The following is a 144179-nucleotide window of genomic DNA, read 5'->3' as shown; positions in this document are numbered from 1 at the left end:
TTGTCAGCAAAATTCTAAAAAAATGAAACTCTCAATGAATTTTTAGAACTTAATAAAATGGTTTTAAAGTTCATTTCAAGAATAAATAAGTAAAAACAGGTAAGAAACTTTTGGAAAGAAATAGTTATATGGAAGTTGCCCTGCCAGTTATGATGAAATATTACATAGCCAAAATAACTAAAATAATTGTGTACCAATGCAAATGTGAAAAATGTTAATATTAATTCTGGGTAGTTGGAATATGAATGATTATTGTATCATTCTTTGGCTTTTTTATATTAATTTTTTTTGAAATATAATATAGAAGAGCCAATAAAAATACAGTTGCTATTTGGAGTAAATGGAAGAACCAATAGAGACAGCCATATAAACCCTAGTATATGTAAAATAAAATTGTTTCCAGTTTTATTGAGAAGTAATTAACACACATGACTGTGTAGGTTCAAGGTGTCCAGCACGACGGTTTGATTTACTTCTATTGTGAAATAGATTACCTCAGTAGGTATAATTATCATCAATCGTTTCATCTAGATACAATCAAAAGAAAACATTTCTCCTTGTGATGAGAACCCTTATGATCATCTCTCTTTACAACTTTCTACATATCAAACAGCAGTGTTAACTACAGTCATCATGCTGTAAAAATGCAATATGTGATCATGCAAGAATCATAAACAACGGGAAAGAAATGAAATAATCAAATTATGTCACTGAGAAAACTATGTATGATAAAATAATTATTTAGATTCCTCATACCATACACTAAAATACATTTTAAGTTACTTTCAGAAATCCATGTAAAAATAAAAATATTTTAAAATATAAGAAAATTTAGGGGAGCCTCGTGGCTCAGTTGGTTATGCAACCAACTCTTGATCTCAGCTCAGGTCTTGATCTCAGCATTGTGAGTATAAGCCCCATGTTGGCTTGGCACTTGGATGTGAGGCCTACTTAAAAAAAAAAAAAAAAACAACAAAACTCCAAGATAATAGAAAATTTGAAAATATATCTTATTTCTGAAGAAAGAAATGCTTTCTGATCATAAAACTAATGGAAGAATGAAAGGAAATGCCAATATATCCTAAATCATTTTACATTCAGAACTTTAGCTGATCAAAAATATCATAAAGTTAAAAGACATAGAACAAATTAGGAAAACATATGCTACATTATAAAGAATGAATATTCTCAATACAAAAGGAATTCACGTAGAGTAGACAATGAAATCATTATCTAAGGATCAACAGTAATATAAGAAATGAATTCGGGGTGCCTGGGTGGCTCGGTTGGTTAAGTGTCAGACTTTGGCTCAGGTTATGATCTCACGCTCATAGGTTCGAGCCCACAGCAGGCTCTGTGCTGACAGCTCAGAGCCTGAAGCCTGCTTCAGATTCTGTATCTCCCTCTCTCTCTCTGGCCCTCCCTTGCTTGCCCTCTGTCTCATTCTCTCTCTGAGATTAAAAAAAAAAAAAAAAAAAAAAAAAAAAAAAAAAAAAAAAAATTAAAAAAATTAAAAAAAAAAAAGAATTTTGTAAAAGTAATTACACAAGAAGGCCCTTAGACTAAGGTGGCTCTATTACGTTGGCAGCCTATGAAAGCCAAAAAAAAAAAACAAAGCCAGAGTGGATTCCTATAAATGCCTCAAGATTAAGAAATCAAACTTAAGAAAAACCAATCACAAACAGCCAACTAGATTTTCCCAAATAAGGTAAACCCCTGAAGATACAGCATATTAAATAATTCCCTTGGTTGCTTCTGTATCTGCTCTATAAAGGCCTTTTCCTTAGCTCCTGCTGATGGAGCTCTGCTAACCACTTTCAGTTTGGCATCTCCTGATTTTGAACTGTCAAAAATTTAATGTGCCCCAAAACCAGACACTTAAATCAATGGAACAGAATATACAACCCAGAAATGGACCCACAAATGTATGGCAACTAATCTTTGACAAAGCAGGAAAGAATATCCAATTCAAAAAAGACAATCTCTTCAGCAAATGGTGTTGGGAAAACTGGACAGCGAACCTGGACCACTTTCTTACACCATACACAAAAATAAACTCAAAATGGATGAAAGGCCTAAATGTAAGACAGGAAGCCATCAAAATCCTCGAGGAGAAAGCAGGCAAAAACCTCTTTGACTTCTGCTGCAGCAACTTCTTACTCAGCATGTCTCCAGTGGCAAGGGAAATAAAAAACAAAAGTGAACTATTGGGACTTCATCAAGATAAAAAGTTTCTGCACGGCAAATGAAACAATCAGCAAAACTAAAAGGCAACCAACGGAATGGGAAAAGATATTTGCAAATGACATATCAGATAAAGGGTTAATACCCAAAATCTATAAAGAACTTATCAAAGTCAACACCCAAAAAACAAATAATGCAGTGAAGAAATGGGCAGAAGACATGAATAGACATTTCTCCAAAGAAGACATCCAGATGGCTAACAGACACTTGAAAAGATAGTCAACATCACTCATCATCAGGAAAATACAAATCAAAACCACAATGAGATACCACCTCACACCTGTCACAGTGGCTGACATTAACAACTCAGGCAACAACAGATGTTGGCAAGGATGCAGAGAAAGAGGATCTCTTTTGCGTTGTTTGTGGGAATGCAAACTGGTGCAGCCACTCTGGAAAACAGAATGGAGGTTCCTCAAAAAATTAAAAATAGAACTACCCTACAACCCAGAAATTGCACTACTAGGTATTTATCCAAGGGATATAGGTGTGCTGTTTTGAAGGGGCACATGCACCCCAATGTTTATAGTAGCACTATCTACAATAGCCAAAGTATGGAAAGAGCCCAAATGTCCATCAACAGATGAATGGATAAAGAAGATATGGAATATATATACAATGGAGTATTACTCGGCAATCAAAAAGAATGAAATCTTGCCATTTGCAACAACACGGATGGAACTAGAGGATATTATTCTAAGCGATATGGACAAAACATAAGAGACTCTTAAATACAGAGAACAAATTGAGGGTTGCTGGAGGGATTGTGGGTTGGGGGATGGGCTAAATGGCTAAGGGGCATTAAGGAAGACACTTGTTGGGATGAGCACTGGGTGTTATACATAGGGGAGACTCACTGTGATCTACTCCTGAAATCATTGTTGTACTATATGCTAACTAACTTGGATGTAAATTTAAAAATAAAAATTAATTAATTAAAAAAATTAATGTGCCTCAGTTTATCTTTTAATAATATGAATGGCTATTATATGGAAGAAGAATTTCATGGCTCTGATATAAATGAGAAAAACAATTCAACCTTATTGGTCATTTTTATTTTATTTTTTATTTTTATTTTTTTAATGCTTATTTATTTTTGAGAGAGAGAAAGACAGAATGTGAGCGGGGGAGGGACAGAGAGAGCAGGAGACACAGAATCCAAAGCAGGCTCCGGCTCTGAGCTGTCAGCACAGAACCCGATGTGAGGCTCAAACTCATGAACTATGAGATCACGACCTGAACTAAAGTTGGATGCCTAACCAACTGAGCAACCCAGGCGCCCTTTATTGGTCATTTTTAAATTTTTTTTTTAACGTTTATTTATTTTTGAGACAGAGAGAGACAGAGCATGAATGGGGGAGGGTCAGAGAGAGAGGGAGACACAGAATCCGAAACAGGCTCCAGGCTCTGAATGGTCAGCACAGAGCCCGCCGCGGGGCTTGAACTCACGGACCGCGAGATCATGACCTGAGCTGAAGTCGGACGTTTAACCGACTGAGCCACCCAGGCGCCCCTATTGGTCATTTTTAAAATGCAAATTCAAAAAAAAATAAAAATAAAAAAAAAAAAAAATGCAAATTCAAATAACAAGAAGATACTGTTTTCAAATATCTAAATAGCAAAAGCATTTTTTAAATGTTAATTATCTTGGTAAGGGGACAAGAAAACATACATTTACTAGTGGAGTTTTCTGGAATTAATTTGTCAGGTTTACAGAGCCTTATTCTCTTGCTCAGGTAACAAGTAATTCTGATAATCCATCCAAAAGAAATGGTCAAAAATGTGGTCAAGGATTTATACAAAAATGCGCTCATTATAATACTATCTATCATAGCAAAAACTGGCTAAGAATGAGAAAATGGCTAATTAAATTATGGTAGATGCATATTGGAATGCTTATCATTATTTAAAAGTATAATCATAGTTGTACATCTTTTGACAAAGAAGGCAGTCATATATATTGTTTAATAAAAGTAAATATAGAGAAATGAAAATAAAATATAATTTTAACCATATATTCAGTTAGAAAAATGATTGCTAAGTGTTACCCCCAAATATTAATAGTTCTTATCTCTTGCTCAGTAAATTATACTTTAGGATGTGGGTTCAACTCCTGTAAAAGGGCCCCAAACTGAGCATAAGCAGTTTTTTGCTGATATTATGGCTTCACACTTCAGGGACCCTGACTCTTTCCATCTTGTTTGTCTAATATCCCTACTACTGTTCACATCTCCTTGATGTGAATGGAGAGTGTTGCCTTCATTCATATCCAGAAGAGCCCAGCCCTGCATTCACACTCCAGGTAGCTAGAAGGATGGAAGAGGAACCACAATGGCTACATTCTTCCTCTTTAAAGATTGAACTCCAAAACTTGGTATATCATATCCACTTATATCCAATAGGCCAGAGCTTAATCACATGGCTACATTTAAGTGTAAATGAGGCTGAAAAATGAAGCCAAAAATTGGGTGATTTTCTGAAAAATTCTGAAAATTCTATTACCGTGTAGAAAGGAATAACAGAATATAAAGAGACAATTTCTGCCCCAATCCACCCCTTTGGCCATGCAAAGACCCATGTGCTCTTTTCTTCACATACATAGAACACATTCACCCACTTCTCAAAAAAGACAATCCGAATATTTCATCTAGTTATTAAATGAATTTAAAGTTGAGGAATTCTGGGAGATGTGCAGTCCTCTCCTTCAGATCAAGATGTGGTTCCTCTTGGTCTGACAGCCTACAAAATAAAAGACAAGCCATTTGCCCCCTCCACCAACACACATAATATATAATGACTGGATACAATCAGGGCAATTGCATTAAAAATTTTCACTCAGGGACGCCTAGTTGGCTCAGTCAGTTAAGCATCCAACTCTTGATTTCAGTTCAGATCGTGATCTCATGGTTGTGAGATTGTGCCACATGACTGGCTCTGTGCTAATAGAGTCACTTGCACATGTGTGCACTCTCTCTCTCTCTCTCTCTCTCTCAAATTAAGTAAATAAACACTTAAAAATCCCATTGATACAATTGCTCCAAGAAAATGAAAGCCTTACATATAAACTTAATAAAATATGTACACAATCCATGTGCTGAAAATTAAAAAGCTCATGACAGAAATCAAAGTAGACTGAAATAGAGAGACAGACCATGTTCATGGATTGAAAGACTCTATATAATAAATACGTCAGTTCTCCCCCAAATTGACCTGTAAGTTTAGCATTCTTATCAAAATCCCAGCAAGAAGTTTTTGTCTATGTTGTGGGCATAGACAAACTTATTCTAAAATTTACAAATTTAATTTACATGGAAAAGCATAAGTGTTCAAATAGCTCATACGTTCTTGAAAAATAATAAGAAAATGGGAGGAATCACTCTACCCAATATTCTGGCTAAGATATAGCCATATAATTGAGAGTATACGGTATTGGCAGAATAGACATAGAGATCAAAGAACAGAATAAGTAATTTAGAAATAAATCCACACAAATATCCACAACTGATTTTTGACAAAAACACAAAAGCAATTCAATGGAAGAACAATAGTCTTTTAACAAATGGTGCTAGAGCAGTTGGACATCCATAGACACAATAAAAAAAAAAAAAAAAAAGAAAAGAAAAGAAAAAAAAAGAAAAGAAAAGAAAAGAAAAGAAAAGAAAAGAAAGAAAGGGAGAAAGAGAGGAAAGGAGTAGGGAGAAAGGGAGGGAGGGAGGAAGGGAAGAAGAAAGAAAAGAACCTCAACCTAAATCTAATACCTTATGCAAAAATTAACTCAAAATGAATCACCAATTTAAATGTATAATATAAAACTATAAAACCTTAAAAAAAAAACAATGATAAGGTCTTCAGGATCTAGGGCCAGGCAAATTTTTAAATTTACCACCAAGCCACGATCCCTACAAGGAAAAGTTGAGGCTACATCTCTTCAAAATTAAACTTTGCTCTGTGAAAAGCCCTGTTAAGAGGCTGAAAAGACAAGCTACAAATTGAGATAAAATATCTGCAAAACATAAATCCAAAAAGAATCCATATCTAGAATATATAAGGAACTCTCAAAACTCAACAGTAAAAAAACCAAACAATCCAATGAAAAAATGGGCAAAAAACATGAACAAACATTTCACTGAAGAGAATATATATGGGAAATAAATACATGAAAAGAAGTTCAACATCATTAGCCACTAAAGAAGGGCAAATTAAAACAACAACAAGGTATCACCGCACACCTATCAGAATGTCTGAAATAAAAAATAATGACAACATCAAATGCTTAAGGCGATGTGAAGAAACTAGATAATTCACACATTGTTAGTGGGAATATGATATGACCACTTTGAAAAATGTTTTGGCAGTTTTTTATAAAACTAAACTTGCGGGATACCTGAGTGGCTCAGTTGGTTAAGCATCTGACTTTGGCTCAGGTCATGATCCCACGGTTTGTGAGTTTGAGCCCCACATCGGGCTTTGCGCTGACAGCTCGGAGCCTGGAGGCTGCTTCAGGTTCTGTGTCTCCCTCTCTCTCTGTTCTTCCTCCGCTCGCACTCTGTCTCTCTCTCAAAAATAATAAATAAACATTTAAAAACTAAACTAAACTAAACTTGCAATACAACTACCCATACAACCTGGCAATTACACTCTTGGGCATTTATCCCAGAGAAATGAAAACTTATGCTTCACACAAAACCTATGCACAAATATTTATAGCAGATTTATTTATAATAGCTGAAAACTGGAATCAGCTCAGATGTCTAACAAACGGTGAATGATTAAATCAATTGTGGTGCATCCACACCATGGAATACTACTCAGCAACAAAAAGCAACAGATCACTTACTCATTACTTGCAACAACTTGACTGAATCTCCAGAGCACTATGAGGAGTGAATGAAGACAAACCCAAGAAGTTACATACTGTATGATTTCACCTATATAACATCCTTAAAATGACAACAGAAATGAAGAGCAGATTAGAAATTTGCCAAAGGTTAGGGATGTTATTTTTAATATTTATGGCAACTTTGTAATAGTCAAAACTTGAAAACAACTCAAATGTCTATCAACAGGAGAAAAGATAAACAAATTGAGATGTGTCCGTATGAACAGAATATCACTCCACAATTTAAAAAAAATTACTTGATACAACATAGATGGACCTCAAAAACATTTAGTGAAAAAAGTTAGAAATGTTTTCATATGAAATGAAAACCAGATTCCATTTACAGGAAATCCAAATAAAGATGCAAATAATCTATAGAAGACCTCAGAGTGAGCATGGGGTCGAGGGAGAGGAAATAGAAAGGGGCATGTGGGAACTTTCCAGAATGATTGGAATTGCCTGTATCTTTTTGAGGCAGTGATTATATAGGTCTATATATTATTGTCACAACTCATTGAACTGTACACAGAATTTGTGCTTGCTTTATCATGTCAATTATAAACCCATTTTTTAAAATGTAGGCAATGATGGGGTTTGATTGAGAGTGATCTCTATATGACTTCCCCCGATATTTCCATGGTCTATCTAGGGTTGCTGCCTCCCCAGGCCTCCAACTGCATTTCAGACAAGTCCAGATTTGTCTCACAGCCCTTGGCTTATTTATTTACTCACTAAATGTTTCTTGAATCCCTACTATGTGCCTGGCACTATTGTAGGGATGCTCTTCCCTCCCCTAGCACTTCAAGATTGGTGGAATTTGGAGACAGAACCAGCTCAGGAACACTGTCCTGGCTGTCCTGACCCACACCATCCTCCCAGGCCCAGAAGGAAAGACAGCAGACATCAAAAGAGCAGAAACGGGGGCAGACGAGGGACAAGTTGCCACATTTCCTTTTTGTTGAGACTAGTGATGAATGAGACACATGCCATTAAATGTACTACTACCATAGCAGAGGCAATGGCTGACACACCCACTAACCCTGTGGATGCTTAAAAACATAATAGAGATTTTGCACAGGACTCCCGGGGTTGAAGAAGCTCAAAGATGCCAGCTGCTGAGACAGACAGGAGGAAGTTTTCAAAAGCTTCTTTGCCTCTTCTGCTCTCTTCCTTTTGTTTCCCTTTCATCGTTCTCTTTTGATTTTTCTTCCTTTCCAAAACAAGTTTGCTCCAGCCTCTCATTTCCCGACTTGCATTTAAAATATTTTAAATATAACTAAATAACATCATATTTAAAGTTGTAAATGTCCTTTCCTCTAAAAGGAAGCACTGATATATGAACACATCTTCCTAATAGGTAAAACCATATGGGTAGGGTCCTAACGTGAAAAGACAGCATAAAATACAAATTAAAAAAAAAAAATAAGAAAGACAAATCAAGGAAAGCATAGATGAGAACTGGGGACCTTCTGTCAAAGTTTAACATGAGAACCTAAAAAGCGTAAAATTATTAATATCATTGCAAATAGTAAGTCATGGACTAGAGCTGTAGCAAGAATGATATATTCTCACAGCATAGAATAATTCTAAATTTTAAAAACAAAGGTAATATTTAACAATAAAAGAGGTGCCAACGAAAAATATGTGCCTAATATTATCAGTGATTTCAAAAGGTAGATGTGAAATCAGATATAATTAAAGTTTCTGGGAATGTAACATGCCATGACGTTATTATAAGCAGTAGTTTCTTAATACTTGGCTTATTCACAAATTTGGGAGGTAAGCATTCCCACAGATTGTGGCACAGGGTTGTAATGAGTTGCTTTGATGTTTACACAGCAACTGAATTGTGAATAGGACCTAGGCTTTTCAACTCTTGGTGTAGTGGCCTGGCTCCAGACCAAAGAAACATACCTATAAGAGATACCTCTACATTTAAGAGTTCTCTAAACGATCTCATGAATCACCTCTAGCTAACAGCAGCTTAAATATCACTTCCCATTGTATCAAACTAGCAGCTCTTCTAAGCAATATATGCTTAGTCTTGTTGCTTACTTCTCATTTGACTCCAAGGAGATCATTTAATATTGAATTTTTAAAATAATTTTGTGTTGTTAGGATCCGTGCCATGAATTCAAAAAGGATAAATCAGCATATTATTTTTTAAAGAAAAGATCAGAAGCTTATGTTTTAATATGTAAAATACAATAAAGCCATTCTCAGATCATAATATCAGTATTGATTTATGGATTAGTTGTTGTAGATAATCATCCAAAGAGCTCAGAGACCCCCAAATCATTCTGTAGAAGGCAAACTGTCGGTTTCTTTAGAATCCACTCGTTCGTGCCCAGCAGGAGACCATGCCCTAAATAGGGACAGAAAGCTTGCCTTAATAAACTCAATATTTCATAGAAGCCAAAGATGAGATTATTTCATTTAGCAGGAAACCAGCGTTACAAGAATATAGAAAAGTAAAGTAGCACAGCCTGCAATGTTGAGGGTGGCACCACTCATCTTACTGAACAGAATTCTGGACCATGTGACACAGGTCAGCCTGAAACAACAGTGGCATAATTTTGAAACTGATACACCACAGAAGATGCTACTGCATGGGGAGTCTTACCCAGGTTAATTTCATCTGTCCCTATGGGTTCTTATCTTTCTCTCTTATCTGCAAATGCAATAAGGATTGACAGAAGTTGATTTACTAGCATTTGTGAGTAATCTGTATAATACCAATCAAGTAAATAAATCCACCAAAGTTGCTGATTTGGGTAATTTGGGAAGAGAGATAGGAGCTGTAATATCAGGGTATCACGAGTATAGATGTGAATTCAATGCTACTCCATTTTGCCTGAAGAGTGAATAATCTATTTCTTATGATTATTAAGAAATAACCTATTTTTAAGTGACATTCTGCTTTAAAAGCCCACGTTTTGTAAAGTTGCAATATGAATTTAAAAATACGGACACATAGGAATAGCCAGAAACATAAAGTGTTTTTTCACATCTATAATTTCAGGAAAATGGACATACTTCAGTCTTTGTTAGTAAATTAGCATCAAGATTCTGCAAGGCAGAAGATAGTAGTAGAAAAACAATACTGCCAGGCAGAGGAGGGCAATGGTAACACATACAAGACGCTTTATAAAAACTCTCTCTAGGGGCGCCTGGGTGGCTCAGTCAGTTAGGCAACGGATGACCTATTCTTGATTTCGACTCAGGTCATGATCCCAGGGTCATGGGATCAAGCCCTACGTTAAAAAACAAAACAAAACAAAACACACACAAAAAAAACAAAAACCGTCTCCCAGAAGTCTTCCTGGATCAACTCTAACTTATGTTAATTTTTCTAGCATTCTCTCAACATTGATATATTTGTCTATAAAAGCTGTGATTATAGCAAAATGTTTAAATCTATGCTTTATTTCTTTCTGATGGAAAAGGCAAGATTTTGACATAAGAGACATCAGAGCTTGAACCCTGGTTTCCCTATCATAATCTGTGTGATACTGAATGACTGACTTCTCTGAGGTTCAGTTTTCCCATCTGTAAACAAGGATAATAATGCCTGTCTCAAGGCTCGTTATATGGCTTATTTGTGATAACATGAAAATACTCTAGAGGTTGGTAGAAAATGAATACTCCATAAATGATAGTTCCCTCCTGTTTCCCCTCAGGGTAGGGATCAAGGTTTCTGTAACTTCTCTGATTCCTCTGCAATGTAAAGAATTCTAGATATAATGGACACTCAGTAATTGCCCAATGATGACATCAAAATATAGCAGCAACACTGTGAATATGCAGGTTCTAATCAGCACTATCTCCATGTAAACTGGATTTCTACAACATGAGTATAACTGTAGATCTACAAAAAGAATTAATGATCAAATTAAAGATCAATAGATATTTACGTTAAAGTAAATCTTAATGGTTCTAGAGAAAAATCTTTGAACTGGTTATATAAGATCAAGAGCTTCTCCTCCTCTTTTATCTAAGTTAAATAATGCCCAAATATACAAGCACACAAGTAGACTAACAATAGAATTCAATATTGATTTGTGTGTTCAGAACATACAAAAAAACAAATCTTATGGAGAGCTTTATGATATTAATAGTTTGCCTAATCACATCATTTGGAATACAACACTTTCTCTATTTTAAAATGAGTATAAAAAAATCAATATACTCTCCCTGCACTATCTGCATGCTGCCACCACTTGACACACTCATAATTTTCTAAGAGTAATTTCAAATCAAAATTGCATCAAAGCGCCACCTACATTGGCTTCATTCGGACCTGCCGTGAGATTGTTGTTCCAGTATGGACTACATTTGCATACATTAAAATACAGCAGAAAAAGTAGCCACTGTGCATGCTAAATAGTTGTTTTTCCAAAACTTAAACATCTCAGGTGGCTCTCTTGTATTCCCCAAGCCCCTAAGGGCATTTTTCTACATTAAAAATTGCCTACATCCAGGAAATTATTTGCAAGAACTCGAATCAACAATACTTTTGCTTATTTGTCATATCGTCTCTATTTTTCTATGTCTATTTTCAAGCTGCAGGCCCGCCATGAAAGCTGAATCTTTAGGAGTTCGTATTCTCCTGCTGTTTCCCTCTCACCTCAAGTCAGCCTCCCCTGTTGCAAGGGGCATGTGCTAATGATCCAAGTCACAAGTGAGTATATGAAAGAAAAAATGAAAAGGCTGTAATCACTTGAATGAAATGAACAAGGGAGGTTTTCGGTCGACAGTTTATAAGGCTTTGAGTAGTAGTAGCCCATTGCCATTTGCACCACCTTTTCTGCTGCTTACCTATGCCAGCCTCCTACCTGCAGCCTGCTTGATCCAGGACCCTAAGCTTACAGATGCTGCTAGCATGAGATGTCACCAAAACCCACGTGTGGCAATTGTTATTCATTAAATACACAGTTCTATTTTAAACCACCCTTCTGACCTTCTGACTGCAGGCCGGTGTTTGCCCGAAGGAAGATAGGTCATTGAGAGTCAATGCAAATGAAGGCAGTTCCCTGGCAGGGGAAAAAATTAACTTAGGCAACTTTGTGGGCATAGGTCTTTCTCAAAGCAACACCAATGGTGCTGTTTATGATGTAGCCCCATCACCCGGGTGCTGAGCCAAGGCCTCCAGACTGATTACTGAAGAGTGAAGATTCTCCCAGTAGACTGCTCACATGGTGCCTTTCACTGACTCTGGGCTGCCATCATTGTAAATGAAAGTAACGAGGGTTGCAGTGAGAGACACAGGCTGTACTGAACAATATGGAATTTCATCACTAGTCCCTCACCCATCTGGAGTAACATTCACTAGAAACTGTCAAAAACAAATCACTACCCCTAACTACCCTACCTTATGAGCACTTGAAAGTCACGGAAAATACAGAGTTGAACGCTTGCGTCTCTGGGAAACCTGGGTCTTAAGTTCCATAAAGAATATAACCTCCTTTTTCTAGTCTCTGTGGCTTCCACCTAAATAGACTGCTCTTGCTCCCAAACTCCAACTTGAAATCGGAGATTGAAAAAAAGGAGGGTCCTTCTGGAGGAAGGCAGACCACTGCCTGGATGTTGACCACTGGTTCTCAAAGTTGACTGCACACTTGGAATCACGTGGAGCGTTTTCAAAAATGCTGAGGCCTTGGGTTCCACCTTTAGATATCTGATTTATTTGGTATGAGCTGTTAGGACAAAGTCTTACTAGATGATTTCGGTGTACAGAAACGTTCAAGCACCACTGCCCTAGACCCGTGGTTCTCAAAATGTAAGGTGCGTGTGAATCACCTGCCTGGGATTCTCTCTCTCCTTCTCTCTCTCTGCCCCTCCCCTCCACTTGCTTTCATTCTCTCTCTCAAAATAAATAAATAAACATTAAAAAAAATAAAAGTAATTTAGGGGTGCTTGGGTGGCTCAGTCAGTTGAGCGACCGACTCTTGATTTCAGCTCAGGTCATGATCTTGCTGTTTGTGGGATTGAGCCCACATCTGGCTCTGTGTTGACAGCTTGGAGCCTGCTTGGGATTCTGTCTCTCCCCGTCTCTCTCCCCCACCCCTACTCTCTCTGTTTCTCAAAATAAATAAATAAACATTTAAAAAAATTATTTTAAAAAATTTGGCATTAAGAATGTTAAAGATACTGGGGCACCTGGGTGGCTCAGTCGGCTGAGCGTCCGACTTCAGCTCAGGCCACGATCTCGCGGTCCGCGAGTTCGAGCCCCGCGTCGGGCTCTGGGCTGATGGCTCAGAGCCTGGAGCCTGCTTCCAATTCTGTGTCTCCCTCTTTCTCTGCCCCTCCCCCGTTCATGCTCTGTCTCTCTCTGTCTCAAAAATAAATAAACGTTAAAAAAATTAAAAAAAAAAAAAAAGAATGTTAAAGATACTGACACACAAAGAGTCTATAATTTTGCTTCTAGAAATGAATTTAATTTGTTGAGAATTAGCAAAGTTTATATATGCAGACGTTTGGTCCTACTTCATAAGGATAACAACAAACAGCAAACAAGCAGAACAGAACCTAAGTGTCAATAAGGATTCCAGATTAAAGGAAGCACACAGTCGCTGAGGCAAAGGAGGCCTGGAGCATTTAACAATTTTAAATGCTAAAGATAAAATGTCACATAAACAAAGGAAGATGTACATAGTATACTTACACGGTTTACTGTTAACTCTGTAAAAATACAAATACATAAATGCTTCTTCAAAGCTATATGGAAGCTTGATAATACATTAGCAATATTATCTGTGGGTGGTGAAATTTTGGGTAATTTTTATTTACCTTTTTCTTTTTCTACTTGCTGGATGTTCTTCAACAAGCATATCTTATATATAGAATTTAAATAAAATAAATATTATTTAAGAAAATAATTACTCAAGGCTAGCTCAATACTCAAAAACCAATCAATATAATTACAGTCTTTTAAAAAAGCACCTATGGGGGTGCCTGCATGGCTCAATCAAACATCCAACTCTTGATTTTGGCTCAGGTCAAGATCTCACAGTTCGTGAGTTCAAGCCCCACATCGGGCTCTGCGTTGACAGCATGGAGCCTGCTTGGGATTCTCTCTCACCCTCTCTGTCTGCCCCTCCCCTGTTTGTGCTCTCTCTCTCTCTCTCTCTCTCTCTCTCTCCCTCAATAACTAAACATTAAAAAATAACTATGTGCTAGTATCAATTCATGCAGAAAATGTATCTGCAGAAATTCAGGATCTCTTCACGATAAAAACTCTCAGCAAACTATGTATAAAAGGGAACTTCCTCATCTTGATAGGAGACATTTACAAAAAAACAAAAAAGCAAAACAAACAAACAAACAAACAAAAACTGCAACAAACATCACATTCAGGGTGAAAGACTGAATACTTTCCCCTCAATTCAGGAGGAAGGCAACTTAAGATTTCTACCGTATTTGTTAACAAGATGTAGTCTCATACCTCGCTCCTCCACCTGTGGTCCAGGGACCACTAGCATGGGCAGCAGCCGGGAGCATGGTAGGAGTGCAGAGTTTCAGGCCATGTCTGAGACTTCTGTGCCCAAGCCTGCCGTTTCACAAGGTCTCGGTGCCTATGCACACCACAGGTGGAGAGCCCTTGCTTTGGAACTAGACAGCCTTGAGTTTCAGTCTCATCTCCCCTACTATGTGGCTGTGGGCAAGTCAGTAGCCTTTCAAGGGTCTCTGATTCCTCATCTACAAAATATAAAAAATGATGCCTCCTTTGCCAAGTGCTCATAAACATAAAGACAAGGGACTTGGTAAAGCCATGCTCCAAAATGTGCTAATGCTAAGAACTATTCTTCAAAGAAGCCTGAGACATATCTGCCCTTTTCTTTATAATAATCATAGCTTGCTAGTGAGTAACAAAGTAAGTGCAAAGGCGTAAAGGTACAGAGAGAAAGCGAACATTCCCAAAAATTATAGAGGAAAAGCGAAAGCAAGACCTCAGGTCTCCTGCGTGCCAGACAATCACATACCGCGTTTCACTCTGCTGGGCCCATATCACAAAGCTCGTATTCCTTCCCACCCTGAAACCGTTTCCTGAATTGCTGAGTTCTACATTCCTGGACACACTATCACAGCCATAGGTCACATTAGTCTATGCGTATGTAGACACAGTATTGCTGTCATTCCTAAAGGCCAAAGTGAGACCTAGGTAGGACATCTCCCTCCTCGATCTACTTTATTTGTCTTTACAAACTTTAAAAAGGAGATTCTTTATTTCAGTCTCATAGATAGCTATTGGTTTGCAAATTGCTCCCCCTCTGGGCCCCCCTACACAGAGGGCAAGGAGAGACTGAAAAATGAGGCAGACCATTCTAGACTGGTAGGTGGTCGTTAACATGAGCAAGCGAACTTACCTTTGGGGCTTGTCTTGGGCGGCTGCAAGATGAGTAGATCTCCACACCCTCCTGCCAGAATCTTAAAAGTTTACATAGAGGCCTGAATGGGTCAGTCCCATTCAGAATGGGGTCATGTCACGTAAACAGTTCAGAAAGTCTCAACAACACCTTACTCTCTCGAGGCTGTCCTCAAAACAGCTCCTGGTGTGGAAACAGTGGGCGGGACATATATTCTAAGGATGGGGAGGAGGTGAGGAGCCTCCAATTGCCCCCTGTCCACCTCCAGGTCAACCTGTGGTCATGTCCTCTCGGTGACCTCCTCCAACAATAGCTCTGAAAAGAAACGTACAAATATTTCATCACAATGAAAAAGGCAAAGTGGCAAATGGGAAAGACCTGTCCTAGAACTCATTTCAGCTGTAAATAGAAATGAGAGGATCAAAAAAAAAATGAATTCCATCGTTCATATTGATCAACAGCTAAGAATTAATGAGGCTAAGGAGTTGGAACAGGACTTCTTACTCTTAATTCCAGTATTTCAGGAACCTTGCAGTCGTCATGTGCTCTGTATATCTGATTTATGACCTTCCTGCTGCTATTTTAGCCAATGTCCCTTTCTTGTCCTTAATGAGGACATAGGATATTTGGTCACCAGTCATCTCTGCACAAAGTTCTCACGTCCTTATTCAATAATACCTCACCTTTTTCCTCCACAGCTTTGCTAAATTTTTATCTCATGAATAAGCCATTTATCCTGTTGCCTTTCACTCAAATAAGACACTAAATGCATCCCTTTCTCTTTGTATTTGCCTTAAATCCCTTTCATCCTTTGTCGAGACTTTGCTCTGGGGTTTCTGAAAATGGTGTTTCTAGAAAGAGCCATATAGCTCTCAGCTGCCACTCTGATCTCTTGTCGCTCTTCACAACATTGGGGGATGGCCTCCTGTAGGGCCTCCTACCAGATGCTGAGCACTGCCAACAGGTGCCAGGACCCTCGCCACCGCTCAGTGCTGCCCCACCCCTATCCCCGACCCATGCCCTTCAGACACCATCTATAGTGACAGGGCACCACAGTGAGTTTTTATAGAACTGCATTTATTTCCATGGAAACAGTTGTTCTGTGTACTGAGATTACGTCTTTCTTACTTCCATTTTTTCAAATATTTTGTCTTTTTGTTGGAATAGTGTAATAACTTCTCCCCCACCTCCCTGCCACTAAACAGTCTTTGCAAAACTAAAATGCTGACAATTCTCAGTTTCTTTATCTTTGTTACTGTTTCCTTTTCACCGCTCTGTGAAATCTCAGCATCTAAGTGTAGCAGTTAAGAGCACACACCTTGACCTCGGTGGCCAGAGGTGGACAGGGTAAGATTCCCTACTCTGCTGTCAACTGAGGAAGTAACAAGAGACAGGTTGTCAAACCTCTCTAAGCTTTTGGTATATTCATATCACAGTGGAGATGACAGAACCTACTTTGTCAAAAAAGAAATAAATAAGATAATATATGCCAAGTGCATCACATAGTACTTGGCACAGAGTAATGAATCAATAAATAGTAATTCTGATTATTATTATACTTCCTTGAGAGTTATTTGGCCAAACATTTAAGACAAGTTGCCATCTGTTGTCAAGGTCCCACTTTGTTTTCAGGAGAGGAAGGCCAGCATCCAGTCAATTTCAAGATTTCATCTTTAGTTGCAGGTCAGTCCTACAAGACAGGCTTTTCAGATTGAAGGAGGGCCAGTGCATTCATCATGTTTTTAATTTTCTATATTTTCTGATTCTTCAGCATTCTGGGGGCCCTGTGGACCAGGGGAGGGACTGCTCCTTCAGGGGTGGCTAATTCCTAGAGATAGCAAAACAATTTGCCTGGGAGTTTGCTTTCGATACGCAAAACAAAACCCATTACCCCAATCGCCTCCTTAAACAAACTCTCAAACCCCACGCCAGTATTTCCCCTATCCTGTATCACCTCAGGGCCAGGTATCAGGCAATTAGAAACCACCCATTTAATCCAGAGCTCACTGAAATTATTCAAACTATTCAGTCCTAAACTGTTTACCCTGCCCTGCCTCACCTTTCTTGCAGAAACTCAGTAAAGGCTGGTGGCCATGTTTCCCCATTGTCCCTTGTGCCTCCTGACCTACCGGGTATGGATTACTTCCCATAGGGCCTTCCCATATGGCCCTATGGGCCATGCCTATTTCTAGGGACCTATGAGTTAGTTCCTTGATGGCGGTTGCCTCCTGATCTGTTGGCATGACCATCACCTGATTAAAACGAACCTAGGGTACATTTTAATGCAGCCAGCAAATCAAATCTGTCCCAGATGGGTTTTTGGGTTTTTTTTGGCTGAATACCCCCTTAAGTTTCCATAAACCAAATGTCATCATCAGAGAACAAATGTATTCCTTAACGATAAACCACTCCCCACTTCCACTCCAAATCTACTTGGTACGAGACACGAATGTCCAGAATTACTAGAGAATTGATTGGGCTTCCCAAAGATAACTTCCAGGATTGAATATCATCTACCTGGAGAGTTGGGCGAAGTTTACACCCACTTTTGAACTGCTGTGAGAGGGTACCCACTTCAGAGAATTTTTGAAACCCTGGCCTCAATTATCTTACAATTATCCCTTTATTTTCCTGCAGTTAGTCAATAACAATGCAGAACAAACAGCATACAAAGAGTTAAGAGGAAGCCTGGCCAGTGCTTTAAATATAGGCCACAATGGAGCAAAAAAATCATGTTTTGTTTTGTTTTTTTTTCTGGGGGGAATCTCTTTTCTTATTAATTTATTTTGTGTGTTTTGGTGATGTTCAAGGTTCCTTTCAGTTTTTAAGTTATATGATTTGATGTCTATTACCATCACGTTATTTTCTCACTACTTATCGTAGTTTGGTGAGTTACCATTAGGAGGTATGAACTTACAGATGACACTCAGCAAAATATGTGTATTTGTTATGGACAAGAAATAACTTTGTGAAGTGCAAAAACTTAGGGCTTCATTTCTTCCTATATCACTGGCTCCCCTAGTAGAGGTCTTCCTGACCAAAATAAAATTTCGTTGCAACCACCTAAGAAATTGCTTACCCTCCAGAGTCTCCCCAATGTCCCACAGCCATCGAGGATGGTAAAATGGAGAACAGAACTCTAGTCACTCTGAATTCTTCTCTTTCTTGATTCATTTTGGACATTGACCAGAATAACCTGCTAGGAGACCCCAATAAAAAGACTGCCTTTACAAACACCTTGCCTTTCCCTTCATTTATAATTGAGGTTGCACTTGTCAATAAAGCTTTCCAAAGGCCATTCACCACAATACTCTCAGACAAGTATTTACATTCTTTCCTCCTCCCCTAGCAAAAGCAAGACGACTTTTGTTACCTTAAAAAATGAATAGGAGTGGAAGCAGACCTTAGCTTTTCGATCCTGCTATGGTTTTAAAAGATACCTGCTCTAACAGAAATACATCGTGGACAATGAGAACTTGTCCCATTTTTTTCCTCCTACTGTAGCTCTTGTGATGTGGTCTAAAAGAATTTCTAAATTGGGGTTCTGAAGTCCTTTTGCTCCTGGCTTCCCCTGCTGTGGCTATTCTGTTGAGCGTTTCATGTTTTTGTTTGTTTGTTTGTTTGTTTGTTTGTTTGTTTGTAACAAAATGAGAAATTCCTGGACTTGGGCTCCGTCCCGTCTCCCCCACCCCCCTCCCGCTCCCCCCCTCCTCCCCCCCCCCCCCCCGCACATCCATTGTTCTTCTTGGATTCCTGAGCTGATGTTGGCATTTTATGAAAATGATCCTTTGTGGACTTCTGTTTTAGAAGGTAGTGTGAGGCAACTACACTAGCCAACGCGTTCCTGGTCCTCATCTTGGTGGTCACCATCACTATTTCCCACCGCGTGCACAATCGCCAAATACCGAAAGTAGCTCTTTTCCATACTTGCAATATTTACTTTATTTTTCCTCAGAACTTATGCAAATAAAGATTAATTGCACCCAGACTACGTAGATCATTTTTTAATTAGCAGAGTTCACTGTGCTTAGAGAATATGATGATTAAAGAGGACAGCAAAATGGCCAATCCGTCATAAAATTTATAAGTTCCTCACCCCCAAAATTTCAACTTCAGATGCCTTTATTCATTGGAACAATTCAGTCTTGCAGTAAAAGACAAGAAGGCAACTAATGTGAGCTAAAGCCCCCATATTTGCATTAGCATCAGTCAATGGAAGAAAACAACATAACCTATTTTTAATTACATTCAAGGTGTTCATCCTATTAATCTGAAAATTAAACATGCGAAAATGAATTCCACGGATGAAATATTACTTTCTAGCGTATTAGAAAAGGAAATAAAATCACTCTGGATATAAAGCAACGTGCGATGGGTGAACCTTCTTACAAACTTGCATGGTGGTTTCCCGGGAAACCAAAACTCTGCAGATGTACAAACTAAAATGCAGATGTGTGCATTTGAAAGAACTATATCCAGCTTTCATTCCTAATGAAGCCAATTCATTTTCAGAGTTATACATAGAATACCATGTCCCTCTTAATTGGAATGAAAATCTGATCTCCTAACCGTGAAGGTTGATGTTATTCGGAAATTAACATTTATTCAATCAAATTTGATTTTAAACCCAAATAATATATGATCTTCATAGACTGGCAACTAGTGAACCACTAGGTAACCTTGTTCTCTGGTATCTCACCAGGGGCCCTGCTGAATCATCGCCTTACAGGTTGTGCGCCAACTCTGGAACAGACACAAATGTATATTTCCTTTCCAAATGCCCCACTTCTGCCAGGAAACTAACAGATGCACCAACAAATGTTGCAAGTCTGCCTATTAAACATGAAGCTCATTGAATTTCTATTGCATTTCTCCAGCACAAGTGCATTTGGAGCAAAGAAAGAAATTAAAATGAAGTCAGGTGTCATTCAAGAAAATTACAGTCCCACGGAGGATAGTTTTGAGTTGCAGCTTTGAGTTGCCATGCTGTGCCTTTCACAGCTGCCTACAGTTCTTGTCATTAATAATCAGTAAATAAGATCTGCAGGTGGGCCTGGAAGGCACCCCGAGCCAAGAAGATGGCAGTTAGGGCTTCTGTCTCTAAGATGGGTGGCCAGGCTCATTTGCACAACCCAGCTTATGTTTCCACACAAAAGTGCAACCCTACTTAGCATAGCTTCAGGGAAGCTGCCACAATATAGGGAATGCTAATTACTGTAACCAACTGGCAACGATGCATCCAAAATTAAATGGCCTGTGACTGAGCAGATGAACAATTTTTATGGCCCAAAGATCAGGGAACAGGGATAGTTTGTTAAATTAACTGACAGCCTCTTTGGTCTAAGTAGGTGAGTTGAAGTCATTTGAAAGCCATGTTTGCGTGCAGTTACATACCAGAGTCTCTCCTGCGTAAGTACAGTTCCCCCTGCAGTTTTATGTGGGAGTATGGCTACATTTAGTACATAAAATTCAAAAAGTTCCCCAGTTCAGTTCATAAATGACCAGGAGAAGCTATTCTGAATCCCTGTGGGATTGATTTTTCACACACAAAGATTCGATCTTTTAATATTCACCTGAAACTAATTCAAATAGTTGCGTAGAGAGTTTTTTAGTAAACCTACAGAACCCTGCATGAACAAAAGCTTTTAACTTCTAATTTCCAACATTGATCACACTTAGAAACCAAGCCATTTCACTAGCATATCACAAGTTGCTACTATTGTAAGTTCATTCCCATCTGTGAATGCAAATCTAAAAGTCTTCCTGAAAGACAAATAATATAGAGTTGAGAGCATAGCGTCTAAAATTTCCAAAGCATTGCTTTTAGCAAACATTTTTCATATCACAATATGAAAGCCAGAATTTCTCAGCTTCTGCACTATATTGACATTCTGAACTGGATAATTCCTGGGGTTGGGGAAGGGGGTGGGGTGGGGTGGGGGGGCAAGAGACTGTACTGTGCATTGTAAGATGTTTATCAGCATCCCCAGCCTCTACCTACTAGATGCCAGTAGCAACACTAACCACCCCCACATTGTGACAATCAAAAATATCTTCAGATGCTGCCAAATAAACTCTGGAGAATAAAATCACCCTCCCCCCAGTGGAGAATTACGGGCCAACAGTTCAACAAACATTTATGGCATGTCTATGATATTATACCAGACTGTGTGTGAGGGGTGGGAGATGGGTAACAGGTTGAGAAATAACCTGTGTCAAAACATGACACAGTTATGACCTGGAGGGGTGGAGTTTAACCAGGGAGACCGCCACATGAACAGAATATTTCCACAGTATATGATAGGGTGAAAATAGAGGTGTGGACAGGTTGCTCTGGAAATATAGCAGAAAAGCAGCGTAACTCTTAAGGGTTAAGATCAGATTTCCTAGAGGAGACTCTGAGCTGAGGCCTGAAGAACATTATAAAGTTGGCCAAATAAAGATAAAGCATTCCAGAGGGCACTCACTTTCTGAACAAAGACACAGAGATGTGAAACAGTAGGATATATGCAAGGTACTATATCCAATTCTAAGCAGTTCTATTCATTGATATTACAGTTTTAAAAGCACATAGGAAGGAAGGAAGGAAGGAAGGAAGGAAGGAAGGAAGGAAGGAAGGAAAGAAAACAGAAAGAAAGAAAAAGAATGCTGAGAGGTAAGGGTAGGGTATATCATGTTTTTTGGTGTCATAAAAAGGTCCATTCTAATCATCAATTCAACAAATATGAATTCACTGTCAACTATGAATTTAAAGATATACACAAGATTCCTTGCCACCTAGATGCTCACCATCTGGTGAGATAGGAGAAGTACAGGTATGATTCAGATATGTTCTAAATGGCAGATTAGAACATAGCTCTGTGTGTGTGTGTGTGTGTGTGTGTGTGTGTGTGTGTGTGTGACTCTAGCCTCTAGAATCTTCTCTTTGTATTGAATTTCACCAGGAAACATTAGAATTGCTAGATTTCTATGACAGCCTTACAGAGAAACATGAAGAAGCTGAAGACATATAGCCTACAAGAAACTTAAATTTGGTTGGAAAGATAAAACTCATGAAAAGATAATAAATCATACAAATCATGAAAAATGATACAGATACAGATCTGTACAGAGATAGAGATTCTTATAATAGCAGAGGAGGCAGAAATAATGATCGACTTCCATGGTCAAGCAAAAACTTGAGAAAGGTGTGGGATTTATTCTGATCTTAAAATGAGTTGTATTAAAAGAGCAGAGAGGGGAAAAACATTTCAGACGTTGGGGAAAATACGGCAAGTGCACTGAAACAGATCCTGTGCCTGGCACTATAAGAATAGTGAGAAGACTTAATCTGGGCAAGGCAATGACCTCCTGTCAGAAGGAAGAGTTGAAAGTATATAGCAGCAAGATGTGGAGGATGGGGGGGGTGGGGGGGTGAGGGCGTGGGTAGGGCGGGACTATATCAGGTGGTACTTGGCATTTAAGTCTATCCTTGGAAAATGGATAGAATGTTGATAAGCGTTAAGAGAAAATACATACACAGTCATGGCTTTGGATGGTCTCACATCGTGGATAAATGGGATGTCATACTTGTCTGAAGCTTTTTGTATTTCATGATAAACACCATTTCTTTTTTAGCATTACAAGAAGGTTTGTATTTTGTTAGGAAAGAAAATAAAAAGCCATTCTTTGACATGTATTATACCTCTGCAACCAAATGCCAAACCTCTAGGAAATGACTTCTGCCATTCTCCACTCCTTCTGACTTCAATAAAATGACATCCACTTTTCTCAGCCCCACAGAATAGGCAGTAAATAATGCCTCCCAACCACAGATGCCTCTGCCCCACGCCCCTTAGGGACTCTGTTGCCTGCAGCCAATAGACTTAGGTGCATTCCTGCCTAGAGCAGGTAATAATCCAGTCCTGCTAGTTAGCATCCTGCAACTTAACCCCTTCTGCTCCAGGGGTCGGTGTGGGATTCTCATCCTGCTTTCCTACACCGTCTCTAGAAGTACACAATTTTGATTATAAAAAGCATGAAATTGGTTATAAAGTCTGCCTTCCTGTGATCCTTTTGCCCCAGCACAAAGGCCAGCATTCACATTGTATAACTGATCAAACACACAAGAAAAGCCATTTCTCCCTAATTTCTAAAGTGTGGATGTACAGAAGAATCACAGGGAGACCCACAGACTAGATGTTCTGATTCAGTAAGTACGGGGTTGGAAACAATTATCCGTTCTGGTATAGGAACACATTTTTAGAAACAGTTTTTAGAGGATCATGAAATACAGTTTTTAAAGAATATTCCAGATATTTTTCTGGAAATTAAGACTAGCTGTTCTTAGCCTTGACTTTCTATCCCTCTAAATAAATAAATAAATTTATTAACAAGAAGCAACTTTGCCTCTGAAGGGTTTGGACAATGACTCAAATATCAGGAGTAGTCAATACTTTGAAGTCACTTGAAGTGGCCTTCAAAGAAATCTACCACACTAAGTCACAAGGCTCAGACTCAAATCTTCCCTTCCTACATAAGTCACATTTTGCACCAGATCCAAATGTCCAAAAAGACAATTGTCAAGGAATCTGCTTTTAATGAATATAAGAGAAACTCCCTCAAAATCCTTTGGAATGGGTTGAGTGCCAATCTTGGGCAAACTGAAGATCTGATGAGAGTTCCCACAAAACCTTCACCTTCCATGGTCCTCTTTCACTCAATTCCTGTACTCTTTGCCACAAAAACTATGGAATCACAAACATATAAGGGGGAATGCCTGAACTAAACTCAGGTGCAATTTGACCCAGCATGGCCCTGTTCAAACATCAGCGACGGTGAGCCAACAGAATCTGCCTTGTTTTTGGATCGGAAAGAATCAGAGAGATGGGGGAAGGAGAAAGCAAAAACTTCATCAAAATTAAAAAGCTTCTGCTCTTAAAAGATACTGTTAAGAAAATAAAAAGAGAAGCCAAAAACTTGGAAAAAATATTTACAAAGTATAGGTCTGATCACAGACTTGTATCTAAAATATACGAGGAATCTTTAGAACTACAAAGAAGGCAAGCATCCAATTTTTAAAGCAGGCAAAAGATTTGAGCAGACACCTCATCGAAGAAGGTATATGATGGCAAGTAAGCACATGAGAAGATCCTTTAGGGAAATGTGAATTAACACAATGATAGCCTATACGCCTATTAGAATGACTAACCCTTTAAAGCCTAACCAACCATACCAACCGTTGGAAAGGACCAACTGGAATTTCCATACACTGCTGGTAGGAATGTAGAATGATGAATCAGCCCGACAACATCCTGGCAATTTCGTAAACACAAACACACTAACACATTAAAGTCTGTCAGTTGCAGGAGGCTTGCTGTGTAGACAACAATGACATATAAGACCTAATAAACTCAAAATGGAGGCTCCTGGTCTCCTTTTGAAGCAAGAAAGATAATCTGCTGGCATTTTTCCTCCCTGGGCAAGTGAAATACAGTAAGTCAACCAGCAGAAAGAGGCCTCCTAATGTGTGTCTCAGGTTTGGCCTGGAAGGTCTGATGCCCAGTGCTTCGCGTTGCAGGTTTCGTGTCACTTCTCCGGGTGCTGAGCACGCCTGTCGCTGGCAGTAGCTTGCCAGCAGGGGCTGTTGGCTGCAGCTGTTTCCCAGCTGTTCCTAGCAGAGCTACATTGCTTCAGGCTGAGCTTCTGAGTCTTGTCCAGCCACCTGGTCTAATCTTGTCCATCTATCCTCTATAAATCTAGTGATGACTGTTTAAGTTTTGATCCGATTGGGAATACCATAAAGCCTCACATTCTCAAGAGTCAAATTCCTGTCTCGGGGCCTCAACTTGCCCTAAGATTAGGTCATGCAGCCCCAGAGGCATCTCTGGCCCCTGACTCTACTTCCTTGGTTGATTTCAGAGCTTTCTGAACCCTCGGATTCACTCTGGGGGGCCCTTCTGTTTATTCATTTTGCTCTTCAAAGGGCGTATGTCTTTTTATTCCTAAAACGACCACAGTCCTGATGAGAATGAATGCTAGAAGGATGAATGCTCATCCTCATCCACCAAGACCTCTCCCTAGCAGATCTAGCCATTCTTCGAAGTCCAGACCAAGTTATCCCTGCTCTAGCAAAATCCTTCAGTATTCCAGTCTATATAGATCCACCTCTCTTATTCCTGGCACCATGGAGCATGCATAACACTCTGCCTTTTTATTCCATAATCCAATCCATTTTATACACTGTTGATGGTTTGGATCTCCTGAAGCACAACTCTGATCATACACTCCCTTGCTCAAAATGTCCTTTGGCTCCTAAGAGCTTACAAAGCAAAGTCCAATTCCTGGGGACCTTCACCAGTGGCCTCAAGCCGTCTCACCGGCCTTTCTACTGCTACCCTTACACAGCTTATGCTCCGGCTAAACTGAATTCTGAGTTGTTTCTTAATCCTTTCCTATTTCCATAACTTACCTTAGGCTATCACTTAGAATACCCCCCCCCACACACACACTCCATATGTTCATATATGACAAGCTTAAATGGTGTTTTTCTATGTAATCTTTTTTTATGCCCACTTAAAATAATTTATCCTACCAAACAATTCGCATTGCCACATATTTTAATCTTCCTTAAGACTCTTACCATTTTATTCCTTTTTAGAAGTTTTTATGTATAAGTGTTTCCCCTACTGCTGAACTACAAGTGCTACAAAGTAGAGTCCGTATGCCATTTATCTTTGTTCACAGTATCTTGAATATACTAAAAGATTAATAATTCTTTCCAAGACAAGCTCAGTTTTACCTTCCAAATAGAGACAGAGCTGGGCCAGAATTTGTGAGAAGACAGGATTTTTTTAAAGCTTATTCATTTATTTTGAGAGAGACAGAGAGAGAGAGAGAGAGAGAGAGAGCGAGCAGGGGAGGGGCAGACAGAGGAAGAGAGAATCCCAAGCAGGCTCTGCACTGAGAGCATGGAGCCTCATGTGGGGCTTGAACTCACAAACCATGAGATCATGACCTGAGCTGAAATCAAGAGTTGGACGCTTAACTGACTGAGCCACCCAGGCACCCCCAAGAAGAGAGGAATTTGAGTCTTTGTCCCAATGTTTGTCCCTTCTCTGTCCTAGGGCAAGCCACTTCACCTCAGTTTTCACAAATGTAAAACTGAAATAATAGCATCTTTCCAATCTTTCTAATTATTAATCCGAAGCTTAATAATAAACTTTCAAACTACATAATCCTACAGAAGGTTTACATTCCTCAAAGTCAGCATCTGACTTTCTGACACATCTGACACATCTGACTTCAAAGACACATCGTGAGGATGTCTGACTCTCAGCCTTAGGCTGTTCCCATTTAGCATGCACAGTAGACACTCAGAAACCCTTGCTGACCAAATAGATTCTGTGACATTTTGGCTTAGAGTTCAAAAGGCACTCTAGCTTGAGGTTCCCAAGTTCTCAAAACCTTTTTGGAGGCTACAGCAAATGTAGACTCTAAGAAGGCGGGAACTCTGTGTCTATTTTACTCTTTGCTAGGTCCAAACCTAGACTGGTGCCTGGCAGATAGTATGTGTTACATATGCACTTGCTAAATGAACGAATGAACCACAGTTTTCTCAAAAGTAAAACAGTAACAATCTCACAGGGTTGTACTGTGAATTAAATGAGCAGAAGCACTTAAAGCTCTTAAGACTGACCGAAATCCAGTAAGTGGAATCCAGTAAGCAGCTGGCCATTATTACTATCCTGAAAACAAACCTCTTATCATTCCTTCAAATTGGAGCTAGTTTAGAGGAGAGGGCTCCAAAAGGATGGGTTCCCTGACTTGAACACCCTACCTTGGTTATTATGGTCTGCAAACTTAGAATTAGAAAGCACATTCTGCCAAATGTTGATTGTTCTGAGACGTGTCTTTGGTATTATCACCAAAGATCAAACTTGGAACTAAAGAGATAAACAGAGCTACAGAGCATAAGCTAGAGAACAGAATAGTAAACCAGAGAGTGACCAGGGCTCACTGATGCCATATACTAACATTATATCTTGATTTTTTTTGTAAACCAAAAAAAAAAAAAAACACCTTTTTCCTGCCAAATGCCTCAAAAAGGTAATGTAGAAGAAAACATATATATAAGACAGTAATAGTGCATCTAGGTTATATTCTTTTCATATTAGTGGGATGTTTTATCAAATGCCACATTTACACTCACAGCTAAAGATCAGTTATGAAATCAAATGTGCATGTTAATGTACTTTTTTCGCAAAATTTACACACAGCAAATTAAAACATAGTTAATTAGCTATCAGGTCAAAGGAGGGTAACAATGTATAGCACAGAAGGATAACCAATATTCAAATAATATAATAAAACATAATTAACACTAATATGGACCTTGACATAATTTAACAATACAGCCTTGAGGATCCCAGAGGCATGGCAAGATCCTTCAGAGTCACAGAATCATCATTAAGAATTCCAATTATAGGGGCGCCTGGGTGGCGCAGTCGGTTAAGCGTCCGACTTCAGCCAGGTCACGATCTCGCGGTCCGTGAGTTCGAGCCCCGCGTCGGGCTCTGGGCTGATGGCTCAGAGCCTGGAGCTTGTTTCCGGTTCTGTGTCTCCCTCTCTCTCTGCCCCTCCCCCATTCATGCTCTGTCTCTCTCTGTCCCAAAAATAAATAAACATTGAAAAAAAAAATTAAAAAAAAAAAAAAAAAGAATTCCAATTATATTTATGTAGTATTGATACTGGTTATCTGAGATCTCTGGTCATTTGAATTCTGCATAACAGATATCTGCTTTATACTTGCATATGAAGGCAGTATGTGGAGAGGAAGTATGTCGATACACATACAGCAGGAACACAGTGTGTATACATTTCCTTCCTGCCTTGCTTTCCTTTTCTAAAATATGACCTCCATTTGTTCTCTAAAAAGCACAGCATACTCTATTTTCACCAGTTTACAAAAGGCCTTGGGGCACCTGGGTGGCTCAGTTGGTTAAATGCCCAACTCCTGATTTCAGCTCAGGTCATGATCTCACAGTCATGAGATTGAGCCGCATGTTGTGCTCTGCGCTGAGCGTGAAGCCTGCTTGGGATTCTCTCTCTCCCCCTCTCTCTCTGCCCAGTATGCTCTCTCTCTCTCTCAAAATAAATAAACACTAAAAAGATAATAAAAAAATAATGAAAAGGGCTTTAGTCAGTAATTGAATTTTTTTTCCCATTTAGCACATGTTTTACTCCTACAGACTTATACTTTTATTTAACGTTTATTTGTTTTTGAGAGAGAGAGAGAGAGAAAGAGAGCATGCGGGGGAGGGGCAGAGACAGCGGGAATGAAGGATCCCAAGCGGGCCCTGCACTGACAGCAGAGAGCCCAATGCAGAGCTTGAACTCAGGAACCATGAGATCATGACCTGAGCTGGTCGGACACCTACCCGACTGAGCCACCCAGGCGTCCTCCAGATTTATACTTTCATACTCATAAAAACTTATTTTTAGGTGAGCTTGGCTAGCTCAGTCGGTGGAGCATGTGAGTCTTAATCTCAGGGTTGTGAGTTCGAGCCCCACTTTGGATGTAGAGATTGCTTAAAAAGGAAATCTTTGAAGTAAATAAAAATTTATTTTTACATAATGGTGTTATATCCCTTGTAGATCCACCCAAATAATGACTAACATAACAAAGTAATGACAGAGCTATTCAAGCATCATTGAATACAAATTTTATTTTCAACTGTATCCTGTTTTCATTCAACAAGACTGCATCTTCTGGTAATTACCTGTCCATTGTCCACCTATTGCATTGGTTTCTTATATTTATATAAACATTTTAAAACTGAGTTCTCTTATTTCCTCAATCTTTTAGCGATAGAATTTAAATCAAGAGACAAGAGCCCTCCATGGAAAAGTTTGCATATTGAAGTATCCCAAGATGTATTCTTCTTTTCCAAATAAATTCTGCAAAGCCAGTCACAACAAAAAAACCTGACTTTAACCAGCTTTTCCTACAACCTAGTCATTTATGACAAATACAAACCTAACAGTTTAGAACGTGCTAATTCTTCTGGACAGTGAATATCCATTTTAAGATCCCAACACTGAATCTTAAACAAATTTTTCAAGTTCAGTAATTGCCTCCATCCCACCTCCCACCTTGCTGTCCAAGTAGAAATTCCGGAATATTCCTGATTTCCTTCCCCTACTGCATAGCCAAAGTCGTGCATGCATCCTGGTAACAGAAGGCTCTCTGTCACCCAGCCATTTCCTCTGTACACACAGTTCCCACTGTTCTGAGGGCCCGTGCTGTCTCCTCTGGCTACTGGACATTCCAACTATCCTTTCCCAGGAATGCAAAAGCTTACCTGATCCCTGCCCTGAAAGAGACTTTCTTCTCACGGTCTCCACAGCACTGTGTAGACGCCACACCTGCCCCCAGAATAAGTGCTCTATAAGTGGTAGCTGTTATGGCTATATTATCTTACTATATTTTGATTGAGTTTTAAAGGTACTTTTAGTACCAGAGTGATTAAGCTCCTTGAAGGCAGACACCATGTCTCTCTCAGTTCAATATCCTTCAGGCCTAACACATATTTTCCAGAACATAGCGCATCCTTGACAAATTATTGTTGAATAAACAGCCATTGGAATACAAGTCAGAAAATCTATTTATGGCATTTAATACCTATGTGGTTTTGTTACCTCTCTGAACCTCAATTTTCTAACTATACAACAGGAAGAATGGCAAGCTATTTACCAGTACGTCCACCAGAAAGATCTGCGGGACTGAACCACCATTCTCACTGAGTTACCTTTAGCCGCTCTGCTAGGGTTATGTGTCTGAGAAAGAAATTGCAATAAAAGACCCTTTCCTTTTGCTTCTCCGCAGTTTTTGTAAAGTCACAGCAACGAGGTTTAGACTATTCCTTGAAACCATATAACGTGTAACTTTATGCTTCGGTGAAGGAGTAAGAAGAACGGGCAATGGGGGCAAAGAAGCCTCTTTTGGAAGAGGACTAGAAGATTCTTTTGCCCCAAGTCTTACCTTTATCAGCTGACTCAAAATTTGACTTTTAACATCATCTCAAAAAGAATATAGGGGCGCCTGGGTGGCTTAGTCGGTTAAACATTGACTTCGGCTCAGGTCATGATCTCACAGTTTGTGACTTTGAGCCCCATGTCGGGCTATTTCTGTCAGCTCAGAGCCTGGAGCCTGCTTCAGATTCTGTGTCTCCTCCTCTCTGTGCCCTTCCCCCACTCGCATTCTCTCTCTGTCTCTCTCTCAAAAATAAATAAAACATTTTAAAAAATTAAAAAAAAATATAAATACTCCATCATAGAGGCACACTGATGATATTAAAAGGAGACATCCAACACTCAGCCCAAATATATACATTAAGATACTAGTTCTCAAACATTTTAATACATGCCTTGGTAAGAAATCTACTTTACATCACCACCCAGAACAAATAATACTTTTACCATTACCACATGCAATGTAGCGTGTATTTATGTTCCATTGCATGCAACTGGAAGGTTCTTAAAGTGTTGGTTGCAATCAGGACAGATGGAGGTGAAGGAGAAGGCCTGGGAAGAGTGGAGAAAGTCGGGATAAATGAGAAGACTGCATCAGCTAGAAGGGGACAGTCACAAATCCCACATAAAAATTTTCAGTTACTTCACCTTGGCTGGAGGGACAGGGGGTGAAGGAGTTTTGTCCACTTTGGTTGCCCTGTTCTTCACCCACTAATTGATTTCATGGCCCGCTGATGGGGATGTGACCCATGGATTGAAAACAAACGAAAACAAACCCAAACTTGTACAAGACAGTACTACCTGTAGTGCCAGGAGTTCATAGTCTATGATAAATCCTATAATTATTTTGGTCAATGTGAAAGTAATTACACTGCCTTGTATTTTGGGCTAAAGGAATGAATCTGTTAAATGTAAATATTCAGCATACACCACACAATTTGTGACACTCGGCATTTTTTCAGTTTTTAATATACCGAAGAATCTAAAAATAAATAAAACACAAAAATTAAAGTGGCCCAGCCTCTTGACCTCTGAATGGTCCTTCTTATTCCCAACGACTTTAAACAAAGAAACGAGGTCACACTCTGCCAGTTATACTCGCACATTTGTCATACCTGCTAGAGGAAGGTAGACAGTCTCCAAGGCCCGCAGGAGCAGAGGTTGGCTGCAGCTAATTAGTAATAATGGCATATTTATGAACAAATGGGTCACCAAAGGAGGAAAGTGGGGGAGACAACGAGGCACAGAGACCCACTGGCAGCATATGTGTGTATACACACACACACACACACACGCGTGCGCACACACACACACACACTCACTTCTCTCATTTTCTTTAAAGGTAGGCATGTTGGGGGCAGACTGGGTTCTCTGGGAAGAAGACTCTGAAACAGCTGAATGTGCAAAAGGTTTGTTAGGAAGTGCCCTTGCGGTCGACACCTGTGGACGAGAAGCGAAGGAAGTAGGATTGGGCAAAGGAAGGATCCAGGCTGGGGTGCGGGCCCACCCACACCTGACAGATTTCACAGGGGGCTCTAGAGCTGAATGACCCAACAGAGCTGTCCTTCATTGGCCGGACCTTTACATCCCTACCTCCCTCGGCTGCCAGATGTGGGCCAGCCTAGGAAGGATATGACGTTGGTAGAGATGGTTCTCTGCAGCTGAGGCAGACCCTGAAGGACTGAGAACTGAAGGACGTTTGCTGACAATACCCTCAACTGCTGCAGCACCAAGATTCCCCTAAAGGGAGAACAGAGTGCTTTATGTCTGTGTCTGTCACACATGTTGTCCCAAGGAAAAGCTAGCCTGTGCCATGTGTACAGACACAGACGCCACACACCGAGTCTCACACAGCGTGCCCAACGTTGTATAGGTGAGGATGGGCTAGGATGTGTAGCTGTTAAAAAAGAAATGCTCCAAAATCGCGGTGGCTTATAACAACAGACTTTCCAGCTCATGTTCCAAGTCTACTGGACTTGGCCCGAGGCTCTGCCCTCTGTTGTCTTCCCTGTGACCCAGGCATAGGGAGCGATTGCCAGTACCCAGAGGGAGGGGGAGAGGAGTGAGGAAGAAAGCGAGGGCTCTTAGAGCTTCCAGTTGAAAGAGATCTATGTCGCTTCTGCTCACATTTCATTGGCCCCACTCTGGTGGAACTCTACAATCTAATCCTCGTCCAGGAAGTGGAGCGGAAGCCGATTTTGGTGAACAGTCATACGATTTATCACAGTTACCTCCATCTCAGGGAACACTCGAGGAAGACTGAGAACGATGCCACACCACAAATCGCCGTTTCAGTTCGTGAAGTACAGAAATGGTTTGTGTTATCATTAAAAGTCTGTATCTGCAGAAAGAGAGGTAGGAGATTGGTGTGAGGCTCTTCAGGAGAGCGGCCACGAGAGCTGTGGCTTTCAACACATTTCTATGAAATTGAATTGAATTTTGGTTTTCCTTTGAATTTAGTTCATTGTAAAGATAACCTGGGTGGCACATCTACTAAAATACGTGGCATAATGATGCATGCTTTGAAGGAATTTTCTTCAAGTGTTAAATCTTTTATAATTATAAAACTAATATTTTTCATAGATTAGAAAAAGCACAAGAAAAAATTATGAGAGTCTAAATAAGTAGGAAAACATATAAATCAATATAAGTAAGGGAAAAAAAGTGACTTCGTCAGCTCAGGTTGCCCTAACAAAATACCACAGATGGGGTGGCTTAAGTGGCAGACATTTATTTTCTCACAGTTCAGAGACTGAACGTCCCAGATCAGAATGCCACAGGTGGTCGGGTTCTGAGGAGAGTTCTCCTCCTGGCTTGCAGACGGCCTTGGTCTTCATGTGTCCCTAAGTGGGGGAGGGGAGTGGAGAGAAAGAGAGAAATGAAAATTCAGAAAGAAATAAAAATAGGGAGATGGGAAAGAGAGAGAGAGAGAGAAAAAGAAGGAGAGATCTTTCTCTTCTTACAAGGCCACAGTCCAATGGGATTATGGTCCCACCTTCATGATCTCTGTTAGCCTTAATTACCTACTGAAGACCCTATTTCCAGATACAGTCACATTGAGAGTGTAGGCTTCATCATATAAATTCTGGGGAGACACAATTCAGCCCTTAGCAAAATACAAATAAATCATATTCCTCAAAGTTATTGTAACAGGAAAGACTAGGTTATGATATAGTAACACAACTTAGTCACTTATAATAATAAAGGTTCAGTTTTCTTTCAGGCTATTTGCCGATCAAGAGTCAAAGCTCGTTCCATGTTGCTTTCTGTATATGTTCCATCTTACATGCTATTGGTCACCACGGCAGAGGGAAAGAGAGCTCTCAGCAACCTCAAACAGACAACAAAATGCTCCAGCCAAGAAGTAACCACATTACCTCTACTTGTATCTTATTTGCTAAACTAGACCCAGGCTCCCACCACAGACAGGAGGGCAAGGCCTAGCAGACCAACCATGAGCCCTGAAGGTAGGGAGTTGGACATCATTTTAAATAGTGTTCACAGATACTGTTACAAGTTGAGTTGTGCATCCCCCCATTCATATTTTGAAGTCTTAGACCCATTATGTCAGAATGTGACCCTCTTTGGAAAGAAGGTCATCACAGGTATAACTAATTAAGCAAGATGAGGTGGTAATGAAGTAGGGCGGGCCCTTAATCCATGCTGCCAACCTTATAAAAAGGGGAAATTAGAACACAGACCTGCACACAGGGAGAAAGCCACATAAAGATGAAGGTAGGCATCTTAGTGATGCTTCTACAAGCAAGGAACACCAAAGAATGCCAGAAAACCGCCAGAAGCTGGGAGCCAGGCATGGAACAGATTCGTCTTCATCGCCCTCAGAAGGCAGCAAGCCTGTGACACCTTGATCTCAGACTTCCAGCCAGTCTTTCAGCTTTTTAGCTTTAGCATTTGCCATTGTGCTTGAGCCATAGTAGGTGTTCAATAGGGGCTTGGAGAATACATTCATGAGGTACAAAATTGGTTGATATAGATTAGAAGTGATACAGAATTTGAAAGGCAAGAGGGTTATGAGGAGGCTCGGGCATGCAAGAAAAGCCTCATGAAAGAGACAAAAGTTGAGACTTGTCGTAGTGAGTGGTGTGGGGAGAAAAAGAAGTAAAAATCACAGATCAGAGAGGTGAAGATGGTGATATGGAGAGCGTAATAAATGACTCAGCTGCTAAAGCAATGACGGGGAGTGTTGAGTGTGTAAAGGAGGTGTTGATGCTTTACCTAAAGCAACTTGGCAAGGCTGCAGCCAGCCGCTGATGACTCCATGGCCAAGTGCAGGATGCCTTTGTAAGAGAGGTGTCCTCAGATGGAGTGCCATTATTTATAGGGCTTAAGTAAATAACTTGAAAACAAGGGCCTGGCTTTAAGTTCTTATGGGAGGATCTTACCTTGGAAGTTCTGCTAACCCCTAAACAAAGGGAAAAAAGAAAAAGAAGTGCTCTGCGGGCAATTTAAAGACAAAAGCAGTCAGGATCTCAGAACTGGGTTCCCGATTCTGCTACTGTGGCAAAACCCACTGCTTTTCTGTCTCCTGGTTCCTGTTAAAATCTGATACAATATTCCCAGAGATAACATTTCCTTTATTTATTCTCTAGCATTCAACAAACATTTGTGAAGTACCACTTAGCCTTAGGTGGAACTAAAATATTCTTTTAAAAATTACCTAATTTAAAACAATCACCCAATTTGCAACATTTTAAAATATTTAAAACGATAACTTGCTGTGTCACAATGCCAGAGGCTAACTGACAATAAGCACATCCGGAAGAGAAATTACTGTAGAAATAGGCATTTTTATGGTAGAATAGAAGAGCTGGGCTCAGTGGTTCCATTTATAAAGTGGCTCATTAATAGCACAGTGGCTGGCATGTCAATGGTAGTCAGTGAAGTGGTTGTTGAATGAATAAAAGTAGGCAGGCATTCACAGCTGTACACCCAGCTTTTAGACCAGTGCCTGGCATATAAAAAAAAAATTAGGGGTGCCTGGGTGGCTCAGTCGGTTAAGTGTCTGACTTCGGCTCAGGTCATGATCTCACAGCTTGTGGATTTGGGCCCCACATCGGGGTCTGTGCTGACGGCTTGGAGCCTGGAGCCTGCTTCTGATTCTGTGTCTCCCTCTCTCTCTGACCCTCCCCCGCTCACACACACACACACACACACACACACACACTCTCTCTCTCTCTCTCTCTCTCTCTCTCTCAAAATTAAACATTTTTAAAAAGCCATTTAAATTTTTTAAATATTGATGGAACAACAGATAACTAATTTTATTTATTTATTTATTCATTCATTCATTCATTCATTCATTTATTCATTTCGCAATCACTTATATTGTGATTTACATACAAACTTGATATGCAAATTCAGCATTAAAACCTCAACTGCTACTCAAGAGGCAAAGATTTGGCTCCAAGCCAATGCAGTAGAACCTTCCCCACTAGAATGAAAGCTCCATGAGGCAGAACATTGTCTGAATTAGTTGTTCCTTAATGTTTTTAATAGAAGTACATTAAATGAATGCAGGCTAACTTTTAGTAGTCTTTTCTTTAAAAAAACAAAAACAAAAACAAAAACCTTGCAAGAAAAACCCAAGTTCTTTTGCTATAGTAGTAACAAGCATCTTTCATGCCACTATCTTAAGACATTTTAGTTCAGAATCTGCAGCCTGTGAGAAGGCAGTACCATTCTTGACGTCCATGTGGCTGGGCCAGCACCTATGCTTAAATTAATCCAACTTTTATGAGTTTCCTCAGTGTTAACCACAATCCAAGTGGGGGAGTATAAATTTAAAACAAACAACAACAAAAAAGATTGTCTTTCAGGAATGAAAAATAAATATAATCTGAAATCAATATTTATGAAGTTGTGATTAATTGACTGATGACCAAATGATTACAAAATGTCTGTCTGAAACATCTACTCAAATTTATTAGCTTTGACCAAAAAAAATTAAAAAACAATCTGAACTGGGTCAATGAAAGAATAATGCATGCCTAATCAATTTTTAATAGCACTTAAGATTTTATATTTTTTTAAACTTGCTTTTAAATAATTTATCATAAAAATGAATCTGATTTAAACAAGGGGTAAAAGGTGTTCCATAGCTATTTGATGGTTTTCTTAGCAAAGAAATTCAATTATAACTGACTTTTTATTACTGAACTACTTTATTAATAATAATACATCTTGCACTTACACTAAGGCATGGGGCCAACAATCTCAGAGAATCCAAGTGAGATCTAGGATTTAGTTCCAAATCTACCATTTCCTGGTGGTTTATCTCTCTAGGTCTCAATATCTTCATCTCTGAAAGGAGAAACCTGCTAAAAAAAAAAAAAAACACCCTAGATTCTTTCTAGTTGTAAAAGTTTATAATTCTAAGAATTTAGGGGGCTTTAGCCCATCTCAGATGTTATATCTGACAGAATTCCTTGGGTCACAGGACTCTCCATAAGAACTACTAGGAAGTCCAGAAAGAGATTAAGCAAGAAGTCAATGAGCCAAGTAATCTTTGTTTTTCTATTAGAGTAATAGCGTTAATTTAACAAAATTAGCCAAATAACATCTATTTAGAACATGATTTGTCAACAAAAGGAAATGCTGTTCATAGAGCAGAAGGAAAGCATAGTTCCTAGCCTTAAACCATTTGCATTATCAAAAGCAAAGCCTGGGAATTGGCATGCAATCAGTTTGGGCCTAGAGGGAGTCGTAATCAACCTGTATTGCTAACAGTATTACTTAAGATATGTACGTGTGTGTACCTATCCACCAAACATTAGTTAAAAAAAAAAAAAAGCAGGTACGTTATGGTATGATCCTATTTGTGGTTATACACATATACATGACTTAAAATGTTTGGATATATTCTAGAATTTAACAGTGATTACCACACAGGATAGAAAAGTGAGGCGTTAGTACCAAAGAAATTTGGCTTATTATTTTATTTTATTATTATTTCAATGTTTATTTATTTTTGAGAGAGAGAGAGTGAGCAGGGGAGGGGCAGAGAGAGAGAAAGAGAGAGAGAGACAGAGACAGAGGATCTGAAGCGGGCTCTGCGCTGTCAGTACAGATCCCAGTGTGGGGCTTGCACTCAGAAACCATGAAATCATGACCTGAGCTGAAGTCAGATGCTTAACTGACTGAGCCACCCAGGGCACCCCTGCTTATTATTTTATATATTTAAAAATGGCTTACTTTTCTTAAGATGAGCCTTATTATTTTTATAATTAGCAAAAAGCTAATTTTTTTTTTTAATTTTTTTTTTTCAACGTTTATTTATTTTTGGGACAGAGGGAGACACAGCATGAACGGGGGAGGGGCAGAGAGAGAGGGAGACACAGAATCGGAAACAGGCTCCAGGCTCTGAGCCATCAGCCCAGAGCCTGACGCGGGGCTCGAACTCACGGACCGCGAGATCGTGACCTGGCTGAAGTCGGACGCTTAACCGACTGCGCCACCCAGGCGCCCCCCCAAAAAAAGCTAATTTTTTAAATTATAATTTAATTTTTAATTTTAAATTAAGTTTATAATTAGCAAAAATCAAATTTTTAAAAAGTCTTCCATTTTGAAGTGAAAAACAAGTAAAGGCAATTTTTACAGCAGCCTGTGTCTGTAGCTAAAGAAAATATTACCTTTTGTGGAACAGTCACCGAGTACCAGATACTAGATATCATACACAATCTCTGACCTCAAGAAACTGTCTATTGTGGGGGCAAACACATAACCAAATATAATACAACGTGATCAACACAGAAATAACTATGTGGACAAAGCACTAAGCACCAAGAAGCCGTGACAATGACAGTGAATGTGGAAAGAGATGTTGGGAAGAGTCTAGGTTTTGACATTTTACCTAAAAGGTAGGGTATGATTTTTTAAACTCAGCTTTGTGACTGAGTATTAACACCAATCATTGAGGTGATTAACAAGAAATGAATTTGCCCCAATAACTAAAAAAACAACCACAAAAAAATGTCTTCAACATGTCTCCCTGCTGCAGTTTCTAGGGATGGATGTGAAAGGCAAAACATTCTCAGTCCTACATCCCACTCAAAGGGTGGGAATGACAGGTCCTAACATACCATCTTAGCTATCAGTGAGGTGAGAATAGGAAGAACACAGCAGGCTGGGGACAAGGTGAAACTTGAATGACAGTGGGTATCGACCTGGAGCTGTCTCATTCTGAAGCCTAACATCTACACTCTTGGCCAGGAATGATGCATTAGGAAAACATGTGAATTCCAGACTCCATAAAAACATGACTTCAAAAAGCCAAAAAATAGACAAACCAAGTGACTTTATGCCAGGCATTTTGAAAAAGTGGCCAATAACCAGGCAGTTTTCCCTAGTTCTCCAATTCCAAACGCATGATGGCCTCCAATTCCCAGGAAATGAAGTTATTGAGATGTTTCAAAGAATTTTCACTGTCACCTGTGAGCAGATTTTGAACTGGGCTTAGGCTTCTTCAGGCTGGTCCAGTCTCATTATTGTCTGTTTCTTTGAGACATGATAGTAAACATACATTGACCTCTTTTAATGCGCGCGCGCACACACACACACACACACACACACACACACACACTTTACCAAGAAGGAAGCTAAGAAGCAGAAAGGTCAAATAAATTATCTGAAGCCAGTAGAGCCAGAAAGTTGTTGGGACAGTGATTTCTACCCTCCCGTACAGATCCAGAAACCCTTTCCTTTGACCACATGCTGCTTCTAATTATACTGTCTCTGTGTCGTTTTCCCAAAGATCAGTAGAAGTAGTTCCATTGGTATTGTTTTTAATCTCTCTACTCACAAACTGTATTTGTTTGCATAAATTAATCACATTGGCCCTCACTTAAAGTAAGTTGCAATTAAATTCCAAATCTGTTACATTCAAGATTCATGAAGGAACTTTTAGAGTTTTTCTTTTTCACTAGTAGGAAATGCTAACTTAGAACCTCACACATTCTCCTTCCGAGTTCTACAGCCCAATGTTACCTAGCTTATCCAAACCACGCACCTGAAATGAAGGCTTCACAGGCTTGTTCAAGTGCTTTCCAGAGGATGGACGGCTGGCACTGTTTGCAGCTTTCTCACTTGGACGTGTAAATCAGAGTTCGTGGCTCTGACCCTTTAGTCTCCGTTAGAAACCACAGAAGGGCCAACGAAAAGCAAGCCTTCAGGGAAACCTGCGATTAAATGTATCCAGAAAGAGATCAAGAGACAATCACTGTTTGTTGTTTTTAAGGAACATCGCATCATTTCAGAATGGAAAAAGATCTGAGAGCGGCAGAAAGGTTTTTTTGTTTTTTGGTTTTTTTTGAAAATTAAAATGTATACATAACATTTTATCTCTTCCTGTTTTGACTGCGCCGTGCGTTTGCAGACTGTGTGGGGTTTAATTTTTAGGCAGAAAACTTCCACCCACCCTCCGGGAAAGAGTAAGGCATTTAAAATCGCTTTCCCCATCTTCCTCTCTGCTCTGCACTGTTACTCTTTCATTTAAACTTTCAAGATCCTCCATCGATGCCCATAGTAAACCGCCTTCCTCCTCATTCTCAAGAATCTTGCAGCTTCCGAACCCGGGGCCTTTTTTTTGTTTGTTTTTTTTTGTTGTTGTTGTTGAATGAAAGTAAGAAAGGGAGGAAAGGAAGGAAGCTCCGGAGGGAGGGAGGGAGGAAGGAAGGAAAGGAAAAGCCGTGGCGGCCGCACGTTTCAAAAGCGCGTTTTCGTTTCCTCTCCCGGCGGGCTGTGGCCCTGCCAGGCTGCCGTAGCCGGCCTCGCGCGGCCCCAGTCGCGGCTAGGAGCCGCCGTCGGCGGGACTTCCGTGTTGGCGGGATTCTGAACGCTGCCATGGCTCAGACCGTGCAGAACGTTACATTGTCGCTCACTCTGCCCATCACGTGCCACATTTGCTTGGGGAAGGTAATGGGTGATTCTGGGCACTTCTCGAAACAGGGTCGGGTATGAAGTCGCCCGCCGGAGCCGAGGGCGGTCTCCGTATGTGGCGGGGACGGGGAGATGGGTGCAGACGCTTACCCGCGTTCTCCTTAGGCGCTGGGAGGCCGCGTCCTGGGGGACGAAGGGAACGCGTCGTGGTTGCTGGGTTCATCCTCTGCGCCTTTTGGAGGGGGATGACAGCGGCCTGGGGTCTGAAGGAAGGGCGGCCAGGCGGCTCTGTTAGCTCCGCCGGCCTCACCCGGCCGGCCGACTCCGACGTCGAAGGAGGCCTCGTCAGTAAGGAATCGCAACAGTATTTTACGCCCCTTTGCCACCTGTGTGGCGTGTATGAAGCCCGTTAAAGCACGTTTCCTGGGAGTCTTGCCCAAGATTCCTTCGTCCCCTGCACAAGTGGAATGTTCTTGTCCTTGGGCCTGCCCGCTGTGCTAATTGGAGAGTCTTTTCCATTTCCAACATCCTTTCCTTTGCTTAACCCTGCCTTTAGAATGTCCTTTGCTCTGGGTTCAAAATTTGAAAGGTAAATGGTACCCATCCCTGAGTGGTATTTAGAATTAGAGGCATGGTCTTTTGGAACCATTCAGCGATGAGATGGAATCCCCGCTCTTTGTGTTGCAAGAGGTGTCTAACGTGTTTGTGAAGCTAGATAAGGTAGTTCTGAATTCGAAACGGAATTTTGAAGAGTCTGATGCATTCGTCTCTTCTTTCATTTCCGTTTGTGCCTCCCATCTGGTTTTTAAAAGAGCGTTTCTTTAACGCATAGATCAAGAAAGAAGATCCTATGGATGAGCAGTCAGACTTTTTTCCCACCCCGAATTGTTTTTACATTTGTGATGTGTCTGTTTACCCTCGAGTGCAGACTGAAACTACAGCCTCCTGCATGGAATTGAGACCTAGAAACTTCATAGAGCAAACATTGGAGTGCCAGCCAGTATGATCATCTGCCTTAGGTGTTTGGGGTTCTGTGTGAATTTACTGAGTTCAAGCAGTAGTAGGAAGTCAGGCTTGGAAGCAACTGATAACTCTTGGTATCAGTCAGAATGAAATGCCAAGGAAATAGCAAATGTGCTGTGAGAGCATACAGGGGATGGCTTGATCAATTCTGACTGGAGAGATCAAGGATGGTGGCGTAGAGGGTGGTATTTGAGCTGGTATTTGCTGCCACTGCCTACATACAGAGCTGGGAGGAGGGGGAGATGATGTTTATATTTGCTAGTCTACATTTGGTTCTGACATGAAGTTGCCACAAGTACGGGTTAAGTTCTGAGTGCATTTACTCTCAACAGTAGCATTAAAAGCTGATAAAAATACCTTGGGAAATAATTTTCCTTTGGTCTTAGTTGTACACATTATGTCTAGTTTCCATTAGTTAATAGGCTCTTTTGCAGTTGTGTTGACAGTGTGTTCTGCCTGGTTAATTTTCCATACCTGTGCTTTTTGTGTTTAACAAAAAAGGATACCTAGTAGAATACAGTGATTTGCAGTTTACAGAATGCTCTTGTATGCATTTAATTACTTCATTTACTCATTTCACCAGTGCTGTGAAATAGATAGGGCTGGTTGCCCCATTTTTTTGACATAAGAAAGCTAAGGCTTAGAGTCTCTGGCTTGAACCTCTGTTATCATTTGTGTCTTCAGTAAATTACTTCCTAAAAACTCACGTGAGCTCATCTGTGATAGCAGACATTCTTGTAGTGTGCCTCCTCCCCTCCATCCCTTTCTCTCTTTTTTTCCTGTATTGCTTAGCTGTGTTCTAAAATGAAATCTAATAAAAGATTAATGGTTTGTAAACAGGCATCTTCTTCTGTCTACTGTGGAAGCATAAATGTATTGAAGGCCTGAGTTCTGTGTTCAGACTATGAGTTTTAGCTTCTTCCATTTACTAGTTCTGTGACCTTACACAAGTTACTTAACCTGTCTCAGAACAGTTTCCTTATCTGTGAGATGGGAATGGTAATAGAAGCAACACTCTTTCTTGCATTCTGGGCACAATTAAATGAAGTAATTCAATTGTAGTGTTTAGCATAAGGTCTGGGGCATAATAATATTCAATAAATATTAAACTTTAGTGTGGGCACTGAGACAGGCCCTCAAATGAGGAAACCAGCCTTTCTAGTAACTGTTCTTCCCAGTTGCTTCCTGAGGAAGTGCACTCATTCTATAAAGATTTGCTTTCCCAATGGAGTGGGACCTGTTTGTTCTAGAAATTGCCACAGTACATCCAGGTTTTAACTGGTTCCATATAACTGCTGCCTTTTGTACAGTTAAAGGAAATCTGATCTGTTTGGGCCACTTAACCCTCACCACATAACGGTAATTGTGGAGTACTGGAGATAGCATGACCTGGGGTAGTACCATGTTTCCAATGCTGCGTCCACCTCCCTGACACACACCTCTGGCCACCTCTGACATCTGTCTTAAGGTCCTTTTTGACTAGCCCTCTCTCAGATAACCATTCTTTTGCTGCCCTCATTATTTGTCTAAAAATCTCACCATTAGCAAGATTCTTTTCTTTTGATTGTTCAACAGAATTAGGAGCCATTATCCCTGAGAGGTCACTGTTAAAAAAAAAAAAAAGAAAAGGAAAGAAAAAAAGTGCATATTACCTTAAAGGAAGAGTTGGGGGTGGGAGAGACCTTAAATCTGAATAGATAATATAGATGCTGACAGGGATGGGGAAGAATAGAGACGGAAGAGTAGTGGAGATAGCCTAAGTATGCACACTGTCAATACTTTGTCTTTTGGATACAAATGTACTTAAAATTGGACAGTTTAGACATTTTGCATTTTCTGCCTTTCTCTGCCTTAGCCTTAAAGGTGGATTCTTTCTGCTTAATAATGTTTAGCAACCTTGCCAATATCTCAAGAGCTCTATGTGTTTGAAGAAGTTAGATACACATCCTGTGGGATGAGTTATGTGTAATATATTTTCTTGCCTATTCCTCCTTAATTTTTTCCTTTTGCCTAGAACTAGTGGGCCAGCAAGCAGAAATACAGGTTCAGGATATCAGTTAAGTGACATTTAGGTCCTGGTACCAGATTGCTACAGACCAGTTTATCTCTAGATAATTCCAGTCATTTTTCTCGTCAATTAGGATTCCAACTGCAAAATCAAATTATTGTTGCATGTTTTTGACTACGTCTGCATTTTTCCGTGAGTAACATGTCTCCCAATGTAGACTATAGTTAGTTTAATGAAAGGTGAAGGAGGTTCTGAAGTGAAGTGACAAGCAACTAGACTTCTGGTGCTCTTCAACGTTAGTATATCATATTCAGTTATTCGTCACTTGAGTATAAGTCCAGTTTGAGACTTCAATATAAAAAAACGAGTATTTTGAAATTTAGAAAGGAGTTGAAATTGAGGTTCGAATATGTGGAATGGAATTGTGTTGGAATGAATGGACATAATAGCAAATCTTTAAATACAGGCTTTTTCATTTGGAAGGGAATCAAGCTTTGTGTAGCTCTACAGTATTAAGATTTGTACTTATGTAAGGACAAGCCCTGTGGCTGAAATAATCCAAAATGAAATCACCTTCCTTAGGATGTGGGGTATCTGTCTCTTGCAGTGTCCAAAGTAGGGTGGACTGTTTCAAGCTAGGAATACTACAGGAAGAATCCCTTCTTTGAGGGAGGCCTTGCTTTCCACCCATATTGTTGATTAAAAATGTTGACAAGGTAAGGCTAGGTAAGAAGCCTTATGCAACTAAATTAATTAATCAGTGTTCATCAGGGGCTGTTGATTGGCCAGCATGTTATCGACCTCAGTACATTGAGCCCACGTTTGATTCCTGATTGACTCTTCAGTTCCCAAGAGTGGATTGTACGTAATTGTCACAAGTAATTTACTTTGACAAAAGCCATATGGACTACATTTTTTTCCTTTCCAAATTAAGTTTGAAGAATGCAGACACTTTCAAAAAATACAGTGTTATGTTTTTATGTACTTAGGGCATAATTTAAAAATTACTAAAAAAAAAAGTATTGATGTATCCTAATAATTTTAAGATCAGTATGTAAGAGCTGACATATTTACTAAAGAAATATGATTCTTGAAAGCATTCTAGGTAGTGATGAAGGTGGGGGAGGCAAGATATATTATTTTTTCTTTTACCTAGAAAGAAATGGAGACCTAAACCAATAGGTATTAAGCAACTTAGTTCTCAGGATCACATAGTTTTAAAGTTCTAGGACCTAAGTTTTGGCCCAGAGCCAAAGATTTCTTGAAACATAGCAAGAACAATCCAGAAATTTCATTTTGAAAAGTTTCCAAAATCCCCAAATTGAGGCAGAGGAGTTATTATTACCCATCATTTTTATACCTCAGCCTTCTTTTTCAGTCTTTCTAGGTCTTCCCTAGTGAAACCCGTAAAATTTTGACATAGGTGCAAGAAAGAATATTATTTGAAGAAAAATGAACTCGAGTCTCTAGCAAAGATGATAAAAGGCACAGGAACTGACTTTAAGTGTAATTGCCAGGCCAGTTAAGTTGCTTTTCCTTCCCATCACTTCTCTCAGTGGCCTTTTTCTACAGCCCCTATTGACCCCAAAGTCTTGTTCCAAATTTCTTGCTTCTTTCAGGCATGTGCTCTCTATTTCTTATTCCCAGATTATTGTTCACTAACTCTGTACTAAGAAAGAAAAAACTATTTCTTAGTTGAAAGAGCACTCACTTTGCAGTTGGATCACATTGAATGATGGTTAAATACTGTTTCTGCCACTTATAACCTGTGTTATTTTTTCCTTGAGTCTCAGTTTCCACAGCTGATAATGAATTTGATACTACCAACCCCATTAGGTTGTTAGGGAAATGTGTGAATAGTTTACACCAGTGGTTCTGAAAGGGTTGGGAGTGGATTTCATCCTGCAGGGACATTTGGCAGTGCCTAGAAACGCCTCTGATTGTCTCCAGGGGTGTGCTACTTTCGTCTACTGGGTAGAGCCCAGGGATGTTGCTCGCTAAACATCCTTCAATATACAGGACAGATCCCTATATCAAAAAGTTCTTCAGTCCAGGGGCCCCTGGGTAGCTCAGTTGGTTGAGCGTCAGACTCTTGGTTTTGGCTTGGGTCATGATCTCATGGTTTGGTTTGTGGGTTTGAGCCCCTGGTCCGGCTGACAGTGTGGTGCCTGCTTGACCCTCTCTCCCTCTCTCTCTGCCCCTCCCTCACTTGCATGCACACTCTCAAAATAAATAAACTTAAAAAAAAAAAAAAGTTCTTCAGTCCAGAATGTCAGTAGTGCTGAATTTGGGAAACCTTGTCCTAAACCAGTGTATAATAACTCCTAGTAAGTGAGTCCAGGATGATATGGATATTAATGAATAACCCATTTTGACATGACTTCTCTCAGGTACATCTATTTTTTAAGAAAGGAGCTTTGGTGGTAGAGTGGTCTCTCAAAATTGAAACATCTTCAAATAAAAGAAATGAAAACTGTGTAGTAGAATTACAGATTTAGGGTTAATCTTTTCTGCATCTAGGATTGCCCTCTCAGGCCCATTTCCGTGATAAGAGCCCACTTTTCTTTTTTTTTTTTTTAATTTTTTTAATGTTTATTTATTTTAGAGAGACAGACAGAGTGCAAGTAGGGGAGAAGCAGAGAGACGGAGACACAAAATCTGAAGCAGGCTCCATGCTCTGAACTGTCGGCACAGAGCCCGACGTGGGGCTCGAACTCACAAGCAGTGAGATCATGACCTGAGCTGAAGTCAGATGCTCAACCGACTGAGCCACCCAGGTGCCCCGAAGAGCCCACTTTTCATACCTTGCTTTCTCTTCCATTCCTCCTCCTCCTCACCACCCTCAGGGTGCATTATCCTAGACTATCATTTCAACATCCTTACTCTAGATGAGTTTGGAATTGTACATGTCACTTGCCATTGTTGTCTTGCATTTTTATTTCATAAGAATACTGTTTTACTGCCACAGATCTTATTTGAGAGTAAACTGAATGGAAAGTTTAATAATATAGGCAAATTATGACTATTTCTTTATCTCAGAAAGATTTTATTGAAGAAAATTGTATGCATATTTTGATACTGTATATACCAGGATCTTGGTAGAGGAAGATGGGTGGACAGGAATTGTGGGAGAGCTAGATGCTTTGTATTTTGCTCTTATAGGTTACAGTCAAATAAATAACAAGTAATTTGTTTTAGTAGTTCTTTCTTATTTATAGGTTTCTATTCTCCTAAGGTAAATTTAAACCATTGTTTAGAAATAATCATCTGATAAGTACTTGGTCCAAAGAAGTGAATTAGTCAACGTTTCAAAACTCCAACCCAATGAGAGTGACAATACCAGGTATCAAACAGTGAAAATAATTCTCCTGTGGGTGGCATTGCCAGTGGCTCTTAGCAGACAGAGTCAAGTCGTCTGCCTGTGGTTGTTCTTCTATATAATTTGGTGTATTAAATGGAAAGGTTAAACTTCTGCTGTTTCACAGTTTGGCAGTGGTCATTGACCTTTTGCTTCTTGAGACACTTAAAGGAACGTTATCTCAGCCTTTCATCTTAATACATCAAAATTCACTTGTATTAATCTTAGAGTGTGCCAGGCATTATAGCAAGTGCTATAGGTGGATACAAAGATGAGCATGCCCCTCTCCTGCCCCCAAGGAGCCTGAAATCTAACAGGGAGAACAGAATGTAAACAATTTTCTAAGTAAAGCACAATGCAGATAGAAGTGAACATTAAATCAATGCATAAGGAGTACCCTTAGGAAAATCAGACAAAGACCCGGTTAATTCTAAAAAGGATTAATGAAGGCCTTGCAGAAGAGGTAGCAGTTGATCTTTATCTTAAAAGCTGGAAGGGAGTCTATTTTCATTGGGGAAGCTGGAGGCCAGCAGGATATATCAAGCTAAGAAATGAGAACACAATAAACAGGGAGCCTCCAATGTGCCTATTAATTTGGTGAACATCAAGTAGATCTGTGTGCTTGAAGTGCAGATTATATCAAGTATTGAAATAGAAGATCAGTATCGAAATAGCAGACGAAATGGCTACTTAAGAACCAGATTATGTTGTTCTTTGAATGCTATACTTAAAACTGTGAACAGGGAAAAATCATTTCTGTTTTGCAGGAGAGCAGTGAAAGCTACTGATCCTTGTTTTAGAAAGGTAGCTCTGGCATCAGTATGAAAGGTGGACAGAACTGAATATTTGGAAGCCAGGAAGCTTGTGAGGAGGTAGGTCATTGCAGTAGATCCAAGGGTAAAGGAATGAGAACTGAACTCATTGAGGTGAAGATGGAAAAGAAGGGATACATGATAGGTAAAAATAAAACAAAAAACATTTGGAGGTAGATTTGCCATATTTTGACATTCTGGGATGGACTTTTTTCACATTATAACTGAAAAAAAATTTTTTTAATGTTTATTTTGAGGGAGAGAGAGACAGAGTGCGAGTGGGGAGGGCAGTGAGAGAGGGAGACACAGAATCCGAAGCAGGCTCCAGGCTCTGAGCTGTCAGCACACAACTTGACGCGGGGTTCGAACCCACAAACCATGAGATTGTGACCTGAGCCGAAGTCGGACACTTAACCGACTGAGCCACCCAGGCGCCCCTTCACATCATAACTTTTTGAAACCTGGCTGTATCTTACAAGTGATGGCATATTACAGTTGTATTTGGCAGCATTTTCCATTCTGTTTTCTTAGTGGCACATAAAATATTGGTGCATCTTAAAGTCTCTGGCTTCTTAGACTTGATACATGATACCAGAATTTGGTGAAAGATTGGATGGTGAGGATGAGTGAGTCAGAGATAGCTCTGAGTGCTTTAGCCCAAGTAATGAGGCAGTACTGCCATGAACTTAGATGAGGAATGCAGCAGGAGGAGCAAATGTGTGGAGGAGGCCAAGTTCGGTTTTGAACATGCTGTGGTTGAGGCAGCTACAAGATCCTTCCATGGTGTTAGCTCCTAAGCATACGGAGATAGTAATGTTATTACCTTTTCTTTTCTTTTCTTTTCTTTTCTTTTCTTTTCTTTTCTTTTCTTTTTTCTTTCTTTCTCTCTTTTTTTTAGGATTGTTTTGTGGTATTCTCTGTATTTACATCTTTACATTTCTAAATCTTAATGCCTGAATGAAAAGTATACTGAGTTAAACCACTGTTTTCAGAGGCAAAAGCTCAGTGTCACTAAAGGGCTTGCCCAAGATCAAACAGCTCAAATGGCAGAGCTGGAGTTGGCCCCAGGTTTATCTCTCAAAGCCTAAGCTCTGCCACTTACTGAGGTCCAGTTACAGAGGGTTCTCAGGAGTTGTCATAGGAAAGATGTTAACATCATGTGATACATGAGATTAAGAGAGGAAGTAGAACTATGCCAGATAAGATGGCCCAGGAAAAAACATTAGAGAAAGCAGCTCTACCACCTCCGGTATTTTGATTAGAAGCAACTTACCCTCTGATCCTCTTTTCATTGTGACTCCTCTCCAGCATTACTTCAGCCTTATCAAGACCAGTTCATTGGCTCTATGAACATCGCTTTTTCACCGTCATCATTACCATTCATACATTCATGTCCCTTGTTAGCCGTGGACATTTATGGTCATCATTCCCTTGTCTCTCTCTTTCTCCTTGGCAAAAATCCAACTCTGAGTAAACTGTACTACTCATTTGCTTCCTGCCTGAAACTGAACAGGTAAAAATTGGTAAGAAAAATACACATTTATGTTCAATTGGTCTTAGTTTATAGTCAAAACCACAGATCTCAAATAGGAACTCAACAATGTTTGGCAATCCTGCCAAAATTACTAGTAAGTTTACTTTTTCACTTTTCAAAATAACTGCTTTTATCCTATTTTCTCAAGTTGATATCCCTACCCAACTTCTCACTCTCAATTGGTAACCTCACCTCGTATTTAATGATGAAATATAGGCATTTGGAACAGTTAGATATGAGTTCTCTCATTTCCATCAGCAGATCTTCCAACCTTTGCATTTGTTCTCACACCCTCAATCTTCCCTTTTGTTACAATGAAAGACAGATCCTCAATCCCATAAAAGCCAAACCTCTGCTTTGTGCTTTGGATTTCATTACCTCTTGACTTCTTAGGGACTTTGCTGCCTATGGCTCTGATCCCTGCTTTTCTTTCTTCATCATTAATATTCCCTCCTTACCACAACATTCCCATTGGCATTTCTTATCATGGTCTTATTTTTATGCTCACTCCTTTACAGCAAAACATGAAAGAATTGTCTATATTCTGTCATCACTTCACCTTCTCTGTCTCTCAGACTTCAATCAAGTTTCCACCCCTATCATTCACTGAAACAGTGCTTGTCAGTAACACATCACAATGACTTCCATGTAATTAAATCCCATAGTCATTTCTCTGTCCATATCAAGCTCATTTTCTTCTTATTTGACATGCTTGGCTACTGTCTTCCTCTTGAAAAACTTTTCTTGGCTTCTGTAAGACTAGTTCCCTTTGCTGTTGCTCCTTTTTTTCCTTCCTCTGCTTCCTGGAATGCCTTGTCTCCAGCTACTCTGCCCATGGAAGGGATCTCCTCCAGTCCTGTAGCTTTAATTTTTTATGCCAGTGATTCTCAGACTCTGCCTTGTCCATTTAAAAGTCACCCTGGCATCACAGATTTAATATAGCCAAAACAGAGTTGTTGATTTCCACCACCTATAAGACTCCTCTTCCTCCACTTTTCTCACCTTAGTTAATGATAGCACCAACCATTGTGATGTCCAAAACCTTTTTTTAGATTGGAGAGGTATTTAACTTTAGTTGTGGGAGCAGTTACAGAGAAAATACTGATTGCTTTTATGGGGTGCCTGGGTGGTGCAGTCGGTTGAGCATTTGACTCTTGATTTGGGCTTAGGTTATGATCCCAGGATTGTGGGATGGAGCCCCGCATCAGGCTGCGCACTGACTGTGGCGTCTGCTTAAAATTCTCTTTCCCTCTCTCCCCACCCCCCCTCTTTCTCTCTCTGTCTCTCTGTCCCCCTCCCTCCCTGTCCCCCTCTCCCTTGCTCATGTTCTATCTCTACAATAAAAAAAAAAAAAAATACTGATGGCCTTTAAATGAGCTTCTAATGAGGGAAGCCTGTAGTGAGTAGGAGACCATCTTGAATCTCCTTAAATGTGCACAGTTTTATGTTTTGACCATTGGCTTTCATCCATTTTAGATGAGTTCATGACTTAAAAAAAAAAAAAAGACATTAAATCGCTGCTTTAAAAGCCCAAGAAGATAAGTTTTCTTTCATTATTTGAGTTTCTTAATTTAGGGGTATATGTACTTCTAGGAGTATTGCAGGAATGTGGTGTGTGTGTATGTGTGTGTGTGTTGCAGGAAGCTACAGGCTAGATAAGGCAATATCTTTTTGGTATGTAGTTTGAGAAATTTTTTCTTCTTAAAACATTTCATGACTTAAAGATGAAGTTAAAACACCCAAAAATATATAATGGTCTGGACTCGGACGCATCACTTGACTTTTTAGGAAAAAACAGAACCCGCAAAGGAAGTTCCAACTTGTCTGCCTCTTGAGATTCTGAACAAGAATACGTCCTAGATAAACATTCACTCCTTGCTCTGTAGGTAGGCTCACTTTAGAAGAAGAGTTTGAGAAGCTGTCCTTCATGGTCTCATTCATTCATTCAGATCAGTCCTGTCCAATCATTTGAACTGAATGAATTAGAATTGGTTTCTCTAAAAGGAAGTCTAAATGCATGCTGAATTATCTTCTCTTATTTAGTTTTCGTATGTTAGTGTTCATAATCCAGGGAGCATCTAAACGTTTGGAAAGCCAGACAAAGACCAGAGAGTAAGTGAGTGAGTCCTTCCTTCCGTCCTTCCTTCCTTCCTTCCTTCCTTTTTTTAGGTTTATTTTTTTATTTTGAGAGAGAGAGTGTGTGTGAGCTGGGGAGGGGCAGAGAGGAAAGGAAAGAGAGAATCCCAAGTAGGCTTCATGCTGTCAGCGCAAAGCCCGATGTGGGGCTTGAACTCAAGAATCGTGAGATCGTGGCCTGAGCCGAAACCAAGAGTCTGACACTTAACCAGCTGAGCCACCCAGGCACCCCAACCAGAAAGTTCTTCACAGTGAGACTGAAAATGATTGGCTGCCTATCTTGAACTGCCGTACAGCTGTGATTTCTTTGAGGGCGGAGACCCCTTTCAAATGAACGAATACTCATAGTGTCTTTCTGAGGCAGATATAGGACAGCACAAGCGTTTCCTCTGCAGAAAGTGTTTTGTGGTGGTTCTGTCTCTTCCTTATCTCTCTACTTCCTCTGCTTTCTCTTGATCTTCTGGTCTCTAGTGCAGGACTCTCAGATGGTATTTTTATGATTAGAACAGGAAAATATTGAAAATGCTGTAAAGTGTTTTGAGTCCCACAGTAACGTTTCTTGGTAAATCAAGTGAAAGCCTAAGCATTTCAGTGTTATTTTGGTTTCTATTTTAAAATTTTTGCTGGTTGAAGAATATTAAGTCATTATTCCCTCTGGCAAGTTCCCTACCTAATTAATGTTAAATACTGTCTTAATAGCAGTTACTTAATCTAACACATTTTTTTGAGTACCTACTGTGTATTAGGCTGCCTTTTAGGCATCAGGGATTTAGGCATGAATGAGACGAAGGAAGTTCTTGCTCTCATGCAGCTTCCTTTCTAATGGAAGAGATAGACAATAAATACGTAAACAAACTAGTATCAGGTAGAAAACTGAAGTAATTTCTCTCTTCTATTTTCTGTCTTATAAAACAACTACACACAGTCAAAACACATAGTTAATCCTGACTGAGCCACCTAATTGCTTCACACTTTGGTTACCTCATTTGTGATGTATGTTTCCTGTGTTTACTTCACAGGATTATTTAAAACAAAACAAAAACAGAGAAAGTGCATGTAAAAGCCCTTTGTAAAATATAAGATGACATAAATGTAAAGTATTAGTATTTGTGCTTGTTTAAATGGAGTCAGAGATTTGTGTTTAGTGTATGTCCGTATTTCCATCAGCACTGTTTGCTGTTTAAATTATAAACCAATGTTTTTTATAAATCCTAGATAATTTCCTTTTAAAACACCTACTCTGCTGTATTCTAGAGAAGCAATTTTTTTGCTCTAAACTAAACCTATTGGGATTCTAGTTATGACTGTTGCCCTGTACTAAAAGTAATGTTTCTGTTTTCAAAGGTACGCCAGCCTGTCATATGCATCAACAACCATGTATTTTGTTCAATTTGTATCGATTTGTGGTTGAAGAATAATAGCCAGTGTCCAGCTTGCAGAGTCCCCATCACTCCTGAAAATCCTTGCAAAGAGATTATCGGTAAGGGCCTATTTTATAAACATATAGAAACAGATTTGAAACAATCTCTAAATAGTGTATATTTGGAGGAAGACGAAAATAGACAGTTTTCACTGATGTCATTTTGCCATTATCGAAGTACTAGTAGGACTTGGAACTGAGAAATCTGAAGAAGAATCAGAGATTGTTCCAAGGTTACTTTCTTGGGTACCTGGGTAAAATCTGGTAGAGGAGTATTTTTCTGCTGTGAACTTTGTTGATGAAAATAATTTGAATGTATTTCCCCAGCTTCTCTTCACGTCCCTCTCCTGCCTTTATTCATTCTTATATAAGTGATACTTCATAAATTCTCTCAAGTAAAATAGTTCAGGCATCCTTGTATTTGGATAGAATGTCCTGAAAAACAACATCTGTAAAATGCCTTTGCTATCATGATACTAAGAAGTACAAAGAAAATAACCATAGCATAAGTAAAGAGCTCTCAGGAAGAATTCATTTTGAGTGTACTTGTATTGAGTTATGCACATACAGTTAATGCTGTTATTCATAATCCATTGTAACTGGGTTATTAGATTCAGTAAAAAGACACATTAATCTTTTTATTTGTGTTACCAGTAACTAGGTATGTTTGAATACATTGGTTATAATAATATTTATATCCTATATGATTATATATGATGTATAGGTAAACATTTGATAATTGTATGAAATTTAAATTGGTAATATGGATAATATATTACATAATTATTGGTTAAATATAAATATAACCATTGGCTTTATATTATTTAACATTTGTCTTGTATTCAAATTTTGCAGTAGTACAAATGTGACAACAAAATATAGCCTTTGCTTTCATTGAATTTAATAAGATACACAGGTAAGTAAACACACATGATATTTTATTGAAGGTATTTCTTGTGGCATTATTTGATATTTATCTTTTCTCAAGATCAAGATAGAGAAAAGGCCTAAGTGGCAGCCCCAAGTATGAAGAAATTAAGCTGGAGAACCATATAAAACAATAAGAAAAAAGTTTATCTTTGTTTTCATACTGTTTAAATCACAAAGAAAGTTACTTTTTTTTTTTTTTTTTTTGTCCTGTAGGAGGGACAAGTGAAAGTGAACCTATGCTAAGCCATACAGTCAGGAAGCACCTTCGGAAAACTAGACTTGAGTTACTCCACAAAGAATATGAGGTAAATAATACTTACAATTTAAAATGAGGACAGCATTGAATTCAAGGTAAAACTGAGCTATCTCAGTCTCTGGACTTCTTAGAGTAAATATCCAATGAAATCTTATTTTATCTTATTATTTTTTAATGTTTATTTCTGAGAGAGAGAGAGAGAGAGAGAGAGAGACAGAGCACGAGCAGGGGAGGGGCAGAGAGAGAGGAAGACACAGAATCTGAAGCAGGCTCTAGGCTCCGAGCTGTCAGCACAGAGCCCAACGTGGAGCTAGAACCCACAAACTGTGAGATTATGACCTGAGCTGAAGTCAGACACTTAACTAACTGAGCCACCCAGGTGCCCGAAATCTTATTTTAGATGCCAATTTAAATATATCTTATTTGAGGGGCGCCTGACTGCCTCAGTCAGTAAGGCATGCGACTCTTGATCTCAGGGTTGTAAGTTCAAGCCCCATGTTGGGTAGGGAGCCTACCAAAAAAAAAATACCTTATTTGATGAACTTTTTTTCTTTTTTCCTTTTCTATTTCAAATAGAAGACAGCAACAAATACAAGCATTTCTTTTTTCCTTTCTTTAATTGCAAATTTGTCAACAGACATCATTTTATAAGTATTTGCTCCCTCAAGAAGTTGGGAAACAAAGGAAACTCACTTGTTAAAGTCAGTCTTCCAGCCCCCACAAGGCATTATGAATGTTCTGGTAAACAGTGACTATAACCTTCATTCCATTTGGTTTGTCTATTAACTCACTGATAATTTATGCTCATTAGTTTTGGTAAAGTAAATATACTTATGTCAGCTACCAGCAAAGAGATTTTGGTGTGAAATATGCTATTTTCTATTTTTTTTTTTTTTGCATGTTAACCGTGATTTTTTTTAAATAAAAATTGCATGTATTTAAGGGGCACAACATGATGTTTTGATATACATATCCATTGTGAATGATTGCATTAGTCAAGTTAATAAACATAGCCATCTCATCATATGCTTTTTTATTTTTGTGCTGTGAACATCTGAAATATGCCCTGCTAGCAAATTTCTAGTATTCAGTACTACAATATTCTGATATTCAGCCTACAGTATTAACTGTAGTTCTCATGCTGTACATTAGATCTCTAGACTTACTCATCCTACAACTTTGTATATATTGACCCATCTTGTTTCTTCCACCTCCCCATCTGCCCTACCTCCCTACCCTAGATAACCACTGTTTAACTGTATGCTTGTATGTATTCAGCATTTTTAGATACCACATATAAGTAGGATCATGAGGTAGTTTTCTTTCTTGTGAAGGTGATTTGACATGGGAATGGAAATTTTCCAAATTAGTTTCATGCTTATGGCATATGTATGTTTTTGAATAGTAACCATTAAGCCCAGTTGTTATTTTATGTTGACTAAGGAGGGGATATTATTAATCTCTTATTTTGACACAGAATATTTTTTTAAATTATTGTTATTTTTTTTAATGTTTATTTAAAAAAAATTTTTTTTAACATTTATTTATTTTTGAGAGACAGAGCACGAGCAGGAGAGGGGCAGAGAGAGAGAGGGAGACACAGAATCCAAAGCAGGCTCTAGGCTCTGCGCTGTCAGCACAGAGCCCGATGTAGGGCTCAAACCCGTGAACCATGAGATCATGACCTGAGCCGAAGTCGGATGCTTAACCTACTGAGCCACCCAGGCGCCCCTTGACACAAAATATTTTGAAGTATATGCATGGAAACTGCTTCAGTTGCCTCAAAAACTTTTGAAATAAAGTGGGGCATAAATAAATGACTGTATAAATGTTGATTCATATATGTTTTCCTATTCTTATTTGTTTATTCATTAATATATTAATTCCAACAAATAAAGTGATTTTCTTATAATGCAATAGTACTATCTATATTAATTCTAAAATGTATTCTTAAATACTTAATATTTAGCATACTTAGGTCCTAATCAGATTAATCCTTTAAGAGTTCTGGCTTATTGAGCTACTTGCCAGTTTATTTTCTAACAACAGAATTTCTAACAGTCTTAGTTTAAGATGAAATATCTATTATAGATTAATAAATGGTATCACAAAAAAGAGTTCTAGATCAAATGTTTAGTAACTGGGTTTAAGATAATAAGCAGTTCCAGATGGGGAAAACTAATACTTGAAATAGTCATAGTGGTAATGGAAGAACCAGAATGTAGAAAAGTTAAAAGTAAAACTAAAAATGACACAAATTATTCTGAAATGGAAAGTGGAAGGAAATGGGTTCCTTGTTGAATTCATGTGACTTGTCTTGTTTTCTGGATATCTTCAATAAAATCAAAGATTTGACATTTTTATTTTTTAACCACAAACTATCACTGAATTAAAATGAAAGCAGTGGAAATGCCAGTTTTATTTTGAGAATTTCAACTGTACGTGACTTTCTGCCTACAGAACTCTTCTGATGCGTAACTAATCTGTGTATCTACAGAATTTTGAGTATAAAATTTAAAAACACATTGATCTCCGTTTAGCATACATATGTGTTCAGTATCTGTGTTTATCTAATGGATGTGCACTTCTTTATCAGGATGAAATAGATTGTCTGCAGAAAGAGGTAGAAGACCTTAAGAGTAAAAATCTCAGCTTGGAGTCACAAATCAAGACTATTCTGGATCCTTTAACCTTGATGCAAAGCAGCCAAACTGAAGACAAACATCCAATTGCAGACAATCCAAGTAAAATTGACCCAGAAACTGTAGCAGAGTGGAAGAAAAAACTTAGAACAGCGAATGAAATCTATGAAAAAGTGAAAGATGACGTGGATAAGTTAAAGGAAGTAAGTTGTGGTTTTTAAAAATTCTATTACAGTTGTTTTTAAAATTCTGTATTATAAGTACCTTCAAAAGTATAAATAGCCATATTATCTTGACTCATTAGAAGATTGTGGGAGAAGGACAAAAATCTCTGGATGAGCATTTATAAGCAATAGGAAAACTCTTTCCTCCTTAAATGTCATTAGCTGCCAAGAAATATCAGGCGGTTCCATTTGTGACTATAATTGGAGACTCTGTAGTGCTTCTATATGAGTTTGCATCTTCTTGTAGACAAGTGACATCAGTTTAAAGGATGTGTTTCTATTTCCCCTCTTCGTGGTTTGGCTTAATTTTTCTTAAGCTTATGTCAGTGACTGGCCTGTATGCATAAAAACAAACATGTATCCATTTCCCTACCTATAAAAAGAAAAGTTTGGACTATATATTTTCTAGTACTACCATCCTCTGATTTTCAAGATTGTTAGTAGTTAGGCTTAATGACTAATTCCAAGGAAGCTGTGAGTAGCTGCTTTAGAATACTCCATGCAGAGGAGTATTAAAGCTTATGATGTGGGTTCATTTTTCTTCAATTATTCTTCTGTTCATCCAACGAGATAAAGCACAGGTGAAAAAGGCAAACCTCTAGGAAAGGAGATGAGATCCATGCCATTAGAACAAGAGGTTATAATTGAGTGCTGTAGAGTTTTGTTGGCCAAAGGGACCAGCCTTTGACTTTGATTTCAAGTATATCCACTGTGGAGTTTTGTTGGGCTGAATGGAGATGGTTTTGTGGTATCCATGTCTACAACCACCCATTTAACCTATCTGCATTCCCTTAAAATATTGTTACTATGCCGAATTACTGAATCCTGCCTCCTTGAAATCATTAATGAGCTCCATATGATATTTTTAAAAAGTTCCATCACCTACTACCCTCAGATCCTCAGCGAAGTTAAGTAGCATTGAAGTCTGCAACTTAGTGTAAACACTAAACCATGTTCACATACCCACGTATAAAATAAATGTTGTTTGGGCTCAACAAAGGCCAAAATGAGAGAAAGAAGGAAACTTAGTGCTTTTAGAGAAAAAATAAACTACAGATACAATGGTACTGAGTTTGTTACAAATTTAGGGAAAGTGTGTAGTTTCTTTAGATATTGAAGGGCAACGTTAGCCTGTTGGTTTGTGTAAGAAGAGAATATGAAAAGGAAAGACAGCTGGAAACTTATAGTATTTATCAATCTACCATGTCCCTTTTAACTTCCCTTTATCTTCTTGAGCCATAATTAGGTTCTACATGGTCTCCTTTATAGTTATTAAGTTTCATTTAAATTTTCATTTCAATAAATGCTTCTTTGAAGATGAAGATCTATATGAAAACATTACTCATAAGAGTGGTGTAGGGAGTCTATATGAAAAAAAGAGTTCCATAAAACACAGTTTTTCTTTGTTCTTTTAAAGGTCACATGTTAAATTCAATACCCAAAGCTACATTGAAACCTCAGAATTATTTGGGATATTTAATAAGCTAATTTTGGATGCCTAGTGGTGGTATTAGAGAGTATGAGGCAATAAACTGGGACACAAATGAATTAAAACACATGGAAGCAAAATTTGGATGTGAAGTACAAAATAAAAACATACTATAAATCAAATATAGGAGTAAATTTTGGATGTGAAACACAAAATAATAACATACTATAAATCAAATATAGGAGTACAGAAGATTCAGTCTACTTAGAATGAGTGGCATGGACTTGTTTTCTGATGTTTCCAGGACTAAGTGAGTTTTGAAACCATTATGAGGCCAGTATCATTACCCAGTCAGTGTTGCAGATGTAAAATAGTTAGCCAAAGTTCTCATTACTCTTCTGGTGCAACAAATAGGCAGAACTTTGCCCTTTGTAATCTTCACTCACCTGAACCTCCTGAACTTGAAAATACCTCTGATAGTTGAAGAACCAGCCAGCCCATAATGAGAATATTAGCCACAAGACTGGGGAAAGACCTTGAAATGTAGCGATACAGATGAAGGAATGGGGGAAAGAAATCAAATGAGCTTCAGTTTTAAGCTTGTCATCATCATCAAAAAGCATTCGCTAGGTGCCTCCTCTTATGGTGCTATCCTTGAGAGCTTCATTCTCTGTGTTTGAGAAAGTAAATGACTTTCCTTATATCTTCAGAGGGGGCAGTGGTGTTTGTCAGTCACTTAAAGAATTAACCCTCCAAGGTTCTGGTTGGTTTGTGACAGTGAAGGGAAGGAGCTGCTCAGAGTCCAGAGAGAACCTCAGTGAACCTAAGTCAAAGAGCTAGGCTTTGTACCTAGAAGAATGTTTTTTGCCCTTCTTACCTCGTCATCCTCTTGGGGCATTTGTGTGTGGATGGACAAGTAAATATAGCCAGAAGTTCTAGAAATTATCCAAAAGCATGGGTCAAATTTTTGAAATCTGGTTTAAACCTTTTTGTTGACAGTAGTTTTTATGATCCATTTACCTTAAAATGTTTTAAATGTTAATGTTCTGGTCAAAGATTTTTCTCTTGCCGAGTTAGTGAGATTAGTTTCTAGGCTAGGGAGTGTTATTCTTCTTTGGAATTAAAAACATGCTATAACTGAGGAATTTAAATAGCTTTGAAAAAGACTCTAAAATTGAGGCACACTAGTTTTTCGCCTGTCCAAAATCAATATTCAACTTCTAAATTTTCTAGCAATTGATGTTTTGTCAGACAATTTTTAGGTAGTAGACAATTCAAAAAAAGAAAATAATAGTGGGATTTTTTTAATCAAGAGAAGCCATAGAATTTATTAGAAAATATTGACCCAATTTTGAGAGTCCCAGAAGTTGTGAGTCAGGGCATTCGGGAAAGCCTTTAGAAGAAAGAAAGCAAGTGGTTTAATTATATTAGATTTGTTATCACTAAAAAGCTATTTTTAAAGAGCAACCAAAAATCAATCTCATAGCTCATAATTCATGAGAATTAACTCTTAGCATTAGTTTTGCAAATAATTGCATGTGGTATAGTGTTACCATGCTTAGAGTATTCAGTTATGTGAAAAAGGGAAAAAAAAACACCCCATATTTGCCATTAGTATAGTCCCTTAATGACTCTAAGCTAACTAACATAGCTCTGTTTATTTCCCTGGATAGGAGAATTGGAGAGTGCTTGGGGAATATGGATTAAAAATGCTTGGTTGTGTTCACAGATTCACAAGTCATTCCCAGTGGTGATTTTAAGTTTCTGAAGGCCATGTTCTAGTATTCAGTTTTCTGATATCACTCTAAAAAATACAGATGGCTCATGACATAATTTTTACAAAGCAGTTGTCTTAGCTCATGCTTAATTATTTTCAACTCTTTTTTTAAAGGCAAATAAAAAATTGAAATTGGAAAATGGTGGCCTGGTGAGGGAGAATTTACGACTGAAGGCTGAAGTTGATAACAGATCACCCCAGAAGTAAGTATTTTGCTTATAGAGCAGTGTTTCAGATTGTGTCAGTATTTTAGGTGCTATGATTGTATGTGCTTTTCATTTGACTCTTTTCAATGAAACCTGTAGGTTTGAATAGAATGTCTTGCCTCTAAAAGTCAAGTGTATGCTTATGTTATTGGTGAAATCTTTGTATCAGTTAGGGCGAATTTTGGAGAAGGGATTTCATTCTTACCTGATCAGCAAGAAGATTGTTTTATGTGACCTAAGACTGGAGAACTTTCACTTGGTTTTACATATAACTTTAATAGTACTAACAGAGAATAGGGGGATTAACATAATGCCCTTTAGATGTTCTCTAAAGCAATCTTAATAGTAGTTAACATGTGTATAATGCTTTCGGTTTGCCAGGTACAACAACCTGCGATATCCTATTAGTGTTCTCCATTTACAGATGAGGAAACAGAGGCTTAGAGAGATGAAATTAATTTATCTAAATCTGCACAGCTATAGCTAGTAAGTGGTGGAAATAGGATTTGAACCCAGGTAGTCCAACCCTGGAGTACATCCTCTATTACATTACACTGAGAACCATTACACTATTACATTAACCATTATAGTGAAAAGCCTACCTGAAATAGAATTTAAGGCATCATTTGTTGAATTTTAGACTAATTTTTTTTTTAATTTTTTTTTTCAACGTTTATTTATTTATTTTTTTGGGACAGAGAGAGACAGAGCATGAACGGGGGAGGGGCAGAGAGAGAGGGAGACACAGAATCGGAAACAGGCTCCAGGCTCTGAGCCATCAGCCCAGAGCCTGATGCGGGGCTCGAACTCACGGACCGCGAGATCGTGACCTGGCTGAAGTCGGAAGCTTAACCGACTGTGCCACTCAGGCGCCCCTAGACTAATTTTAATTGTAAAGTTAAGTAAATTTATTCTTTCTTTATGATGGGATAGTATTCATTCTATTCCGAGTAAGAGAGTACAAATAGTGACCTGCTTAACAGTTTGTTTAAAATTATAAGATACAATTGAGAGTTGAGAATTAAAGATGGAGAAAGGATGGAAGGTAGTACTTGAAGTTTTTCTTCTTCAGGGGAAAAAAAAAACACAGTAAGCAGGGAATATGGCCCTCCATCCCTCCCTGAGGAGTGGCATATCAGAACTCCACACTTTTCTGTTTTAACCACTAGACTTCATTTCTTCCCAGTGGAAAAAGCAAGGAAGACATAAGCCGGCAGTGGAAATTTATCCTACTAGAAGTTGCTGTCTGCTTATCATATGAAAAGGAGAAAACATTGCCTTTAGTCAAACCAAGTGTGGTATCAGAAAATGGTAGAAGTAAACGATGATTACTCAAAGCAGAGATAACTAACTGATAGAGAAAGAAGCATAGCTTTTACTTTTAAATAGTTCCTTCCCCTGTGCATTCCAACCTCATTTTTCTTTCACTTCAGATAATGTTCTGCTTTGACAAATTAGTGAAATAAGCTTAGGAAATGTTGCTGTTATGTGGTGGTTTGAAACTCTGCTCCTCTCATTTGTTGGCACCTCGCCTTGCCAGCCATAGTAATGCTTGTCCATTAGCTGTATTTCCCACAGCATGCTGAATGGAACTAAAGCTGTTTTGTTTGTAGCTTTTATTTCTTGAAAAGTTGCCCACCAGATTTCAGATTTAATGCCAGCCACCAGGATGTGTTTTTAAATATCCATGGCTCCAGCCTGATAAACCACGGAAGAATCTCGCCTGACGAAACCTGGCCTCTGTCTGTGCTAACAAGCAACCACACTTCTAAATCCCATATAACTTCAGGATTTGCTCTAACTTCCACTCTTTCCCTTCAGGGGAAGGGAACAGTTTCACTTAAAAAACAATTTGAACTGACCCCTATTCTAGATCAATTTGCAATGCATTGAGGTATTAAATGCATTGCACTTGATTTATAGCCTTGTTTACTCTGCATCACCAAACCCTAGTGGGATTCAGAGAGAAGCTGACCACAGCTGAAAATACCCAGATCTGGTTCACCTGAGGAGAGCTCCTATTTGTATTGAAAAAATATGAAATTTCAAGAGTTTAAAAGTAAGTGCAAACAAATAAAACCATCTGTTCCATTTTGTTCCCTTGACTAGAAGTGCTTTGACCAATTATTTTTCTTTGGTCTACTTGGTTAGGTGTCAAGGTATGCTTTTTAAACACATAGCTTTAGTTTCTGGTGTATCCTTCAAGTTGCACAGACATATTCTACAAATCATGCAGAAGAGAGAGCTTTAAAATTTAGACCCTAGAGAGGAAAGAATTTAGGAAAGTGAATTTGTCAGCTTGGGTGGTCATATCAAAATACTATAGATGGGGTGGCTTAAACATTGAATATTTTCTCACAGTTTTGGAGGCCAGAAACCCCAGATCAAGGGGTTTTAATCAACCCCAGTTTTAATTTCTGGCAAGAGCTCTCTTCTTAACTTGCAGACAACCACTTTCTATGTCTTCACATATCTGAAAGAAAGAGAGTTTTGGTCTCTCTTCCTCTTCTTGTAAGGACACCAAGTCTAATAAGGTATCCTTAGTCTGATACCTTGTCAGACTAAGGCCTCATCCTTATGATCTCATTTAACCTTAATTTCCTCCTAAAGACTCTATCCCTATATATCACCACATTGAGGGTTAGGGCTTCAGTATATGAATTTATTTGACTGTGGGTAGAGAATACAGTTCAATCCATGGCAGAAAGTATTTCTTTTTAAGACACTCAAATCATGTTATTGCCCCCAAATTAGACTGACATCTGGTGTGAACAAGGGGGACTTAAACATTTACATTGGTCTCAAGTAGATAGTGCCATATAAAAGTGATGCATTTTATAATACTTTAAAGTGCTATATAGCCTTCTAAAATGAAAATCTGGATTATCGTTTATCTCCTGTGTTACTGTTTTTCTGTTCTGTCTGTTACCATCCAGTGTATCCACTCTTAAAGTGTACCTGGATATTTTTCTTTTCTCTTCTTTAACCTCCAAGCCTTTTTGAGCAGTATGGTAGATATTCTACTAAGCGTGATCTTCCAGGTTTCAATAATACCCATGCTGTTACTTGTCAAAAATTCATTGCCCTAATATCTAAACTGATGGTCCAGAAAAATGTGATCTTTTTCTTTGACTTCATATGGCCACTTCCTAAATTTTTCTTATCTTCTGAAATAGTTTGGAGAATTCACCTGGGGAAAACCTTTTATTTTCCCTTTCAGCTTTCTTTAACATGGACTTCTAAGAGAATCAGATTTGATGTTCAGAACTCCAGAGGTGGTGATGTGTCCCTTTAGTTTACAAGGCTGATAATCTGAAGAAAACTTGCTCTCCCAGCCAACCCACAAGTACTGAGTGTTTATGTACTTAACACTGTACAGGGTGCTTTAACTACACAAAATAAATACTTTTCCTGACCCCTAAATTAGGTTAGGCTCCCTTGTCGTAATTTCTCTTAAGACTTCGTACTTTCCCTTTGTAGCACATATCATAATTGCTAATAATTAATATTTTGTATAACTATTTGTTTCATGGCTTTCTTTTGTTTGAGGCAGGACTGTAGATGTGTTCGTTATTGTAGCCACTACATTTTATAGAGTTCTTACTCATATTCTGCTCCTAATACATATTTGTTGAGTCAGTAGATGAAAAACATAACTCTTAAGACTATGAGGAAACGATGAATCCAGAATGTGGTACATTCAGGAGGAAAAACGGTTAGGTTTCTTCATTAAATCATTGGCAATATGGGGGTGGTGCTTGGGGGACTCAGTTGGTTAAGCGTCCTACTTCAGCTTAGGTCATGGTGTCATAGTTTATGAGTTCTAGCCCTGTGTCGGTCTCTCTGCTCTCAGCATGGAGTCTGCTTCAGATCTTCTGTCCCCCTGTCTCAGTGCCCCTCCCCCACTCACACGTTCTCTCTTTCTCTCTCAAAAACAAATAAACTTAAAAAAAAATCATTGGCAAAATAAGAAGGGGAGGTCTGCCTCACATAACAATTAGATGCGGTATATGGATCTTGTTTGGATATTGATTAATAACAAGACATTTTTGAGGCAGTTGGGTAAATTTGAGTATGAACTAGATATTCAGTAATACCAAGGGGTTGCTGTTAATTTTGTTTAGGTATTGTGGTTACTTAAGAAAATGTCCGTATTTTCTTTTAGAAAAGCATACTAGGAGTGCCTTGGTGGCTCAGTAGGTTAAGCAGCCTACACTTGATCTCAGCTCAGGTCTTGAACTTAGGGGTCGTGTCTTCAAGCCCCGTGTTGGGCTCCATGCTGGGCATGGAGCTTTCTTAAATTAAAAAAAAAAAAGGAAGAAAAGCACACTAAAATACGGACTATAGAATATTTTAATAGCAGAAAAAAGGGACGTACAAATAAGGGGAGTGAGGCAAAATCTTGATAACTGTTGAATGTAAGTGATGAGTATGTGGGGATTGGTTATATTATTCTGTCTACTTCTGTGAATGCCTGAACATTGTTACAATAAAAAAAATAAGTAAATAAAACCAATGAAACCTGGTCCCTGCCTCTAGGAAGCTCATAATCTAGTAAAGGCAAGAAACAAAAATACGTGAAATGAATAAAGACTGAACATACTAAACCAAATAGCAAAGACAGCAATATGAGTTCAAAAAATATGAGACAGCAGTGGGTGAGTCTTTATCATAGAGACAGGACTTGAGCCTAGCTTTGAAGGATGGAGAGTTCTGTGAGGAGGAAGGCATTCTGAGCTAGAGGAAACAGCTTGAGCTGTTAGGAATATTAAGTAGTCCCTTTAGCTCCAGTCCCTTGTCTCCAGTAGTGGCAGCAATTACGCTCAAGAAGCATGGTGGCTTCGTTCTCAAACTTACCAGAGCAGAAGGTGTAGAGGTATGTAATTTGCACATCTTGTCATTGCGACTGTCATCACCCTCACTTAAATAGCTGGTTAGCATGACTCCACTATATCCATCACTCTCTGCTTTAAACAGAAAGGCCTGTTCTTAGTCTCCTAATTAGTGGGGAACACCAAGAATGTCACACCTCTACGTGGTAAGAAATAACAGGAATGAGAAGAAGCTGAAGGGAAAACCTTAGTGTTACATTTCTCATGTTCCTAAATTCCTTGGCTTCAGTTACTGTCCCTAAACCGTGCCCAGAAATGGAGAGTTGTCCTTGATAGAGTTAGGAGTTCCTTAGTGTTTTTTGGTTTTTTTTTTCTTAGCTTGAAGAGATATGAAAAATTGACTTGTAAAGCATTTGAAAGTTTCATGCCCTCTCTCTGAGATCTCTCTGTTCAGTTGTGCCTTTTTTCCCCCCTCTAGGCACACTAGGCAGAGGTTGTGCCCACTAGTATGAGGCTTTAGTGGAGCACCAGTTCTTGCCCTCAGCTCCTAACTTACTTTAAAACTCCATAGGTCATTAATATAAAACTTGGTTATAATTGGATTAATGGCTTTCCTTTCTATAAATATGTATTCAGGAATGTTATGTGTTCTTGTCATTGTGTCTTTAGTGAGATCTATGGATTTGATAAAGTTTCCCTGCATGCAGCTCTTTTACTGCATAGCAACCCCAAGGCTTGTCATTATGGACCAATCTTCCCCCATGCCCCTGCTTCTCCTGAGGGAAGATAAAGGCTCCAGACACTCTCTGGATAGTGAGCAGTATTTCCTGTTATTAGTATAAGAAAAAAAAAATGCTCTGAAGAGTAAAGAATAGATTTCACAGATGATGACCTGGGCTTTCTTCCCATTTTGCTGTATTTGTGCTCCTTGAGTCATCTCATTTACACCCATGGCTTTAATAATCATCTACCTGTATGTCAGAGATTATAAAATAAAATCTAATCTTTGTTTGGCCTCAACTTTTTTCCTTAGCTGTACATTCGTATTCCCATCTGTCTATTTTGTACCTTCACCCAAGATCCTATACCTTAAATTCACCAGAAAGCATAGTGTTTTAATAAAGGCTTAGTTCTGGAGACAGATTACGTGACTTCAGATTTCCCTGTTTCCACTCTGCCCCTCCTTTCCCTACCCAATTCATTTTCACCATACTTGAAATTGTCTTTTTATAAAATATAAATCAAATTATATAAGTCTCCTACCTGAAACTGTCCAGTTTTTTCCTGAAATACAATCCGTTTCTTCACAAACTAGTCAATGTTTGCCTGTTCCGCTTTTCATTCTCATTCCCATTCCCCCAGCTCATCCTGCTCCAGCCATTTTGGCCTTTTTGTGTTTCTGAAACATGCTGGACTTTTTCTCTCTGCTTAGAATGTTCTGTTTTCAGATCTTTATATGGCTGACTCATTCTGTCATCAGATTCAGAGAGGCCCTTCCTGATCATTCATTCTAAAGAAGCATTCTGCTTTCATACCTCCTACTTCCTTACCCTGTCTTATTGGGATACCATAGTAATACAGTCATGGCATGGTGAAGCAGGATAGCATGTGATTATGAGCACAGGCTCCAGAACCAGACTCCCTAGGATTGAACTCTGGTTTTGTCTACTTACTAGCTTTGTGATTTGGGGGAAGATAGTTAACCTTTTTGTAGTTCCGTTTTTTGTCTTCTGTGAAATGAGGCCAATAGTAGTACTGATCTTATAGGTTGTAGTAAGGGTTAAATGAATTAAAACTTGAAATGCCCTTGTAACAGAGCCCACAGCTAATGCTGAACCAAGGTTATAGAATTTTTGTCTTCCTAGCCCTTATCAGTCTGAATTTATCTTGTTTGTTTACTTGCTTGGTCTGTTTGTTGTCTGTCTCCTCCATTCTAAACTCTAAGCTCTGCTGCCTATGTCCTTCACTTGCAAACGCCAGCACCTAAAAGGTGCCTGATGAATATTTGTTGAATAATTAAATGAATAGATAAATAACGTTCAATAAATTAATCCCTTGGAGCCATCATTTTCTTTATGTAAAATGTGGGTGATGTGTTCTTGGGAGGATTAACAGAAATAATTTTATGGCCTTGAAACATTATGTAGCACCAAGAACTAATAGAGGTATGTGTCTAGATAATTGTATCCATTATCCATTCACTCAAAAGATTGTTTATCCTCTTACTTTCTTCCTATCCTCCTTAACGGCTTTACTACTTATCTGGTAGCCTAAGATAAAAACTTCAGCCCTCTATGTTTCTCTACCCTGTCTCCTCATCCTACGCCTAATTGTTCAGTATATTCTTTCTAGCCTACCTCTTAAATGTCTATGTAATCCATCTCCTCATCCTGCTAGTTTAGATCCACCTGATTTCTTGCTTAGCCTATTTTAAACAACATTCCAACTGATTGCTCTTCTTTCCACTCTCAACTCTCAATCATCTGCCTTTTTGTTGCCAGAATTCGAGAATATAAATTTGATCACCTCACTCCCTTGCGTAATAACCTTTGATGATTCCCCATTGTCCTCAAATTTCTTAGTAAGTATGTGAGGCTCTTTACAATATGACTTGAGCTTTGGCCTTTTTCTGTCCTCTCCAGCCTTTGTCCATGCTGAATTACTCACGGGGCCCAGATTCACCATGGTGTGACATAGCCTTGCAGCTTTGCTCATGCCTTTTCCTTTACCTTCACTGGTCCTCCCCTTTAGTCTCTCCTTTTTCATTCTGCCTGGTTAATTCCTCCCCAGTTGTCACTCTGTTTCTGAAGCCCTCCATGATTTCCTAACATAGGGGAAATACTTTCCTCTTATTTCCATTCTTCTTATATTATTAGGGATCACATGGTATACTGAGCAGTTCCATGACTGGCATGCTGTTAATCTACCACCTAGCTTCTTTTTTTTTTTTTTTTTAATGTTTATTTATTTTGGGGAGACAGATAGATAGAGTGGGAGAGGGACAGAGAAAGAGGGAGACACAGAATCTGAAGCAGACTCCAGGCTCTGAGCTGTAGGCACAGAGCCCGACGTAGGGGTAGAGCCCACGAAGTGCGGGATCGTGACCTGGGCCAAAGTCGGACACTCAACCGACTGAGTCACCCAGGCGCCCCTCTACCGCCTAGCTTCTTAAAGCTAAAACATATTTTTAAAAATGCACGCATATATGTATCTGTGTAAAATACATGTATGTGAAGATGTGTCTGTGTGTGTGTGTATATGTGTGTGTGTATGTCCTTCTGTGGAGCCTGGCAGATGGAAGGAGTCCTTATACTATAATATTCCATCTGCATCTTGGAGGGAACTAACCAGGGAATTAAGATTTTGAGCTTTCTTGAAGCTTAAAGTACAAAGAGTTTATAAGGATAGGAAATCCAAGATTCTTGGCATTTTCTCCAAATGAGGAGAGTAGAAGGATTTCCTGAAGTTCTCCAAAGTTGTACTAGAGATTGGGAGTAAGAAAGGGGAAAGGAGGAGGCCATGTTGCTGGGCTCTTGGACAAGATTTGTTTGAGTCTCTGTACTTGAACTGAGCATATCCAACCTGTCTCCATGCTGACTCTGAGCTGAGGCTCCTTTTTGGTTCACAGTTCTGCTCTTCCTAAATTGTCTCCATACATGCCAGTACCACTCAGATTTCTCCTGCCTTTCGGCTTCCTCAGCAACACCTCTGGTCTTACTGGCCTTGGCTATTGTCCCTTCTTGACCTATTCTGGCCTTTTTTGCTTCTCATGATTCTGCTCTGACAAACACCATGATTCCTGGTATTTGACCCTAGCCTGATCTGATGACTGATTCTGCTATGCCCTTTGGTTTTCCCGGAAGGGGAGCTTGTAGACTGTCATGGGAGCCTGATGATACCCTGGGGCCAGACTGTGACAGCCAGGTGTGCTCAGGCCCCTCAGCCGCCTGAGGGGCCCTTCTCTGGGTACTCAGCTAATTGGGGATGGACAGTTACTGCAGTTTTCTGTCAACTTGTCTTTATTGTATTGATAAGATATTTTAGGAGCCTGCAATGCATGCTAATGACTAAGCAGTACGGTTGTCAGGAAGATTGTGAAATGCTTGAGAACAAGGAGAACGTCTTCTGCTCCTTTTGTTTTCCTTTCTCATGGCCCTTCAGCATACTTTAGTCCTCAGTAACTGTTGTCAGAATGAATAATAATTACAAGGCGGCTGGATCACAGTTTTTTGTATTGTTTTTTTTTTTTGTTTTAGATTGTTCCTCCTGGTGAGAGAATGATTTAACTATTTAACTGTAGTGAAAAATGTATAGGTAGTTACTAGTCCAGAGATTTTTAATTATGCTTTTTTCATGTAACAATAGTTGTTCTCTTACACTATTGAAATTTTGCTGTTGTTTAGGTTATTATATTTTAAGAAAAGATACAAGTCCTTTATTCCTTTTAGAACTGTTAACAAGCTAGGAAATAGCATGTCATAGGTTGTTTCCTTCCACAAAAGATTGGGATCCCCATTGATGTCCCGTAAACTTCAAGGCTGATCTTTTCCTTTGGGGCAGAAAATTGGGGCATTTCTGTGTGGAATTGAAATTAAATATATTTGCTAAATAAAATGGAATTTACTCCACAGTAAAAACAGTAGTTTTATCCAACACAGGCAGTTAAATATATATGGGTCAGCCCTTTCTAAAGAATACAAAAGGAACTCTCTTCCTCTTCAATTTACGTATGCAGCCCAACACTAGGATTGTTTATGTTAAGAATTTCTAGGTATCTCAGCAAGAATTTTCAGCATCACGATTTTTAACTACAAATGCGTGGTTAGTTTAATAAACATGCACACACGAAACTTCCTTTAAAATTGTGTTAATAATATGAGCTGTTATTTCAAAACTCTGCTCTTTGTTTGAAAGCTTACAAAGCAGACTGTGCCTTAATCTTTAAACAGTACTTTTGGGAGGTAAAGGGAAGAAAGATGGCTGCACAGGCCTTATTTCTTTATCTGGTTCCACTTTCCATGTCACCTCTTTAAGGGGGAAATTGTGACTTCTTTATTCTTGCAAATGTTGAAGCACTTTCTATTCTGTGCTAAAACTAAGATGCAGCATAATATAGTTTGTACTTTTTTTTTTTTTTTAATGCCTCGATATTAGACCCTGAGACCAGTACCTATGTGATGTTTGGGCCCTAAAATTTTGCATTTAAAATTTTGCTCATTTCACATAAGTAGCATTGTTTCCTTACAGTTGAAGATGCCTGCTGATTATGCATGAGGTAGAAAGATGATCATGTATACTTTCTGTAGTTAGCACACTTAAAGATGGAGCTTTCAAATTTGTGGTTCTGGTTCAGACTTAGTCTTCATATCTCAGGTTAAAATAGCCACCCTCTTTTGGGAACCTGAGTAGCTCAGTCGGTTAAGTGTCCGACTCTTGGTTTTGCCTCAGATCATGATCTCAAGGTTCGTGAAATTGAGCCCTGCATTGGGCTCTGCGCTGTCAGCGCAGTTTGGGGTTCCTTGTCTCTGTCTCTCTTTTTGTCTCTCAAAATAAATAAATAAACTTAAAAAAAAAATAGCCACTGTCTTTGGGTTGGCATTTGCCAGGGTGATGTCTGTGCTATAGTTTCCTGAAAGGCCACTTTAACGAATGATCTTTGGAAGTTACAAAATATTCTTGAGCTTGTATCTAGAACATAGTCGGTGTTTGGTAAATATTTATAAATTTTGTGCATACATATCTGCATGACTTCCTGTATCTTTCTGTATTTCCTCACCATGTTTTATTAGAAAATGCATGTATTAATAAATATTACAGCAATGTTCTTAACTGTACGTACAAACTGTGTGCTCAGCAAACCTAGCTTGTGTTTTACATTACTTTATAACATAAACAGGTGCTTATATTACTTAAGAAGGAATCTCATGTTCAAGCACTTCATGTGATTTCAGACATGGTATTTGGACTCAGACTTGAATTCAAATCCTATCCTTGAACAAGAGACAGTCTTTTTAAGCTTCTCATTTCTTATCTTTAAAATCAAAATAACATCATTTTTCACAAGGTTGACATAACAATTCAATTAAAAAGATAGGGGCTTCTGGGTGGCTCAGTTGGTTAAGTGCCAGACTCTTGATTTTGACTCAGGTCATGATCTCACAGTTCATGAGATCGAGCCCCACATCAGGCTCTGCACCAAGAGCAGAGAACCTGCTTGGGATTCTCTCTCTCTCTCTCTCTCTCTTTTTCTCTTTCTCTTTCTCTTTCTCTTTCTCTCTTTCTCTCTCTCTTTCTCTTTCTCTCTGCCCCTCTACTTCATGTTCTCTCTACCTCTCTTTTTTTCTCAAAATAAATAAATAAACATTAAAAAAAAAGATCTTCTATAACAAGCATATAGCAATGTGCTTGATCCAAGTAAACATTTAATAAATAGTGGCTGCTGCTGTTATTTTTGTCACCATCATTGTCAGTAGTCATCAGGCTACTGTTAAAGAATTACTATAATTACATTTACTCTTGGTAAATTCCATCATAAAAGTTCACTTCATTTATTTATTTATTTGATGATGGGCTGTTTCTTTCTTTCTTTATTTGATGATGGTCCAGAAAACAGAAATGTTGTCTTGAGTCTTCTGGAGGGAAGAATGCTTCCTGTTCTCTCAGTCTGCCTCATATTTTTAATGTATTTTTGTGGGACCAACTTGTGTGTCTAGGATTGGCCATAGACCATACTTTTATGATGAATAAATTCTCTAAGAATATAGCATTTTCATAACGGAGTATTTAACTTTAAAAAGAAAACTCTTGAAGAAATACTGGCAAGTCACACAGCTCAGCAGCAGATAAAAATGCATAGGCCACTTCCCAGAGCTTCCCTAGTAGTTTATTGTATTTAAAAAAAATTTTTTTAATGTTTATTTATTTTTGAGAGACAGAGACAGAGTACGAGTGGGGGAGGGACAGAGAGAGAGGGAGACACAGAATCCAAAGCAGGCTCCAGGCTCTGAGCTGTTAGCACAGAGCCCGGCACAGGGCTCAAACCACAAACCATGAAATCATGATCTGAGCTGAAGTCAGACATTTAACCGACTGAGCCACCCAGGCGCCCCTTCCCTAGTAGTTTAAATTTTTTTTTTTTTTAATGTTTATTTATTATTGAGAGAGACAGAGACAGAGTGTGAGCATGGGAGGGGCAGAGAGAAAGGGAGACAGAATCCAGAGCAGCCTCCAGGCTCTGAGCTTGCTGTCAGTACAGAGCCTGACACGGGGCTTGAACTCACAAACTGCGAGATCATGACCTGAGCTGAAGTCGGACATTTAACCAACTGAGCCACCCAGGCGCCCCCCACCATCCCTAGTAGTTTAAAGACAGAATGCTCCCCACCGTCCTCCTGACACATACACAAGAGTTAGATAGATATGGGTGAACACAGAGATGACCCTTTGGAAGCAGGTGAGAGAAAGCCCCTACCACCATATACAGTTTTGAGCTTCTTACAGTCCTGGTCCTCTCTGCCCTCTTTCCTTGAAATATGCCCCTTTACCCACCCTGCACACATAAGCACAAGGCAGAACACAGTACTTGGGCCTCTCCCTGTTCTTCCCACTCCTGTCAAAACTCATGTTCCTGAAGAGCTCATGTTACAAGCTACTCACTTAAATTATGTGTAATCAAAGACAGGAGTTTGCAAATTTAAGGAATCTCTCACTGGTGAATTTTGCTTTAGAAGAAAATACTTAGGAATGGGAAAGAAATAATGGGATGTTCTTCCCTTCCAAACCCTACCTCTCCTCTGTTTAAAATAAGATATTTTTCTAATATCTAAAACTCAGAATGAGAAGATATGCAATTGGCAGTTATATAGACAGGCAACTCTACAATAAAATTCCCCCTGTGAATGGGTTATTCTTTTTTAGGGTAAGTAAGTGGTAGTTATTTTAAAAAAATTTCGAGACTGGGGTGCCTGGGTGGCTCAGTCGGTTGAATGTTCGACTTCAGCTCAGGTCATGATCTCACAGTTTGTGAGTTCGAGCCCCACATCGGGCTCTGTGCTGACAGCTCGGAGCCTGGAGCCTGCTTCAGATTCTGTGTCTCCTTCTGCCTCTGCCCCTCCCTCACTTGTGCTCTGTCTCTCTCTATCAAAAATAAATAAATCAAAAAAAAAATTTCAAGACTCATAAGTTTACTTGGTTTTCTTACATATCAACTGTTCCTTTAGTATAGGTGATCCTCACTTTGCACAGTTGTGTATGACCACAAAAAGGCTATTCAGGTTAAAACCATGAAAAGCAATCTTAATCATCAATGAGTAAACCAAGTTGCTTTATAAACTGATAATTTTTGTCAAAACATTAAATCTCTTGTTATCAGTTATAAATGTATATGGAAATAAATAGTAAAACTAATTAGTGTGTTAATATTTACACAGTACAATTTAAAACATTAGAAACATTGCAAATTAAGGTATTTCTTTGTTAAAAAAAACCTGTGGAGAATAATCTGAATAGTGCTTGTCTTTGTATCATAACTTACGATATGAAGCCAGTATCTTTTCTGATGCCTTGATGAATTGCCATACTCCTAAGTTTGCATCAGCTCCCAACATTTTATCCTTAATGCTTTCAATGTCATGCAATATCTCCATATTGCCTTAATGTGAAGTTTTTTACCAGCCTGTCACTTCTCTAGACATCTTTATTCTTTTCATCACAACTACTTTTCTTATTTATGTCAATAAGTTTGCCGCTCCCAGGTTCCTCTGGCATTGCTAGGGTCTCTCAAATAGTGACAGTTTCAACATTTCTGTGGTCAGATCTTCAGTAACTACATTTACAAATGGATCCAGTTTTACTTCTAGCATTGATCACTTTACATTTCTTTGGTCCACCGTTTTTGTTGGCCAGTTCTGTCTTTTGATTATTCATCCTTGTAAAATGTATGTGGCAGCACTACATGTTTTACTGTCTGTCTGTGAACTGAATAACAGATGCAGACTGACCAATCACTTTCAGACTTTGAAAGAAGTGACCTGATTGGTCACTGATGCACATCTGTTATTTATGTAGTGTTTTGTGAACCGAAAAGCGAGTAGTGAGATTTTTATTTTATGCAGTTTCATGCAGTTAGTCACAGCTAATATAATGTGGTAAGTGTGAACCACATTGTTAAGTGACTGGGGTTACTTAACTGAACTGTGGCAACTGAAATTTACGCATATAAGAACCATGTACAGCAAGGATATCTATGCTGGAAAACTGTCACGTAGGCCAGATTATAAAAGCTGATCCAGATCCAAAGATTGCTTTCACTTTCTTTTACAGTTACTACCTCAGCGAGCAACTAAGGGAAAGATGTGAAATCAAAGATACATGGGAGGCAGGTAGATTCACCTCCCTGGTGTCGCCCGGTGTCCTGAAGATGTTTCTGAAGTTTAGTGGTCTCAGCAACCCACTGGGCTTGATGTATTTATCCCTTTTGTGGGGATGCCATTGAGAGCTAGAGACGCAAAGTTAATTACTCAAGTTTTCACAAATAGTTAATGGCAGCATAGCACTAGAGGTTAGGTCTTTTGGTACTTTGAGCACATCTTACTACTCCTGTGTGATGGGCTGTGAGAAAATGCGGACTGAGGAACTTTTCATTGTTAAAGACACTCTACTCTATAATACCTCAGAGGTCAAACCAATAGGACTTTCATCTCTCTTACTGCTAATAGGGACAGGAACAATCTTGCACCTCTGTAGCTTTTTGGACAAGGAGCCCTAATCCAGAATGTATATATCAGTTAGCATTGCAAGCTGAAAAATCCTTTAAGCTTCTCCTAGATTCTAGCAGAACATACTTCTGGTATATCAGTTGCAGCTCCCACACTGCTTTACGAGGTTTTCTCTGACATAATGAAGCCTTTGGCCATCACTGCTACTTTGAAAATCAAAGCCTTTTGGTCTCTAATGGAATGTTTATAAAAATACTCCATTTTGAAATTTGCTCAGGAAAAGGAAGTATGGTAAATGATGTTAGAATTCCCTCCGGCTTGCCTTGGCATTGATTCATTTAATGTTATGTACTCTGGAAATATCTGGAATTAGTGTGAATCAGAGTATTAAAACCCAAAGTTAAATAAGCCGTTATCTTCATTGTCTTCTTTTATGGAAGTATCGCATCAGATATGCAGTCCTAATTGTTATTTCTATATGACTTGATTAATTTCTCTTTGCCAAATTTAATATAGATACCTTTGTAAGCTAAAAATTCCTAATAACTATGTCAAAGTCTTATATGTTTCCATTCTTTTGCTAAGGATGAAGTGAAAGTTTTTTTTTGTTTTTTTTTTTTGTTTGTTTTTTTTTGGAAGCAGTATAAGATGGCAAACCTGTAGTAAAAAACAAAACAAAAAACCCACAAAACTGTACTGCGTATATGTTGTCCTCTGTTGCTTTCTTTGGTGTCAGTGAAAAAAAAAGAAAGAAAGAAAAACAGTCCAAAGTATGAAACATTCAATTTAGTAATATAACAACTCATAATACTTACATGTAATAGAGGCCCATGGACCTTTGGCCCATCCTGTCCTGCGGTGTTGGCTCTGTCTTGCTGTGTCAGGCATTGATGCATCTTAAAGTAAGAAAATAACATTTATTCAAGAAGTATTTAATGAGGACTACCGTATACCAGGAGTTGTTCTAGGGGGCTAGCAGTAAACATAAGATGGCCAAACTCCCTGCTTTCCTGGAGCTTATACTTTAATTGGAGAGAGAGAGAGACAAAAACAGATTACATTGATTGATTAATTAATTGATCAGTTCCATGGCTTTCACTGTACATTTCTGTTAGTTTGCCCACCAGTACAAGCCTCTTATTAGCATGGTAAAAAGGTCTGATCACTCAGAGTATTATAGACTTGTAAAGTATTGAAATGGAACTTTGGGGAATTGAGGGCAGTGACCTTTTAGAAAACCGCCAGCTCCATCAGTGACTTCTGCTTGCTTGTCCCTGTCATATGTGCTCCATTGCTGGCCTTTGTTGTTAGTTCTCATGGCACTTCAGCTTTCTCTCTGAAGTAACACAATTCATGGTTAGGGCTGTCCTTTTGACTTCAACTCAGAACCATTTATTAACTTGCTTCTTTTCAAAACATAATTTAAAAATAAACATAGGGGCAAATGTAGCATCTTAAAGTGACATTATATTTGAAATTCCAGGCTGAAACCTAGAATAAGAAACTATAAATATTTTGGGAAACATTTCTTATTTGTCACTTGTCTTTCCTTATGTAAGCCTCTGAGTTCCCAAGGACATCCTTTGGTAATAGCTGACTTACTATCTAGTAACATTATTCGATTTTAAATCGTTTGATTTTTTTCATTTGAGTTTACCTTTATTGTAAAAATTGCACTTAAGAAAAAAACTTTTGATAAGCTAATTTTAAGGCTGTCACTTTTGCCGTTCGCATTAAAAAAACATGATACACAGTTTTTCCATTTAAAAATATGTGGGTTATTTGATTATGCCACAGTGGTTACAGTCAAGAACTCACTAACATTTTTGCTGATGTCCTTAAGATCTTTGTTCACTCTTTAAAATTCTCTCACAGAAACTATAGCTCTTTCAACTATAGCATTTACAAACCAAACATTTGTCTCTAACAAAGAAAGAAAAACTACTAGCATTCATTTAACCAGATATTCATAGTAGTAAACTTTGTCTTTAAAATAGGGAGGCTTATTATTGTATTTGGTTTTGTTTTTGTTATACCTGTGGTTTTTGCTTTGTTTTTTAGAAGGGAGTGTGCTCTTTCCGGGAGTTCAGTTAGTTGCAATGAGTAGATCAATATTCAGTACCGTGTCTTTTAAGGCCCTTTCTAACTCTGAGATTTTATGAATCTATATTTACCTTTGCCCCACTTTTTACTCTTAGTGACCAGCCAGAGCAGGGATTGTGTCAGAGTGAACTACAGCATGAATTGGGCTGTATGTAGGAGAAGGTGTTGGGCATTGAGTGAGAGGCATACAACATGTAGTGGTTGACTCTAAAAGGTAGTTGCTGTGGATTTCCTCTCCTTTATGTTTTTTTTTTTTTAATACCTAGTACATTTTCTTACTTGTAATACTTTTATAATTAGGGGGAAAAGGAAGAAAAAGATAAACCCATAGGTAGAAACAATTTTTAGAAGTTACCTTGTTGGGGCACCTGGGTGGCTCAGTTGGTTAAGTGTCTGACTCGATTTTGGCTCAGGTTATGATCTCACAGTTTGTGGATTCAAGCCCCCACATAGGGCTCTGTGCTAACAGCCTGGAGCCTGCTTGGGATTCTCTCTCCCTCTCTCTCTGGCCTTCCCTAACTTGCTCGCATGCAGATGCACTCTCTGTCGCTCACTCAAAATAAGTAAGTAAACTGAAAAGAAGAAGAGGAAGAAGAAGAAGAAGAAGAAGAAGAAGAAGAAGAAGAAGAAGAAGAAGAAGTAGTAGTAGTTGTTACCTTCTCAAATACTTCCCTCCAGACAATCCGTGAATTCTTCAAGATGGATCAATATTTAAGTCATCAAAAAGATGATTAAAAGGAGGCTTTTTAAAAGAACTTCTGTGGCAAGAAATATTTTTCACGGGGTTAGAATAGAATGTAAGGCTTACGTTTATTGGCTTGTAAGAAGCAGTTTTCTTGAAAGATGGAATTTTCTTTGGTGTTCAGATGGAATTTAAGGTAGGCATTTTATATCCATTGGAGCTGGGACAGTCTTATTGATGTTTGCATCCCCCACTCTGGATAATACCATGAGCCTGTACTAGGTGCTCAGAAGCATTTTCTGAGCTGAACCCAGTACCCATTCTTAAGGGAATAATGAAAACAAGATAATGCTGAGTAAAAGAAGTGAATTTTTGATGTGTTCTTTTTCATTTACTCTCCAAAATGTTCCTTTCCAGGAAATGTAAAAATGTTTTTATGCGTAATATATTGGAACCACAGGTACTGACTTTGTATTTCAAAGTTGGAAGAAATGAGATTGATGTCCCACACAGTTGTAAAATGCCAAAATAAGTAGAAATGAAATGAATTAAAGCCCAGTGTTCAGAAGGCCAAGTAAAAGCTTCAGATCAAGGGTGGCTATAATTGAAAGGGTCCAAATAAGTATTTAAAACCACCCCTGCTGGGACTGCTAAGATTTCTGAATTTCAAATTGGCATTTTATGTTTGACAAGGTGACATTGTACAAGAAATGTATTGTAAAACACTGCTGTACGATAGGAAAATGATTGAATGTAAATATTTCAAGATGTGGACCACTGTTCAAATGTTATCATAAATCTTTGCCATTGTTTTAGGGGATAACCCTGCATGCATATATGAGCTGAATTGATAGAGCTAGCTCTTGGAAGGGAAGTCAGCAGTGAGTTTCTGCCTCTCTGCCATTACTAGTCTTATTTGACCACAAAAGTATCCTACGAGATCTTTGCCAGTATTATCATATGCATATTATTACATACAGTGCAGAAACTCTTTTGTGAAGATACTACATCTGTCTGGTATTGCTTTTGAACTGTTCCATCGACTGGTCTGAAAGGTCACTGGTATGTGAGATTAGAATGGGCTGACATAGTTTGCACCCTTAACTTTGAAAAAGAAAGAAAAAAGCTTGAACTGTAAAGTTAACTGTCCTTCCATTCCTTGCAGGTTTGGAAGGTTTACAGTAGCTGCTCTTCAGTCCAAAGTAGAACAGCATGAACGTGAAACCAATCGCCTCAAGAAAGCCCTGGAACGAAGTGATAAATATATAGAGGAACTAGAATCTCAGATTGCACAGCTAAAAAATTCAAGCGAAGAGAAGGAAGCTATAAATTCCATTTGCCAGAGAGCACTTTCTACAGATGGCAAGGGGAGCCTAGGCGGTGAGGAGGATATGGCATCAAAGAATCAAGGTGATGGTGCCAGAAAGCAGCTTGGCTCATCCACCTCAAGTTCTCACCTGCCAAAGCCTTCCAGCAGTTCTGCCAGGCAGGAAAGCACCAGCAAAACAGAACCAAATTGTTCTAAGAACAAAGACCTGTATCAGAAACGGGTGGAAATAATGTTAGATGTGACAGATACAAGTATGGATACTTACTTGGAAAGAGAATGGGGTAATAAGCCAAGTGATTGTATACCCTACAAAGATGAAGAACTTTATGATCTTCCAGCTCCTTGTACTCCTTTGTCCCTTAGTTGCCTTCAGCTCAGTACTCCAGAAAATAGAGAGAGCTCTGTGGTCAAAGCAGTGGGTTCCAAAAAGCACTCAAACCATCTCAGAAAATTGGTGTTTGATGATTTTTGTGATTCTTCGAATGTTTGTACTAAAGATTCATCAGAAGATGATAGAAGTGAAAATGAAAAGAAATCAGAATGTTTTACTTCCTCAAAGACAGGGTTTTGGGATTGTTGTTCCACGAGCTATGCCCAGAGCTTGGATTTTGAAAGCTCAGAGGGAAACACAATAGCAAATTCTGTTGGAGAAATTTCTTTAAAATTAAGTGAGAAATCAGGCTCATGCATATCCAAGAGGTTGAATTCTATTCGCTGTTTTGAAATGAATCGGACAAGAACATCCAGTGAAGCATCAATGGACGCAGCTTACCTTGACAAAATATCTGAGTTGGATTCAATGATGTCGGAGTCAGACAACAGCAAGAGCCCTTGTAATAACGGTTTTAAGTCAGTAGATTTGGATGGGTTATCAAAGTCCTCTCAAGGCAGTGAATTTCTTGAGGAACCAGATAAGTTGGATGAAAGAACTAAGCCAAACCTTTCCAAAGGTTCTCTAACTACTGATCAGTTAGAAAATGGAAATGAATGGAAACCCACTTCTTTTTTTCTCCTCTCTCCATCTGACCAAGAAATGAATGAAGATTTTTCACTCCATACCAGTTCTAACCCAGGAACTAATGAAATCAAACCACCGAGCTGTTTGTTTCAGACTGAGTTTTCCCAGGGTGTTTTGTTAAGCAGTTCACACCGGCTATTTGAAGATCAGAGGTTTGGATCATCTTTGTTTAAGATGACCTCAGAGATGCATGGTCTTCATAACCACCTTCAGTCTCCTTGGTCTACTTCTTTTGTGCCTGAAAAGAGGAATAAAAATATCAATCAGTCAACGAAAAGAAAAATCCAGAGCAGTCTTTCCAATGCCAGCCCATCAAAAGCAACGAAAAGTTGACTCATTAGAAAGGTGTCGTTTGTGTTTTCGTCCTGAGAGGAATATAAGTTTTTAAAGTTACTTTTTCCCTCATAAAAGTTCTGTACAATTTTGAATCGATAATCTGTAGTCAAGTGTCAAGTCAGAATGGTGAATTAGCCTGTACCCAGAATACTTTTAAAGAATTTGTCCTTTTTCATTTTCATTTGGGGATCTTTTTAATCAGAAAAGGTAGGGAGAGGGTTTCTTTTAATGAATATTGTATGTATCTGGTTTGGGTGTATTTTGTTTTCTTGAGTCTTGATTTAGCTGTTAGATACAGTGGCCTGTAAATGAGCCTCAGTTGTCTTCAGAACGTGGATTTCTTCAATAAAACTTTTCATATTGTCTACACACTGCTTATAAGACACTTGAGTTTCTTTAAAGCTTTCCTTGGGTGGAAGTTATTTTGCCTGCCCCTTTTTATTTATGTTTAGTGATGGCCCAACTTTTAGGCAAGGCCATGGTGGAAAAATAGCACTCTAAGCTTAGTCCAGTATTCATTTGCTTTTTTTTTTTTTTTTAGGTTTTATGTATGTTTGCGTTTTTAACATTGTGTTTTGTCCGGTTTTTGTGAAAACATTTTGCTAGTATGAAAGAATACGTTTTGTATATGAAAATATTTGTTTTATATCAGGTAGCTTTCATTTGCTCATCTTTTTGTGTGCGTCGAAAATCAGAAATTGAGCCTACTTTGGAAAGAAGGCACAGAACGGTTGGGTTTGGAGGATCCTAAACATGGTAGCTTTATTGTTCCAGATACACAGGTGCAGAACTGCCCTTTGCCAAGTTCTTGATCCACTTTTATCCTGGTGGGGCTTTTTTTGGAGTGATCAAGTTCATGTTTGCATGTTACTATTCTTTGTGGAAACTGTATGCATGGTAGCGTTCTTGCTTGCACTGTTTTCCTTACTTAAGAAAAAAAAGTTTTAGTTGGCTAATAGAATATCTTTTATGTAGGATAAAAATTTTTTCATGAAGAATGTTAAGGAGATGAGAATAGGTGAGCTAAGCACAATTTTTAATTTGGGCTCCGAAAAAGTATATTCTAAACATGTTTGGTATGCCTATATAGGCCTTTCAAAATGGTTTGTATGCTAATGACTTGTTTATCTAATGTGCACTGAACATTTTACATTAATACTGTACTGTTTTACATTAATACTGCATGCTTTTCTATGTGAATTGAATAAAGGATGTCATAAGCACTGTAATCCTTGATGGTGTCTCAGATATTGAATTAGCCTATAAAGACCAGTAAAACTTGTAATTTTTAATTGGTCATGATAATATAGGGGTTGACAAACTATGGAGCATGGACCAAATCTGGCCTATACCTGTTTTTTGTGGAAGGAAGTTCTGTGAACTATAAAAATGGTTTTTGCGCTTTTTGATGGTCTTTGAAAATCCAAAATACTTCCTAATACAGAAAAGTGATATAAAATTCAAATTTCAGTGTTTCTAAATAAAGTCTTTATTAGAACATAGCTACACTCATTTGTTTACGTAATATCTGTAACTGCTTTTGCGTTACAGTGGCAGAGTTGAATAGTTGCCACTGAGACCGTATGGCCCACAAAGCCTAAAATATTTACTGTTTGGCCTTTTACAGAAAAATTTGCTGACCCCTGTTATAATAGATTCTAAGGATTTAATAAAACCATAAAAGTATAACAAATCAGTTTTATGATTTGAAGAATCATGCCCTCCAGTTTTGGAAATAATAAGGGCCCAAAAGAAAAGCTAATGTAAAGCATCATTTTTATTTTATCATGTATGTTTTCCAATAAGTATTTGTGTGGTATTTTTTCTTTTGATATGTTAATGGATACTCTTAGAGATATTAATAGTTTAGGTGTCTTTGACAATGTGGTAAATATATTTGAAATTTCACTAAATATAAAAACCTACAATTTTTCTCAGTAATCACAGAGTAAAGCCTCACTCTAATTCTGTCTGTAACTCTTCTTTACTATGAATGTGTCAGTTTTAAATTCATTAATCCAGTATAAACTGACAGTGTGCCATGGCAATCCAGAATGTGTAACCTGATTTACTAATGCCTAATCAGGGTTAGTGTCTATATTGGACCAGAGCATTTCCCAGCTGCTTCAGAAACCTTGCTCCATCCTTCCTAAAACAATATTTCATGTATTAAATTAAACCTGTGACTTTTTCAGTTGAAGGTAATAACCTCCAGGATTTTATTTGTTTAACGTTTATTTTTGAGAGAGAGAGGGAGAGAGAATGAGGGGAGGGGGGAGGGTGGAGAGAGAGGGAGACAGAGGATCTGAAGCAGGCTTTGAGCTCTGTCAGCACAGAGCCCAATGTGGGGCTCAGACTCACAAACCACAAGATCATGACCTGAGCTGAAGTCAGAAACTTAACCAACTGGGCCACTCAGCCACCCCTGCAGGATTTTATTTTAATCACGTATTCTCATTTGTACTCTTTTACCATAATCTGATATATCATAATAAGTACAGTGGTTTCGTATTTTCAAGTACATCTATTATATGCACACTGTAGACACAAAAACTTCTATTGAAACCAAGTACTTTGCTAAATTTTATTTCCTAATAATCCTCTTTTCAAACTCTGTGAGTCAAGAACTCTTATCCCCACCTTACAAATAAGTGAATTGAAGATTAGTGATTACATGGCTGGAATGGGACAGAACCATGTCTTAGAGCTGGGCCTCTGACTCCAGACCTTGTACTCTTCCTCCCCCATGCATGAGAGTTCGCATTTGTAGGCCAAAGGATGAATGGAATTGAAATTTCCAAGGATTCTTTTTAAAGTACTACTTTAGAAGTATTAGCATGTTTCTTTTCAAGTAGCATTTAATTCCTGCCAGTGTTCCAGGGTCTAACTCCACCACTAAGGTAGAAGCTCAAGGATGGGAGTTGTGTGCCACTTTTAACTGTAGAAAGATTCACATTAACTCTGACATGTAGCCTCTCCCTACTGAGAGGCTATGTTAGAAAAAGATGCACTCTTGATAAGAGAAGCAGACACTAACAGTTCATGTCTATAAAAACAGCATCTTTTGATTGCTCATCTAAAATGTAATGGCTAAGGAAATGTGACGTGATCTAGATTTTGTTCTGACATGACCTTTAGTGTTCATCTTTTAATTTTCAAAATCTTAATTCTATCCATAATGACATGTCTTTTTCCTGTTTTAATGGATCAGTTGAGACTAAAACTGAAAATGGGAGACTTTAAGATTTATAGTCCCTTAAATTCAAATATACTTTGTATTTCTATAATCTCTTTTGTATCTACATTTGGTTCAAAACTAAAGGTACCACTGAACAAGGGAAGAACTTTGGTCTTACACCCTAAGCTGTTTCAGAAACTTGTTTCTAATACTTGAATGGTTTTCAGTTATTCAAAGTGTAATACATACACTAGATTTTGTACCTGTGAATGACACTTGTAGAACATCAAACTGAGATAACAGTTTAACTTTTATGGAATGTGGCTTATTAGATTAAAAGTATTTCCCAAAGCCTCATAAGGTATTTCATTCCTATTTGTGCGAGTCCTACAACACTGTCTTTGCCTGTGATGATGTAACCCTCCCTACCCTTTTAATAATACTTGGCAGAGAGAAAACCTTTTAAGCAATGATCTCAGAGTGCATAGTGAACATTTATTGCCTAATTCTCGGAACCCCACTCTGAGCGAGGAAACATCTATTAAGATGCAGATTTCTTTTAAGAAGAACCCTTCTGGAGCTCAAGCTAGGGTGATCTTCAGTTTTATGTGACAGATGCAGCCTAGAAATACCTTGAAGTTCCACTTCATGAAACGGTAGATTTTTAGGCTTGCTGTGTCTTATCAGGGAGCAGACCCCCCCCCCCCCTAAGAAATGGTCCTTGGATCAACCAACTGTGGAGAAAGAAGTGTGTGCCTTGTGTGACACTTGTAATTTGGGGGTGTAAAGATCCAGTTCCCAAGGACAATGATTTAGGCATGTAAATGAGACTTTCTATGAGGACAGGAGCTAGTTGTGGCCCTTTTTGATTCTAATAACGTGGTGAGTAGAAAAAGTCGGTGTTGGGGGTAGGTTGGAGCAGAGAGGAAATCAGGCATCTTACCGGAAGTGCTGTTAGCTTTGGGTCTTTAAGGATGAATAAGAGCTCGGTGCGGAAAAGAACGTCCCTTGCTCGTCCGCTATCCTTGAAGGAGCATCTGTTTAGCAGACGTCTCAGAAGAGATGCTGAAGGACCCATTCTCTGATGTCAAGGCTCCTGATTGAGAAAGGTTTCTAGATTGCTCCGGCCTGAGCTTGCAAGTTTGGCTTTGCTCCGCCTCCTCTTTCCAAGCGTCTCCTGAGGCTCTAAGCTCGCCCTCGCCGCCAGGGCCGGCGGCCTGATGGCGAGACAGTGACTCCCTGGGCGCTGGAAGGCTCAGGAGGTGGCAGGGCTGGCCCATCATCTGTCCATTAAGCCGAGGCTTTGCGCTTCGAGGGCCGGAAGGCGCGACCTCGCTTCACTCACAGGGTCATCTTTGTGCTGAAGGTGGGGAGGTGAGGTCTAGCCCGCTAGCCTGGGCTCTGGGCCCCCTTTCCTCCCTCTGATTCCAAGGAACCCAGCCTTCCGGGATTTCCGCAGCCAGTGCTTTCCTTCCCCCAACCCCCGCCCCCCCCAGTGCCCCAGGGGGGACCCACCCGCCCAGGCCCCTCGGGCCGGAATATCCCGCGCTCTCGAGGGCGCTGTCAGCTGGTCCCGCCCAGACCCCACCCGAAGAAACGATTTGCTTTGAGGTTTCCTTTCATTTTATTACCACTCCCGAAACCTGGCGATTAAGACGCGAAACCAACAAAGAGTTTTCTTTCCACCTTAACCTTGCACACAATCCTTTAACAAATTAATTAATCCTAATGAATTAACACTTCATTTATTTAAACGCGCTACAGTCCATGAATTAAATTTTCATGCAGTGATTAAAGGCTGTTAAAATATGCATGATTTCGTTAAAATTTTATAATAAATCAGGGCAATGTGTTACATGACAAGGCAACTATTTCCCAGTCCCTCGCAAGGGGCTTTGATTTGTGCGGGCGGCGAGGAGGAGGGGCGGCTGGCGGCGGCGCCGGCGAGCGCTGGAGCCCGGCGACAGGACCCAACTCCGCACTTCTGGCGCTTGGACTCGCGGCTTCGCGCTTTCCTCGGCGGCTCCCGGCTCTCCTAGGGATCCTGCTCCAGCAGGCAGAGCTGAGCCTGCGGAGGGCGATGGGCGCCAGCCTCCGGGTCCCCGGAACCGCACTCGTGGAGGGCCGGGGGTCCTCTGCTGTCCACTTGCGCCAGCGGAGCTCCCTCCACCTGGGGCCTGCGTGCGTCCGAGTCGCAGCGGTGGGCAGGCGGCTGAGCCGAGGGAAGGCGACAGAATTTCCATCTCGTCGCATAGGGTCACTGGCGGGAGTGCCTGCTGTAGAGTTGGTTCGTTCGTTGTTGTTTTTAACCCGGGGACCTCGAACCCCTTCTCTGACCAGCGCGCTCTTCCAGTTTTGAAAGATCCTGGGTGGGGCGGGGGCGACTTGCCTCCTCTTGGGATCTAGACCACACGGGCGCGTGGCCCCGTTTAGTGATACAACATTGTTCACACGGACAGCGTAACTGGTTCTGGCAGCTAGCGGGCGGGGGAGGCCATGCCCCTGTTAGGATGGAGATGTAGTTGTCCGGCCTCACCCGCAGATCTTTCACAAGGTAGGTTGGTTTTAAGTCCACAGAGAGATTAAGATTAAGGTGGAGCTGATGGATGGATAGATAGATGCAGGAAACACAGATAATCTCCACGTGTAACGCCAAGAGTGATAGTGACCGGCAGTGAACTTTACTGGGGGCGCATCATCTCGGGGTGGGCTGGTCGACATCCAGGAAAATGTTTCCAACGGAAGTTGCACTTGAATTAAACGGCCAGAAGAAAGAAAACAGTAGGTTTTCGACCGGCTCCCTCAAGAACCTTCTCCTCAGGTCCCATCTGGAATCCGGTCTGAACGCGGGGCGGGATCCTTACGGGAGATCACCGTGGGCCTCAATAACTCACCCACTTCAGCTTTGGGGGCAAGACAAGCAGCCCAGGGTGCGGGCCGGGCGCGGGCCGGGCGCAAAAGGGAGGACAGGGCCTTCAGGAAATCTCCGAGCTCCCGCCAGCAAGGACGTGACTCTGAACTCGCTGCTGGGGCAGAGCTGGGCCCTGGAGCTGGCTAGAGGGTAGGGCCACCGCCAAGCGCCGGCCCCGGTGGGTGCTGCGGCCTTGCGGCCTGCGTGGAGGAGGTCTGAGGACCCCGGCAGGACCCGCGAGGATCCCGGGCCCCTGCCAGCAGGAGAGACGCGACCGGCGTGCGCGAGGGAAGCGCTGAGAGGCAGCCCAGGCTTGGCCCGGGAAGGCGGCCGGGAGAGGAAGCGAAAGTACAGTCACCAGCAGCTCCTCCATTCCACCCTTCAGACAGAAAGTGTCGGAGCAAGAGGGTGCAGGGCCCACCCAAGTGCTGCTCCTCTTCGGAGAACCGACCCCCGCCCCTACTCTGAGCCTGCTCCTCCCCTGCCTGCCCCTTCACACTGCTTAAAAACAACCCAAGCGGCCTCTGCAACCGGCCAGCTTTGGGCTCTGGGGGCTTTCTCTGCGCGCAGAGTGCTGACTGCGCTGTGCAATGTGCCTAGTTTCAAAACTGGGCAAGTGCCCGCGGGAAACGTGGCTCCCCGAATTTGGCAGGTGCAGAGCTCCTGCTCCAGGCGCCAGAACCCGAGGTGGCCGGCCTGCAGGTAGCGCCAGATCTCTGGGTTCACGCTAGAACCCGGGGCCCGATCCTCTCCTCCCTATACACACACCACCTCCACGCACTTAAGTAGACATTCTTCAGGGCCAAAACCCTGTCCCTGAATCCGAACAAATAACTCGGGTCCAATCCCAAAGGTGTGTGTATGCGTGCAGGTAGTGGCTGCGGAGTCCAGTGCTAATTTTCCCCGTACCCCTTTGGAAGGAGAAAGGTAGCCCCAGCGGGCAGCAGCTGTCAGGCATTCTCTCCAGAGCTGGAGAGGTGGGTGGGTGGGTGCGTGGGTGTCCAAGGCTAGGAGAGTTCACTCCCAGCAGTGCTGGCCCTCACTCCAACCAAGGAATCTCTGCTCTCTGAGCTGGGGGGGGGGGGGGGGGGGAGGGGCTGGGGGGAAGGAGCTGCCAAAGGAGATGTGAAGTGGGGCCTGCCAAAGGAGGAGGAGAAAATTAATTAATGAGGGAAAGAAATGTGTCTCTGATCCAGATGATAGACTCCCTATCCCTGGGGGCGGAAATTCCTTGGAAATCAATAGCTGTGCATTCATTATCCCCCTCTTGATAAAATGCAAAGCTATGAGCTAGGGGGAGGGGAGAATCTGTGGTGGTCATTAAACAAGGAGAAGGAAGGTGGGGAGAATCTTTCCAGGAATCTATGCCAAGGCTCAGACCCCATGTGGGCATCATTAGCACAGGCAGGGGCCAGCTAGTTACTGAGCTTGCCAATCCAGGAAAACAAAGCAGTAACATATTGGTGAGCCCCAGTCCACCACCCTTTTCTTTCAGCCTTGGGGTAAGTAGAGAAGGACCAAGGAACTGCCTGCAGACCTGCCACTATGCCCCATTCTCTAGCCTGGAGCTGAGGCCTGGCAGGGATGTGGCAAGATAAGTATCCCAGCATCATCTCCCAACCTGTCCCATATTTCTGTACAACGCCCTCTCGTTGTACCTGTCACACCTATACCACAAACACCTCTTTACCTAGGGCTGCCCCACTCTCCTAGACTGCCACCTCCTGGAGGGCAGATACCCATATTTTATACCTCATTTTCTCTCCAGTGTCTTGCCCTGGCCCCGACTGGTGATTACTAAGCATTTGAGGAAGGAAAGGAAAGTAGAAAGTAAATGAGGGAGAGATGAAATAATTGAACTCCAAAAAAAGAACAAGCTGCTATCCAGATTTACAGCTCTGTGTGGGGACAACACACCCCTCTGGCCCAGTCTTCATCTCCTTTTTAGGAGGAGAGGAGACCCTTCAGTGATCTTCCTCTAGCTCTCCCCCCACCCCATTAACCTTGGCTTGTTGAATTCTCTGGCTTTTACTCCTGCCCCTCCATCTGCCTTCTCTTCCTTCCCAGACACACATATTATTTCATGGGCGTTTTTACTCTGTGACAAACACCTTGCTAAGTACCATGGTGGACACAGATGTGCCCTAAATGGGCTTCCAGTCCATTGGTTGGGGGGTGGATTGGGAATTGAACCCATAGCCCTCCTATTTCTAACCCCAGGAAAAGCTGAGATATTCTGGGCAGAGGTCTGGCCCCACCCATAGGTGTTGTCTTAAGAAAGGTGTCCAAAGAAATGTGAACTAGGAGATGAGTGGGGGGTGGGAGCGGTGAACTTCTGATCTCTGTCAGGGGGTCTCCCCGCTGGATTTCCTGGTGCCCTCCCAGGGTGGTAGTGTGAGCAGAGATGAGCTTCCGGTACTCAGGGGCTGGCCTCGCTCTCTGGTGGTCCACCCAGCCCTAACCTGCGCTCTTTGAAATCCTGTCTCCTGTGCACGCTTCAGGGTCCCTAAAGGCCAGCGTTTCCCTGGGGGGCAGACAGGATCTAGGCGCTCGCCCTCTGTGGGACCTTTCCTTCCCCTAGTGAGAGAGCTCGGGGAACCGCTGCGAGGGGTGTCAAGAAGGATTAGGTTAAGCCTGGACACCCGGGGCGGCGACTACCTTAGGACTCACTCGCTCCCTCCAGCGAAGTCCTGCTCCTCTCCATTCCCTGCAGAGATAAAGTTGCATTTAGCACTCCCCAGGGACTACGTAATGGATGGAAACGCGGCTCCTCGCACCAGCAAGTGAACATCTTTCTTACTCCCCTCTCTGGCTGCAAAGGGGGTGGAGGGTAGAAGAAAAGAATAGAAAGAAAGAAAAAGCCATGGTGACGCCTGTGGGCTCTTCTTGGAATTTGAGTATTGAGTGCTAATATATGATAAATACGGACGCGTTTATTGGAAGAAAAGATCCACGCGAACTCAAATTAAGGTTTATAGAAATAAGATCGGCTCTGCGGTAGAAATACAGACCTCTTTGATGTGAGAAGGACCAGAAAGATTATTTATCTGATCTCTGCCTCCCATAAGTAGCCTCTTGCCGCTCTCCAGCTCTCTTGCCACAGATGTGATAGCATCTGGGCTGTTATTATCACCCGGGGCAAGTGCTGTATCCCTGGGGACTCGGCACCTGAACTGTGGTTCTCACGGGAGGCCCTTGATCTGCCTGCCACACAAGGGCCATATAACAGGTTGGCTAATTGATTCATTCTTCTTAGGTTTTGATTTCACAATAAGAGCATACATAAAAAATAAAGTCCGGATCAGAGCTTAGGTTTCTTTCTTTCAAGTTGGTTTGAATTAATATTTTAATCATATTTTCCTATAAACTGGCTTGATCCTATCTCCTATTGGAAAAGAGAACACACACACACACACGCACACACACACACACACACATACACGGAGGGAGGGAGAGAGAGAGGCAGAGATAAGAGGCAAAGAAGCCAAAACGATGGAAGGGAAAAGAAAGTTCTCTTTTCAACATCTTATTCTTTTTTCTCTAAAGCAATTTCCTTTTCTGGAGTTTCCAGCATAAAGTGTGTGTGTGTGTGTGTGTGTGTGTGTGTGTGTACACGCTGAGGAGAGGAAAGGATCCCAACAACACCCTGTTAACTATTTTTCCTTTTGATTACTAGAAGCCTCAGATCACCCGGAGCTCGTTTGAAATGTGGGTTTGTACACGGTTAAAGGAGACAAACAATAAGAGAAATGCACAATTTCATTTCAACAGCGGTTCCCTGGTAGAACGCACACGCTCCTTGTGGCTCCTAAGTGGCTGTCACTGTCGGTGCCTGACACAGTTATATTCACAACAACAACAACAACAACAAAGTATGCGGAGGAAATTAAATTATATGGAAATCAATAGCGTCTGACTGCTTCAAACAAATGTCTGTCACCGCGATTATCCTCCAGGAACCTATTTATAAACCTTGAAAGAAACGGGTTCTTGCAGCAAAAGACAGCATCTTCTGCATTTCTGTGTTGTTATTTATACTGTATACAGAGGAATGCGCGGGCATAATTTAACATACAAATATCCAGCTGTATACATTATATAACAGCTTGTTAGACATCCCGGAGTGGAGGTGTGCCTAAGTAATGCGCATATATTCAGGGCTTGCGGTGGGGATGGGGGAGAGTTTGAGAGAGGGAAAACACCACCGGGCTTGTGAGCATCTTGTCTTTCTCCCCCTAAAAGGTGCGTACCCTCAGACAATAGCTAGCCCTTTTGATCTTTCCAGAGCCGCGGTGGGAAAGGTGAGGCGTGCAAGTGCGCATGCCCGGGTAGCTACAGGTGCATCACCTGCGCTGTCCTTGCTGGTGGTCACTATAAGAGCGGCTCCCAAGCGCCTGTCGCGGCCGGGAGAGCGCGCGCGCGCGCGCAGACGCACGGCGCCGCGGAGAGAGAGAGAGCGCGCGCCAGACAGACAGAGACAGCTGATGCCTGTCAGCGCTGCGGGGCCGGGAGCTCTCGCGAGAGCTCCCCGAACCGGCCGCGAGAAGTGGGGCTCAGGTGTAAGAGGAGTGCATCCCGTCGGCGCGCGGGGCTAGAGCTGTAGGAGAAGTGGGATCGCGAGGCCGGTGCGCGGCGCTCTGCACGGTCAAAGGGAGCGCCGGGCGGCAGCGGCGGCAGCAGAGGAGCAGCAGCAGCCCCCGGCGCGGCCGCCGCCTCCGCGCCGCCAGCCGCCGCGGCTGCAGCCTCCGAAGGGAGGCCGGGGGAGCCGGCGTGCGCACTTTCCGGCAGACTTTCGGAGTGTTTGTGGATTTACATGCCAAGCCATCAAGATGATGTCTATGAACAGCAAGCAGCCTCACTTTGCCATGCATCCCACCCTCCCTGAGCACAAGTACCCGTCGCTGCACTCCAGCTCTGAGGCCATCCGGCGGGCCTGCCTACCCACGCCGCCGGTAAGCGCCCCACGCCCGCGGCCCCGGCCCGCGCGCCTGCCCCCTCCCCGTCTCCGAGACACTGCATGTCGGGTGCTGGTGTGCGCACGGGTCCAGGTGCGGGGATTTGCGGGCAGGGATTTTTAGAGGAATCCCGCTGCGAGGGACGTTTTGTCCAGTGGCGCTTAATGTCGTGTTCCCGTCGCCTCTGCCTCTGTGTCGGGCGCCTGCTATCAGAGTGGGGAGCGCCGGGGCCGTGACTCTCGACTTCCCTCCACTTTCTCTGTTAATTTCACGCCTCGGAAAGGCGGTCTCTGTGCGTGTTCGGGTGCGTGACACGGGTCCCCAGCTGCGAGTTACATCTCCATTTCTTCTTCTTTTCCCCCTCCTTTTTGGTCTCCCACGCCGGTTCCCGGAATGTGTTCTTGTGTTCCCCTCTCCCCTGCATCTGTCCCCCTCCCCACACATACGTCCCTACTCATCTATCCCCCCTGTCTCGTCCCCAATGTGCCCCCCATTCCGTCTTTCCTGTTCTCCACTATCCCCACCCCCGTTATTGTTATTTTGGTTGCTTTGTGTTTGGTTTGCCCTTTGCTTGTGCTTTCCGGCTTGTGTGTGGTTTTGTTTTGTGTTTCTGCTTTTTTTGTTGTTGTTTTGTTTTTGTTTTGTGTGTGCGTGTGTGTTTTGTTTTGGTTTGGTTTGTGTCGCCTGCAGCTGCAGAGCAACCTCTTCGCCAGCCTAGACGAAACGCTGCTGGCGCGGGCAGAGGCGCTGGCGGCCGTGGACATCGCCGTGTCCCAGGGCAAGAGCCACCCATTCAAGCCAGACGCCACGTACCACACGATGAACAGCGTGCCATGCACGTCCACGTCCACCGTGCCGCTGGCGCACCACCACCACCACCACCACCACCACCAGGCGCTCGAGCCTGGCGACCTGCTGGACCATATTTCGTCGCCCTCGCTCGCGCTCATGGCCGGCGCGGGTGGTGCGGGCGCGGCGGGCGGCGGCGGCGGCGCCCACGATGGCCCGGGGGGCGGCGGCGGCCCGGGGGGCGGCGGCGGCCCAGGCGGCGGCGGCCCCGGGGGCGGCGGCGGCGGCGGTGGCCCGGGGGGCGGCGGCGGCGGCCCGGGCGGCGGGCTGCTCGGCGGCTCGGCGCACCCGCATCCGCACATGCACGGCCTAGGCCACCTGTCGCACCCGGCGGCGGCGGCCGCCATGAACATGCCGTCGGGTCTGCCGCACCCCGGGCTGGTGGCGGCGGCGGCGCACCACGGCGCGGCGGCGGCGGCGGCGGCGGCGGCGGCCGGGCAGGTGGCGGCGGCGTCGGCGGCAGCGGCCGTGGTGGGCGCGGCGGGCCTGGCGTCCATCTGCGACTCGGACACGGACCCGCGCGAGCTCGAGGCGTTCGCCGAGCGCTTCAAGCAGAGGCGCATCAAGCTGGGCGTGACGCAGGCCGACGTGGGCTCGGCGCTGGCCAACCTCAAGATCCCGGGCGTGGGCTCGCTCAGCCAGAGCACCATCTGCAGGTTCGAGTCGCTCACGCTCTCGCACAACAACATGATCGCGCTCAAGCCCATCCTGCAGGCGTGGCTCGAGGAGGCCGAGGGCGCGCAGCGCGAGAAAATGAACAAGCCCGAGCTCTTCAACGGCGGCGAGAAGAAGCGCAAGCGGACTTCCATCGCAGCGCCGGAGAAGCGCTCCCTCGAGGCCTACTTCGCCGTACAACCCCGGCCCTCCTCCGAGAAGATCGCCGCCATCGCCGAGAAACTGGACCTCAAAAAGAACGTGGTGCGGGTGTGGTTTTGCAACCAGAGACAGAAGCAGAAGCGGATGAAATTCTCCGCCACTTACTGAGGGGGTGGGAGGTGCGGGGCGGGGCAGAGCGGGGAGCTGAAGGGGCTTTTCGGGAGCTTTCTTTGGGCCTGCTTCCCCCTAGACTTGGAGTGTCCGTTATCCTGCTTGCATTTGGGGAGTCCCTCCTCGAGCACTCTCTTCCACCCTCTCTGTGCTCCCTCTGACCCTGATCCTCCACAGCAAAGAGGACTGGGTGCTGGGTGTGGACACCCAAGAGCCAGGTGGGGAAAAAGAGGGACCTTTTGGGTGAGCGGGGAGTTGAGGGGAAGGAAAGCGGAGACTGGAGGAGGGGTTTTGAGGAGCAGGTTGGTTCTGGGAGTTGGGGTGGGGGGAGAGTGGGGAAGAGTAGGGAAATGGACTGTTTTTGACCAGAGACACTTGTCAAAATCTCCTGGGGACCAAGGAACTACGTACAAAAACAAACCTACCAACCACCAAAAAATAAAAAAACAAAAAAACCTAGACAAATAAAGACAAACTAAAACAAAACAGAACAAAAGCAAAGAAAAAATGCTTTAGTAACTTAAGTCTGGGGAGCCGTATTCTGCAGCTTCATTACCCCCTAAGGAAGAGAAAAAAGAGCACCACCATTATTACCACCAACCCCAACCCTACATACATGAACTGAGTTAAAAACCGAAAACCAAACCAAACGAACCAGAGGGTGAAATTCTGGGTAGCGAAGCTAGTTGTTCTGTCTCAGTGTTTACTTTTTCCCTCCAAGTGTCACCTCCACCCCATCCCTGTCCTCTTTGATTTATTTTTCTCGCTTCCAATGAGAATCCAATAGCTGCTCTCCATTTGCTGGAAAGTGAGTGGGAGCACAGGTGAAAGGGGGAGGGTGGCTGTTCAGGGGTCCCAAGTTTTCTGGTGACCTGGCCTCTACTGTGGCCTGGTCACTGTCATGTGGGGACGGTTAGGGAGAGAGAGACACACACAGTCTTTGAGCTGACTAAAAGGCAGAATTTAGGGGCCCCGAAGTATTTTATTCTAGTGAAGTAAAACCATTTTAGCAAGGTTTTTCTCTTTTCATGTTTGCTTTTGTATCTAAGATCTGGAAAACATTATTTCAAAATAAGCTTCCTCCCCTCCCTGGCCCCCCCTCCCCATGGACCGTGCTTGCCCCTTCATTTATTTTTTAGTGTGGTTTATTTTAAACTACCTACTGATTCCCGCCCCCCCATTGATTCAGTTAGACTGATGGGGTGGAAGACACTAGGAGAGATACTCTGTCCCATTTTCTCCCCAGAACAAGACCCGTCTTGCTCTTCTAGGTACCCTTTCTTTCTCTTTTAGAGAACATGAAATCATTGAAATCCGGGAAGTTTCTGCTTTCAGTTGGAGCAGGACTTGGCTGGGAGAAAAATCAACTAAATCCCAGAAGAGAGGAAGACAGGTTTAAAGCCCTCCGTTTGTTTCAAAGGGGTCTGCATGTTGGGGTGGAAAGCAGAACAACTGTGTTTCATTATTATTATTATTATTATTACTATTATTATTATTATTCAAAAGTAATTTATTGCTGGGGATAAATGTTGGGTAGCAAGAACTTTAATTTGCACTATCAGTCTCCCAAATAGAAAATCATGTATAGTATTTCATAGTAATAATCAAGATACTTTATGAACTGATGGATTAAAAAAAAAGAGAAAGACAGTTGAAGGTGGTTAGGTAAAATGCGTGCTTGGTGCACAAGATACTCTTTCGATCTCATGTGGAGATGGTTTATTACCATCCTTTAATAAGAACTAAAAAATTAAAAACCGGACAAATGAGAAAAGGAAAACTCTGCCATTTAACAAGACTGAAATCATGCATGATCTGAAAGGTGCAGAAAGAAACACAATTAGGTCTCACTCTGGTTAGGCATTATTTATTTAATTACGTTGTATATCATTGTTTGCAGCGCAAACATTCTATGCATTTGAAACTGAGCACTAAACTGGGCTAGCTTTCTGATAGACCGTTTTGTGGATAGTGTGATTTCACAGTCTACTGCCTGTTTTCACCGAAAACACAACATTCTTGTCATATTCTTGTATTTAGAGGAAGAGGGGAAAAAAAGGAAGATTACTGTAAATATTTTCTTTAATGCACACACTCACACAGTGGTTACAAACTGCCAGTGTTAATCCTGAAATGTCTCACGGATTGATCTACCTGTCCATGTTATGTCTGCTGAGCTTTCTCCTTGGTTATGTCTTTGCTCTATTACCTTTTCCCCCCTCCCCACTTCTATTAGAACCATTTCTGTGCGCCAAAATACAACAGGGGGATGTGTCCCAGTATGCTTACAAATAAAACATAACTGAAAGAAGAGCAGTTTTATGATTTGGGTGCATTTTTGTTTATACTGGGCCAAATCCTGGTAGAGCCGGTCAGAAAACAAGACTCAATTCAACCACAAATACAGGGGAGGATATTGAAAGGGGGATAAAAAGTGAGGAAGGGGTGAGAATGATGTATTTTTCTGCTGAATCAGAATTCACTTTCAGATAACTCATGTGAAAAGCGGTGCTCTGAATAAAATGAATTCTATATTAGTTGCCTGTGTTTATCAATTTTTTTTTGAACTGCAGAAACTCTTAAACCACAGCCCTCATTTCAGAGTGCTGGGAGGTAATAAATAACCAGGTACCCCCCCCCAAATTAAATTGAGGTTCAGGGAAGGAGGCATTTGAAGGTTTGTATATGTTATCCTAGCCTATAAACATTTCTTAAAAAGTAAATGACTTTCCTTTGGAAGTTAATAAATATTAAAAAAAAATCATCCACTGATCTGCCCAGCCACCATGTCAAATGCTTCTGTTCGTTTGGAACATTTAGTGTGCCACCTACTGCTCCAGAAAGACCAGAGATACTTTATTTCCTGGTGACCCAAGACTAAATCAGATGCCAAATGTACAAAGTTTCTTAATAGCTGGGATTATATCTTCTGACATCATCTTATTTTAGCCAAATCTTTAATTTCACCGGCAAATTTGTGAAACAAAACACTTGATGTTCAAAACAGAATAGTACATTTAAAAAGCTGTGATTTTAAACAGTTGTTAATGTTTAAAAAAAAGCACTAGAGGTATTTTTAAAAATAGATCTCTTCCATCAAAATTGATTTGTTTCTGTTGTTGTTGACTTGAAATGTCATCAAAGTTTTTAATAAAATGCATTTGTAAAAAAAGAAGCAAACAAACCATTATTTTATAGGAAAGTATGACCGGATTTCATTGTTGGAGAACCAGGAATGAACAAATGAAAAGATTTAACAAAGGCTGTTTTTTTTTTTTTTTTTAAATCTGCTCCAAACAGGAATGTTGCAGGCAAATACATTTGTATTATATAATGATGACCAATGTATGTAATAAGAACTTAAGCATTTGTTTTGTATTAAGTAAAATCCTTACCAAATAAAAAGACAATATTATGTTAATAAAACATAACGAAAACACATGCTTTGCAGAGTTTCCTATTTTATGTAGTAGGAAACTGTGCAAAACAAGAAATGCTTTGCTATCTAGTGAGTGAATCTGTGTATTGCGGGAAGGAATAATAAGACTATTCTATGACAACTTTGTCAATTTATGAAGAAGCAAGCAAACGTCCTCCTTAAGCAGGTGCAAAGGCTGGTCACTCAGCGGTAGCTGTCCTTTCAAAGTTTTCTGGTTGTGAAGAAAAACTCCACTCTAAGCAGATTCTGAAACCAGACGGTGAGTGGAAATAGTAAAATGTGTGGTTCCCATATATTAAAAAAATAATCTTAAAGTAAGTTGGAGACAGTGGGGGACTTGTGCTCCGTTTATATTTCAGCTTCTCAGGAAATCCAGGCGGTAGAGAGTAGAAAGGGCAAAAGAAAAGCAGGCATGAAATGCACCTGCCAACGTTTATGTCATCCATTCATTTTAAATTTCTTCTTTTCCCCAGCCCTAGCTCAGGGTCCTGCTCTTCTATAGGTCTAAGAAATGATGTCCTCAAGACACATCAACTAACTTCTGAATAGATTGTTTTAATGCGTGTTCTGAAATTGCTCTCAACTTCGATTACACTCTCATAAATAAACCGTAGGCACCCACTGCCGTGACTGTATCGATTTTTACTTTCTTGATATTAAGACTACTTCGGTCCCGTTACCACACGTAGCCACGCCAAGAGAAACCAGGGCGCCCTAGCCCCAGGACTCACCTGGCCAGCTCGCGCCCACCGCCCTCTGCCCTGTCGCCCGGGCCCCTCGCGTCAACCCTGCATGAAGCACCCCTGCTCCATCTTTAACAGGGATGAGCTTTCATAGTCGAGTCCTTGAAGTTGGAATTGCGAGTTCTGACTGGCTAAAAAGCAGTGTTCCCCACCCCATTCGAGCTGCCTTGGTGGCCAGCGGGATGATACGGGTGATGACCACATCTATTATCTGGTACGGTTCTGCTTATCGGTGTTACTGGCGCCTGGGTCTTAGCCCCACGATGAGAGAGCCACGTAGAGCTCGCCGGCGGTTTCAAAGGAGACCGCAAGCTTAATTGATTTTTTAAAAAATAGCAGCCGAATTCTAATTCTCGCGGGGAGCCTCTTTTCCACCTGCGAGATAAGCCTTGTCGCAATAATTACGTTATTTAATATTTGATCAAACCTTCGCGCCACCGAGGCTGGCGGCGCCGGGCCGGCTCACGCCCTCTGGGGCGGCAGTCGAGAGGCGCTGCCGGAGCCGGGCCGGGAACGTGCGGCGGGGGCGCGCGACCGCCCCGCTCCGGTTGCCTTGCCCTTTGAATAATTCATGGCTTGAGAGTTCTGGAAATTAATAAAATGAATGATAACAAGAAGCTAATTAAAACTTTCATAATTGTTGTCAAGTCAGCTTGATGGGAGACGGGCAGCCCTCCCTCTCCCTCGGCCCGAATCTGCAGGATCTGTAGGGCTGAGCTCCGGCGGGGAAGGGCCTCGAAACTGGAGCGGACAAGCGCTCCTTGGACTCAGGGAGTTATTTCGGCGTCCTCCTCGTGGGGCTGCTCCCTCCCCTCCAGCTGCCGCGGTCCGCAGCTCACTTGTCATCCGGGGTAGACTTCGGACTTCCGAGCGGGTGGATTGGCGGGTGCCGTTTCAAACCACAGGCAGAGCTGATTGGGTCATAATTTGCAGCCAGGAGAGACCCGCCCTCCCGCGACCCGTGTAGGGTTCTCCCTCTGCCATGGAAACACCCGCCCACCCGGGGCCGTCCGCGCGGGGAATCCCAGCGCCCCAAGCGTGTGAGCCTCCGCCAAGCGACCGCAGGGCGCCGGGTCTGCACCCTTCCACCGCTTGCCGGGAGACTCGCGGCCTGGAAGCTTCCAGCCACCCGAGGCCGCAGTTTCTCTCGGACGGCGGGACAGCCGCTGGCCGGCAGGCCCAGGCAGGGACTTGGCCTGGCCGCAAAACGCCCCGACCGACCAGCGGTCCAAGGCCCAGTCGCCCGGCGCGCCTGCGCGGCGGTGGCAGGTGGCGCGCGGGGCGCGGACCGCGGGGAGAGCGCGGGGCGGACGCGGCGCGCACGGTGTGCGCTGGGTGCGCGCCGAACTCGCACATGCGCGCTGCGTGCTCTAGTTCCTGTCGCGAGCTGAGCTGGAGTTCCGCAGCTGGTAATTAGGCGCTCTCGGGTCCTCTCCCGCCATGTAAGTGCCTTTGAAGATGTCCCGAGAGAAAAGGGAAGGGACTAGTGTCTTACCGAGGTTAAAAATACTCTCCTCCCCACAGTTTGCCTAAGTCAACTGGACGCCTTAAAACACCAAGAAACTTCCAAAACTGGTTTACATTTAAATAATAATTGGGAGGAGTAAGACCTTAGATTTTGGTTGTTGTTGTTAAGGTGCACACCATCAAAGCCCTGTCATGGATTTGAGTTTATTAGGCAACGATTTGTACCCAGGGTGCGAGGAAGCCTGGCCACTCTGCTTCCGTCCGGGAGAATTAAGTAGAATCCTGGATCGCAAAACGGAGGTTGAAAAATCTCGGTCCAAGAGAAGCTGGCAAAGCACAAATTCGTGCGTCCAGCGTCCTGCCCCTGCAAAAAGCGCCCAGTCGCCTTCCCAGCCCCAAGCCGGAATGCCCCGGAGGTCGCTTCTCTCTGATTTACAAAGGCAAGAGGATTGGAAGACCAGAAGGGAAACTAAGGATGCTAAGAGAGAGCTAGGACAGAGAAGTGGCAAATGGAAGGAGGGAGGAGGAAGACAGACTGCCCGCATTGGTTAGGTAAAATGAATTACAAACAAAAGTTTGGTAACTCTGACTCCTGGTTTTAGTGCAGCGTAATGTACACAAACTTTTGTAGGCATGGATCAGAATTAAACAAAGTGTTGACGATTTCCAGCCGAGGAAATACACTTTCACCAGTCTCTTCCCACCCTGTACCCCCTCCGCCCCCGCCAAGTGTTGACAATAAACATTTAATGAAGGCAGGGACCTGGCTGTCTCCAGTCAGTGTCAGAATACTTTAAGCAGACCATTAGCAAGGCTTCTTCCACTTCAAACATTGCGCGCTACACTCTAACTATATTTAAAACAAAACAAAACAAAGTGTGAGACAAATAATATGCTTATACGGATATTTTAAGCGGTCTGCAGTAGTTCTGATACCCCCGTACCGATTAACAGAAACCAACTCATTGTAGATTACTCGTGCTTAAAAAATGTTAAATACAGTTAATGCAATATTAATCGCCCTTTGGTGATATAAAATGCAATATTTTCAGACAGCTATCGAGCTTTTCTAGAGGAAGAGCTGATGAAAAGAGTCACAGCTGAATAGTGGAGAGAAAAAGCCCGGTATTTATTGCTTTTGTTTGGCTTTTGGCTACAGAGACAGGACCCTTCTAATGGGGTAAGGACATTTATTTTATCTGCAATCTATTGCTGCGAGAGCAGGGGCGGCAGATGGGGCTGGTGCGATATTCACAGTGTAATTTAGAGCAAATCCTAATAACTAATAATGATTTATGTTAATTTTGATCATTTATGCGACTTTACGAAAGCGTTGTGATGAACGAAAGAGAAAGAAAGAGAAGCAGAATGTAACAAGAGGCTCTGAGGCTGAGATTGGACCTCAACTATCTTGCTTAAAATACGTTTTATGAGTTAGCAATGGAAATGCAGGCATTTTAAAAAGCAGGTAGGACCTATTTAACTTGGGCAGAGAGTTATCTCCCGGGGGCGTGCATTTCCTCTGAAAATGTACCTAAATGAGAGGAAATGAAACGCCTTTGAGAGAGAGTCTCTTTCTTCCCAGTTTTAAAGAAAACAGATATGTTTCGATTGTTTCATTTGCTTATGTTCAACTAAGGGATTGTGTGTGTGTGTGTGTGTGTGTGCGCGCGCGCGCGCGCGTCCGTGTGTGTGTGTGTGTGTGTGTGTGTGCGCGCGTGCCTCCGAGAATCAAGTGTGTGCGAGGCATGAACGCGCGCGGGGGTCTTCCCTCCAAAGTGTAAACTGAGCCCGGTGTTTGAGAGCGGGCTGAGCCCCTGTGAGCAGACTATTGCGCATCGCCGCCACGCCTCATGCAAAAGTTTTATTACTAGCTGCTTAAACAAGTTGTATCTTTATCTTCACTCCCATCTGATATTTGTTTGCCTAGAATCAACTTTTGAGAAGCTTTCCAGTCTCTACCTCCTCTGCTTTTCTCTTCCCCCAAGGGATCCTAGGGCTTTTAAACTTAAAAGTGCATCCCCCTCTCCTCATCCCCCTGGTAACGTGGCGCGGGTTCAGAACCCCAGGGGCTGCCGACGGGACGTAGTTCTGCCCAGGAACAGGCGATTTTCGGCTGCCACGCAGTGCACTGCACAGGGTCGGAGCGATTTTGAAAGGGAGGGTGCGCCTTGCTCGTGGCAATTTACTTTTTCGGTTACCTTTTGCGCGTTTCAACGCCTCGAGGCTATAGTTTGAAAGTAAAACAGCATCAAAGCACCTCCTTATTAGCTCTGTATTTGAGAAATCAGAAGATGAAACTACCTAAAAGGTTTAATAGGGCGGAACAGCATTTATTTGCCAAGCAAACAGCCAGAGTACAGTTCAAAAGGGGTACAGTGGTTTAGCAGCAGGAGGCTGGAATAAGAACGTTGGGTAAAGCGAATTTCTAGCTTCAGTTATGCCGTTAAACCGTTAAAGTGAAATAAGCTTCAAGTGGGATGCCTTCTTTGATTTTGTATATCATCTCCCTCACCAGATGTATATGTGTGTGTGTGTATGCACACACACACACACACACACACACACACACACACACACACACACATATATATCTCCTAGAGGCTTTCCCCACCTTCAGAGTTATTGTCAAGACTTTTGTTTGTAAACTTCCAGGTTTTGTAGAGCAAGAATAGTTACCTTTCCAAGAGCTTTGATCTGCAAATGTATCTAAAATATTATCACATCTTTTAAAGTTAAAATTTTCATTATTTTCCTCCTCTTTTTCTTATTTCAAAGCTACAGATGTAAAAATGCACTTAAGTTCTTCTACGAGGGAAAAGCATCAAGCTACATGATTCAGAGAAGTTTATTTCTTAAACATTCTACTGTATTTTATTTTTGCTTTATCATCCCTATCAGTAACTGTTCTGTAATTGCATTGTTAGTATTTTTGGCATAAAGAGGACTTTAAACAAAATAAATCTTTAAACAAAATAAATCCAGGCAGACGACGCTGCCTGTTTACTGATAATACTCAGGAGCTGACGTGTGTTTGTGAGCTTGAAGCTGTATCTCCACGTGCATATCCATGTACAAACAGATGTAGGCACAATTTTACTGTTGTTGTTGAATGTAACTGAGTCTCATTTCTAAACTTTATTCTGGTTTTGTCCCAGTGTTTCAGCACTAGAAGCAATGCTTAAAATTGAAGAATGGTGCATTATTGAAACTCTCTATCAAACAGCTCTGGGGTGCAGCCTTTCTGAAAACGCCGGCTCTCGATGAGGTCTGACTGTCTGACTGCACATAAGCCCCTAATATGTTAATGGCCGTAGGGGATGCCTAAGGTACTATCTCAAGCTGCTTCGCACACCATATGTCAGGCCGTTAGCCACATGGATCTATTAATCAAAAAGAGCTGGAGAGGGAGGAGAGGGTCTTCGAAAGGGGGAGAATGAGAGCAATGGGGGAGGGGAAGAGGGGTAGAGAAAGCGTTTTAAACCCCCATCATTCCCATTTCTTTTATAAAAAATGAATAAAAATAGCTAAAGATTCAACCAATGCAAATTTTTTTCTGTCGAGTTAAAGACTGTTCATAAATCTCTGCTAGAAGAAATGAAAGAGTATCTGGCTCTATTAGAAAGGAATTTCATCTGAAAGATCTTGTTTAGGGTTCCTTTATCGCAAAACTTTTATAAGAAAGACTTGATACAAAAAAATGTTGTTTTGTTATATAGGTTGTTTTGTAGATGAGCTTTATTAAAAGTAGAGGGGGAGGGGGAATGGGGCAAATATGTGTTTAGGGGACGGCAGGGGGTGTGGAGGGAGGCACCTGGAGCATTTGTAATGAATATGTAATTTATTAATATAGATCTATGTATACAGTAGAGTTTTCACCACCGTAGTTCTTCTGAGAGTAAATATAAAGTGTTTACATTTTTATCCTTTTCTTCAGGCTGGCTTTATGATCAATGAAACTTCAGAGTCTACAGGGTACAAAAAGTATTTAATTCTTTTAAGGGGAGAGGAAATGAGAAAGTATTTAAAACTCCCATCTTTCTCATTTCTGCTTTGTTTAGAACTATCTCTTGTCCTTGAATGTTAAAAACAAATTTCGGTTAGATAAATAGTTTAGAAAGTTTGCACAACCTTAGAAGTAATTATGTCCTCAACGTGGAGACGGTATAGATGAGTAAGTCTGCTACAGGTGAATGAAACATTGAGTCTATAAGAAAAAAATTACATTCTTTCTTGAAATGGTGCATATATTTTTCATGTGCCATAAACTAACATGAAAGTGCTGATGTTAAAATCACAAACAGAGCAATGAAAGGAAAACATATAGACACTTAGATTTAAAAGTTGCATTGTTTTTATGTGTGATGCTACCTGGGGATACAGAAAATATAAAATCAAATATCAATTAAGGTATTGTTATTGTTTTAATTGGTAGTCAATGATGATGAACCATATGAGGACTTAATTCTGGATTATCAATTTTAAGTTTCAAAGTGTATAATTATAAAATTTAGGAAAGGATACCCTTGAAAATGATTTTTAATGTCATGATTAGTAGGCATTATTTACAGTGTTAATTTATAGTATAATGGAATGACCAAAAAGTTTATTGATCGTAGGTTTTAAAATATATATGCAAATGATTGACTACTTATATATATATTTGAAAGCATAGATTATACATCCGTATCACAAAACATCTGTCATTAACGTAGATTCATGGGACTCTATTATATTGGACTTGCAAAAAAGAGAGCAGAATGCTCTTATTTATGATTAAAAAATATATTGAAAAAGATACTTGTGAGATTGTGCTCAGTGATAAACAAAAATTATATAAATGTCATCTATTACATTATTTATAGAATATTAATGGAATACTTTATGCTGTATATTAGATTGGATATGTTAAATATTCTTAATTTTTACAGAGGCACCTATTTGTGTTTATGTAGAAGTAAGGTTCTCAGTTACAAGGAAAGGTTAACATTGGAAGTGCCAAAACACCAGCACATTGTATTATTTGGTTTGGCTGGAAAATCATCTGTAACTCTTTTGGAAAAACAAAACCAAAAAAACCATTAAAAAATGGAGAATGGTATTGTATAGAACTGCAGTGAATCTGTAAATATGAGAGGTTCTAAAGCACTATATTTCATCCAGAAGATGATGAATACATAAAAACAAGATCATCCTGAATTTCAAGAGTAGCTGGGTAGACAGAAACACTTATTATCTTTAAATTTTGGTGCATGCACACTGGCCTTCATTTCTTTCCCTGTAGTTAAAAGGTAGCCCATATATCTGTCGCTTTGGGTTTCCAAAGACTCGTAACTTAATTCCTTCAGGCTATTCATCAGCACAGTAATTAAACTAGCAAATGGATGTAAATAAAGTGAAATTGGTTTCATGACAGATGAGGCGAAGAGGCCTCTGACATGAAACAAGGCAGGACAATAATGATTTCAACAGCATCGGGCTATGGAAGGAACCCCAGCTGGATTTATTAGATGCTGCAAGTGATTTGCTGGAAGCGGGCAAGACATGAGCACTCTTTAATTTGACAGGAATTTTGCATCCTAAGGAGCATATTGAAATATAAATCCAGAAACAAGTTCAGGCAAACTGTAAACAGATGCATTATTGGACTGAAGATACTATTCAATATTAAAAAAGGAAGAAGAATAGAGAAGTAGTAGAAGGGCTTCAATTGCACAACTTATTAATCCCGAGGAATGGCAAATAATTATGAAACATTTCTTTCTACTTATGAATTCTATTACTATTGTAGGGTTAACAATTTTTGTATTTTCAGGTTTTTTTGGGAAAACAACTAATACAATAGATGATTTTAAAAACCAGCATATGAAAACATCTGTAGAAATTATGGGTATATGCATACGTGGGAGGAGAATATGGCAGACTGGGAGAGGAGCCTGGATGGGCAACTTATTTTACAGAATACAATTATTACTGCATTTAAATAAAATCTGGGATAAAGATCTGGTACCAGTTTGTTGCCTCTAGCAGTCTGTGCCTTGATACCCAGAAAGCAAATTTCTAGCTACAGAGAAAAATTGTGTCAAGCCCTTGATCAAATGTAGCCTTAAAATCAAATGTAGATTTATCCTTGCAAAATAAGCAGTTCCATAGAATAGGAGGAACAAACTATGGCCAAAAATTGATGAGTAAGAGAAAGAGAGGGTAGAAGGAATGAGTTCTTGGCTGGCTCAAGAAGACTTAAATGGAAATTAAGTCACCAATTCCACTGCAATCAGGAAGTCCCACGTAGAATAAATAAAATACATTTTCACACTAGGAGCAGATTAGCCCCTTTCTCCATGAAAAGATGAGAAATGAACTGTTTTATGCTTAAATGTAATCTCAATTATTTAAGCCCCCTTTTATGACGAGCTAAAGCCTTCATGAATAGTGCCCTTCCTTCCCACAAGATTCACGCAGGATTTTCAGCACCATGGCCAGTTCCCCTCCCCAGTCCCCGGAAGGGGGGTCGGGGTCTGCCGCTTTGGGGAGAAACTCAGCCATTGACCCAGGAAAGGTGAAATCTAAATACTCCTGAAAGTCTACGGTCGGCTTAATTATTTAGCAGTGGATTCAGATCCGCGAGTGGGATACTAACATGGCCCAAGCCCTCAATTCTTTTAGAAAGCAGTTTAAGAGAAAGGGGGGAAAGGGTAGGAGAGTAGGTTATCAAAATTCTTAATGAAAATAAGATCTTTACAAAACAAAACTCAGCACCCACTGCATGCTCCCTCCCTCCTAATTGTGGGTGACTTTCAGGCCATGAGGGAATTTATAATGAAACTCAATTGGCTTTCTCTCTGAGCCTGTTTCTTTTGTTGTTGTTGTTGCTTTTAACAGAAAAATATGCCTAATTATTTTAAAGTTATTTTCCAATCACAAGGCACAGGCAAGTCCTTTAATTATAATACAGTCTGGAGAGGGGAAGCATATGGAGGAGAATGTCAAGAAGAGGGTGCCAGGGGCAGATCCTCAGAAATCTGTATTCATTTCTGGCTCTTATTTGTTCAGTAATCTCTACCATCATAACTAAATCTTGAAGCACTGATGTAGTTCGAGTTGTTGTTGACTTAACGTCAAAATTCAATCACTGGGGGTTTTGCATCAGCCGGGCTACTTATTTGTCTAATAAATCCGTCATTTTGTAAGAAAAATATTTGAGCAGCCGTACTTGACCTCTTGGTATCCACAAGTCACATTTATTTCTCCCAGTTTACAAATGCAAAATCGAGATGATCATCTAATGCCTGGAGGAACTGTGTTGATTTCTGATTGGATTTTAGATGGAAATGTCTATTTTAAATACCTTGTGATTAAATTGTACATATAATAGAATCCATGCATTTTAAGCTGATTCCTGCTTGGAAACTTAACAACCCGCACTGCTAGTCACACATACCGATACCAAAAAAAAAAACGCAAAACCCAAAAATGGAAACCCACCCTAAACCTCACAAAATACGAAACCTTCTTTTTCCAAACACTTAACATTCAGCCTCAGTTGTATGACTTTATTAAAACCAGAGTCTTGTTTTTTAAATCTTAAATCTTCTATGGATGGAATCCCCCTCCCCCCCCCCCAAATGTTCTAATTCCTGGAGGGTAGGGCTTCATCATCACCATCCCAGGGACAATGCACACAGGAGAATTAATGGCTGGCATTTCAAGCTCAGGGTTGAATCTGAGTGTTGAGTCTACTGCCAAGTTGTAACTCAAGTTCAAGGAAATCCGTATTTCCATTTCTGAGTATTTGGAGTTAAGGAAAATAATGTGTTGACTGAATTAATTTTACTCTTCCATATAGCAATGTGTATGGAGATTGCTTGAAAATATTTGTTCCGCCCCACTCCTACCCCTTCTCCGTCCAGCACCTTTTAATGCAAAGATCCCTTCACAACTCAAGATTCTTTCTGAAATCTTAGACTAGGGAACAAGGGTCCATTGGAGTTTTTCCGTGTAGTGTTGGGGAGAATGAGACACCACCGGGAACCCCTCTGTTATGCTTGACTCAAAAGACAAGTCTTCAGAAATCAGGCTGGAGAACTGATTTTGCCAGTTGGTGACGAGACTGGGCTGAGGCCTCAGAAACCTGGAACAACCGATCGCTTGCATTTGTCCACGTGGCGTGTCCTATGGATGCAGTCCCGCCTACTTGGCAAGGTGGCTGCGGGGTAGACTGGGTTGCACCTCGGCTAAGGGAAGAACTGGGCCTGGCAACCCAGTCAAGTTTTGGACCCCCTTTGCTTTTGCTTTCTTGCCCGGGGGTGGGGGGGGGAGTGGGAGGGAGGGAGGGGGGTGGGGGAAGGGGGGCGTGTGTGTGTGTGTGTGTGTGTGTGTGTGTGTGTACGTACTTTTCAATAACTAGGGGATGTGTAGAGAAAGTATTGCTCAAGTTTGTTTTTATCTGAAACCATTGCGGTAGTTCGACCCCATACGTTAGAGTTCAAGCCTAAGGTGGCCAGTACAGGGGAGGAGCCCCTTGGACCCTCTGCTTCCACCTTCGCTCTTCGCTGGGCTTCCCTTCCTGGGAGCCCCGCGTCGGTTCCACCTGAGTTGGGTGTTCGCATGTTTTCCTCTCCTGCTCAGTTTACTCTCAGGATCCCCGAGACATCAGCTTCTGTCTCGCGGTGATGAAAGGGGTGCTCTTCTCGAAAGTGTCCGAGTTCCCTTGCCGGGGCTGCCCTGGAACTCGATCCCAGCGCGCGGCTCCGGAACCGCTCGCATGCAGGGCAGGGCTGGCGGGGTTGCTTGCGGCGCTCCGGGATGGGACTGTCCTGCTGGGACGACCCTCGGAAAGGCGCTGGGCGCCGCGCCCGGGACCAGTGTCGGGGTGCTCTCGGGCATCGGCTTGTTTCCCCCTGAGAGCTGGAGGGGTCGCTAGTGAGCAGCAAGCCTCGCGCTCCGCCAAGACCACCAGGGGACTTAGGGGACTTCCGGCCTCAACTTGCTATGACCGTGCACTCCTGAAGCTTAGTAGGTGCCTGTTACTGACCCGTCTTAGAGAGGAGCGCTGGGATGAGGAAACTCTACCCATAATATTCACTTCTGAGCCTTTCTCATAAACATTTCACTTCCATTTCCAACCCCCACCTCGCCCCCCAATCTGATTGCTTCATTTCCCCCTTATAGAATATTAAGACATTTTATACACTTAGAGAAGGACACTAAAATATCCCCTTCAACTCTCGGCCCACACTTCCGCATGAAAGCGACCATCTACCCTCCCCCAGTTGCCAGGCTTGTGGAAGGTGGATAGAGGAGATTATGTCTCTCTGTGGTTTATGCCGTGGGTCTAGCTGGATTTACAGTTTCAGTTTTAGGAGGTGAAGGAATACTTTTTTAGAATGTGACAAAACAGGTCAGACCGAATTGGCAAATTTGCTCAATATTTGTTCCTGTTACAAAAACATACTGCTGAGGGCTTTTCGAGTCATTAACCCATCCCACTCTTTTCTTACTCTTCTCCTTGTCCCATCTTCCCCGTCGGTTCTTGAGAAAAACAGGGGGAGGAGGTGCTCCTGGTTTTCCCTGGACTGCCATCTACTAGAACAGATGTCTACCAGGACTTTGTCTTCAGGTGTGGAGATTTCTGAGGGAATTTTATTCCCTGAATGTGGTGACTATGAGGAGACCAGGGAAGTCTCTAGGAAGGCCCACCTCCGTGGGTTTTGTTGCTGGCTAAAGTTTGCTTGAGCCTCCTAGTGGCGTCCAGATTCTTCTCCACCCCCTGTAATACTGAAGAAAGGACTTCTGCATTTCCATTGGTTTTGGGGAGTCAGTCAATCAGAAGCTGGTATGATGTGCAAAGACTTACTAGCCAGCTAAGAAGGCAGCTGTGGTGGGCTGGATAGGCAGGGGATGGGGGAGCACGAGGGTGTTTCAAAGACATGTATACTTCTAAATGTAGAAGACCCTCAAGCTACAAATGCATTAGAAATCATTTCTTGGAGAAACCTTATTTAAATACTCAGACTTCTACTTGTAAGGTTTTGAAGTTAGCTTTCCCTGCCGTAAAGTAGTGACAAGTTTGTGAACTTTTTTTTTTAATATGAAATTTATCGTCAAATTGGTTTCCATACAACACCCAGTATGTTTGTGAACTTTTTAACGAGAACAAAATTGGAGGAAAAAAGGAGGAAGTGCTTTGGCATTTGAAAATATTAATGTCAGCTCATGGAAATAGATGTACTACACTGTAGTTATTAACAACTTATAAAATCTTAAATCAATACAAATTAATTTAATTATGATTTGTAATTGCATTATGCATGATCAATTTGAAACACTACATTAAAGATAATTAGAGCTGAGCGCCATCACTCGTCACTCCCCTAATAGCTTAATGAAAAGGAATGTCATGTACCACCTTTGGGTTAAACCTGTAAATTAGGATAAATGCTTGTTTTCCAATAAAAATGTGGTAAAATAATTGTACATTTAATAGACATTTTTATGACTCAATTGTGAATATGTAATGGATTTTTGGGGGGAATTGTATTATTATTTTTTCCATGGACCTAGTTAAGTATTTATTAGGGTTGATTGAGCTGTCAGTGTTTTTTCAGGATCAGACCTCGAGGATTTGAATGAAGACTAACTTTTATGTAAAAATATCATGCTGTCCTCGAAGCTTGTGCCAAGAGGTCACTGCAGATGGAGGTCCTAACTTAGCATAATGGGTTTAACATTTCCATGACATCATCAGGGAATCTGAAAGGAGTCGAAGGATAATCAGAGTGGTCATTCAGAAGAACAGTAAATATTTTATGAGGATATATAGAAGACAGGAAAGATGGTCAGAAAGGTGATTCTAAGCTCCTTAGAGTTCTGTGAAAGAGGCTTCTCAGTTACTTGCAGTTAAAAGAGCCACTGCATATTCTCATATTAGTGAGACACATTCCAGAATAGGACCCAAATTAGGTATTAGTTTGTATATGATTAGTTTTGTTTCATGAACTCTTCATATTTTGTCAAACCACCTGTACTTATCCTTTATATGCTGGCAAACAGGAATACACATTTATTATTCCTGAGACTGTTTTGGTTTGTCTATTTCCCAATATTGTCCAATACTGCAAGACAGCTTTCTTACTTTTAAGATGACGATTGAAATGAACAGAAGCACGTCAGAGGTGCTTGTGAATTAGATGGATTCAGTAAGCTCTATTCATTATTTGCTTTATCTTCTGCTCTTTATTAAATAATATTTGGATTCTATATTACTACAGGTGTTTTGATGAGATCCACTTTTATCTGTTAGCAAATTTCCACCTCGAACCTCAGGCATGCAGGTATCCCCTGAGTTTCAAAAGTCCACGTTATGCTACTTTGCTTTTATGAAAGACCTACATTAGTACTTGTTTTGCTAACCAAAAGAAATCTGAAGATTTTTGTTTTATGAAAAAAGGTGAGAAGCATAAATGGCATTCAGAGTTTGTTTTGCATGTGCCCTTATAGAGGCAGCATGCATCCCAAGCAACGAGAACGGCACCCCCAATCCCCTTCCCTGGGAACCACCCTCAGCATCTCAGCATCAAGCAGCCATAGCCTTTGAGCTGTGCCTGTGAACATCTGTGCTTTATCTCAGTTTATTGTGTGTGTCCATTAACAAGACGTGGCCTAAGGTATAAGAAAAATCTAAGAGAGGTAATTTTTGGGGTCTGGGGACTCTCAAAAAATTTTCCATATAGATTAATGGTAATTGAGTCTTTCCTTTACACCAGTTTGGCTTATGAAAACTTTTATAGGAATGCTCTGCTTTCAGTGAGGGGAATGCACACACACACACACACACACACACACACACGTATATGTATATATATTTTGAGACAGAAAGAGGGAAGGAGGCTGGGAGGGAAGAAACAATAAAAGAATCCATGAAATTACATAATTTACAGTTTTAAACATTTTCTCTAAATTATAATTTTTATTTCCAGCCATATTTTACATGCATAAAATCATTTTCTTTTTGTTATTTGAAAAGTAGATGCATCTGTTTTTCGAAACATGTTTAAGTACACTTTCTCAGGTTTACTGGTTTTTGTTTTAATCTCTTTGTATTAATTGGATTAACTGCCTAACACGAACCATTAAACTGGATATTTTAGGCTCATTTTTAGAAATATCAACTGGAATGAGCATTGAGACTTTCTAAGTTTATTTGTATATTGTTACAAAAAATCATTTTGACGCTTGTGAAGTTAAGAGAACTTTTATCATTCTCTGCAGATATGCATTAGATGTTGGGAAGGGTAGATAGAATATTTTAAACTCTAAGATGTAATCTTCTCTTTCCCTGTCTTGACCCTTTAACATCTTACCCATCCTTAGAACCCCAGATGTTGTCATTCCATGAAGCCTTCCTTGATCTTTCAGCCAGGAAACCTACTTATGAATTCCTAGGCATGTTTTTCTTCTCCTTAGGTACTTACCTCACATTGCCTTCTGTTACAAAGATATGTTTGTGTTCCTGTTTTTCTACCAGAGTTAAGGCATCTCAAGAGAACAGGGCTTATCTTTCTTATCTGTATATTTGGCTGAATGTTTAACACAACATGAGTTAAGAATGCACAAAGCTCTTTCTCCTGATCATCATATTGTAATATATGTATATATGTAGATAACGTACACATTTGTAAATAATGCAATTTCTTGCTCCTCTTTCATATACAGGTAATCTGCTAACAACACAGGAATTAGGGGCACCAGCCCCCTGCTCAGTCAAAAATCTGCATATAATTTTTGACTCAGCCAAAACAGAACTACTAATAGAGGGCTATTGACCAGAAGCCTTACTGTTAACACAAACAGATGAGTAACATATTTTGTATGTTATATGTATCATACACTGTATCCTTACAATAAAGTAAGCTAGACAAAAGAAATTGTTATGAAGAAAATCATAAGGAAGAGAAAACACATTTACAGAACAGTACTCTATTTATTGAAAAAAAAATCTGCATGTAAGTGGATCCATGCAGTTCAAACTCGTGTTGTTCAAAGGCCAAATGTAGTTGCATTTTATCCTGGTGACTTCACCTGTGGCTGGACAAATGGCAACACTGGCTTTTTCAAGCTGGGGTTATTCTGATCTTTATAATTTATCTTAAAATTATGTCCTATCAGTTAGAATTTAGTTCCACAAAAACTCATTATAGTTTTTATTTTAAAGCAGTTTAAAAGAAGTTAGTACTTTAAATACAGTAATCGTCTATATGTCATTTGTGGAAACAAAATTTGTATAATTGCCGCAGATCATTGCGTGCTTCTGAACTGTTTTCATGACCAAAAGCCCTAATCCTTTGCCTTTACCCACAGCATTTTTATCCCATCTATTATTTGCCCCATCATCTGCAGATCTTGCCTTAAAAATTTGGCATCATATGGTCCCCAGATATTAACTTGAGAATGTCTTTGCATGATTTATGCTTTCCTTCTCCTTTGCACAGTCACTGAATATTGCAATGCAATGATTTCTGCAAGTGGACCAGTCAGGAGTCAAATAAATCATTTCTTGATGCAGAGTTTAAAGCAGCGGTTAGTAAGTTTTGATTCTTGGTAATAGGGCTCAGCAAATTTTACTTTCTGACACATCTTATAACACTTCAAAGTAGGTACAGTAATTACAAATAACTCAACCGCCACACCCCTGTTGGTGCCAGGCTCTGCTCTAAGTCTCTGAGAATGCTTTTGATTGCATTGGTAATTTTTAAATGATTGATACTGTGATTTGATCAATGCATCAATTATTACGGTGTTATTTTATGGGACTCTGATGCTTATTGGTTTCCAATAGGGGAAGAAATTATTAATGCTCTTAACAAAGGGAAGGATGCTAAAAGTGGTTTTAGTAATGAAACATAAGTGAGGTTGACCATTTCTGTTTTTAAATATAAAATCCATCTTGCATTTTAAAACACTAAATAAATGTTATTTGTGATGTCTCTTTTAACTGGAGTTCCTGAATGGAAGGAATGTCTCTCATGTTCAAGTTTTTTCTTTGTAAGAGACAAGAAAACATGACACTTCTAGGTCCGGCCCTTTTCACACTAAACAAACCCCAAAAGGGAAAATGTGCCAGTTTGGGGCCTGCCACATTACATTTCTTGAATTGAAGCCCCAGCAACCAAATATTTTGTCAATCACAATCCATATTTTCCTCACGTTTTGGGCTGTTTGCCAAACAAAGAGAAGGCAAAAACTCCACACTTGCACATTTCTACATTAAATGTAGAAACATTAAAAAAATTAGATTAGGAAATAGATGAATATAATGACCTTACTCTCAATCATAGGCTGCCAGCTAAGTGTTTGAGACTGAAAAATTGCACTAATGAAGCTATTTGAAGGCTTTTGTGGACAACTGCTTCCTCTTTGAAGATTAAATGAATGATGTTGATGTGATTAATCTTAGTACAGGGAGTGATGCAGCAGCTAGAAAATACCTTGGTGATTTTCATAATTAAACTGAATCAACATTTCAAAGAAATGCCAGTGTTATCACTTGTATATTAGAATTACATTCATTAGACAGAAGAAACAAATAATTTGAGCAAACAAGAGTTTCCTTTTGGTGTACTGAGACTTCTGTCATGTCTCAGAGTATCTTACTATAAATCATCATTACTGTTTAATTTTGTCCTTGCCTTTTTAGCTGTTTTTGTATCTCTATGTGCCTGCGTTGTGCTGTTAATGACTCAAAGCATCTTGCTTCTCCTTTACTTATTTTCAAACCTTTGAATTTTATCTTCTCTTAGCCCCACTTTCAACGTAGCTGTCTGCTCACTGTGAACTTAGATAATATTTAAGAAATCCAATTTCTAATAAAGTAAGACTTCTTGGAATTGCTTTGGTTACCTTGCAAAGAATTGAGGAAATCATAGCTCTGATATATCCATCTATCTTTGATGTATTTAGATCTCACAGCGCAGTATTAATCTTGATCCATTTACTAGTTTCTCTGTTTTTTATTATCATAGAATAATAATTCCAGCAAAGAGTCGCATTTTTTTTAAGTGCTTTGTGGACAATTTAAATGAGAAAATCAGCACCATTCCCAATCAATTAAACTATGGGGAATTGCCTTGGTACAGCAACTAGAAACCATTCTACTGACTTCTTGGTGCAAGTACAAGTTAAGTTCAAGGGTTAAGGATTACTGCATCAATTGAAACACACTGTGTTACTTGTTCTATCACCACTTTAAATTATTTTAAAGGTTTCTGGGTGACTCCTGGTAACCCTGATATTTGCAGTGCTCTTCCCGCTGTTGCATGATCTTTCCTTTCCTGATTGTTTAATAGAAACAAGAAATGCTTCCTTTAATGCACTGGATAAAGGATCCCATCTTTCTCTTCAGGGACCCCAATTTGAGTTCACCCTGCAGTCTTAAGTGGAATGAGTTTGGTACCTGTCACTGAGTCACTGGTGATGGAGAATACTCAGCCCAAACTTGTTTCTCCTTCAACTTTGTAATGCAGAAAACACTGGAATGATCAGGTGCCCAACAGTTCTGGGACAAAGCTTCTGAAATAAACAATGTGCCGCAATTGATCTAAGATGCTGGCACACATTCCCTGCTAGAAGACGTCCGCTAAAACACGACCTGATGGTCTGTAATCTGTTGGCATTCTCTATGTAATTGTCTGCGTGTAATTGTGTGCTTGAGGTGCCAGACCGTCACCCCATGCCTGGAAGTTGCCAGTTAACCATGACAGTAGATGAAAAACGAGACCAGCTCACCACATTTAGGACTGTAGGATGTTTAGTTGAAACAGACTTTTCAGCACTTTAAGGCTACCCAAATCAAACCTGAGTAATTACTGAACCCAAAGCACAATTTCCCCTGAGATCCTGCTCCACCCTACCGTCCCCCCCCCCCCCCCCCGTGTGCTTGTCAGCAGTAACCACAGCAGTTCTATGAAGCCAGGATGGACAGGAGTAAGTGGAGACTTGAGATTCTGGGGTGTAAAGAGCTCTACTAGTGGAGAGAAACCCAGGAAGACTCCTTTTGTAGGGTATTTCCCCAGAGACGGAAGGGAAAACCCAGAGAGCATGGCTGGAGGAGGAGGGAGGGCAGAGGGGGTGGCGCCAGGCGTCCCCGTTTGCTTGTGGAGCAGGCAGTCCAGACAGAGTGGGAACAGCATATAGCAACGGTGGGAGAAGCAAAAAGGGAGCAAGTGCTTTGGATAAGCATGCAGGGGCGGGGGGGGGGGAGCAATGATTATAATGGCGGGTGCAGTAAACAATCCTAAATCAGTGGGTAATGAGCAAGGACCAAGAAAGGGACAGAGAAGGGGAAGTTAAAATGACAGAAACGTGCAGAAAGGAGAGCTGCCTTGTGACTAACTGGAAAGTTGTGCATCCTTGAGAGGAAGCTCTTCCGGAGAACTCCACAAATATAAGTCACCAGACTTGTCTGCTGTCCAGTTCCAGAGAGCTGAGGGCGGAAAGAGATAATTGCTCGATAAATCATTCTTATCAAGCACACTTTCTCTTTTCTAGAACACTGTGAGAAGTTGGAAAGATTGAGAGGTTATGAAACTGTTCCCTCTTCTCCTTCCAGTAGTCTGGCCGTGTTCCTGAGCCAGCCTACTCCACCCTCTTGCTTAACTTTTCTGGTGACCCACTGAGACCCCCTGCTTTCTTAAGCTTCACTCTTATTTTTGGCAAACTTGTCCATAGTATCCGTTTTCCCCCAGAGTTGGTTTGGATGTATTTCTGTTTCTCCTCCCTCACCTCCCTTTCTGCTTTTGGCAGGGAGGCCACAATTTCTCTTTGCCTCTCGGCTGATTTCCCTTTAGGAGTGAGCTTTCAAAAGAAAGGCGGCATTGAGAAAATTTCCTTCTGTAAGCCTTCCTTCAGGCAGGCCTCATGGCTTTAACCCAATTCAGTTTAAATACAAGTCGGATATATCTCTAGTGGTCAGAGAGCACAAAGATGGAATCCAGATCAAAATGCACTGTGGGTCAGTACTGAAAAATCCAGCTCCTTGGATGCCATTCTCCCATGCTACCTAAAAATAAACATGCATTCAGTATGCAAACAGTATTTTCCCCTGTTCAACTCTGTCAATTGTGAAATGATCATTTAGAGATCTCTATACCTGAACAGAAGCTTTGTTTGTGTTGGAATAAAACAAAATACATTTTTGAGGTAATGTCTTTTAACCCAATTATAACTTTACTCTCTTAGGAATTTAGTTTTCACTTGAAATGTTCACTGGAAATTTCCATAATATTCTCCATCCTAATGATCTCATCTGAGTTTTCCTCATTCCCACCCGCTCTGGTCAGATCAGCTTCTCTACTCCCCCGAGAACACTCCATGCCTATCATTCATCCTCTTGCCAGAATTCCTTGCTCCTTGCCTGACCATGGTCTCTTCATTTGCCAAGTTCTAAGTCCATTCCATTTTATCCATGAACCTCTCCAGGTCATTTATCTTCTTTTCCTGTAAATTCATGTAACACGTGACTGTTTCCAAATAGAACATGCTAAATGAGAGCATAGATTGGGGAATCAGAATGCCTGGGTTTATATCCTGGATCCACAACTGATTAGCTTATAACTTTGGGCAAGTTATATAAATTCTCCATGTTTCACCTTTCACATCAGAACAGTGAAGGTAATAACATGCAGTTGACCCTTGAACAACACAAGTTTGAGCTGCATGGGTCTACTTACATGTAGATTTTTTGAATAAATACAGTACAGTACTGTATTTTTTCTTACGGTTTTCTTAAGAAAATTTTCTTTCCTCTAGCTTATTTTATTGTTAGAATACAGTGTATGATACATATAACGTACAAAATCTGTGCTAATTGACTATTTATCTTATTGGTAAGACTTCTGGTCAACAAGTAGGCTGGTTATGGGTAGTTAATTTTGGGGGTAGCAAAAAATAATGCAGCACCCCTATCCCCCACATTGCTCAAGAGTTAGCTGTATTTTACTTTATTGGGTGGTAGGAGAATTTAGGAGATTAATACAATCAAATCAGTACAGTGCATATTTAGAATAAGTACTATGTGTTTGTCATAATTTGTGTTTTGTATTTGTGTTCAGTCATATGTTAAACAATAGAAAGCAGAGGTCATTCTTTATTCCCAAAAAATGCCAAGAGATAACTAAGAATAAAGAGACATTTAACCACTTGCATGTGGATTGATTGTGTCAATTAAATTAAAATGTCTCTTCTAATGTGCTAAATGGCAAGAAAAATTCAACGTGAAGATTACTCCATTAGTCAGTTAGAAGTAGTATGTTACTGAATCTTATGAACATCCCTAATCTCTAAGCAGAAGTTAACAGGAGACTGGGCATCTGCACAACTCATTGGTTCAGAGACTTGTAGCTCTTGTCCATGGCCCACACTGCTGCCACCAGAGGAAGTGCCACCACCCACTTATCTCTGATTTTGTCTTTGGCCTTTCTTCTTATTACCAAAGGAAAGAAAGCAACTGGTAAACTAGGTCAACAGAATGTGTAAACTAGGACTGCAAAAGGGAATTGCACAGGGTACCTGGCTGGCTCAGTTGATACAGCATGAGACTCTTGATCTCGGGTCATAAGTTCAATCCCATGTTGGGTGTAGAGCTTACTTTAAAAAAAAGTGAGGGTCAGAGAGGGAACTGCACTAAATGGTAGCAAAAGCTCAGTTTTGATGTTTGATAGGAGCCATTTCTTTTTCTTTCACTTTTCCTTAAATGTTCAAGGATTTTGTAGCCCTTAGCTTCATAACTGAATTACAAAAATTTCATACTTTAGTTTGATATGGTATGATGTATTCTTGGTTGTCACTCTTTTCCAAAAATTTCAAATGAAAACTAAGTTCTTATCCCCATTATAACAAAGAGGTATAAACAGCCCTTATTTTTTAAGTCACATTTTACTGTTTCCTCATCTTCCTGAATTCCATGACTCAAAACACAGGAGTAGAAATATAGTGCACATGTATAAACATTTTTATTATTCTCACAATAGGTCACTTTGGGCATGGTAGTAATATTTTGATATTTCAATGCTACTCTTTGGTGTACTTTTCAGAAACAGGAATAATCTAACCTGAGACCACTACATGGGTTCCGTTTTATAGGAGGTCCAATCTTGTGGAGTTAGTAGCCTAGCATCAGCAAACTATCCTACATCCAGACCACCCAAAAATGGATGAGAGAATGAGTGGGAATATGATTTGATGAGCCTTGTCTATACTGAGAAGTTGTGTGGACCTTCTCCTATGTGGGGACAACTTATGTCATTTTCTCATTCTCTTCATGATAAGGGTGGATAGGATTAGAGGGTAGGGGTGATGAAGATTCTAGAAATACCAATATTTTAGTTCTAGAAGAAGTTTTAGAAACCAAGCACAGTCTAGGGAGCCGATCTGGCCTGGAGTGAGTCATAAGTGTGTCTGAGACGGAGGTTAGGAGAGCCAAGTAGTGGGGACAAGGGAGTGATAAGTTGGGGTAAAGGAAAAAGATGGAAATTTGGTAACGTAGTTATTAGAATAATTGTTTAAATAATCTATTATCTGAGCTATTAATATTATTACGTATTACAACAGTTTCCTAATATACAGAAGTAGCAAGACTACACCTAGGATCCTATGAGATTATGTAGGATTCTATTCCTATGTTTCTTAATTCTCACTGGAGAATCAAACATAATTTTGATTTTATATACACACACATATATTTAATAGAAAAAATATGTATAAAATAGATAAAAATAGAATTAACTACAAGTACAAATATTTACCTATATTATAAATCAATAAATAATTATATCTATAACATTATATATTTAATGGAAAAAAAAATCCCAGTCATACCAGTGTGACTCATGCTTTTATTGGCTACATCAATTTCTTTATCTTTGCATAGATATTAGAAAGAAGAAGGGTATGTAGAAGAATTAAAATGACTTTTCTCAGGAAGTTTAATTTAACTGAACAACTGATATAAAAGCAAGCCTCATTTAAGAAAACCACACTGCTATTTGGTTCTGTTGGCAATGAATTCTGTTTAAAAAAATTTCTTTTCTGTGGACCCTGTCATAGAACTCTCAAACACTACAACATTTTCAATGTAATTTCATTTAGATCCATATTTTTAATGTTAGCTTAACTGTAGTCCAGAACTAATCTCATTTCTCTTTTAGAAAGCACGTATCAAGACAATTTTCTGTTGAAACAGCTTCTAGAGGTCATACAACAAATTCTGTTTCTGCTCTTTCTCTCCTTGTTCAACCTTATTCCTTGACCTAAATACAGTTCTGTTGGACTCTAAGATTCAGAACATCTGTCTACAACCCTTTGCAGATTCCCTCTGGAGGCCCATTTTTGCTGTTTATTGTATATTGCTAACCACGGTAGAAGCCATGAACACGTCTGGTTTCCCTACAGGTCCCAGACTGCCTGATTGTCAGTGACAGCAATTTATGCTCTTATGACCACTCACTGCTATAACACATTTAGATTTTATGTCATTAACCCATGGATCCAGTGGTGTTTATATAATTCAGTTGGATGAACAACAACTATCTTTGTTTTGTAATCCTTTTTTCCAAAAATGTTTTTCTCTTTAAGTTTTTCAGAGTTCCAGATACCTGAAAGTCATAATGCTTATTCTTAAGAATTAGACCAGCAATGTTACAAGCTTAGGCAGATGTGGTGTCAAACACCAGAAAAGCGTCTTGTATGGCATTTTATATTGCCGTGAAGATGTTGAATATCAATGGAGCAGACTCTTTAACTATTTGCTCTGTAAACTTTACCCTGTTACACTAAAATAGATAGAAACATAACTGAAATAATTCACTTTTATGTGGGTGAACTATTAGCATGCCATATTATTATCATTCCCCTTAAATTATTTTAAGGAGCCAACTCTGTCTTAGGACTCCTGTATCTTGCTTCACAGACTGTTACTTTGTATGAAGACTCTCCCATTATCTGATTTCAGACCGGGAGAAAACTCTGGAGGTAGTGCAAATCCTAATACGAATGGTTGAAATAGGCATGACTTGGTTTTGTGCATGGAGGTGAAGCTCAAATTCTCTTCTTTGGAAAGACGCTGTTGTCAACTAAGATTTAATAAAAGCCAACCTGATCACAATACCACTAAAGAACAAGAATCCTCAAGAGCAAAAGCACATGTGACATGGATTTTTGAAGGTGGTCTCAAGGATTTAGTGTAAAGCACAATGTGTTTGGAATGAAAGAGAGATAAGGAACAACTGTATGATGCAAAAATTAAATGCTTTAATGCAAAGATCAGAGCAGGGAAAAGGTGAAAGGGGTACATTACAGTAAGTCAAGGGATAAAGAGGTAAAAGAGTAAAAATGAACTACATGAGAAGTTTTGTGAAATTAATGATGATTCTAACTGGCTTGTTGAGCTCAGAGAAAGCCAGTAATCCCTGGTGAATAAGGAAGTGGATAACCACTAAGGTTAAGACAGATTCTTTTATTCCATTATCTTTCTTCTCTTTGTGGCACAGGACAGGCAACCTAATTCTTTTATGTGTTAGCTTGTGTAACTGTAAACTGAATCTCTATTTATTTAGGGAATCTAAGATCCAGAGAGATATTGACACTTCAAGAGCTTTGAAGCTCTTTGGAAGGGCACAATTAATTCCATATTTATTTAGAAGGGTAATCATTTCTTGTTTCAACAAAACAAAACAAAATCCAAATAACTAAAATATTTAAAAAGATTTTCAAAGATCTGGAAATAAACAACAAAGTTCAAAATTAAAAGGTGCTTGAAGGCAGAGGCTGTCTGTTTCTTTGTACAGTCGGCACCAAGCCCAGTGCCTAGCACAGCTTAGGTACTCTATTGTTTAGGGGTTTGATCAGAAACAATTTTGAAATGAATAAATTAGGTTCTTTTGGGAACAAAAATTGGATTCGTCAAAAGCATTTTACGAGTGGAGTTAGTCACGCTGAGTATGTTAATTTTGTTTCTTAGGAAATAAACTCATCTGTCACTGTTTGCATTTTATAGAGTGATCTAAGAATGATATGCAATGCTATATAAGCCCCTTGAGTGGGGCTGGACCCTTCTAATGACTAGACTATGGCAAGAATGCTGGGATGTTATTTCTGAGGTTAGGTTATAAAGAGACTGTGGCCTCCTTTGTGGTGCTCTCTTGCACACTCCCCGGGATCACTTGCCATGTTGTGAGCAGTCCTATGGAGATGCCCATAGGGCATATGGAGGAGCTGAGGCCAAAGGGGAATGCAGATCTTCAGCCTGGCTACAATAGTTGAGAGAGAAATTAATACCTTCAGTCCCAGTTGGGGATTGTGGTGATCATATTCCAGCTGACAGCTTGACTGTAAGCTCATGAGAGACCTGGAGTCTGAGGGACCCAGCTAAACCATACCTAGATGCCTGACCCATGGAAACTATGAAAGGATAAATGTTTGTTATATTAAGAAGCTGAGTATTGGAGTGATTTGTTATGCATCAAATCACTGTTAGGTAAATAGAGAAAAATGCACTGAATGCACCGTTAGATAAATAGAGAAAAAAATCCTTGGGTAAAATGTTTGAAAAATAGACTTGCTTTTTTCTAACACTTTAATTGTTGTTCCAGAGGGCCCTAAAGACAGAGAGAGGGGGAAAGGAGTGGGGTGGGAGAAAGAGAGAAGGGAAGAGAGAGAGATCGATTCTGTTCTACTCACACCATCAAGGACATAACGTTGTATCTCCCCTGTCTCTTAAGAGAGCAGATTGGGGAAGCAAAATTGAGTGCACGCTTGTCTCCAAACATGTCTCCTAAGATATGAAGGCTGGTTATATAGAGAACTATAAAAAATTAGTCTGTATCTTCTCTGCAGAAGAGAATAGAGGCTTATAAAACAAAAAATTGTAGTATTGTAAATCAATAACAGATGGCACATGAATATTTTCAAAAGTATTTAGGAAAATGTGAAAAAATAATTTTTAAGAAGAAAATGAACCAAGGACTAAATTTACATTGTTATAAGGTTTGTTGTATATCATTTTATTTTGTGTCATTTTACTATTTCATAATAATTTATTTATACTAATACATGTAGATATTTGCTAACATATGTAAACTTGTTCGATGACTGTTTTAGAAATCCGTATTGCATTTCACCTGTCTATTTACCCATTTACTATATTTTGTCCTGTGTCTCATCACAGTTAAGTAGCAGTGGTCCACAGGTTTTGGTGACACCAGGGAGTTAGATTCTCTTAAAAATGATATTCTGTTTGTGGGTCTATACCGTCTGAGAGAGTACTGAATTTCATTAATCTGAAACTTCTGAAACTCTTTGGGGGTAGAGAGAAGTATTTGGTTTTTTCTTTGTTCTTGCCACATATGGTAATTTTTCTGAATCCATTATTTTTATGGTATGCCATTTAAATATGAATGTTTTAGAAGTTAATTGTAAAGGTCATAAATGTGATAGCTGTGAAAAGTACACTGAAGCCAGTTATATCTTTTTAATCAAAGGCATAATCTGAAGAAAATATTATTTTCTTATTATTCTATGCATGATAATCCACACTTATTTATTACTATCTACAGGCACCGTACTAATATCTGTGTGCCCTTTTTATTCATTTAATGAGGGGTTTCCAAATTCACCTGTTCCGTGACGATTTAATAGAAGTAATCATAATCACCATCCTTTAAACTCAGAGTGCTTTATAGCTTACAAAATGTTTTTTTTTTTTTCTTCTAAATTTTTTTTTTCAACGTTTATTTATTTTGGGGACAGAGAGAGACAGAGCATGATCGGGGGAGGGGCAGAGAGAGAGGGAGACACAGAATCAGAAACAGGCTCCAGGCTCTGAGCCATCAGCCCAGAGCCCGACGCGGGGCTCGAACTCATGGACCGCAAGATCGTGACCTGGCTGAAGTCGGACGCTTAACCGACTGCGCCACCCAGGCGCCCCTCAAAATGTTTTTACATACATCATTCCATTAGTGCTTCCCAATGGCCCTGGTTTAGGAAGGGTATTTATTATTATTCTTATTTCATCAAGGTGGAATTTCAAGCTAAGAGAGTGTGAGTGATTCCCCAAATCACAGTGTTAGAATGTGTTGTGCTTGGGTTCCAAATATATCTACTAACTACCAGAGGTGGTTGTATTTTATCAACCCGTAACAGGTATAGCCACAACAACTTTGTAATTAATAATAGGTGTTGAAATAGCGAATGACTCATGTAAGCACAGTAGCTCTTGAATGGCTCAGATTAAGTCTGAAAGAAAATATAACCACTTCAATGAAGACTCTATGTTTTATTCTACTTGCAACTATTAATGGAACTTAGTAAATGTATGTATGCAACTTCCCCTAAGGGGATATATTCCTGGCATTTATTTCTAGTTGGGTTTATGACTCAAGTTACCTCTGGTTTCAGCTCGAAGGGAAGCACCTCTGGTTTCAGTTCAAAGAGTATTTAGTGTCAGAGGATTTGGCATGTTTCTTTTCCTAGATTGGGGAGTGTCCACTTAAAATTCAATCCAGGGTCACATGGGTGGCTCAGTCAGTTGAGCGTCTGACTCTTGATTTCAGCTCAGGTCATGATCCCAGGGTTGTGGAATTGAGCCCTGTGTCAGATTCTGTGCTAAAAGTGGAAAGGGATTCTCTCTTTCCTCTCTGCTCCTCTCTCCTCCTCATGCTCTCTCTCTCTCAAAAAAAGTTAAAAAAGAGTCTAATCCAGGACTGGATTGCTTGCTTTATTGGTAAATGAAGAGTCATTTTTACAAAGATGTGCTTGACACTAAGTGCTTTGAGCGACGTGAGGACCAGGCCACGTCAGGCACCCGGTGGAGACTTGCTGTTTGCGCAACCTACCCTGCCTACAACCCAGCCCTGGCTATGAGACTGTTCTTTACTTTGCTACCAACGACCACTGGCCCATTGATCTTATTGCTACAGGATTCCTACTGGCTGAGCTATAAAAGAATTTCATTCTAACGTGCACATTTTAAGTATTCAGCGAATATTTGTTAAAAATAAATTAATAATTACATACTTTCATAATTGAAAACCTTCACAAACCCAGAGAAAATATAGTTTACACCTCCCTGAGGTTGGGCTTGTTACTTTCTTTATCATAATTTCCTTGGAGTTGAAGTGTCTGTTAAGTACGAGTTTGAATACTCTTCAAATACATTGGGGTTCCTGTGTCCTGATCAGTGGTAGAAAAGCACCTGCGGTGTGGTGACAGGGGCAGAAAAGGACTTCTAATGGATCTCTGGAGGAGCCATGTTTTGTGTGTGGGGTGAATTCCGGACTAGAAGTGTCTGAGTCAGCCAACATTTTTGATCGTTTACCCAGAAGGGAGTGATTGAGTGGGAAGCACCAAGGTTAATTTGTTGATTAAAATTATAATTCAGCATTTACATTTTCAAAGTACTTTGTGATTGCTAATGAGCTGTTCCTCAAAGTGGGCATGAGGGAAAGGTCAGCATCTCTGTCCCCATTGTACAAATGAGGAAACATAGTCAAGAGATATTAAGTGACTCACTCAAGGTCATACAACAAGTTCACTGCTGAGGAACCTAATTGAACTTTAGAAACTGGCTGTCTACAGCTGGCTCAGGATATTCGGGGTGGGGCTTCTTCCCAAGGGGAGTTCGCTCATCCCTGGGCTCTGTGGTCTAAATGTGAGTTGATGTGGGTCTGTGATCTTCTAATGAAATGAGCGCAAACATCCCCATGACTGAAGGATGTCAAAATGGCGCTGACGGCTGGAAGAACAATTCTGGGAACACACCATTCTGGCCTTCCTGACTGAGCTGAGGTTGTGCAAATTCTGCTCATGAAAATAATTTCTGGGGTCCTAGGGTCTTTGCTCTCACTTTTCAACAAATCTCACAGGAAACCTTTTCCTGCAAGCCTACTCTTTGAGATCAGTTCAGGTTCACATTAACCTTCCTTTTAGATTCTTCTTTAATTAAAACTAACAAAATCCCATAACCTTTCTTTGTTGTTACAAGGAAATGAAGCAACTGTTCCTCCCTAATCAGTGCTTACGAGACACACCGGGCTTCAAGAACTCACAGAGTCACAGTGCTGAGGATGTTTCTTCCTCTGAGCTCCCCAAACAGTGTGCAGACCTTTATTTTTGCATTTACATTGTAACAGATATTTGCTCTACACTTTCTGGGGGAAATTTTTCACATTTTTTTGTCTCTAAGATCTTTTACCACACCTATTTAATCATAGGCACTTAGTATTTCTTTTAAGTTTATTCATTTATTTTGAGAGAGAGAGAGCAAGGATGAGTGGGGGAAGGATAGAGAGAGGGAGAGAGAGAATTCCAAGTAGGCTCTGTGCTGTCAGCCCAGAGCCCGACACGGGGCTCAATCTCATGAACGGTGAGATCATGACCTGAACTGAAATCAAGACTCGGACACTTAACCAACTAAGCTACCCAGGCCATCCTCATAGGCACTTAGTATTAAATGTTTTTCCTAGAAGAATTAATTTAGGTCACCTAACAGCCTTTTCTTTGTACCAGTGGCTAAACTTTGCTTCTTTCCAGGAAGGAATAATAGGAGAATGAGAAAGAGGAAAAAAGGAGAAAGGAAAACTGGAATTGAAATAAAGAGGGGTAGTGCCAGATGCTATTTGGAAACTTTATATACTATCTTCCATAACTCATGTGCTCTTATTAATAATTCTATTTTGTAGATGAAGGAAAGAAGAGTAGAGGGGGAGGAAATAGGTAGATGGAAACTGTACTGGCTGCCCAGGTGCATATATGCCCAACATTTGTAGTTCTAAATAATTATAATAGAACAAAATTAGCTTTACGTTGAACAACTCATCTTTCCCCAGCCAAATTCTGAGACACGGCCAATGCCAATAAGAGAATCACCTGGAAATTGTGCAACTGGTGGTTTCAAGGGATTTGGTCTACAAACTCTTGATGGGTCAATATCCCATTTGCCCCCTTTCTAAGAGCATCCCAGATTTTTCAATGTCATCTTTAGTTACTAGAGTGTGGAGTGAGGAATGTCATCCCATTATTGGCCAGCACATCACCTATTTTTATTTTTCATTTATCAGAGCCCAGACCCTAGAGCCTGTACTGGGAGCATTTAGATATTGGTTCTTGAACTTTTCTAACGGGAAGCTTAGTCATGGTTCCACAGCAGAAGTATTTGAAGAGAAAGACCTTTGGTAATTAAGGGGTTGAACAGATGCCTTATATCAAGTGAGCCTGTATATTATGAGGTAACCGTGATATAATCAGCCATGGTATAAGAATATGGGTGACAGCTGAATTCCATGTCTGTATCTGCGATTTACTAGCTAGCTGAGCAAGTTACTAATTATGCTTCAGTTTCTCCTCTCATAAAATAGGGGTGATATTATTTACACTAGAGAAGTTATGAGGACTAAAAGATAAAATATTAAAAATAACTGTCCCATGTGAGGGGAAACAAAATAAAGCAAGAAAAAGAGGATAATTCTTTAGAGAAAACTGTCAATAATAAATGTGGAATAAAGGATACAATTAGAAAGTCACCATTTTATAGTCCTTAATATCATAATCAACTCATGTGAGTACGGTCGGTAGATGCTAAGTCATTGGGTGTTGAGGAAGGGGATATTCATGGTTTAGACTGAAACAGGACAAAATGTAAGTTTACAATGGAGAGGTCAAGTGGTCACTGCCTTTACCAAATAGTCAAGTTTGTGACTTCCAGAGGGACAAGAAGGCCTTATATGTTACTAGATAATCAAACATGAGGTATCAAGTACCACCCATGAACTATTCTGGCCAAAAATGTTTAAATCCAATTGAGTCTCTCAGCTAACTTCCAGTTTAAAGAAATACAGGGGAAGGGGGTACAAGTGAAAGTGCATCTTGAAGAAGTGACCAGTTTTATCCAGAAAGTGGGATAGTCTATGTAAGACAATTGGACCTGAATGCTTAAAAAAGTTGAATATCATGGGGAAAAAAAGGCAGGCAGGGGGACTGTTCTGAATTAAAAGAGAATAAGGAACTATAACAACTCCGTGAACTATGTAAAATAACAACAACAACGTCAATGGCAAACGAGCGATGGGATGACTTCTTTTTTTGGCAAGGACTATTAGGAAAATGTGAGTGCGACTGGATCTAGGTGATATTTATGCAACAATTTTTATTCCATAAAAATTCAATAGTAATTAAAAATTTTTAGTTATAAGATACTATTGTGGTATATTTGAGAATGTCCTTATGCATACATATACACAGAGAAAGAGAAAGCAAACATGGAAAATATTAATAATTGTTAAGTCTAAAAGGAAGGTATCTAAATGTTATTTTTTTCAAGTTATTGTGTTTGGAATTTTTCATGAGTTAGAAAAACCAAAAAGAAAAACACCCAGGAAATATATGGAAGATACTTAATTATAAATCTATGAAGAATATAAGCTACTTTTAATGTATCAATAGTATGTATAATGTATCTATAATGAAAGTTGTTGACTAATTGGTTGACAAAGACAGGAAAAAACTTATTCCAAAAGGAAGTAAGAATCACATAGAAAAAAAAACAATTCAAAGACTGTCAAACACATAGGAAATATATAAAAACGTTTCTTTCTGAATGTAAGTTTTATTAGATTTACGAATTGATCTGTCATCCTCCTGGTCTGAACACAAATCTAGATAATGATGTTTTAGGGTGCATTCAGGAACTTATATTAACAGTATCATGTGTATTTGTAAAGCATTCCTTATTTTCTTAATTTGAATGCATTCACAGTTGCATAGATATCCACACCAAAGGCATCCAATCATCTGACTATATTCATACATTATTCTGGGAGGTAAATAAGCCAAGAATTTCTGCTTCAATGTATCATCGAAGAAACTTGGTCTCTGATGGTACCTGGGTTACAGATGTGGAAGTAGGACCGACTATTAATTACTCCCTGTTTAATTAGGGTGAATGGCGGACATTTCATATCAGATTTACCTGACAAAAATACGCTGGATTAGTAATCCAATCTTCTGTATTATAACTCAGATATTTTGAAATTGCTTATGCCTGCAGTTGTGAAAAAAGCAACTTGGATTTAAAAGTTATTAGCTATGGTGTCCTACCAGACCATGTTCTTATGACATCACTCCATTAAAGCTGCCATATTGCCTCTATAAGAACAAATGCAATACAGCATACATTTCTAGCACAACGCTAGATATTTTCTCCAGTGAAAATAAAGAAAAGGAGAAGTTGAAAAGATTTGTGTTGCAAATACTTAAGTGGAAATCCAGACATTTATTATCTTTTGCTACTATTTATTGAAAAATATTCAAGAGTTGGCAATATTTCAAAAAAAATGAATTAGATAGTTCCACCGTGGGGTTTTGCTAAATTTTGATTTTACTCATCTACATTTCTTTTGTTCCTCTCCTCTCATGTCTTGCTTTCTTTTCCATTACTTTTGTGTAATGCAGGAAAAAATGTGTTGTGGCTGTGTCTATGAAATCAGGTTTTCTATATTACATTTTTAAAAATAATTTTTTAATGTTTATTTTTGAGAGAGACAGAGAGAGAGAGAAGGGGGGGGAGAATGAGTGGGGGAGGGGCAGAGAGAGAGAGAGGGAGACATAGAATCTGAAGCAGGCTCCAGGCTCTGAGCTGTCAGCACAGAGCCCAATGTGGGGTTCAAACTCATGGACTGCGAGAGCGTAACCTGAGCCAAAGTTAGACGCGTAACTGACTGAGCCACCCAGGCGCCCCTCTGTATTAAATTGTTAAAGTGAAAAAGAAATATAAATATATTAACAATGAACAATTCAACAAATCTAAAATACATCACTATTTGCACAAATGCCTTATTTTTTTCTGCATCTATCAGCCAAAATAATAAATTCTATTTTTCACTGGAACTTGCTAATTGGTTATTACTACACTTTTAAAAAACCAGAAATCTAAAGGTCAGAATTGCCCATGGCAAAAAGCTTTCAAATAATTACCATCAGAAATACCATCTTAAAAACTGAAGGGTGACCACATTTATCAGTATCATCAGGCGTGAGTTGCCACGACCTACGTGACTTTTCCAAATAAACTTTTAGGTGACCTGAATTAAAAAAAAAATTTTTTTAATGTTTATTTATTTTTGAGAGAGAGAGAGAGAGAGAGAGAGACAGAGAGACAGAGAGACAGAGAGACAAAGTTTGAGTGGGGAAGGTGCAGGGAGAGAGGGAGACACAGAATTCGAAGCAGGCTCCAGGCTCTGAGTTGTCAGCACAGAGCCCGACCCGGGGCTCGCGTTCACAGACCGGACCATGAGATCATGACCTGAGCAGAAGTTGGACGCTCAACCGACCAAGCCACCCAAGTGCCCCTAGGTGACCTGAGTTTTTAAAGGAGATTATTAACTTGAATGGAATGCCTTAAAAAAATCTTTTGTGTATGCCCTTTCATATAAGATTTAATGTGCAGAATACATGCTAATGTTTACTTAATGATTCAAGGTTATCTTTATTAACAGGATACCTTTAATGTACACAACATTTTATGGGCTCGTGATCATTTTCACACACATACCTCCTATTCTGATCTTCGCCTCAGCTTTATGGCATAGGTGGGGTGGGTATCAATATCTCTGTTTTATAGAAGAGGAAACTGAGGCTCAGGATGGCGAAACGACTTTCCCAAGGATCTCTCATGCGTGCCAGAACAAGAAAGCAAACCGAAGTTTTCTGGCTCCAAGCCTAGTGCTCCTTCCCACGAACAGCCCTGCCTCTCTGGGCCAGTGATTACACAGTGGTGTTTTGCAAAGATAATGAAGTGGTAACATGGACCATTTTTCCTTACTCTAAAAGCCCTCAGACTCCTAAGGTTTTATGTTCTTGCATTTGCTTTTTATAGTTTTTACTGCACAGTGCCTGGCATATAATAAGCATTTAGTCATTGTTCCTGTGAATCTGTCAGCTGTCTGTTGTGGTGTGCCCGGCACCAGAGGCTTATCACCTTCTTAATATTCATTCATTCAGTCATGCAGGCGTGCATTCATTCATTCATATATACATTCGACAAATACTTATTAAGAATCTGTGTGTGCCAGACCACCAGACTAACTGTGGAAATAAATGCTGAACCCATAAAAAGACTTAAAGTTTAGATGCTTATGTCAACACATTGTCACTCAAATGTCAGACTTCTTGTCCCCCTCAAAGTTACTTTGAAGAATACATGAGCTGCCGTAACAAAATAACACCTAGCCGGGTGGCTCAAACAACAGAAACATATTTTCTCACAGTTCTAGAAGCTAGAAGTCTGATAGCAGGGTGTGGGCGCGTTGGATTGTTTTGGGGGCCTCTCTCCTTGGCTCAAAGATGGCTGCCTTCCTGTGGCTTCTTTGCATGGTTGCTCTTTTTGCAGGCATGCCCCTGGTGTTTCTCTGTGCATCCAAGGTTCCTCTTTTATAAGGACTCCAGTCAAATTGGATTAGGTCCCGCCCATATGACATCACATTACCTTAATTACTTCTTTAAAAGGCCCTATCTCTAAACACAGTCACATTCTGTGGTATTGGGAGTCAGGGCTTTGGCATATGAATTTTAGGCGTGTGGTGGGAGCATATGAATTTTGGTACAACAGCTTATAACACTATTCTAATCACTTTCCATGGAGAGCTTATCATGTGTCAGCAATTTCTAGGTACTTGTATTAACACTAGCCCCAATCATAGCCCCTGAAGTTAGGGTGCAGTTGAAGACGTGCTCAAGAGGACTAAGTAGCTCGTGTGAAAAATAGCTTCTGAGTGGCAGTGCCTGGACTAGAGCCCTTCCAGTCTGATTTGGCATTTTTGATGTTTATTTGTTGGTGTAGAAGTCTTTTCGTATCGTGGTGCTTTCCCTTCTGGATAACCGAGCTTCCAGGATGCAGGACTGCCAGGTGTGAGGCTGCACAATAGCATGAGATTAGCGTACATTTACTTGAGCTGTCGATCACACTTTGTTAAAAAAAAAATTTCTGGCAGAGCCTTGTTTTTTCAATCTACAATTATTTATTGTGTGCATTCCATGTGCCCAACAAGGTATATGAACTTTTATAGGCAATGACAGCTGTAGGTTTGCTTATTTCCGGCACGAAGGATTGCTTAGTTAATTGGCCATCTGGCTTTAGTTTTCGTTGCTGTTGTTGTTGCGATGAGCATTGAAACAATCCTTTAAAATCCGTATTTTTATCCACATCCCTGTGGTCCAGGAAAAGCAAAGTGTGGAAAGGATCAATAAATGTTTGTGGAATGAATTATGATCATGTTAAGCAGATTATCCAGTTAATTTTTAGCAACATTCATAAATGTGCTTTTTTTTTATATGACGTATTTGTGGAATTGTCTAGAACCTCAGTATGCATTATAATAGTCACTAGAAATGCGGTTTTAAAGCCAGGAGATGGAGGTTTTGTTGCGATGTGGGTGAGGAAAATAAATTTAGCTAAATTAATAAATATTATTTGAGCACATTCTGTGTACCAGGAACTATACCAGGCACCGGGGATGCAAAGATGAATATCCCCTGGCTTCACCTAGTTCAGTCTCCTCAGGTTTCTACCAGACCATTGCCTTCCTCTCTTGACTAGACTCTCTCTCCAGTCTCGCTCCCCTCTAAGCCAGCCGCCACCCTGCAGCACAGCAGCCTATCCGAAATGTAAATCTTACCGCCAGAAAGCCCAGTCTTCAGCATCACAGCTAAGCCCATCAGACACTGCCTCTCTCTTCTCGTCTCCTGTCATTTTTCACCTTGACATTTATGCAGAACATTTTTCTTGTTTCTTTTACATAACACCGGCCTCATCTTAGTTATTAGATGGCACAGAATCATTCATGCATTTCTCTCAATTTTATATTACTATCAGACACAGTCCCATTTTAAAAATTATTTTGGGCTCTGTGAATAACTGTAGTATTTAACACACCTAAATATTTGATGACTAACTTTGGTTGACTTGTACCATCTCAGTTTATACCATAAATTCAGGCAATGCAGAAATATTTTAGACAAAATACTCAGCGCATGATAGGAGCAGAAATAACTGGAAATGTTTATTTTATAGTGCATAATGCAAATATAACCTAGTTAAATTACCTAAGATTTAAAGCGATCAATACATATTTTCAATTCAGGGAGAATGTTAATACATCATTTTATGTTGTTGGATAATGTGAAATCTGATACGCTTTGCCATTTCCAGGAATTCCTCCCTGGGCTCCTCCGAAGGAGCTGGGTTATTCTAGTCTGATGGGTGGACCGGAAGCAGTATCATAGCTGGCTAGTGGCCAGCTGTATTTCCTCAAACATCCTCCACTCCTCAAAAGCATTTCTCCAATGAGTTGCATAGTAAATAGACACCACTTGTCCATCAGCCTAAGAGAAGCCGTCTTCTCAAGGCACATTTTAGATTTTCCTCTCTTCCCTCTTCCTATCTTGATATTGATTTGTATGTTACTGGATTTTAATAATTAGAGGCTTAGAGATGGTTGCACTTCCCTGATAGCTAGTTAGACATTTTCCTAGTTGTTATTAGCGAATCATCTAAGTACACATCAAACCCTATAGTGAAACCTCAATAAGCGATAATGTGTAGAGAATGGTAATTGATTTGATTTGTGGATAAAACAGAAATCCCTGCCCTGTTAAAAAAAAAATCTGGTTTAGCATTGTGTTTAAAATATTTTGTATAACTTTCCTATTTATTGTTAATAAATTTATGGTACATGTATATATATATATATATATATATATATATATAACACACGCATAGCATATACAACATATAATAGACTTGTCTATTCAGGATCTTTCTTCAGTCTAAACATAAATTCCTATGGACTGAATGAATGAATGAGCGAGACGCTGAGGTAATACAACTGACCCCGTGCTGCCCTGAGAACACAGGTTAGATGCATTTTATTTTGTTTTTAAAGTTAAATCCCTGTTATCTTTGGATTTGGTTTGCTCTTCCTAAGTCCATATCAGGGAAAAGAAATTTAGTTGACTGAGTAGTCAGTTATTTGGATTTAGATGTTAGTACCTGAAAATTAGAGACTTGAATCACTTTGCCACATGTGGTATAAGCCTGGGTAAATTACTTAACCTCTCTGATCTTTTTCTTTTCTCTTTTCTTTTCTTTCTTTCTTTCTTTTTTAACTTCCTGTTAAGTGGGGGTAAAAATGGCACCTGTCAATAGGGTTTTTGTAAAGATTAGGTGAGGTGATGTCATTAGAGTCTTAACTGGATGCCGTCAGTACACGGCAGCCATTGTTATTATCCTGCACGATGACATGTCCAATAGAGTTTGGTGGGTTTAGTTTATCCCGGTCTTGTGTCCCTCTTTGTTGAATGTTGCCTGGGACCCGGGTAAAGGCTGCAAGCCAGCTGGTGCTCCTTCTTGCCGGGCATCCCACACTCCCTTCAGGAAGTGGGCTTTGGTTGGAGAGACCAGCTTGGTTTAAACCGCTCTTGTAGCTCAGGAACTTGACACATAAGTACTCTTCCAGGTGGCAAGGGGGCATACGTATGCAGTTACTTGCATTCCTCCCACTGTAACTCGATCTCACACTCTTAGTTTGACTGAATAAAAAAATGGAGAAAAGGTTTTTTTTTTTTTTTTAATTTTTTTTTTCAACGTTTATTTATTTTTTGGGACAGAGAGAGACAGAGCATGAACGGGGGAGGGGCAGAGAGAGAGGGAGACACAGAATCGGAAACAGGCTCCAGGCTCTGAGCAGTCAGCACAGAGCCCGACGCGGGGCTCGAACTCACGGACCGCGAGATAGTGACCTGGCTGAAGTCGGACGCTTAACCGACTGCGCCACCCAGGCGCCCTGAGAAAAGGTTTGATAGACAGTCTTCCTTATACTTCATTCTAAAGGATCCAGAAACGACTTTTTACATTCTTATTTTTTTCCCCTCCACATTAAATTTTCCAATTTTTCAGCAGCCCTAGTTTTGATTTCCCACTTGTGCTGCCACTGCCTCCCTCAACTTTCCTCTCCAGCTAAAGATACTGGAATCCTAAATATCTAAGCCACTTCTATCGTAAGGGAGGTTCTCTCGTACTGTCCGGAAACCGAATGCTTTCGATGAGCTTAAGACTAAAATAGACTAAATCAAGAGTAAGGGGGAAAAAAATCAAAGAAGTTGAACAAATAACTACCATTACAAGTACCTTATTTCCTTAGGCTGTTCTTATTACACCGTAGCAAGCTAAGATGCAGAGGACAAACTGGGAGTGCTTTGTGACTTTCTGGTGATCAGAGAGGCTAAGCCTTTTACTTACCTTCTATCCTTACTCTTCAATGCAACTGGGGTCAGATTCTGGCCCATTAGGGTTTTGCTTATTACAGTTTTCTGGTGTAGGTGAGGAATGGGAGTAGAGTAAGCATGACACCTACTAAAAAAAGATTTTGGAATAAAAAAGACTGGGATGTGACTATTAACTCATTTGTATTAGTTTCCATTTTCTCATCTGTGAAGCACGGTTACAACAGCACTTGCCTCCTAGGATTGTGAGAATTAAATAGAGCAATGCCTAGACCGTCCAGTCAGTCCATTCCTTCTCCCTCCCTCCCGCCTCCCTCCCCCCCTCCATCCCTCTCCACACCTCCCTGCATTTTTCCATTCCTCCCTTCCTCCCTTCAGTCCCTCCCTCCCTTCATTTTTCCATTCTTCCCTCCTTCCTAGCCTCCATCCATCCCTCTATTTATTCAGTTAATATTTCTGACAGTTTCCTTTCATGTGCCCTTGCAATTCTGTAGTTAAAATCCCAAACTCCAGCCAGAGAAATGAAGTTTTTGACCCTGGAATAAGGAGCAGCATTTTAACCAGAATCACCGCCCATCTGCCTTGCCCGACTCCTCTGACAGCTCTGGGAGGTGTTGACAAGTCTTCCAGGTTTTAGTCACAGGAACTGAAAGTTTCCTGTGTTGTCAACAATCCTCCCTCCTCCCAAACCATCATCCACAAGAGGCCAAAGGACGGAAGCGTCGCTGGACGGCACATCAGCAGGTTTTGTGATGTGGACCTGGAGGGCTGACCCTGGGGAGACAAGCGTGCTCACCCTGGGTGCGCTGGGGATCCTGGGGGACGGGCTGTGCAGAAGCGTGAAGCTTTTAGGCAAATCTGGCCCCGGGCAAAAATGTGAATCTGACCGAGATTGTCTTCCACCTGCGGGCCCGAGCCTGGGATCCTGCCTCTTCCAGCAGTGTCCACTCTTCCCGCCAGCTCTCAGGAAGTGCTGCTTGTCATTCTTTGTGGGGCCCAGAAGAAACTAAAAACGCTTCCCACTCGAGGCGCTGTGCATTTTAAAATAGGCGTGAAAGCCATCCGTTAAGGGAAATTTCAGCTTGGAAACTGTCGCCAGGGTCGGGCAGCGTCCACTCTGGACCTGCCTGGAGTCCAAGCTTCAGATATAGAGAGGAAGGCTAAGTCATCAAGAAAGCTAAGAAAAGTAGGGTTGGGGGGATGGCAGGCTCCTGTTTCCCCCCCCCCCTCTTCTAGCCTGTGTGGCATGGCACAGTTTTTTGTTTTTTAATGTTTATTTATTTTTGAGAGAGAGAGAGACAGAGAGAAAGAGCAGGAGTGGAGGAGGGGCAGAGAGAGAGAGGGAGACACAGAATCCCAAGCAGGCTCCGGGCTCTGAGCTGTCAGCACGGAGCCCCACGCGGGGCTTGAACCCACAGACCTGGAGATCACAACCTGAGCCGAAGTTGTGATGCTCAACCCACTGAGCCCCCCAGGGGTCCCTGGCATGGCGCAATTTTTATTCTGAGCTAGAATTTACGTGGCTGTTCCCTTCCTTTGGGATGCATTCACCAGTTTGCAAAGAGCAGCGCTCCCCTGGCCCTATAGAGCCTGGACCTGGACTGTTTTGGAAGCACGGAAGCAGCAGACCAGAGGGACTGCTGCCTGTGCTAGCTCTGAAGGCTCCTCTGTGCAAAATACTAACTGCATTGCCTTTAAATAAGTCACCCTGGGGAGGGCTGACTCTTTCGTCCTCGTCTGAAACAAATCATCTCATGAAATTCTATCAGAAGAACATTGAACAAGATATACTAAATTCCAATGAGATCATCCAAGAACTTGCACTTCTACTCACAGACCATCCCTCCTGCATGTTAGGAAGAAGGGCAAGACTTCATTTGACTCTCTGCTTCTGATGAAAGGACACACCCCAAGAGCAATGGCTGTAGGTTTTATGTTCCTGTCACTGTGCCGGATACTGTCAATGTGTGATGGTGACTTCCCCTTAAACAAATTTGATTAAAGCAGATTATGAGTAAAAAAAAAAAAAATGTCTGAGAAAAGACATCTTTTTTATGATAACTCACTTGTGGTTTTGAAGTGTGCTTTAAATGGTAAGATCACAGTAAGTAATTTAGCTGAAGTGTAATAATTGGGTTCCAAGTGTTAGGATTGATACATTTCATTGAAAATAGCACCCTGAGGTTTTTCCAAATTAAAGATGAAATCTAAATAAAACCTTAAATAACCCATGTGGAAATACTTTATTGTAGTTAATAACCAAGCAAAAATATGCTCATTCTGTCTGTAGACTCGTTCCAACAGATTATACCTATTGTTGCTTCCATTTGAAAGACATCTCGCTTGGTTTATGTAAAAATAATAGCATTCCTAACTATTAATAGCAAATAAGAGAGACTTTTATGGACATTCATACATCATTTATAAATGACCCTTATGAATAAAGTGTTACAATGATTTCCATTAGCATAAGTTCCACAATTACGGGCTGCATAAGAGATACATTTTTCTTTCTTGAATGCACATATAAAAAGCTGTCGTTTACTTTGTTGAAATTTTATCCATAATGCTTCATTGCATCTTTATGCTATTAAATAACTATAAGCCTAAATATATAGACCCGGATGTATCGTATGAGTATGTAGAGATCCATGGGGTCTCATCTGGACCCAGGATGCATGTGTGTGTCTACTCCTTGAATGGTGCAGTTTAGAATGAGTTCAGGCTTCCAGGACTGGCTTGGACAAATGACTAGAAATCTAAAGCCCCTAATGGGAATCTTGATCTTGTTTTCCCTTACCCTGGCAACTCTCAACCCAGGATTTTGGGTACTAGCTTCCCACTCTGTAAGGATGTCCAACTTTGGAGTAAATGACTTACTCCAGCTTCTGATGGAAAGGGCAAACCAAGAGACAATTAACTGTGGGTTTTATATTCCCCGTCACTATACCGGGTACCGTCAGTGTGGGATGGTGGTAACTTCCCCTTAAACAAATTTTATGAAAGCAGATTATTAGGGAAAAAAAAGTTTATGACAACTCACCTGTGGTTTTGAAGTGTGCTTTAAATAGTAACAACACAGTTAGTATTCTAGCGGATGAGTATTAATTGGGTTCCAAGTCTTAGGACTGATGTACTGAAAATAGTACCCTGAGGTTTTCCAAATTAAAGGTGGAATCCAAATAATACTTAAGTACTTCAACTTCGGAGCAAATAAGGTAGTATCTTCCCTGATGACCTAGTGAGAGAGGCATCTCTGTGATGGGAACGCAAAAAGGCGAAACACAAGAACCAATCGTTATTGAGCTTCTGTTTTGTGACAGGCACTGTATGCCCATTATCTCCTCACAACCATCTTATGGTGATGTACATATTGATGATGTACTTATGAGGTGTTATACTTTTTTCTAGATGAGAAAACCAGAGCTCAAAGAGGTGACATAAATTTCCCAAGACTACATAAACCATGGCAGAAAGGGTTTGACCCAAACCCATGCTTGTCCCACCACATATACCCTGACCTCACTAACACGTTGCCTGAGCTTGTAGGTACCAGGGCTCTGGAGCCCTCCCTATTAACTTTCTGAAGATGTGGAACTACTCTGAACAGAGATGTTCTTTATATGAGATATTATCATTAAATCGGTCTCATGTTGCCAGGAGACAGCCTGGGCTGTGAGTTAGAAAGTTTCGGCCATGGACATTGCCAGCAAAGAAGTTACAGTGAAGCACGTCCCCCAGCTATTGATATACCACATACTCTTATCCCTTGTCATAGCCCTGCATCTCTTTTGTGAGGCCACTTAAAATGGGTTATATGTCCCGGCTGTGGCAGGTGTCATTATCATCAGCTGTTGCCATGGTCCCCTAGCTCTACTTGCCGAGATTCCTGAGGGGAAGGCAGTGAGCCGGCTGTTGAGACCCTCCCTCATTTCTCTCAGTGACTTTCCTATGTGCCTTCCTTCATAATGGCCAGGAGCATTTGGCCAACAAAAAAGTAGCTCCTCCATTAAAAAACAAACAAACAAACAAACAAACAAACAAAAAAAAAAGTCGGGGAATCCTCTGCTTGGGAGTACATATAAAAATGTGGAATGAGGACAGGGAATATAGTCAATGGGATAGTAATCGGTGTCGTGTGGTGACAGATGGTAGCTGCACTTGTGATGACCTCACACAATGTATACACTTGTTGAATCACTGTGTTGTGCACCTGACAGTAATGTAACATTGTACACTGACTATACTTCAATTAAAAAATATTAAGTAAAGGGGCGCCTGGGTGGCGCAGTCGGTTAAGCGTCCGACTTCAGCCAGGTCACGATCTCGCGCTCCGTGAGTTCGAGCCCCGCGTCAGGCTCTGGGCTGATGGCTCAGAGCCTGGAGCCTGTTTCCGATTCTGTGTCTCCCTCTCTCTCTGCCCCTCCCCCGTTCATGCTCTGTCTCTCTCTGTCCCAAAAATAAATAAACGTTGAAAAAAAAAATTTTTAAAAAAAAATATTAAGTAACTAGTAGAGATGTAAGAGAGCTTTTAAAAGAAAGAGGAATGAGGGATTTTAGAAGTGGAAGGTGACAATTTGCTCCACCCTCAATGTTCGTACAGAGGACACATGTTTATCGTGGCGAAGGGGACTCTGCCACTTACTAGAGGTGTGACTTCAGGCAAATTGTTTACCTCTCTGTCCCCAGTTCCTCCTCTGCAAGGCGGGAATAATAATCGCACCCGCCTCATAAGGTTCTGCTGGAAGTTGAATGAGATGATCTGTGGTTCAAAACAAACTCCCAATAAATGGTAGCTGCCTTTATTATTGTTATTACCACGTTCAACTTAGATCACGTAGCTAGGTTGGAACACTTCTGGCGCTCATGCTAGAACCCACACCTCCTTCCTCAGGCTAATTCTTTTTCTTCGTTGTTTCAACCTGAGACAGATCTAGACTTTTGATATCAACATTGATACCAACTTTCAATATCAACCTATAAAACATTTATAGCTGACCAAGAAAGAGAGGCTAACAGCATTATACTACTAACTTTGGCTTTCTTGAATAACTCTGTTACTTTAGAATAGGCTGTGTTTGGGGAGCCTGGATGGCTCAGTCGGTAAAGTGTCCAACTTCGGATCAGGTCACGATCTCACAGTTTGTGGGTACGAGCCCCACGTCGGGCTCTGTGCCGACAGCTCAGAGTCTGGAGCCTGCTTCGGATTCTGTGTCTCCCTCTCTCTCTCTGCCCCTCCCCTGTTCACACGCTGTCTCTGTCTCAAGAATAAATAAACATTAAAAAAAATTTATAATAGGCTGTATTTGCTAGTTTACTATTGATTATCTCAGCAATCAACTCTGGGAAGTATCTGCTGCTCTTAGGTGACACCAACCATTTACCACACACACACACACAAAACAGTTTTTTCCTTCTATTCTCCATTTTTATGCAACAGGTCAGCTTGATCCACCGCATAATTCTTTCAGACTTTGTCACCGCCCCATTGTAACTTCTCCCTTTGAGAACAAGAGCAGATAATGACCTGTTCTGGGGGAAGCCATGTGAGCAGATGAGTACTGATGTTGTCATTTGCAGGAGGAAAGCATTGCTGACATATGCAAAATAAATCCTAATTTTACAAATAATTTATCCCTGAATATTGTTTACTTTTCTTTTTGAGATTATCAGCCTTAGCCCTAAAATTAATCCAAGGAAATTGTAGTTTTTAATGAGGATATTTTTTTTCTCTGTGAAGTTTATTGATGAATAAAGTAAGGTCGTGAACAAAGAATCGTTATTTTTTCCCATAAAATGTAGTGGCAACATACTTCTTTAATGTCTTCAAAAAACCTTTAAGACTAATGACTCCTAAAGCCAAAATACCTCTTTTGTAAAGAAACGGGAATCAGAATAACATTTTAAGGTTAACCGTGTTTGTATGCATGAGCGATTATTGTATAAGGATATTAATAATAAATTACAGAGATTTATAAATAAGTTATCTATGGTAAACTAGACCAGGACTTCTAATTTCTTCTTTTACTTTGCATACATTGAGGTAGTATTTAACTATAAGCCATTTAGCAATTAACTACAGATGTTTTCGTAATTTTATGGATCTCCTCTGGAAAAATATTAACCCCATAGCCTTTATTTTATAAGCAAAAATCCTTTAGGGATTGCTTGGTTGTTTGTTAAAAATTACTTTAGGAGTATCTGTTTACAACAAGCAGGCATATCATAATTTACTCTCAAATATTTGAACTGAGTAGTGTGAAAGCCCTTATTTTTTAAAAAATCAAGGCAAACTGCATGTAAATCACACCAGACCTTCAAACAGTTTTCAAAAACCATCAGACCCGAAAAAGACCATTTACTTCACATAATTGAAATTGAACTGCTCGCATTAACCTGGGCCCCCCTCTTTTCCTCACTTGTTCTGATCTCAACATCCCTAAGAGCCTGCCTGCCTCTAGCATATCCTGTCAAATCAGGATTTTATGAAAATGTCTTAAGAGATTGAAAACCGAATACTATAATTATTAACTCCAATGATCTGATACTTATTAGGTCTCCTCTGACTCACATTAGTCATATTGTGCAGAGGGACCAATATTTATTGTTACACTTGGATTCCTTTATGAGATAGAAGGTTGCCAATTTTGTAGTAAATTGAGTGTGTCAAAGACTTGGATGGGGGCCAACATCAAAACAGGCATGGGAAGTGTTTTCTTCCTGCAGGTGAGAGGCAGCTAGACAAACTTGCATTGTTTCTGTCAGCTCTATGATAATTAATTTCAACCATATTATCTGAATTAAAAAGTGACATTTATTCCCTAGACTGATTTCCTGGAACCTTTCCAGTTTCCCTACCCTATTTTGGAATAGGCTTGGCTAAAATATGAACAGATCATTAAGAATTGATGCATCAATGATGCACGTATTCCTCTAAAAGATGACACCTTTAGAACATGATTTTTAGACATTAGTAGAAAAGAAAATGTATATGAGAATGGGCCATGGGTCTCCCTGGCACAGCTGGAGTGCCGTGTGATGAAAAGTAAAAAGAGAGACTATTAGCAGACCTTTTGGGCCAGCAGTATGGATCTCCATTCTTCACATAAACCCATGTTGGCTCGTTTGCTGATCGCTGTGATTGACTGTTGGGTCATATTATCCCCTGCTGTTCCCCTTCCCTCACTTCTGGGGATATCAACAGCAGGAGTCGTCCGTCAGGGCTCCATTGATTATCTTCAAAATTTGCTCCTGCTATTGACCATAATGGGGAAAAAATCATGCCTCTGAATTATTCAGAATGAAAATATACACAGAAGAAATCGATAAGGCACCTCTGATATTAAAGACAAATTAAAACAGGCAGTAGCATGAGGCTCGAGGCAGCCACTACATACAAAGGAGAAGGCATTTTGGAGATGAAGGAAGAGTGATTTGATTTCTTAAGAAAAGATGTTAAAGCTGTCAAAGCTTTTCAAAATTAATAGCTTTATTAATGGAGGCATTAGGACTTCCTGGCCAGAGAGTTCCTTATGGCTGCTGGAATTGTACCTGGGATGACAGCTCCAAAACTTCTTCCTAATATCCCCACGGACTTTTTAATTATAGCATGCTGCACTGCCCTGGAGGGACCAAATTACTACTGAACCAAACTGAACAAAAGTTCAGCTCGAAACCAGGATACTTTTTTTTTCCTTCCCCTCCCCCATGGTCTTCTGTTAAGTTTCTCAGGATCCACATAAGAGTGAAAACGTATGGTATCTGTTTCTCTCTGTATGACATTGAGGAGGGCACCTGTTGGGATGAGCACTGGGTGTAGTATGGAAACCAATTTGACAATAAATTTTGCATTAAAAAAAATAAATAAACATTAAAAACAAAACAAAACAAAAAACAAACAAACAAAAAAAACCCAAAACCAGGATACTAACAAAGAGTGAAGGCCTTGCACAAAGTACAGACAGAATTTGGTGGAAATTAAATGGTGAGGAAAAAAAAAAACGTACCCTCTCACTGTCTCTTACAGTTGTGAGAAACACACTTACTCTGAATCTTTGACAGAAAGAACCAGGCTCCAGGAGGCTGTTCTGAGCAGGTGGGGATGGGGGTTGGGATCTCTGGGGTAGAAACTTCGCTTAACCTGGATTTCTGAGGAGAGAGGACTCAATTCAGAGCTATTTCGATGTCGTTGAAGTGGACAACTTGCAGTTCCCTGGAAATCCGATTCCCTTGGTTCGCTCCATAGAACTTCTGACCCGCTTTCCCCTTCATGAACAGGTGTGTTTAGTCCAAATTATAAACAATAATTATTTAGCTTTTTCATTTCATCCTATCTGTGAGGTTTTTGTCTTGGTTATGTAATCTCTGCGGGAGACATTCAGTCAGTAGCCCAGGAAACTTGAGGACCCTCACACCCCCAAGGGTCAGGAACCAGCTTGAAGATCAAGGGACTTTATTAGGTAGGCAGTGACAATCCTTCTTGACCGTTGGTTGAAATGTCACTCAATTAGGAGTCTTCCCTTGGACTGCTGTGTGGAGACAGACGATTCTCCTGGGATGCTTCTCTTTTTTAACCCTACTTCTGAGGCGAGGCCTGCTAGATGGGGAAGCATGCCCTTCCTGTGAAATTAACAGGGGCACTTAATATCACAGGGCAGCCAGTTGGTCAACTGAAGATAGAACTTCTTCCATTTTTTTTTCCAGCTCTTCTCTTGGTTTTTCTATCCTTAAAGTCACTACTTAAACAAGTTATATGTTTGAAAAGCATATAATTCAATGCATACCTCTGTGATATGTAGCATGGTCGGCTCCAACAGGGGAATGTTGGAGCAACATAATCTGACTTCTGCTTCACGGCAGCGAAGAGAATTCTGAAGGGAGGTTGTTCAACATGAGGTGTGTGAAGATTTTGGTAAGCGTTAGCAGTGGTACTAAAACTACAGACTCAGGCTGTGTCCAGGCCCCAGGAACTTTCCTTGGCATGGCCTGTCTGTCAATTGGAGTTACTGCTATTGCTACTGGTTAGAAGAGAGATGAGTAGACTATCAGCCGGTTCACCCCAGCACCCCCAGGTCCCAGGCTTTCTTCCTTATATGCATGTACTCACTTTCCAGAGTCTCAGATGCTATCACCCATCCCCCCCCCCCCCGCTCTCTCTAGGTGACCGGCTCACTCTTTTCCCCTCTCTCCAAAACTCCAACGCTTCTGCACCTCTGCCGCCATCCTCTCCCTCATCTGTGACCCCGCTTCTTTCCTCAGTGAGATGTCTGAAGCAATCAGACAGCATTGCTCATCTACCTCAATGCAGGTGGGACAGGAAGCAAGGTTGCAGCCCATTTTTCCTCCTCAAGGACAGACAGTGCTGCAGAAATAACTCTTGCCAGCCTGGTCAGTTTTTATCTTTCTATCAGATGATTCCCACGGGGCTACAGGCATGGTGTTGTTTCTCTTTGCTTAAAAGAAACAGAAACCAAACTCAACAAACTAGAAAGCTTTTTTGACCCCGTTTCCTCCTTAAGCTACCATTTGTTTTTTTCTCACCTTTTCAGGAAAATTCCATGAAAGAGTTGCCTCCACTACTGCCTCCAATTACTCTCTTCCTATGTACATTTCCCAACTTACTATTCTGAAACAATTTTGAACATACAGGGAAGCTACAAAAATAGTACAGAGAATTCCCATCACACTCTCCACGTAGCCTCCCTTGATGTTAACCTCTTACATAATCATAGCATAATATCAAAACCAGGAATTTCCATTTACTCTTGAATCCACAGTAATTGTGGCCTGCCTCCAGATAAAGTCACAGTGCCCTCCACGACTAAATCCAGAGTCAATTCTCAGACCTTACCTTATTTGACCTATCAACAGCTTTCATACTGCAGATAATTCTCTCCTCCTCCATACGCTTTCTTCCCTCAGATGTTAAGTCACTCACACCATACTCTTCATCTTTTGCTTCATTTTCAACGCTTGCCTCTTCCAGGGGAGCTCTTGGCCCGTTCCCTTTTCTTCTTTTTACCCCTTAAGGAGCTGAATCCTTGGAGGACCTCTTCTCTTTCCTTAGTGTTCCAACTCACTTGGTGACCCAGGCACTCTCATTGCTTTAAGTACCAACACACCCGGGGGACTGACACATTTTCTGTCTTCAATTTTAACTTT

The 144179-nt window shown here is 40.5% G+C and overlaps 2 protein-coding genes and 1 long non-coding RNA gene across 3 annotated transcripts; 2 read left to right on the top strand and 1 right to left on the bottom strand.

The window, feature by feature from the left end:
- Positions 1-33263: 33263 nt before the first annotated feature.
- LOC115527862 lies at positions 33264-40156 on the bottom strand. Its single transcript, XR_003973097.1, has 3 exons — positions 39935-40156; positions 39527-39695; positions 33264-33344 (listed from the first exon to the last, which is right to left on the bottom strand). It is a non-coding gene; the product is annotated as an uncharacterized LOC115527862 (long non-coding RNA).
- Positions 40157-40304: 148 nt separating this feature from the next.
- OBI1 (ORC ubiquitin ligase 1) lies at positions 40305-81396 on the top strand. Its single transcript, XM_030312361.2, has 6 exons — positions 40305-40431; positions 52611-52746; positions 53830-53921; positions 56469-56717; positions 60059-60147; positions 78649-81396. Exons 1-6 carry the CDS (start codon positions 40360-40362, stop codon positions 80162-80164), a joined length of 2154 nt encoding a protein of 717 aa, XP_030168221.1. The 5' UTR covers positions 40305-40359; the 3' UTR covers positions 80165-81396.
- A 9689-nt stretch (positions 81397-91085) lies between these two features.
- POU4F1 (POU class 4 homeobox 1) lies at positions 91086-93044 on the top strand. The gene is made up of 2 exons (XM_030335606.1): positions 91086-91208; positions 91902-93044. The coding sequence occupies exons 1-2, from the start codon at positions 91086-91088 to the stop codon at positions 93042-93044; spliced, it is 1266 nt and encodes a 421-aa protein (XP_030191466.1).
- The last annotated feature ends 51135 nt before the right edge of the window (positions 93045-144179 follow it).

This window comes from Lynx canadensis, chromosome A1 (genome assembly GCF_007474595.2).
Source record: "Lynx canadensis isolate LIC74 chromosome A1, mLynCan4.pri.v2, whole genome shotgun sequence".
NCBI classification, from domain to species: Eukaryota; Metazoa; Chordata; class Mammalia; order Carnivora; family Felidae; genus Lynx; species Lynx canadensis.
This window is presented reverse-complemented; position numbering and strand designations above follow the sequence as displayed.

Excerpts from the sequence above, each read along its gene's own strand:
- OBI1 (XM_030312361.2), top strand. The coding sequence starts at position 40,360 with ATGGCTCAGACCGTGCAGAACGTTACATTGTCGCTCACTCTGCCCATC. Across the intron at positions 53,922-56,468 it reads TACTCCACAAAGAATATGAG|GATGAAATAGATTGTCTGCA; the intron begins GTAAATAATACT and ends CTTCTTTATCAG. Across the intron at positions 56,718-60,058 it reads ACGTGGATAAGTTAAAGGAA|GCAAATAAAAAATTGAAATT; the intron begins GTAAGTTGTGGT and ends CTTTTTTTAAAG.
- POU4F1 (XM_030335606.1), top strand. The coding sequence starts at position 91,086 with ATGATGTCTATGAACAGCAAGCAGCCTCACTTTGCCATGCATCCCACC. Across the intron at positions 91,209-91,901 it reads CCTGCCTACCCACGCCGCCG|CTGCAGAGCAACCTCTTCGC; the intron begins GTAAGCGCCCCA and ends TGTCGCCTGCAG.